The sequence below is a fragment of the Amborella trichopoda genome, chromosome 11 (assembly GCF_054954075.1).
Source record: "Amborella trichopoda isolate Santa Cruz 75 chromosome 11, AtrichopodaSantaCruz75HAP2 v2.0, whole genome shotgun sequence".
Classification (NCBI taxonomy): domain Eukaryota; kingdom Viridiplantae; phylum Streptophyta; class Magnoliopsida; order Amborellales; family Amborellaceae; genus Amborella; species Amborella trichopoda.
The window spans coordinates 29,961,909-30,106,087 of NC_142346.1; the positions used below are offsets into that span (position 1 = coordinate 29,961,909).

The window sequence follows — 144,179 nt, forward strand, 5'->3', positions numbered from 1 at the left end:
AGTACTCGACCGTGTACTACCCTCAAGCCAACGGTTTAATTGAGGCATTATACAAAACTCTGTGTGGGGTGCTCCGGAAGTCAGTCTCAAAGTGAAACAAGAACTGGCATGAGAAGCTGCCTGAGGCTTTGTGGGCCTATCGCACCACCACTCGTAATGCTACAAACTCTACACCTTTTTCTCTGGTCTATCGAGGTGAGGCAGTCCTACCCCACGAGGTTAAAATACCCTCACTCTGTGTCGTTATACATCAAGGACTAACCGAGGATGAGAGGGTTAATCTTTGCTACCAGGAGTTGGATGCCCTTGACGAAAAGAGACTAGAGGCTCAGCAGAACCTCCAGCTCAATCAAGGAAGAATAAACATTTGACAAGTCTGTCCAGGTTCGCTCATTCACTCATGAGGACTTAGCCTTAGCAGTCAAGAGACCGATTATCATGCATGGGCGCCGTAAAAAAAAGTTCGAACCCAAGTGGGAAGGCCCAATCATAGTCAAGAAGGTCACACTAAATGGGGCCTATATACTGGCGAACTCAGATGGAGAGGAGGCAATGCCCCCTATCAATGGGTGATATGCATACTCAAGAAAGAAGACTCAATGCAAAGCAAGCAAGGCAATTCGAACAAATTCTAACTCTTTTTATTGCAGTAAAAATGAGTTACAAGGTACAAGTTAAGAAGCCCATTATTAGGAGATTACAATTCTCTTATATCTGAGGAAAAGAAAACAATTGACACCAAAAGTTTTGCTCTTGCATCTGAGGATAAGAAGACAGTTACAAGCCAAAAAAATGCCTTCCTCATGAAGAGGAAGCAAACCCACCAAAGAAATTCTCTCATCATGAAGAAGAAGCAAAATCACTTGGAGAAGTTAGCTTTCGCCCACCAAAGAGGATGGTTACATGTCAAAAGAAGAGGCCAACCATTTCTGAGTCAGCTCCAATTCATCTGGCATGTATATCAAACATAGAAGGCAGACTTCTCGGGCAAGGAACTAGCCTATGATGGAGAGTATACCCTGTTCATAGTGGATGCCCTTCCACAGAATAGCATGTACTTTACGGTTGTGCTGGAGGACTTGGCTTCCAAGAGACCGCAGCGGTAGGGCCACTTTGTTTGCCATCACTCTTACCCCCGCAAGACATCACCGTCCATGGTCATTGTCATGCGCAACACAATGCTGCGTCCTGCCATCACCACGGGAAAACTAACGTCGCGCTAGACCATTACCGCGAGCGGCATGCTCTCCATCACGGCTATCACCGTGCGTGGCCTAGGGATGCGCAAAGGCAGCGCTGCATGCGACTTAATGACATGCATGTCCTTGAAATATCTTGGTTCACACCATTCCCAATTTTCAGAGGGAATTGACTCTGGCACCTCTTCGGTTCCCCCAACCGTCGTCCCTCACAGACGGTCCACCTCCTCACGCCCTTCACCTCCCTCACAACCCTTCGGGTTTCACTGAAAACACTCCTCTGACCGTCGAGAATCCTCACCTGGCCCATCGGGAAACCTCGCCTAACCCTATTTTTTCCCCTTTTTCAATAGTCAAGAATATGGCAAAAAACCATCAGAATCCCCAAAAAAAAAGATGAGGCTTCCGTGACCTTACGGGTTTACCCTCCTCCCTGGTTTTCCCACTTCAATAGTTCACCACAAAACTCACCGAAACCTGACTGAGTTTCCGGTTAGCCCCGCTACTTCTCCTTCTTCTCCTCCAATAACCAGAGGACCGACAGAGCCCCCTAAACCTTCTGCAACCTTGCCAGAAGCCATGGAACTACTGGAGAAACACTCAAGCTCCGGCAGAGCACCTTTGCAAAACCTGCTAAGGCTCTGAGAAGCCTTGTTTCCCCGTCAAAGAACCTCGACACTCCCCGAAAATTTTCGCAATCATGGTACAAAGCTTCGCAACTTCCTGAACCTCGTCAGAATTTCTCCTAAAGACCTCTACAAATTTTGGCCAGGAAATTCTCACTGGAAATCTCTTGCGAGAAGCTCTGGCTCTCTCTCTCTCTCTAAAACTCTTCAACTATTTTACCCTTCAGTAAAATATTAAAATGGGGTTTTTCCCCTTTTATACTCAACAGTGCCACAAACTGCTCTCGACAAAGACGAAATGATGCTCCAGTCCTCAGTTCCTGATGGAATAAAGACCAGGCCAGGGTGGGTCATGCTCGAGACCCGAAAGGGTCATCACCGCTTGCTTCACCCAATGGATATCGTCACGTGCTTCATCAAGGGGCTATCATCGCGTGCCTCATCAAGGCTATCGCCGCAAGATTCGTCACGGATACATCGCCGTACGATTCACCCAGAGGTTATCGCCACGCGCTTCATCTAAGGGGTTATCGTCGTGCGCCTCACCCAGAAGCCACCGCCGCACGCCTTATCAATGCACTTCACAATAGGCCTAAAGCTGCGTGTGCCATTCAATACTTCGTGCCACGTGCATTCCATGACACTCCCATCTGAACCATTGTCCTCCTCCTCAATAAGTTCATTCCCTGCACCACAGTCTCACTCCTCAGGGAGTCCAGTCTCCAGTGACAACTCTCTTCCCCATAGAGTCGCATTCCCTCACCGCACCATGGTCCATGCTGCATGACCTTAAACTACACAAGCCATCGTCCGTGCTGCATGACCTTAAACTGCACAAGCCATGGTCCGTGCTACATGACCTTAAACTGCACAAGCCACGGTCCGTGCTACATGGCCTTAAATTGCACAAGCCACGGTGTATGCTGCATGACCTTAAACTGCACAGCTATTGGTTTGTGTTGCATGACCTTAAACTGCATAGCTACTGGTCCGTGCTGCATGACCTTAAACTGCACAAACCATGGTCCATGCTACTAAACTGCACAGCTACTGGTTTGTGCTGCATGACCTTAAACTGCACAGCTACTGGTTCGTGCTGCATGACCTTAAACTGCACAAGCGATAGTCTGTGTTGCATGACCTTAAACTGCACAAGCCATGATCCGTGCTGCATGACCTTAAACTACATAGCCTCGGTCCATGCTGCATGACCTTAAACTGCACAGCTCCTGGTCCGTGCTGCATGACCTTAAACTGCACAGCTCCAATCCGCGCTGCATGACCTTAAACTGCACAACCATGGTCCAAACTACATGACCATAAACTGTAGCAGAGTTCTAGTTGCATGACCTTAAACTGCACAGTCCTTGTTGCATGACTCTAAACTGCACAATAATGGTTCAGCTGTATGACCTTAAACTATAGTGCACGTCTTGACAGCATGACATTAAAAGGCTTAGCACCATTGTCCAAACTACATGACCTTAAACTATAGCGGAGGTCTACTTGCATGACCTTAAACTGCATGGTCCAAGCTACAAGACCCTAAAACTGTAACGCACGGTGTGATAAATTACCCATACATATAACTTTAACCGAAAGATGGACCATCTCTTCGCTAAGGTTATTTCATCCACATCCCCAGTGGAGTTAGCTGTATGCAAAGGTCATGCCCACCCCTTTAATCCCTAATGGGTTTGTTTCGCACCAACATCCCAGTGATAGTCACATCCTACTGTGACCCACTATCCCCAGTGAGTTAGGGACATTCTTATCCCTTCAACCCTCAGTGAGATTCATATGTGCTTTAGCCTGTCATTCTCAACAGAATCACATGCATTCCATCACTCATTAGCCCCGTGGAGTCACATTGACTCTCCTAATACCCAGTGAAGTCTCTTCCCCCTGCCACTCCTGGTAGGGCTACCAATTGTATCTAAACTTCTTTGCTTGTGTATAGCCTTAACTATCTTTATCCCCAGGGAGTCAGACAGCTATCCACAAACCTATCCCCCATGCAGCTTTACCTTCATGGCGACCCACTTACCGAATCATGCTACATGACTTAAACTGCACAGCCCCAATCCGTGCTACATGACCTTAAACTGCATAGCCCTACTCCGTGCTGCATGATCTTAAACTGCACAGCCCTGGTCCATGTTGCATGACCTTTAAGCTACACAAGACATGGTCCAAACTATATGACCGTAAACTATAGCGGAGGTCTAGTCACACGACCTTAAACTATAGTGCACGTCCTCCCCGCACGGCGTTAAAAGGCTTCGCACAGGTCTCGAAGGCACAACCTTAAACATGCCTTCACATGAAAAAGGGGCATGGTGTACACCTGTACAAGGGAAATCCATGAGTAAAATTGACGGATGAGCATGGTCACGAAACCATGATTAAAAGAGTACCGTGAAAACAAAACTCAAGCACGATGAAAACCCTAAAAGGGCATCGCGAGCAAAAATAGATGAAAAGGATAGACATGATCGCAAGGTCATGGGTAAAAGAGCCCAGATATAACAGAAGTTGGTTAAAACCATCTTTACGACGCCACTTCCCATGTTCAAGTGAAAGCCCACGAAAGGGCGCTTAGATCGACAAAACAGGTTGATGCACTACCACTGCCTCAACCGACACTCAATTTCCAAACAGTCACTAGCTTAGCTAATGATTTATACCTAAAATCCTCAAATGTCGGGATCCAATCACAGCACAAATTGGCTCATCAGGGAGTGAGAGCTGCAGAAGATCTCCCAAACATCAACAACACAAATTGGCTCATCAGGGAATGAGAGCCACATAAGATCTCCCACATTTCAACATCAACAATAACAAGAGTCCTTGAGGGTGAGGATGATGGCTAAAAGATCCCTTCGGAATGCTAAAAGACCACCACAAAGGTAAGAAACTGATGAAGCCAGGGCCTAACCTACCAGAGATTTCAAGGTATTCCTCGTCATGACAGATATACCATGAACATCAAAAGTAAACATGTTGTAGCAGGGAACAATGCCAACCAAAGTTTCATAGCATTTGGCCTTCAGATATGCCTCTCTACGAAAGCCTCACGCTGTAGAACTGCAAATAGTCCCTTGAGGGTGAGGACATCGACAGGATCCTTAAACTTCTTGAATGATTGCACTTCTCGATTCTCTTGAAGCACAACATTCAGCGGGGCATGCTGTTGGAAGATATTTTTTGTCACCCCCCGCTCAATAAAAGCTTGGCAAACAGTGGAAATTTCAACAGTCTCATAACAGCCCCAGAACTAGTCAAGGTCTTCATGAGGACTCTCAAAAGTCTCGTACCAAGTTTTGTGGCATTTCAACATGTCTAAGGCAGTGTAGATTGAGAAATAGTTCCGACAAAATCGGCCTCGAGAACCCTGAAACGTACCCTATAACTAGAGCTACATTTTTGGTGTCTCAAATTGTTGTGGGACTATCACCATTGGATCCAAAATGGTTGAAAACCCTCAGGGGTCAAATTTCAGCTTGAACGGGCACTCTAGGAAGAAATTATAGGTGAAAGAGTGAAACAAGAGGAGCAGCGCACTATTCCCATGCGGCCACCCTGCAACTCCACGTCATTAAAGGGACAGTCATGAACAGTGAATTTTGACGCTTATATCTCAACCATCCCAATTCAAATTGTGCTCAAATTTGATGAGCATGTTCATCTTGTCAAGACGAGCATTTTGACATGTGGCACGCCTCGCAACGACGCCTGAGCGAGAAGAAAAGCTAGAGAGAAACTATTGATCCATGAAGAAAGTGCAAGAAATTCAGCAGCGTCGTGCCTCGCTCAAGTGGTCGAATCACGCCGCTCGAGAGCCTGATCAATGTGAGACCAATTTCATCGCATGTGTAAGGTCTCGAGCTATCTTTGACCTGAACCCCGTATAAGATGAACGGTCGAATTATGCACATGAAGCCAATGAAGCGACTGTAATTCTATCGTCGAAATTTCAGATTCTGACCAAAATTCCAAAGTTACAAAATCTTCGTTCGGACAGGAAATCGAGCTACGTTTGTTGCCACGCGATCATAATGGCATGCTCAGTGTGATCCAGTGCAGAAATCACCAAAAAACATCAAGGAACGAGCACACTATCAATTCGAAGTTTCAAGATCCATTCAAATTTCAAGTCGCATGATCGTGCACTAAAAACACGATCCATGGCTTGAAGTTGGTGTCAAAATGATCGTCATGCCGAGCCCTACACGAAAGCAATCATCTTTCAATCAACCGGGTATCAGAATGACCCCGGATCATCCATGGAAAATCATGCACGTTCTAGGGCAACACAGGGACTATTCTAGAATTCCACAAATTGTTAGGAAGGGGCAAATCTGTCAATTTGCACCCTATTTTCTAATTTCTTTTAATTCAAATGAATCTTAATTTCCAGAAATTAGGGTTAATTTTGATCATCCACCCATGTTTGGAGCAAATTCTATATGTACCACGTACCATCATTATATGCAGGAGGCAATAGACACACACAGAGAATACACAAAGAGAGAGTTTTTACTTAATAAAGTTTCTCTCTCTTCTCATTGTTGTGTCATGTTTGGAGAGAGAGTAAGGTGAGAGAAAATTTTGGATCGGTACCCTTAGGCTCGAGGTAAATCTTCTCTCTTCTTTTTTTTTTCTTTTCTTCTCTCTCTTTCTCTCTTTCTTCTTCTTCTTCTCCATCTGAGCTCCTCTCATAGGTCATGCATGGCAGTGGCGGTGTCGTGCATGCCTCCCTTATAGCTCCACAGGTTGCTCACGGTGATGGCAGCGCCATGCATGAGCTGCCTTCTCCCTCTGTTTCATTCTCTATCTCCCGGTGAGGCTTGCAGACGGCGCTGCTCATCGCCATCCACAGACGTATCCTCGACGTCTCAACGAAGAACGCAAGTAGCAAGCCTATTGTCGTCCTCAAGGGCTTCACCCTGTCACGTGACTGTTGCAGGCAGAGATGTCTATTACAGTCCGAAATGGGTCGTGGCAATACCCGTCGCCCCTTGCAGGCTCCTTCCGCGCCACTCTGTGCACATCATCATGTGCCTCGTCAGGAGTTATCGTCGTCCGCAAGGCACGTGTTTCCTCCTCATGTTGCCAAAGGCAAAGCTTATTGCAATTGGAGGGCTTCTCTCATATTCTCCATCTAACGCCATGTGTCTCGTGGGGGAGCTATCGCTCATGAGAAGCCATCGCTGCCCACAATGGAAACGGTGTCTTCTCATGATGCCAACGGCAATGCCCATTGTCGTTTGGGTTCTTCCCCCTCAGCCGTCTCTTCATTCTTTTCTCTTCTTACTTGACTGAGGGAAGACTTAGCCTAGCACTGCCATATCAGCCTCAATTTTGAGTAGTGTTGCTATTGTGCCGATCCTAAGAATCATGCCCGTCTTGCTACCACTTCGAGTCAGTCACTTTCCAGCTGTCATTCTAGTCTCGCCCGTAATCAAGCTCCCTTCTCTTTTCTATCATTATTGGAACTTTCCAGTTCATCATTCTCTCACATGAACATGTAATGCCTTAAGATAAGGGAAGGTCCCTTCGACCCACTTGTCTTGCAAATTAACCAAATAAGTGTTGTGCAGAAAACCAGAGGATTGCAAGTCAAGGAAGGTGATTCCAAACCAGCTACAGTAGCTGGGGGGCTTGCTTCATGATCTAAGACGGCGTCCACGCGAGCTAGCCCGAGTAAGTTCTGAACCCACCTTAAATTCCTGTCTCATCGGTTGGTATACTTGCCTTACTCTTGAGCACGGTTATTAGAGAGTGATCTCAAATCTTGGGTTCACCAGAAACCCAAGATACATGTCGCTAGATCATTTAAATTCGGAGGGCGAGATCGAGGCACCTAACCACATGACTATCCATTTTAAAGTCATACTACTAAGACCATGCAGTTTAAGGTCGTGCAACTAGACCACCGCTACAGTCTAAGGTCATATAGTTTGGACCATGGCTATGCAGTTTAAATTCATGTAACATGGACCTTGCAGTTTAAGGTCATACAACTTGACCACCGCTACAATTTAAGGTCATATAGTTTGGACCATGCAGTTTAGGGTCGTGCATCTAGACCGTGGCTGTGCAGTTTAGAGTCATGCAGCTAGGACCATGGCTATGCGCCTCCATGTAGGTGAAGCTCCATGAGGAATAGGTTTGGATGAATATTCGACTCCCTGAGGATAGAATATTTAAGGCCATACTCAAGCAGAGGGCTTAGATGGAGATGGTGACCCTACGAGGAGTGACAAACAGAAATGGACTTTAATGGGGATAAGGGGGACAAATGTGACTCCCTCGGGTGAAAGATGAGACTCCTATGGAGAATAGGCTTATGAAAAGTAACCCGACTCCCTGGGGATAAGATAGCAAAGGTTGCGGAACAGACCCATTAGGCATTGAAGAGGTATGACTCTTTTTGCATACACCTAACTTCATTGGGGATGATGGGCTGGAGTACAAGTGTAACTCTTACTGAGGTGGTGACAAAACACTCACAGTGATGACCAAGTTCAACCATGTGCGGCGCTATCACACACGGAGTGAGCATGGGCATCAGTTTCACAGCCGACTGTAGATATGGGTGGCAGTAACACACGTGGCACTAGCTGTGGGTGGTAATTTGCTCAAATGGGGCGGAATGGTCTTTCACGCACGGCGTTAGTCACAGGCGGCGTTGTCTTTTAAGTTACCCAGTTGACACTGGTCTCTTTGAAGCACAGATAGTGTTGGCCTTTAGTAGACACAAACGGCGCTTACCCTTTTGCAAACATAACCGACGCTGGTCACAGACAGCGGTGATCAGTGTTCAGGCTTTGGGCCTGAGCCCGTCCCAATCCTAATTCTTTCAACACCTGATGCTTGGGGTTTCATGGGTAGCGGTCAACCTCCGTTCGGGCCTCGGGTCGGAGCCTGACTCGAGGCGGCCCATCTCCGTTAGGCCTTTAGGGACCTGCCTGAGATTTTCAATTTGTACAGGGTACTCTATGGAAGCTTCTACTATATAAGGGGGGTAAATCCCATTTCACCATTTTATCAAAGGTAAAAAAAATGGCTAAGGCAATCTTTTAGTAGTGAGAAAGAGAGAGGCTTTCGGCTAAGACTCCAGCGAGAGCGCAGAGCTTTTCAAGTGAGGTTTACAGGAAGTGTGATAAGAACTTTAGTAAGAAAGTTTCGGCTGAGAAGAGAGAACACCAGCAAGGGAGCATAAGGGCTTTGTGCAGGGTTTCTGTTGTCGGAGAGGGTTGCTAGGGGTTTTCAAGAGTCTACTGGGATTTTGACAGTGGCCTTGGAGTACAGGAGGAGGAAAGAGGTCCAAGTTGCAGTAGGGAGTTGCCAGTGAGCTTGCGCTAGCTTTCGAGGATTCTCTGGTGGTTTTCTGTCGTCGGGAAAGAGGGTGGGAGGTTTTTCAATTTCCAGTGAGTGGAGAGGTTTTTTCGGTGAGAGATCAAGAGTCATAGGGAGGCGAACGGTCTCAGGAAAGGGTACAGTCACTAGGGAGATGAAAGGTCGCTGGAAATTTGATGAGGGGTCTCGAGAAGGTGCAAGGTCACCGAGGAGACGAACGATCATAGGAAATCGAAAGGTCATAGGAACCGAAAGGGGCGCAGGAATTGAATAGTCTCAAAGCATCTGAATAGTCGCGGGTGAACAGACGCAACGATAAGTCGTACACGGCGCTCAACGTGGGCAGAAGTAACCATGCCCTCACACCCACTCAACGATCCTTTCATGGACGGTAACAATTCATGCCCGACTGTGGTCATGCTTACCACACACGATGCTGAGTCATGCGCATTGATGGTCATGCACGGCGCTGAGTCATGCGTGGCGATGGCTACGCATGGCTTTGGGCCATGCGCGGTAATGTTCACCCATGCCACCGAGTTACATGGCACTGAGTGCCTGGCAATGGTCACGCACGGCACTGGGTCATGCAAGACAATGTTCACGCATGGCGCTGAGTTGCACAAAGCTGAGTCATGCGCGATGCTGCTCATGCATGGCGCTAAGTTGTGCGTGGCGATGATCACGTGCGACGCTAACTTGGTTAGGCAAAGGGTGGTGACCAATGGTAAGGCCAGGCTTATGAATCTTGTTGGAAGCCAAGTCCTCCAGCACAACAATGAACTCCATGTTGTTTTGTGGAAGGGTGCTCACTGCGGAGAGGGCGTCCTCTCGATCATAGGCCAATTCCTTGCCAAAAGGGTCTGCTTATATCTAATATACTCTATCTACAACCCTTCTACCTTCCTTCGTCACGGGAGCAGCTTTTTGGCCTATAATCGTCCTCTTTTTCTCAGATGCAAGAGGAACGCTTGTTCTCTTTTCCTCATATGCAAGAACAACACTGGGGGTCAACTGTTCTCTTTTCCTCAGATGCAAGAGCAACATTCCAGTGCAGCTATTTTTTTTCCTTTCTTATGTGAAAGCAATACTGCATAATAGATTTGTAACCTCCCTAATAATGGGCTTTTTGACTTGTAACTCCTTTTAATGCAATAAAAAGAGTTAAACTTTGTTTGGACTATCTTGCTTCTTTTTTCTTTCCCTCTTTTTTCTTTCTTTTTATTGAGCCTTTTGAGAGCATATCAAGGATATTACTTCGTTAAGTATCGTCCATTGATGGGGGGCATTGTCTCCTCTCCATCAGGATATGCCGGTATGTAAGACCCATTTGGCAAGACTTTCTTGACTATAAAGAGGCCTTCCCACTTAGGTTCAAACTTCCCTTTGCCCCGTCCATGCATAACGATCGGCCTTTTGATGGCTAGATCCAAGTCCCCACGAGTGAATGAACGAACCTTGATTGACTTGTCAAAGGCTCTCTTCATTCTCCTCTAGTTGAGTTCAAGATTATGTTGAGCTTCGAGCCTCTTTTCATCGAGTGCATCCAATTCTTGATAACGAAGCTTGACTCTCTCAGCTTCAGTCAGTCCCTAATGTATGGCGACACTCAGCAAGGGGAGTTGAATCTCGAGGGGTAAGACTGCTTCACCCCCAAAGACCAGGGAATAAGGAGTTGAATCAGTGGCATTTCGTGTGGTGGTGTGATACGCCCACAGTGCTTCAGGAAGCTTCTCATGCCAATTCTTCTTTGTTTTTTATACTGACTTCCTTAAAACACTGCAGAGTCTTATTGAAAGCCTTGGCTAAGCCATTCGCTCGAGGGTGGTACATACTTGAGTACTTCCACTATAAACAGAACTGGTTAACCAAGTTATCAATATGATGACTTCTGAATTGATCACCGTTGTCTGATATAATCCAGTCAGACACCCCAAACCGGTATATGATGTGATGTCGCACGAAATTGGCCACCGTAGCCCCAAGAACTTGTTTGAGGGGACTGCTTCAGCCCACTTAGAGAAATAATATGTTGCGGCTAGAATAAAGACATGATCCATTGTAGAAGGAGGGTCAATAGGTCCTACAATGTTCATACCCCATTGTGAGAAGGGCCATGATGCCACTGTAGGGTGTAAGGGCTCTAGAGGCTGATGAATGGGACTCAAGTGCATTTGCCACACCTGACACCTCTGGGCATAATTTAAGGAATCAGCAGCCATCGAAGGCTAATAGTACCCCAATCTGCGTATCCGTTCATAGAGCATAAGGTCGGACTGATGCAGTCAACAGACGCCTGAGTGTACTTCTTCCAACACCTTATTTGCCTCTTGTGTATCTACACATCTGAGAAGAATATCGTCAAAAGACCGTCTGAAGAAAGCGCCTCCCTCAAGGAGGGTGTACTTGGTAGACATCTTACGCACATTATTCCACTCAACACGAACTTCAGGTAGTCTACCGTGCCATATAAAGTTAATGATTGGCTCTCTCCAATCTTCTACCTGCTCGATTTCCGCACTTATTGGGTCGAAGAACTCTGATTCTTATTTTTGAACTTTTTCTCCTTGACTCTATGTCATTTCCTACTTGACCTTAATAACTTCTTTGGCTGATAAAAGTGCCTTGAATGTGTCTCTACTCCGCTACCCAAACCGGCGTGGGTCCTGGTGAGGACAATTGGATTGTAGCCCCGAGCTTGGCGAGTGCAGCAGCCTGCAAGTTTAACCTCTCGGGGATGTGACTCAAGGATACATCATCAAACTGAGCCATATACGATTTTTTGATATCGTAATAAGTCTTGAGAGTGTCTTTTCTCATGTCATAGATCCCCTTAAGCTGCCGAATGACTAACTCAAAGTCGCCATAGATTTTGAGCTTCTCCAAGTCTAAATCGAAGGCCATCTCCAACCCAATTATAAGGGCCTGATATTCTAACTCGTTATGGGAATCGGCTTCTGTAAGAGAGAAAGATAGTGGAAGTATCCCTCCTTTAGGAGTCATGAATACCACTCTAATGCCTCCTCGATCAGATTGGAAGGCTCCGTCAAAATACATCTCTCAAGAGTGAGAAAATTATGTATAGAATACTTCTTCATCCGGGAGGTCACTAAATAAAGGAGATTCAACTAGTACAGAATGTGCAGCGAGAAATCAATTAGGGCTTGACCCTTGATAACCTTTTGTGGTACATATGTGATGTTCAATTCCATTAGTAATAATGCCCACTTAGCAAGGCATCCTGACAAGCATTGGCGTGTCATGAGAAACTTTATAGGATCTGCTTTTGATATAAGCTTCACTTCATGACCAAGCAAGTAGTGGCAAAGCTGTTGTACCGTGAATATTAGTGCAAGGCACATCTTCTCGATAGGGGGATAATTCTTCTCAGCCCCTTGCATCATGCGGCTGAGATAGTATAGTGCGGTCTCTTTTCCTTCAACATTGTTTTTTGCCAATAATGCCCCAAGTGTCTCATCAAGGGCAGTCACATACACGATGAGAGGTCATCCCATCACTGGTGTAGAGAGCACTGGATGGTTGAGCAAATACTGCTTGATGTCATCAAGCATTGCCTGGCATGCTTCATCCCACATGAATGGGGTATCCTTCTTTAACAGTGTGCATAAAGAGTTTACAACGACATGTGAGGTTCGAATTGAACCTGCGGATATAAGCCAGCTATCCTTGAAGGGACCGCAGCTCTCACAGTATAGTTAGTGGCAGCATTTCTTGAATTTATTTATTCTTGATTGGCTCGACTTCAAGCCCTCGGTGTCTAACAATGAACCCCAAGAACTTCCCTAAACGCACACCAAAAGTGCATTTTAGCGTGTTCATCTTGAGCTGATGAAGGCGTAATTGTTCGAACACCTTTTCAAGGTCTCGCATATGAGCATCTTTCTTTTTAGATTTCACCACCAAATCATCCACATAGCATTCGACCTCCTTGTGCATCATGTCCTTAAAGATGGTTGTCATGGCTTGATGATACATAGCGCCTGCATTCTCAACCCAAAGGGCATCATGGTGTAACAAAAGATACCTTTTGGTGTTAAGAATGCGGTAGCTTCTTGATCTTCTAGATCATCCGTATCTGATTGTACCCTGAGTATCCATCCATGAAGGAGATGATCTGACAATGAATCGTGGAGTCTATAAGAATTTTCGTAAATGGCAACGGGAAGTCATCTTTCAGGAAAGCGGCATTCAGATTGCGGAAGTCAAGACAGACCCAAATTTGTCCATTTTTCTTCTTAACTGGTACAACATTCACCTGCCACTTTGGGTACTTGACTTCACGAATGAAACCAGCTTGCCTAAATTTAGTCACCTCAGCATCCATCTACATTTCGAGATCGGACCTGAACCTTCTTGATTTTTGCTTGACAAGCTTGACAGATGGATCAATGCCTAGTCGGTGGACTGCGACTTGAGAATCTAAGCCAGACATCTCATGGTAATGTCAATAAAGACATCCTGATTTGCTCACATAAAGGCAATAAAGTCCTCTTTCTCTTCTGGCGACATATTTGCAGAGATGAAAGTGAGCTTGGGGTCAGTTTCATCCCCTAGATTTAACTCCTCGAGCTCATCGGCTGTGGCTTGGCTGCCTTCTTCCCATTCCTCTGGGGCTTCCTGTAACACCTCATCATTATCTTCAAAGGTCTTCTCATTAACCTCGAGTGAAGACACCCATACTCCTGACATGTCCTCTTCTAAGCAGGCTTTCCTATGAAATGTGGCTCTAGTACCCTCATCTTTTTTACTTATGAAAGGATCAACTTCGAGCAGGGCTGATGTATCCCGTCGAAGGAATTCATTTTGAGGTTTCTGGGACAGCTATGACTCAGTGATTGTGCTGATAGTCAGTACCTAATGAGGATCTTCTTGATGTTCCCTTGTGTTCACCATGAGTGTAAGCGGTATGGCAGATTGAATGTCAGGTATAGGTGGAAGAGGTTTATTTTTGTCAAATGACTGGCTTGGTTGCACAGCCGACTTAATTGGTTGGTCTGGGTGGATTGGGTGATAGGGATTTATTTAAGAGAAGTGGAGGTCTGAGGTTGAGGCTTAGGAGGTGGCTGGGTTTATGGGATCAGAGGAATCTCAGGGAATTGGAGGACTGGTGGATTGTACGGGGTATTTGGGCGAGGAAGGAGCTTAGGGAGCATGAGGATTGGTAAATTATTTGGGGTATTCGGGTGAGGGAGAAGTGGAGGACTATGAGATTTCAAGATGCCTGGCTTCTGAGGTGGAGGTTGCAGCATTTTCCCTGATCTCAGGCTCATTTGCCCCGTGTCGGGTGATGCTTCTAGGATCTGCACCATGTGATAGGCTTCCTGAGAATAGAAGCTCTATCCTCTCAATTCCCTCAACCTCTGCTCAAAGTCAGGCTCAGGAGGCCACTAGGGTTTCTTTGGCCTTGACTTCTTGCACCTCCCAGCATAAGAGGATGGCTCTGACTTGACTCGAGCTGCCAAGACATCAGCAACTGTTAAGAATTTGACCGCTTGAGCGAGAGTCTTCTTTAGCCGCCTCCGATGCATCCTTCTTATATTGGTACCTTTGAGTTCTTTGTCAAGAGCTTCAAAGTCTTGACATTTTAAGATTGTACTTGCAGGAGACATAGAATAAGCGAGAGAAGAAGAAGAAGAGAAATAAGAAGAAGGGTTAGTAGGTGAGGGACCTTTAAGGTCATTCCCCTCATCGGACCGATTTGAGTAGCTTTTTACGTCATCACCAGAGTTGGATGTGTGTAGGGAATCTTTTAGGTCTTTCCCCTGCTCAGACCGTTGGGGTGTGCTTTTAATGTCGTCACCCTCATTTGACGTGCCTCGAGTAGAAGATGGCACAGGGATGTCCTCTTGATGAAGTGAGGGAGTAAGAATAATTGCATCAAGGATGATGTCCTGTAAAGTCGGCAATGGAGGAAGGGGCCTAAGGAATTTTTGCTCGACCGGCAGTTGAGGGATTTTGGTCCTTCGACGAGCAGCCCTTGGCGCTCGTCTCTTCCTGATTTCCTTGAGAGGGGCTTCATTCGTCTTGCTAGGTTTGTGGACAGCCCTAGCTTGACTAAGTGCCTCTCGCTTTAAGGACTTGAGCCTGCTTCATCGAGGGTTCAAAAGGATTAGTGGCATCGACATGAGGTTCTTGCCTTGAAGTATCCTTATGGATGGGGTCACTGACTTGTGGGTGTTCTTCCATTATGGTGCAGACAATGTGACCTCTTTGCACCGTCTTTGCGACTATGGCTTCGAACCCGTAGCATTCGCTCAGCTTGTGGCCGCATATTTGATGCTACGGGCACCAGTGATTCTCGGTTCCTTAAGAAAGGTGCTTGGGTTGCTTTGTCGACTTTGGTGCGATGAGTCCTTGTGGGATCAAGCCTTAAGGAGATCTTATGGCATTTCTTAAGCTATTCGAGCTTTATCTGACCCTTCTAGATCAGAGCCTCAATGATGTCTTTAAGCGTGTAGCATTCCTCTGTGGGGTGGTTTATCCTCCAATGATAAGCATAGTAATTCGCATGTGTGTTGAGTCCAGGTTGATCAAGGAACTTGGACTCAAGCAGCTCAATCATTTAATGTTTTAGTAAAACTCAGAGTAGCGCGAGAACCCATTCTTTTTCAAAAGGGTAGACTTTATTCTTTGATGTGCCTACACCTTTGGAGAGGTCCAAAGTCTGAGAGGCAGCCTTCTTTAGGTCATTAATGGTGATGGTTGCACTAATCACCCCTTTTTGTTGATTGCCTCGGGGGTTAGTCTGAGAGTTACCGTTGCCCCGATTATTTCCCGGGCTTGAAGACTGTTGTCGTGACCGGTTATGGTGACATGATAGGCCTTCTATACGACAGACTTAGAGATGATCTCTGACATGGAGGTTGGATTGGAGGCCTCAACATGTAGAGCGATTTTAGGTCGCATGTTTCGTACACAGGTCTGGATTGCTTCCTTCTCGAGCATGAGATTAGAATGGCGAGCAGCCAGATCTCTCCACCTTTCTATGAATTGGTCCATGGGTTCATCAGGCTCTTGGGTCAAGGTGAGAAGCTCGATGGTTTGGACTTCTCTCTCGACCGCATAGAAGCGTTGGTGGAATAGTTTCTCCATTTCCTCCCACGTATGTACTGAATTTGGGGAAGCCGAGTATACCATTGAAAGGTGGGCATCAAGAGTTTCAACAAACTGGTGGAGGAGTCTCCTATCAGCCACTGTCTCTCGACATGTCTGTTAGAAATGTACGATATGCTGGTGTGGGGATGTCGTATCATTGAACAGGGGAAACTTCCCTTCCTTTTAGTATGAGGGAAATGGGACCTAATCAATGTAAGAGGGGTATGGTTTCTGGTAAAGCATTGCACCCTGGATACCCGGGATCTGCCTGTTCTTCGGACTATGGTCACCATAGCATCGATGTCAGCCGGTGAGATGTGAGGGACAAAATTGTCACGTGAGGCAAAAGGAGGAGGTTGCCTTGGAGCTGCATCATCCGAGTGATGGGAGTTTGCCTCATGGTTAGGCGTGTGTCATGCGATTTCCATGCGATCAATCTTCTCCATCATTACTTGCACCATCTATTCGAACCTATCTATGTGTGCTTCTTGAGAGTCGCTAAGTTCATTTATAACCATAACACTGACCCTTTCTCCTGGGAGGTCAGTCTTAGGTGCAGCTGAAAGCTTCCAAGGTTGGCTGGTCGTACAAGGCAGATCGGTCAACAAGGGCTCAGCATGCCCCGACTAGACTCGAGTCTTGTATGTCTACATCGTGAGGACCGGTTCTCAACGGTCTTGGGACCATGGCTGCTGAGTGGTCGGGTCATCTTCTACGATGCTGACTACTGCACAGGATTCACGTACCTCTTCTTCGAGCTTCTTCATCTAAAGAGGGTAGAAGGGGTTATGATGCAGAGGGTCATTGGAACTGGGTGCCCTGACTTTCTTGGTTGCTTCCCTAGTCAGGATTTGCTTACCCCTACCGCACTTGCCTTTGAGGCTTCGATGGACCTCATGGTAGAACTGCGATCGGGACTGCGGCTGGTCAGCTGTTCTTGCACAGGAGATAGCAGTCTCCATTAGGTGAATCAATGGATGTGGACCAGGAACTAGGGTCAACCTGGGCCAGGTAGGAAGAAGAACTTGATCTCCCATCAGGTCTTTACACCAAGCTCTCTTATGGGCTCCAGAGGCACGACCGAGTTGATGAGACTGGCTCAAGATGGTACTCTTGGGGAAAGTCTTCGAGTGCCAAGGCTTGAGGTGCTTGCCTGAAAGAGACGAGGCTGGTGAGGGAAGGATCAACTCATGATGATTCCTGAGTCGGGAGCTAAGATCGACAGTTTGGGAAGGCAGCGTGTGTCTGCCCCTTGGAGAAGGATCACAGGTGACTTGGGAGTCAGCCCGAGCTCGAACAAGTTTTTAGGCCTTAGGAGGCCGAGAGCTGCGAGAAAGTGTTTGTAAGGGAACAGGTGGAAGCCTACCCCTTATAGGGTACGCTAGTGTGTGCTGAGAGGAAGGACGAGGAGGTCGTCTTCCGTGTACTCGGATCGACGTTGCCTCGAGTGGTGGGATGCAGATGCATGCGCACAGGTTTCGGCTCGAGGAGGCCTGATCCTGGATGCGTACTCAAGGTAACACAAGGATTGCCCTGAGATCTGGCTCGAGTGGATGACCCGCAAGCCTTAGGGTGTGTGCATGAGGTGAAGGCCCCAGGGTCTCCTCCTCGAAGTGTTGAGCCTCTAATCATAGAGACCCAAGGTGGAGGAGGAATGTAAGGGGTGGCCTTGCAGCAACCCACAAGAGCAATGGCAACTTGCTTGCCCTTTGCAGTAAGGGACTGGGCAGCCTTTCGACGTACCTCGACAATACGCCGGCAAGTGACTTGCCGGTGATGGGGTGCATGCTGTGAGTGGTAATAGATGTGCTACCGATACAGAGTGCCTTGGTGGAGGTTCCACAAGAGCTAGAAGATGGGAAGTTAGGAACCTTTAAGTCCCTTCTCACACCTATCCAAGTTAAGACCTAGGAGCTTGACCCTTGGTCTTTGCTCAAGAGGAATGTTGGGAACAAAGTTCGAGGAACTTGTTCCCAGGGGATGCTCGCGAATGCGTGATGAGAAAATCCTCAATTCGAACAAATGAGTAAAGAAACCCAAAAGCCATGTATGTGCAATATAGAAAAACAAAAACAAAAACAAATGAGAGACTAGCCAAACAAGGACGATCCGACAAAGGGGAAGTAAGTCCCCAGTGGAGTCACCAAGCTGGTTAGATACCTCGATCTCGTCTTTCCGGTCAGATTGACCTGGTGGCACGTGTCTCGAGTTTTCGGGGAACCAGGGACTTGAGATCGCTCTCTGGAGAACCTTGTTAGAAGACAAGGGTAGGTATACCAACCGATGAGAGAGGAATTTAATGTGAGAGGGGACACACCTCGCCTAGGTTCAGGACTTACTCGGGCTAGCTCACGTGGGCACCCTCTTAGATCACGAAGAAAGCCCCCAGTCCTTCTACTGGTTCAAAATCGCCTCCCTTGGTTTATACTCTCTTGTCTCTGCAATCACACACTCATGGTTAATTTTACAAGACAAGTGGGCTAAGGTACCCCACCTTGTCTTCAAGTGAATGTACACAGGCACGCACATCCAAGAGAAGAAGGGAAGAATAAGGAGATAGAGATTGGTATATCTACCCTTGTCTTATTGTCACGACGATGCATGTCTTATTGTCACGACGATGCATGGTAATGCCGTCGGTTCGTCGTGACAATAAGACATGCATGGTAACTCAGATCGGCACGACGGCATTACCATGCATGTCTTATTGTCACGACGAACCAGGGACTTGAGATCGCTCTTACCATCTAACAGTAATGCCGTCGTGCCGATCTGAGTTACCATGCATGTCTTATTGTCACGACAGGCTAGCCATCGTCGTGACAATAAGACATGCATGGTAAGAGCGATCTCAAGTCCCTGGTTCGTCATGACAATAAGACATGCATGGTAATGCCGTCGTGCCGATCTGAGTTATCATGCATGTCTTATTGTCACGACAGGCTAGCCATCGTCGTGACAATAAGACATGCATGGTAACTCAGATCGGCACGACGGCATTACTGTTAGATGGTATGACTACCGTGACAGTGTTAATCTTAACCTCCTTTGGTCAAATAAGAAAGGAAGAAAGAAGAAAGAGAAGAAAGTGAGGGAGAAAGAAGAAAGAGAAGAAAGTGAGGGAGAATAGAAGAAATAGAAAGTAAGGAAAGATAAGAGAGAAGAAAGAAGAAGATAAGAGAGATAAGAAAAAAGAACGAAAAGAAAGATGAGAAAGAAGAAAGAAAAGAGATAAGAAAGAGAGAGGAACAAGAGAGAAGCGAGAGAAAGAAGGGAGAGAAGAGAGGGAAGAAAAAGAAGAGAGAGGAAGAAGAAGAAGAGAGGGATCAGACAGAGAAGAAAGGAGAAAAGAGAGAGAGTCAAAGAAATAAAAAACGGAGAGCAGAGAGTGAAAGCATGGAGAGAGAAAGTAGAGAGAGAAAGATAGAGGAAAAAGGAGAGAGAAAAAGAAGAAAAGAAGAGAAGAAAGACAAAGACAGTGCGAAGAAAGGTTGAAAGGAGAAAGAGGGGAAAGAAGGGGATAATAAGGCATGGACGGCAATGGGCTGCCGCCGTCCATGACAGAACCTCCCCCATCCATGACAAAGGAAAGAGGAGAGAGAAAACATGGATGGCGATGGGCTTCCGCTGTCCATGATAAAGGAAAGAGGAGAGGGAAAACATGGATGGTGATGAGCTTCCACCGTCCATGACAGGAGTGGAAGAAGAGAAAGAAACATGGATGGCTATGGGCTTCCACCGTTCATGATAGGAGTGAAAGAAGAGAAAGAAACATGGACGATGATGGGCTTCTGTCGTTCATGACAAGAAAGAGAAAGAAGAGAAAGAAACATGGACGGCAATCGACTTCCACTGTCTATGACAGGAGAAGAGAGAGAGGAAAAAAGAAAACACAGATGGTGAAAAGCTTCCACTGTCCAGGACAAAAGAAGGAGAGAGGATGAGAACATGAACGACGATGAGCTTCCACCGTCCATGACAGAAGAGAGAGAGAAAGAGAGAAAACATGGACGGTGCTGGGCTTCCGCCATCCATGACAAAGGAAAGGGGAAATAGAAAACATAGATGGCGATGGGCTTTCGTCGTCCATGACAAAGGAAGAAACTCAGACAAAGACCCGGCCCGCCACTCCTGTTAGGGCCCGACTCACTGTGTGTGTTTCAGAGGAGGATAACATGCCCGACGATAGGCTCCGCTGTGCATGAATAGCGAAGAGAGAGAATGGAAAGAACTAGGGAGAGAAAGAAGACAGACTAAGAAAGAAAGGGAATAATATCAAGAAATAGAGAGGAAGGATTAGGAAAGAGAGGGGGATGAATAAGGAAAGAAAGTAGAGGAAAAGAAGAAAGAAGGAGATAGAAGACACACGTGACGATGGCCTATTACCACGCATGCTGAGAGGAATGTGAGAGATAAACAAAGAAAGAGAGAGAGAGATACGGAGGAAGAAGAGAAGAGAGAGATTGAGAGGAAGAGGAGAGAGAAACGGAGAGATGAGAGAAAGTAGAGGAGAAAGAGAGAGAGAGAAAGAAGAGGAGATAGAAAGAGGGAAAAGAGAGAAAGAAGAGGAGAGAGAAAGAGAGAAGAGAGGAGGAGAGAGAAAGAGAGAAAAAAGGATGGGAGAGAAAGAGAGAGGAGAGGAGGAGAGATAAAGAGACAGATTAGAGGAGGAGAGAGAAAATTACCTTCATCAAAAGGATACCAGACTTTTTCTTCTCTCTCCTCTCTCTCTCTCTCTCTTGGACGTGCCCACAATCTCAATGTAAAACTCTCAAATTTTATTGATCAGCGTGGAACCCTTTACAATTAGGTTTAGCATGTATTTATAGAATTGGGCCCAAACATCGGTGGATGCCAAAAATCTAGCCTAATTGATGATAATTACAAATTATTTGAATAAAAGAAAAATATAAAAATTGGTGCAAACTGACAGTTATGCCCCTGCCCAACAATACATGGAATTCCAAAACAGTCCCTATTGCTGCCCTAGAATGTGCGTGATCTTCCATGGATGATTCAGGGTTACTACGATGGTCGTTTAGCAAAAATATGATTACTTTTTTCTTGGGCTCAGCATGACGATCGATTTGGTACCAACTTCGAACCACAAATCGCATTTTTAAGCCACGATCATGCAACTCGAAATTTTTATGAATCTTACAAATTTTGGATCGATAATGCCCTCATTTCTTAATGATTTTCTTTGATTTCTTCACTGTATTTCACTGAGCATGCTATCACAATCGCGTTGCAACAAACGCAGCTCGATTTTGTGTCGGATGAAGATTTTGTAACTTTTAGGTTTTGATCAGAATCTAGAATTTCAGCAGCCAAAATCTACTAAAACTTTATCGGCATCATGTGTGAAGTCTGATGGTCCATCGTAAGCGAGGTTCAGCCCAGATGTAACCTCATACCTTACGCACATGATGGAACTGGTCTCGAGTCAATCCGATGTGCGAGCGTCATGATATGGCTGCTCGAGCGAGACATGTCGCTGTTTGATTTCTTGCAACCTTTACCATGAATCACCCACTTCTCTCTAGTTTTTATCCCTACAGAGACGTTGTCACGGGGCATGCACATATCGAAACAATCGTCATGGCGAGATGAACACGCTCACAAAATTTGAGAGCGGTTCGACTCAGAAAGAGGGAGATATGGCTCCCGGAAGTCACTGCCTAAAACTGTGAAAACAATCACCATTAATGGTGATGTGGTGCAGGGAGAGCGCACAGCAATAATGTGCGTCCTATCCCTTTTCAGTATTTTACTTATAACTTTGTCCTGGAGCCTTTGTTTAAGCCGAAACTTGACCTCTAAGGGTTGTCGACCGTTTTGAATCTAATGGCGGTGGTCCCACAACTGTTTGATGCACCAAAAATAGATTTCTATATATAGGGTCCGTTTCAGGTTGCTAGAGGCCAATTGTTTTCCAAAATTGCTTCTTCATCTACAGTACCTTAAACATGTAGGGTCGCGACAAAACTTTGCAGGTGGCCTTTTGGAGTCCTTAGGAAGATTCTCACACGTTCTGAGGTAATTATGAGACTGTCAAAAATTCCACCATAAATCAAGGCTTTATTGATCGACTTCTCTTTTATTCCGCATCGGAGACCAAGGTGCTAAAAACTGTGTTCAAACACCCCGTAAATAGTTAAGTATTTCAAGTTCATATGGGAAACAATATCCAAGCCCATAATGAGTGCTTGATTTTTTGCTTCATTATGTGACTCTATCTCTAGGAGAGAGAATACTAGTGGGACAAGGTCATCATGAGGGGTGGAAAAAACTACTCCAGCACCACCTCTTTCAGGCTAAAATGCCCCATCAAAGTGCATCTTCCAATCATATGAAGCTTCAACATGCTTCTTCATCTAGTTAATCGTCACATAAAGGAGAACCAATTGGGAGATGGTGTGCAGCCAAGAAATATGCAAGAGCTTGACCTTTAATAGCTTTTTGCGCCACTTATATGATGTCAAACTCCATGAGTAGTGATCATTTCATGAGTCATCCTGACAGACCAGGGACTGAGCCTATAATTATGCCACTAAACCAAAGGGCCCCCTAAATGTGATCAAGGTAGAGAAGAAAGTGAGAGAGAGAGAGAGAAAGAAAGAGATGAAAGCCTTCCACAACCCGAACATTATGTGACTTGGTGGTTAGAGTAGTGAAACGGTTAAAACTCTAAATAAATCTAACTTAGGATGACCCCAACCCGTGTGACCGATTGTAAGAGAATAAATACCTCTTATAACTCGACTTCAGTGTGCGAGCTGATGGTTAGAGTAGCATTTCGAAAGTTAGAACCCTGGTCCACTATCTCAAGACGACCCCAAATCGAGTGCTCAAGAGGTGAAAGAAACAATGAGTTAAAGAGAGAACTAAAATAATGATGAAGTAAAAATGAAGTAAAATAAATGAGAAATTGAAGCATGGATTTAAAGTGAAATGAAAATGTTTTAGATAAGAGGAAATGGGATGGATAAGGTCAAGGAATGATGGACCTGCCTAAGGTGCGAGTCCGGACTCTAAGGGGAGATGAGAGAATGCAATGGACCCACCCAAGGTGTGGGTCCGAGCTCACAAGGGAATGAGAGGGATATGAGGGTGGATAGGGATGAGAGAGAGATGAGGGGCACATAGAGGTGGAGAGAAAGAGGAGAGAAGAGAGTGAGAGAGTGAGAGAAGGGTGGACCCGCCTATTGTGTGGGTCTGTGAATAGACAGTTGAGAGTGGAGAGAGTAGAGAGAAATAGAGGGAGAGTAGGGCAGATAGAGGTGGAGAGCAAAAGGAGAGAAGAGAGAATAAGAGAGTGAGGGAAGAGCGGACTCGCCTATGGCACAGGTCCATGAATAGACGAGAGAGAAAGGGGGTAGGGGAGAGAAAATAGAGAGATGGAAGGATGGATTGCCTAAGGCGTGGGTCCATGTCTTGGGCTGAGGAGAAGAGAGAGTGAAAGAGAGACTGTGAGAGGGAGGGAAGTAGAGTGGACCCGTCTAAGGCACGGGTCCATCACTCTGACGAGAGGGAAAGAGAGGATAAGAGAGAGAAACGAACTGGGTCTACCCTAGGTGTGGGTCTAGACTTCCGCAAGAGAGAGAGAAAGGGAGAGGGTACTCGGATCCGCTCTAGGACCGAGTGAGAGAGAGAGAGAGAGGGTACTCGGACCTGCCCTGGGGTTCCTTTCGAGTGTTCAGCCCAATAGTCTTTTTTGCAACCTTGGGGTTTTTTTGGATTTTCAGCCCAACAGATTTCCTTTTTATTTATTTTTCATTGCCTCGGGGTCCCTTTTGGGTGTTCAGCCCGGTTGCCTTTTTTCCAACGTTTGGGTTTCCTTTTGGATTTTCAGCCCCAGGGATTTCTTTTTTTTTTGAAGAAGAAGAAGAAGAGAAGAAGATAACAAAGGATGAGGAGGAGGATGAAGAAGAAGTGTCATTGATGCCCTCTTTATTTTTTCTTTTCTTTTCTTTTTTCTTTTTTTTTGGCAATTTGCCCTAAGATCATGTAGGAATTCGATCATCTTTCCCTTCTCCAAGTAGCAGGGAGGTTCTAATATTGGTTTTCTGATTTTCCTTGCCCCAGGTTAGCATCCAATATCTCTTTGATAATGGTTATTGAATTCCCCTCGGACCTGTCCTTTGAATTGCCCTACTTAAACTTTGATTTTCTGACTAAGAAGCACTCTCAATTTCATAATCCATCAATCTTTTGATTTGAACGATAAGCTCATTAGGTTTTCCCTATTAATTGGATAATTTATGTTGCTCATTAGGCGCTAATGCCTTTTAAAGTATGAGGCGCGAATGCCCCATTTGGTTATCTATAAGGGGTGAGTGATCACCCTTGTTTACAGTGCAAAATCAGACAGATCTTCAGAGGAAGATCCCTCGAATCTGAACACCACAAACTGATTTTAAAAGAAGTGATAAAGAATGTGGGGAAAATCGAATTTTGATTTGAGGTCACATTTGCTCAGAAATGGGCAGATCTACTCTCATATCAGTGGCAGAGCTAGCATTGATCTGAAATATGAAACACTGAATAAAAAGAAATAAACTAACTATTTCTAATTAAAATGCAATAAAAAGAAGAAATAAGGAAGAGTGAAATATATATACCAGACAGGGCCAAATGGGAAGGGACTCCCAAGGCTTCGAGGCCTCGCCCATATCAAAACTGGTGTCCTCTTTTTTTTCTCTCTTCTGGTTTTAACCAGGCCTTGGCCTAGTTGAATGGATTTTCTTGATCTAAGGATGGCTGAAACTAGGGTTTTCCTAGGTCTAGGGTTTTACAAAAGGTCTAAAGCTAAGGGATGTTTTTAGCAAACTCTTTTTTTACCTAATTCTTAGAAGAAACCCCCACAAATAGCCACGAATTTTCATTTTTGTAGATTGGGAATCGACGGAAACTTACTATCGGGACCCCGTCTCTTCGTTGTCTCGCACTTCCTCCTCATTCTCTTCTCATCTCATTTGACTGAGGGTAGACTCGGCCTAGCATTGCCATAGCGGTCTGGCTATCGAGCAATATTGCTATCATGCTGGTCCTGAGTATCATGCCCATCTTGCTGCCACACCAGATTAGGACAGTCATAGCGGCCTTGGTTTCGAGTAGTATTGCCGTTGTGCTGGTCCTAGTACCATGTTTATCTTGTTATTATACCGAGTCGATCATGGCACTGGCCTAGCTATCATGCTAGTCTCGTCACCTTACCAAGTTTTATTCTCTTTTTTACCTTTATTCAAATTGTTCTCTTCATCACCTTCACTTATAAATGTGCATTCCTCAAAGACAAGGGTGGGTTCTTTGTCCCACTTGTCTTGTAAGTTTCGCATGATAATGTTGTGCATAAAACAAGAAAATTACAGGTGAACGGAGGCGAATCCGAACCAGCAGAAGCAGCTGGGGAACTTTCTGTCGTGATTTAAGAGGGCACTCGCATGAGTCAGCCTGAGTAAGTCATGGACCCAGGTGAGGCTGGTCCTCACCTCACGTTGAAATTCCTCTCTTACTAATTGGACACCCGCCCTTGTTCTGTGAACGAGGTTCCCGAGAGAGCGATCTCAAGTCTCAGGTTTTTCTAACCTGAGACACATGTCACCTGATCACCTAGATCTGGGGAGGTGAGATCGAGGCACCTAACAAGTTTGGCGACTCCACTAGGGACTTATTACCCCTTCTTCGGTTCACTCTTGTTTGATCAGTGTCACCTTTTACTTTCTGCACTACTTTCTATGGCAGTTATTCGACCAGTTCATCAGAGTTGGGGATTTTCTCATCCCGACACTCGTGACTATGCCAGGGAAGCTAACTGCTCAAGCTTCCTTCCCTGCACTCCTTCTGAGTCAGGACTCACAGTCTGGCTCCCATGTTCTCTCTTGGATTGGTGCGAGCAAGGACTTAAAGGTCCTTGACTCCCAGCTTCCTCGCCCTAGTGGACCCTCCACCAAGGACCCTTGCATTGGTAGCACAACTGCTACCACACATAGCCTCACCCTGTTGAAGTGAATGGGTTCACTAGGGAAGCAATGAAGGTGGTGCGTGCACACAAATGGGTCGGTTAGGGAAAGCGTACGTGAAAATGCATGTAAAGGGGGTGTGCACATATGTGGAGGCAAGTTTAAGGTCGTGCCTCGGGGACATGAGCAAAGCAGTTTAACGTCATGCAGCTAGGACATGCACTATGGTTTAAGGTCATATAGCTTTGACCGTGGTTATGCAGTGTAAAGTCATGAAACTAGGACCGTGCAGTTTAAGGTCGTGCAACTAGACCTCTGCTACAGTTTAAGGTCATATAGTTTTGACCGTGATGCTGAGCCTTTGACTATCATGTAGCTAGGACGTAGACTATGGTTTATGGTCATATAGTTTGGACCGTGGCTATGTAGTTTAAATTCATGCTACTAGGACTAGGTAGTTTAAGGTCGTGCAATTAGACCTTTGCTACAGTTTAAGGTCATATAGTTTAGACCATGGCTATGCAGTTTAAAGTCATGCAGCGCGGACCATGGCTATGTAGTTTAAGGTCATGCAGCACGGACCATGGCTATGTAGTTTAAGGTCATGCAGCACGGACCACGGCTGTGCAGTTTAGAGTCATGCACCATGGACCACAGCTATGCATTTTAAGGTTTTGCAGCATGGACCACGGCTGTGCAGTTTAAGGTATTACAGCATGGACCACGATTGTGTAGTTTTAAGGTCATGCAGCATTGACCCAGGTGGGGGTCGCCATGTAGGTGAAGCTGCATAGGGAACAGGTCTGTGGATAGCAATCTGATTCTTGGGGATAAAGATAATTGAGGTAGTACACAAGCAGAGAGATTTAGATGAAGATGGTGGCCCTACCAAGAGTGGCGAGCGGAAGCAGACTTCACGGGGGATTAAGAGGGTAAGTGTGACTCCCTGTGGATGATGAGTAATAGTATGCATGTAACTCTACTGAGAGTGACATGCCAGAATACAGATGTAACCCCATTAGGGGTAGTATTTTACAATAGGGTGTGACTCCTACTGGGGAGTTGGTGTGAGACAGACCCACTGGGGATTGAAGCGGTAAGATGGACTCCCTTTTTCTTTTGCATACGCCTAACTCCACTGGGGATGTTGATGGAATACACCTGGCGAAGGGGTGCGTCCGTTTCACAGTTTAAAGTCATGCGTGCGAACTATTTGTTGCATTGTTTATCGTTTTACTACAAGGACGTGCGTTACAGTTTTAAGGTCTTGTAGCTCGGACCATGGCTATGCAGTTTAAAGTCATGCGGCTAGGATCATACAGTTTTAAGGTCGTGCAACTAGACCTCCGCTATAGTTTAGGGTCATATAGTTTCAATCGTGCAGTTTAAGGTCGTGCAACTAGACCGTGGCTATATAGTTTAGGGTCATGTGGCTAGGACCAAGGCTGTGCAGTTTAAGGTCATTTGGCATGGACCATTTTGTGGGGAGAATGTAACTTAAGGGGGAATATAGTCGTAATTGGGGACTCGACTCCCCGGAGGAGTGAGGCTGGGGTACAGGGAATGAACTTCTTAGGGATGCAAGATGAAGGTCCAGATGGGAGTGCCATGGCATGCGCATAGTGCTAAGTTCTGGATGGCGTTTACAGTGTTAGGCTGCTGATGAAGGGCGTGCGGCGTTAGCCACTCACTTGGTGAGGCGCGTGGCGTTAACTCCTGATGTGCGAGCGACTATAGCCCTTGACGAAACATACTATGATGGCCTTTGGCGAGGGCACATGGTGATGGCCCTTGACGAAGGCGCGTGACGATAGCATCTTATGCAGCACACAATGATTGCCTCTGGGTGAAGCGCGCGGCGATAACCCTTGACGAAGGCGCGCGATGATAGCATCTTACGCAGTGCATGGTGATTGCCTCTGGGTGAAGCGCACATTGATAACCCTTGACGAAGGCACATGGCAATATCATCTTACGCAACACACGACGATAACCCTTTCAAGCCTAGGGCTTGATCCGCTCTAGCCTGGTCTTATTGCCGTCAGAAACTGGGGATTGGAGCGTCATTTCGAACTTGTGAGGGGCACTTTGTGGCACTGTTGAGTATAAAAGGGGGAAAACCTCATTTTATTGTTTTACCGAAGGGTAAAACATTCAAAGAGAGTTTTAAAGAGAGAGAGAAAGAGAGCTGGAGTTTTCTTCTAGAGTTTCCCGGCTAAAGTTTTCTCGACCCAAATTTGTAGCAGACATGCCTTCAGGAACTTTTATGGCAAGTTCTGTAGGTCGTGGGCCTTTACGGCGTACTTGTGGGCGTTTTAGAAAGGTGCCAAGGCTCTCCTGAGCATGGAAGAGGGGCTTCTCAGGGTCTCACCGAGACCCATCCAGTGAAGTTGCAGGAGTCGCAGTGGTGTTTTGCCAGAGCTGAGGTGCTTTTTCGATAGTCTCGAGGCTGAAGGGGAGGTTGCAGAGAAGTTAGGGGGGCTGACAGTCCTCTGGTTATCGCAAGAAGAAGGAGGAGTAGCAGTGGGTTCACCGAAAAACTCAGTGGAATTCCGATGAGTTTGTAGCGAACTGCTGAAATGCGAAAACACGGAGAAGGGAAATCCGCAGGGTTAAAGGGAAGCTTTCTGAGGATTCCGGTGGTTTTTTCGATTTTCGCGGCTATTGAAAAGGGAAAAGAATAAGGTCAGGGAGAGTTCCCGATGGACGGTGTACCGTCGGCGAGGAGTGACAGTTGGGGAAATCGAAGAGGTGTGGGAGTTAATGCGTCTCGAGAATTGGAAACAGTGGGAACCAGGGCCTCGTGAGGGCATGCATGACATTAAGTCGTGCAGTGCTACCTTCATGCGTCTCTAAGCCGTGCATGGTGATAGCGACACTCAGAAGCATGCCACTCCTTGCGATAGTCTCGCGTGGTGCTGACCTGCTTATGGTAATGGTAGCAAGCAGCATTGAGCTGCGCACGACAGTGGTCGCTTGCGGCGTTGAGTCATACGCGACGATGATCACGTGCAATATTGAGTTGTGCATGACGATGACCATGGACGGCGTTGCCTTGTGAGGGCCAAGAGTGACGATAAATGAGAAGGCCCGGTCACTGTGGTTTATTAAAAGCCAAGTTCTCCAGCACAATAGTGAAGTCCATGTTGTTTTGGACGAAGTGAAGCCATCATGGGCCACTTCGTTGGAAGCTAGCCACTCCTCGTCAGATGAATTGAAGCTGACTCGAAAATGGTTGGGCTTCTTCTTCTTTTTTTAGCCAGTAACCATCCTCTTCGATGGTTTATGTGCCAATTCTGCTTTGAAAAAGAGCAATGGGGATATGCAAGACCTTGTGCTGGTAGCGTATAGGTAACCCTCGATGCTGGAAGGTCTACTTCTAGGGCTTCCTCAATCTCAGGAGTTGCTTCTAGCTCGCCATTTTATTCTGGTGGATCAGAAGCAGAGGTAGAGGGGGAAGCTTTGTCTTTGGGAGAAGGCACCATGACCTCGGAGAGGTGACAAGGTATACTTGGGCAGATAGGAGTCAACGGGAGGGTTTTGCCTTGTCTTTCCTCCTCTTTGAACATATCTGTAATCATTCATCCCAGATCTTTAGCTCATCATGAGACGAGGGTCATGTCTCTCTCATAGGCTTCCAATCATCATCCTTTGATTTTTTGGATGTAGGAAGGTCTGTGAAATAATACTTAGCGTCAGCATAATGAGTTTCGGCTATAGGGAATGGTCTTTTGTCTGCATAGATAGTGTGTTGTCTCCCATCTCAGCTGTACTTGAAGCATTGGTGGAGCGTGGAAGGACCCACCCCTGATCATGAAGCCGAGGGCGGCCGAGGAGAACATTGTAAGATGTATTCGGTGTCGATTACATGAAACTGAGCGTAATCGTTGAGGTCACCGAACTTGAGGTGAAGACCAACTGTCCCAGCCGACTTTTCTCCTGATTGGTTGAATCCTTGCACGGTGATGTGGGTAGTAGTGAGATCGTCAGATGCTCATCCCAATCAGGTGAAGATCCATCTCAGGATCAGGTTGATTGTCGATCCTCCATCCAGCATGATCTAGTTGATAGAGCAGGCGTGTAGTTCACGATTCACAAAGAGGGGTGATTGTGGAATTTTCCTCTTAACTGAAGGTCGTCTTTCGAAGAGGAGATTGCCAACCACCCACTCTGGATGGCTGGGTTAACCTCAATAGACTCCACTTCGGTCTCATATACCTCTGGGGCACCAGGGCCATACGATAGCCTCTAGACAGCAAAAGGGCATCATAGATACTTAAAAGGGCTGGAAGCTTTCTCCAGTGCCTAATTACGTCATATTTCACTTTATCCTCATTAGTCTTCTGCGTTCCTGATCCCGTCACTTGTGTAGGTGGTAGGGTAAGCTTAGGAACAAGTTTTGGTTGAGTTTTGGTTTGTGACACTGGTTGACTTTGTTGTTCAGTCAGTGCGGTTTGGGTTGATGGGGAGGCAATAGGTATTTGTATTAGAGATGTAGAGGTTTGAGGTTGAGGCTTAGGGAAAAGTGATCGATCAGGAAACTTGAGGACCTTGAGCTTTTGAGGTGTGGGCTGTAGCTTCTTCCGTGACCTCAGGTTCATTTGCCCCGTGTGAGATGGTACTGCCAAGATCTGCACCATGTGGGAGGCCTCTTTGGAAGAGGAGCTTGAGGGTGGCTTGGTCTTGGCTTGAGTTGACAGGGCGTCGGCAACTGTCAAGAATCCAACTGCCTGGGCTTGCTGCCACCTGCTAAGGCTAGTGCCTCCGAGCTCTCTGTTTAGAGTGTCGAAGTTCGAACACTGTCGAGCTGCACCCATGAAAATAGAAGAGGAGGGAGTAGAAGAAGAGTTAGAATGTTCCGGGCAGCTTTTTATGTCGTCACCGGAATTGGACGTGTGCAGGGGGTACTTTAGGTCTTGCCCCGGCTTTGACCTTTGTGGGGTGCTTTTAGCATTGTCACCCATATTAGATGACTCTTGAGCAGTTGATGACTCAGGGACGTCTGTTTGATTGGATGATAGGATAAGGCGAGCTACGCCTTGCATGAAGCCCTGTAAGGTTGGTAGTGGAGAAGGGGCTTGAGAAACTCTTCCTTGACTGGTGGTTGAGGGAGACGATTCCTTCGGCGAGCGGGCGGGGTGCTCGTCTCCTTTTGGATCCCTAAGGAGGGATTTGGTTCACCCTATCAGGCGGATGAGTAGTCCTAGCTTGGTGAACTGCTTCATGCTTCAGGGATTTGAGCTTACTTCGCCCATGGTAGACTTCCCAGGGCTGAGAGCTCGCGAGCTCTGAAGGGTCTGGTGTATGCTCATAAGGGACCTGTAGCGGGATTTCCTCTTAGACAGGAGTGACGGCTCTGGGAGAATGGCAAAAATAATGTGGCCTTCATGTACCTTCTGAGTGATTATAGCTTTGAACCCGTAGCATTCCTTCAGCTCGTGGCCCCACACTTGGTTTTTGATACCCTGGGCGAGTCGCTTAGGTTGCATGGGCAAGGCACTTAGGTTTTCCATACCCTTGGAGTGACAAGACCCTGTTGAAGCATTATCTCAAAGAGGGCTAGCAAGGGATGGTCTAGCTCTGCGCTTCTCAGGGCTTGCTTCGGGAGTTCTTCTTGCGCTGGTGGAAGAGGGATTAGAGGGCATCCTTCTAGGTTACTATGAGTTTCTTGACATTGCTGCATCTTCTTTGCCAAGAGTTCATGGAAGCTTGTGCATTCGCTCACGCCATGGCCTTGTATTAATTGATACGAGCACTAGAAGTTCTTAGTTCCTGGAGGCAGGAACTTGGGCTGCCTTATCGGCTTTGGCGTGATGTGTCCCTCTTTGAGCATTATGGAAAATAGTGCACGGAGGATGGAGGATGCCTCATCATCTTCCTGTATTGTCATTATGTGAGAAGCCTCAGTTGCCCCAAACACATTCTTTAACTCTTCGAGCTTTATCTGACCCTTGTTAATAAGGGCTTCGATGGTGTCGTTGAGCTTGTAGCAGTCCTGAGTGGGGTGGCCTACTTTCCTATGATAGAGGCAGTACCTCTCATGCGTCTCCTGTCTAGCTTGTTTTGGAGTGCTGACCTCCGACAGCTGGATCATGTTTTGCTCCAATAGTAGTCAAAGTTGTGCAGGAGTCCACTTCTTATTGAAGGAGTCACCTTATTCTGGTGCTGGGTCCAGAAGTCACTTCGCTTTATGTTTTTGGGAGCCGAGACCTTGTTGTAGGACTGCTGCTTACCCTCGACTTGAGGCATTTGTGCCATGCAGAGGTCCAGGGTTTGGGGGGCAGATTTGTTAGTGTAAGTCACGGTGACGGTTGCATTGATCACTACTTTTTACTTGTTGCCTTGATTGTTAGAGCGGGAGTTTGAACCAGAGGTTTGCTGACGAGATCCGCCATGGTGCTTGGACAAACCTTCGATACGAACGGCTTTAAAGATGAGCTCTGACATGGAGAGTGGATTGGAGGCCTCGACATGTAGGGCGATCTCGGGAAGCATGTTCCATATATAGGTCTAGACAGCTTCTTTTTAAGTCATAGGAGTGGCATGAAAAGTTGTCAGCTCTCTCCATCGGGTTATGAATTTGTCAATTGGCTCACCAGGATCTTGAGTTAGAGTGAGGAGCTTGATGGTTTCCAGGTTCCTTTGGATTTCGTAGAAGCGTTGATAAAACAACTGCTTCATTTCCTGCCAGGTGTGTACTGAGTTTGGAGGCAGCCGAGTATATCACTGGAAGGCTGGCCCTTCGCGAGTCTCGACGAACTGACAGAGGAGGAGTCACCCGTCAGTTGTCGTCTCTCGAAAAACTGCTTGGAAGTGAGCAGTATGATGATGCAGGGACGTAGTACCATTGAACAGGGGGAGCTTCCCCTTTTGGTAGTTCGGGGGAAGCGACACTTGCTCAATGTACGAGGGGTATAGCTTTTGGTTGAGCGGCTCCTCTTGCATGCATGAGACCTTGTTCTTGAGGCTATGGGCTACCATGGCATCTATGTTGATCTGGGAAACCCCGTGAGAAGGAGAGATGTCTTGGGAGACCGGTGGGTGAGTTTACCTGGGAACTTTGTCTTCGTCAGATGGGGAATCAGTCTCATGGTGAGAAGAAGGGGACCTGGAGGTTTCTAGACGTTCCATCTTTTCGAGGATGGATTGCATCATTACCTCGAACCTGTTCATTCGATCTTCTTGAGGATCGCCTGGCTCATTAATCACCATGACACTGACCATTTCTTTTGGAAGGTCGGAGCTAGGTGGAGTAATGGACGGCCAGGGTTGGCGAGTCACGCGTGGCAAGTTGGTCTGCAGGGGCTCAGCATGCCCCAACTGGACTCGAGCCTTGTATGCCGACCATGTGAGGACCGGCTCTCGACGATCTTGGGACTGTGGCTTTTGGGTAGTGATCACCGAGCAATACTCTTAGACTGGCTCGGGCTCTAGGATCTGTAGAGGGGAGAAAGGATTACAAGGCAGGAGATCACCAAAGGTGGTAACCTTAACTGCCTTGGGGGCTTCTTTGGTCAGAATCTACAGACTTTTCTTCTGCTTACTCCTGAGGCGGCTAACTCCAGAACCGAGCTTGAGGCTTGGATTGCCCCACTTTTCTTGAGCAGACGAGGGCCGTGTCTATTAGCTGAAGCAAAGAATGGGATTGAGGGTAACCTGGGTCGCTACCTTGGAGGCTGAAGGCTTATGTTTGACATCAGGCCATTACCCTAAATTATTTTGTGGGGCCCAGTGCAAGACTGACCTGAGGCTGGCTCAAGATGGTACTCTTAGGGAAGACCTTTGATTACTAGGTCTTGAGGCGCTTTCCTGGTGAGAGAGGAGTGACAGAAGAAGGAGCTGGTTCTTGACTTCATCTGAGTCGGGGTCGGGACAAAACCTGCAAAGTCAGTGTGTGTGCACCTTTAGGGTTAGCCATCCGAGTGACCTGAGGGTTAGCTAGGGTTTGCTCAACTAGTTCGACCTTAGGAGGTTGAGACCCAGGAGCTTGTGTCTATGAGGGACGGAGTAGAAGCCCATCTCTCACAGGGTGAAGCTGTGTGTGGTGAGAGGGAGGACAAAGTGGTCGACCCTCATGTGCTTGAGCTGACGCCGAACTAGCATTGCCCCGAGCTGTGGGATACACGGCGTGCACAAGGTTTGACCTGAGAAGGCCTAACCCTAAACACAAGTTTGAGGCATCATGAAAGTTGCCTCGAGGTGTGGCTCGAGTGATCGGACCATGAGCTCTTAGGTGTGTGCGTGGGGTGGAGATCCCAGGATTTCTGCCTCCATGTGCCAAGCCTCCAAGTGTAGAGGTTCGGGGTAGTGAAGGAGTTCGAGAGGTAGCCTTGCGACGACCCTCAAAAGCGATGGCAACTTGATTGCCTTTCACGAGAGTGGACACGGTAGCCTTTCGGTGTTCCCCTGCAATATGATTAGCAAGGGACTTGCCAGTAGCAGAGTGCGTGCTGTGTGCGGTAGCAGATGTGCTACCAATGCAAGGAGCCTTGATGGAGGGTCCACCAGGGTGAGGAAGGAGGGAGTTAGGGACCTTTAAGTCCCTTCTCGCACTAACCCAAGAAAGAATCTGAGAGCCAGCCTGTGAGTTCCGACTCAAGAGGAGTGTTGGGAAGGAAGCTTGAGTGGTTCGCTTCCCTAAGATAGTCACGAGTGTCGGGATAAGAAAGTCCCCGACTCGAATGAACGGGTTGAATAACCTAGGTGCCATAGAACGTAGTGCAGAAAGTAAAAGATGATACTGATCAAACAAGAGCGAACCGACGAAGCGGTAATAAGTCCTTAGTGGAGTCGCCAAGTTGGTTAGGTGCCTCGATCTCGGCCTCCGGATCTCGATGATCTGGCGGCACGTATCTCAGGTTTCTAGTGAACCCGGGAGTTGAGATCACTCTCTTGGGAACCTTGCTCAAGAGCAAGGGCATGTATTACCAACCGATGAGAGAGGAATTTAAGGTGGGTTCGGGACTTACTCAGGTTGGCTCGCGTGGGCACCCTGTTAGATCACGAAGAAAGCCCCCCAGCTGGTTTAGCTAGTTCGGAATCACCTCCGTTGACCTGCGATCAGCGTTTTTTCTGCCCAATACTACTATGGCTAATTTGCAAGACAAGTGGGCCGAAAGGCCCACCCTTGTCTTAGGGCAACGCACATTTGCCTGGCTAAGAATGAGAGAAGTTGGAGTGACGACGTGGAAAGTTCAAATATAGATAGAAAAGAGAAGAGAACTTGATGAAGAGGTGAGACTAGCGTGACAGTTGAAAAATTACGGACTCGGAGTAGTAGCAAGATGGGCATAGTACTCGGGATTAGTGCGACATCAATACTACTCGAAACTGAGGCTGATATGGCAGTGCTCGGCAGGTGTACCCTTAGTCAAGTGAGAAGAGAAAATAAAGAAGAGAAGAAAAGGGAATGAGGAGAGAGAAAGAGAGACGGCGAAGGGGGGGAAGAATCCAGACGGCAGTGGGCCTCGCCGTTAGCAACATGAGAAGACACCGCGTCCCTTGCGGGCGACGATGGCTTCTGGTGAAGCTCACGGTGAAAGCTCCCCGTGAGGCACACGACGCTAGATGTGGGACATGAGAGAAATCCGCAGATAGCAAGAAGCATCATAGTTGACAACGCAAGAAGGCCGCACGTCTCTTGCGGACGATGATAGCTTCTGGCAAGGCACACGATGATAACTTCTCATGGGTCACACGGTGATTCCCTCTCGTGGAACACACGACGATATGCATGGGGCGCAAGGGAAGCTTGTGCACGGTGATAGATGCGGAGAGGCACGGAAGGAGCTTGCATGCGGCGATGGGCACTGAGCGAACGAAAGAAGCCTGTGTGCGGCAATAGGCGCCGGGCGTCAAAGAGAAGCTCACAAACGACGATGAGTATACGGCGATGGACATCGCCGCCTGCAATTGTCACGCGGCAGGGTGAAGCCCTTGCGGACAGCAATAGGCTTCGCTACCCTCTTTCCTCTCTGAGACATCAAGGACACACCTACGGACAACTATGAGTAATGCTGTTTCCAAATCTCACTGAGAGATAGAGATGTGCAAACAGAAGGGAGAAAGGAGCTCACGCATGGCGCTGTCATTGCCATGTGCGACCTGTGAAACCACAAGAAGGAGAAAAAGAAGAAAAGAAAGAGGCATGCACGACACTGCCATTGCCGTGCACGGCCTCTGAGGGAGGCTCATACGAAGAAGAAAAAGAAGAAAGAAAAGAAGAGAGAGAATGTTTACCTTGAGCTTAAGGGTACCGGTCCAAAATTTTCTCTCTCCTTACTCTCTCCCTCCAAACATGACCCAACAATGAGAAGGAAAGGGAATTCTAATGAGTAAAAATTCTCTTTTGTGAAGGGTTTCAAGCCTCTTGTGTATAATGATTGATACATGATATATGTAGAAGTGTGCCCAAACATGGGTGGATGATCAGAATTAAACCTAATTGTTGAAAATTAAGATTTAACTGAATTCAAAGAAATTAGAAAATAGGGTACAAAATGATAGATTTGCCTCTTTCTAACAAGTTGTGGAATTTCAAGATAGTCCCTGTGTTGCCCTAGAACGTGAATGATATTTCATGGATGCTCTAGGGTTGTTCTGATGTCGTCTGATCAAAAGACGGTTGTTTTCTTGTAAGGCTCGACAAGACAATCGTTTAATACCAACTTTGAGCCATGGATCGTGTTTTTAGGGCACGATCATGTGACTTGAAATTTCAATGAATCTTGAAACTTTGGATCTATTGTATGCTCGTTCCTTGATGTTATTCAGTGATTTATTCGCTGAAACAACTGAGCATTGCATCACGATGGGGGGGGGGGGGGGGAACAAACACAGCTCGATTCCATGCTCGGACGAAGATTTTGCAACTTTGAAGTTTTGGCCAGAATCTGGAATTCTGGCGACAGGATTTGCAGTCACTTCGTCGGCTTCGTGTGTTGAATCACTGTTCATCGTGTTCAGGGTCGGACTAGAGATGACCCTAGACCTTATGCACACGATGAAATTAGTTTCACGTTGATTGAGCTCGCGAGCGATGTGATTTAGCTGCTTGAGCGAGGCATGATGTTGTTAATTTTCCTGCACTTTCTTCACGGATCAGCAACTTGGGCGTCGTCGCAGGGCATGCCACATATCAAAACATTCATCTCGAAGAGACGAACACACTCCATTAAGTTTGAGCACGATCCGATCTTGGACGAGGGAGATATAAGCATTGAAATTCAATGGTCATGACTGCCCTTTTAATAGAGTTGAGTTGTAGGGTGGTCGAACGGGAATAGGGTGCGACTCCTCTTGTTTCGCTCTTTCACCTATAATGTCTTCCTAGGATGTTAGTTCAAGCTGAAATTTGACCCCTGGGGGTTTTCATTTGTGTCGGATCTAATGGTGGTGGTCACACAACAAATTAAGACACCAAAAATATAGCTCTAGTTATAGGGTGCAAGAGGCTGATGCTACCGAAACTGTTTCTCAGTCTGTGCTGCCTTAGACATGTCGGAACACAATGAAACTTGGCAAGAGACTTTTGAGAGTCCTTATGAAGATCTTGGCTACTTCTGGAGTTATTATGAGACTATCAAAATTTTCACTATTTTATGGGGCTTTATTGACTGGGGGACCAAGGTGTTGAAAAATGTCTTCAAACAACCCTCAATGAATCGGTAACCTTACGTGATCAGGTCATGAAGACCCCAGTTAATGCTCGCCAACACGGCAAAAACAATGGTGTAACCCGCTCGCTCCCAAAAGGCATGTGCTAAAGGAACAAAAGAACTTCGAACTGTCTTTCGACCTCTTGGAAAAAGGATGGATCCTAATAGCACAAATAGAAAAATATGGATCTGTTTGGTGGCTCGAGACCGCCCTCGATTCCAGACCAGCACCTCCATATTGACCCACTGGCCATGTGAAGAGTAGGCAGCCCTCAACAGCTGCGCTCCCTTGATGGAATGATTGTCAGTGGCAGTAGAAGGTTGATACACAATCTCGACTAAGCTCAAGCCAGAAACCCTAGCAATTTCCTCCAAAGTTGGCTTTGTCTCACCTGTATGAAGGAAGAAGGTGTTTGTTTGATAATTGAACCTCTTAGCATGAGCCTCGAGGAGCGGAAGGTTCACATGGCAAGAGGTCATGTTCAAGATGCATATCATCGAAATTGAAGCCAAAAAAGCCATGAGCTTGGGCCATTGCCGACCAGAGAGAAACCAATCCCTGAACTAGGGCCCGATGACAGGAAAGCCATTGACACGTCGAGGAACTTCACCCGATTGAAGGCCTTGTGAGATATGAGAGGGCAGACCTTCAGGAAAATGTCGACCTTAGGAAAAAAAGGGAAAGCCTCCTCCTCTCTTCCATTGTCAACCCGCTCAAAAACCTTCCCCTTGCTCTTTGAGATCGCATTGTCCTTCCCAGGAGCCATGAAAACCTAAGGATGAGTGTAAGAAAAACCAGTAAGATCAGAGGGAAGATGATGAAGAAGGGAGAAGATGGAGATGGGAGGAAGAAAAAAGAGTTTGAAAGATGAGAGAAGAATGGGACGGGGAATGATTTTTATAGGAAAAACAGAATACGACCCAAAACGCATCTTGTAGCTATTCACTTCGTCCAACAGAGGGTTTAGCTAACCCTAAAAGCCAGCAAAATGATAAAAACGAATTTTGGGGGTCAGTGGTCACGCCTGGTGTCATCTAACTCCATACTCAGGCTGGGTGACGCCACTTGTGTCGCCCACATTTTTTTTGAAAAAAACCCCTTTTTATTCCCATGTTCCCTTTTTTTTTTTTTTTGTATGGGCGACGCGCCTACTGTCACTCAGCCTGTGAGGGCGACACAACGAATGTCGAATTTTTTTGCAAAACTTTTTCTTTTTCAATTTCTCAAACTTTCTAATAAAATAATAATAATAATTTTTTTTTTTTTTTTGGCGGGGTTGGGGGGGCGGGCGACACCAGCCATGTCACCCAAACCTGGGCGACCCTAGTAATTTTCATTCATTTTTTCTTAGCAAAATACATAAAAAAAAATTTCTTTTAGGTGGGCAACACCAGCAGTGTTGCCCAAACCTAGGCGACACCACCAATGCCGCCTGAGTGACACGCACAAAATGTTTTTCCAAAAAATGCCCCCACTTAATTTTAGGGACTTCCGGGAACCAAATTTGGTTTTGCCATGTGTTTTTACGAGTGTTTTCCAACATTTTAATTAATTTTAATTTTCAAAAATTTCAACCGCTCCTCGGTGGCACGGGCCTAAACTGCCAACCAATGTTCTTGAAAAATAAAAATTTCAAAAAATCAAAAAGAAAATGCTCCTCGGTGGCACGAGCTTAAACCACAAACCAAATTCAAATTAAAAAAATGTCAAAACCGTGCGATGTAAAAAAGCCGAGACATGAAAAAATGTCAAACTCGTGCGACGTAAAAGAGCCAAGACAAGAAAATGTCAAACTCATGCAATGTAAAAGAGCCGAGGTAGGTAATGTCTAGCCCCGTATGATGTAAAAGGTCGGGTGTATTCAATCTATCCCTGTATGACAATAAAGGTCGGGTCTATCCAGTTCACCATCAAACTCGTGCGACGTAAAACAACCGAGGCAGGTAACTTCTAGCCCCGTATGATGTAAAAGGTTGGGTGTATTTCGTCTATCCTCGTATGATGTAGAAGGGCTGCGTGTATTCCGTCTATCCCCGTATGACGTAAAAGGTCGGGTGTATTCCGTCTAGCCTCGTATGATGTAAAAGGTTGGGTGTATTCCGTCTATCCCTGTATTGACGAAAAAGGGTCGGGTGTATGGTCCATCACTGCATGATGCTAAACTGCTTAGAGGGCTCTACGGTTGCAGGAGTTACAACTGCTAACCAAACTTTTTTTTCGAAATATCTTTCTCTTTTAAAATATTTTCACTATATGTCTTGTGATTTCAAAAACTTTAATTTCTTTGTTAAAAGCGTAACCTATCCTTGCTCCGGGTTCTATTTTAAATATCCCTCTATTTTCAAAATCTCTTAAACATCTTCTAAAATGAAGGAACTTGGACACCCATATATGATGATTACCGTGTTGCCACGATTATTGCGTTGTTGCCTCATCTCTCTCTTCAGAATCGACCAGACGGGTCTCTTCCTATAGAAAGCCTTTTTCTATAGACAGCCTTAGGAAACCCTAAGGAAATCAAAGAATATGCTAGGGTTAAAAAATTCAAACTGTGAAACCCCTGAAGTTAAGTGGCATGGCCAGAAAATCCAACCAGATTTTCAAGCTTGTGTAACTCACTGACATCTCACGCTGAAAACCCTAGGAGGAAAAAATGCCCTAGGTGGGTTAGCTTGGTGAGCGCAATGACTTGGAGAGATTAGTTGGTGCATCCTCTGACCACGTGACCCCAAGATGAAATTTAAAGTGTCTGCATTACCTTTGACGTTCACCTGCCCCTCGAAGGACTGGGAACGCCAAGGAGTCTACTTCTTTGCCACTCACCTGCCCCTCGAAGGACAGGGAGTGCCAAAGATGGGGCAACTGTAGACACCCCATTTTACATATGGAAACTTCTGGCATTTCTGAACCCTTAAGACCTCCTAATAAACCCAAAATCCATAGTTCACACAGCCTACCCTAAGATCCAGAATCCTGCAAACGCCCTATTTTACCAAAACATTCATTAAAAATAGTAAAAAAAATCGGTTTTGACCCAAATTTTCTCTGAGAGCTTCACAAGAGGCTAAGGAACACACTTGAAAAGAAAAATTTGAATTTGGACATTGTTTAGTTTGAGCGACACTAGCAGTGTTGCCTAGCCCAAACTGGGCAACACTAGGAGTGTCGCCCAGATCCTTTTGGCTCAAACTCAAATTTTTCTTCTTGGGTATTGCATTTTTTAATATTTTTTACCAAATTTTACCAAATGTTTTTGGGTGACACCACCAGTGTCCAGATTCGTACTTTCAAAAGTGGTTTTTTTGGATGAGGATCTGTTGGTTATGGGAACTTATCTTTTCCAACAAATCCTTGATCCCTATAAGATGTATTTTCGTGGCCATTTGAGGCACGGCTTCAAAGAGAGGAAAACTCTAGAGCTTCAGAGGATTGAAATCCTAGAGGATAGACTTGCTTTAGAAACCCTAGCCTCATGTAACCCAAACCTTAAGCTAAAAGCTTAGATCTCTAGGGCACAAGAACCCTAGTTTTAGAACCATCTCCAAGGCACAACCACCCTTTCAACCACAAATCTGCTGGTCAGCATCCGAATCAAATAAGCAAAGAGGATGCCGGTTCTGATACGGGCGAGCCCTCGACAGCTCAGAAGTCTCGGCCATTTGGCCCGGTTTGGTATAATTTCTTCTTTTTTCTTTCCTCTTCTCCTTTCATTGTTTTCATTTTTTTTTATCTTATTTTAATTAGTTTGCTTTAAAATCGTCGGAAGATCTGTTTGATTTTTCATCATAAACACCAGCAGGTTAATAAGGTCCGTAATACCCTGAACAGTCAAGGGGTTAGGTCAGAGGCAATCCTCCAAGACATGAGGGTTATCCTTACATCCAATTGACATACCAAAGGGAAGGCCCCGACCCAGATCCCTGAGTCAACCGATCCCAGCCGAGTTAACCCCGATGTTCAATTAGCAACTTAGCATTCCAATCTTAGTAATCAGCCAGTTAAGGGGAAAGTGGGTTCACACACAGGTAGGAAAAGTTTATCCAAGCAACCCAGCACCAGTATTTTGACTTAACCAAGTATCATGACAATTCTAAGGTGCATGCATACTTTCAAGCCTACTGAACCAAGGGTACACCATCCATCGTAGTCAATCCAAGCAGGTTAGGTCAGAAGCTCAAGCTACAAGCCATGCCTAACCTATTGGCTCAAACCAGGTAACCCTAGGGGTGCCCGCTTGCCAATCCATCTGGCTAGGGGGGCCACAGATCTAACTCTAGTCATCACTTAAGCCCAGAACTACCTCGGGGGTAAACTTCATCTGACAATAGCTATGGACTCCCTTCACTCTTTTGATCTAGTGCTGGGGCAAGAGAATATCCTAACCCTAAGGATAGATCATTCAATCAAGGTCAGAGGTAGGTAGATTTAACCGCCCAAGGTCAGAGGTTTAGTCATCAGAGCAACCCGGGTCGTACATCCTAGTCAAGTGGTGATCCTATCCTGCAGGCCTTTTTTCATGGCCATGTAGTGCAAACTCCAAGTAATGGGTCTACTTTGACCCAATTAAACTCGGGTGAGTCTATAGGTTGACAACCGACACACCAAGTTTCCTCAGGCTCAGTCCTTGGGGCAGCCTGCTACATGGGACCAACAACAAGTCTATACAAGCCACACATTGTAAATCCAGGTCCAACAGGCCATACAAATCGAGCCAGGTCACTGTTATAACAATGACTCAATTCACCTAATTGAAACATCTCCAAGACTCTTTAGAGAGAATGGGAATATGAGATTTCTCAGCTCCTAAAGCCTATGTACAAGAGACTGTAGGATACCTAGAAGATCTACCAGTAGGGTTTGTGATGTCACAATTCAGAAACAAGTTTTATGGGAAAGAGGACCCTGAGGCATACATCAACGCCTATCTGTTAATAGCCCATACACTGCGAGACCTACCAACCAACTTAAGGTCATGTTCTCTCATAGCATATCAGAAGAGTCCTTGATGTGGTACTGGAAATTCATGAAGGATACCCCTCAAGTAACTCTTGATGAAATGTTCAGGCAATTTTCTTCTCGTTATTGTGGGGAAAGACTAAAGCCCATCACCCTTGGTGAGTTAACATCCACTAAAGCAGAGTCGAGAAAATGTCCCTCTAATTTTATAACAAGATTCAGAGAAGCTGCTATATGAGTCGCCAATACTCCACTCCTTGAACCTGCAAAGGTAGGCATGACATTGAAGAATATGATCCCAGAATATGTCACCTTCTTCAACAAGGGGGTGATCCCTTACTCTTTTGACATTATGCTCGAAAGAGTAGCATGTTATGAGCGAGCCAAGAAGGATGATGCTAGAGTCTTTGATAACTTGACTGGTGAAGAATCCTCTCAAGAAGGAGATGTGAACATGATCAAGAAAAGCAACCCTACTATGGGGTTAACCTCTAAAAAGCAATAGAAATCCTGTAATGAAAAGGACAATCGAAAAGGAGTAGGGTTGTTTACAGTGCAAAATTAGACAAATCTTTAGAGGAAGGTCACCACAAACTGATTTTATAAGAAGTGATAGAGAATGTGGGGAAAATCAAATTTTGATTTGAGGCCAGATCTGCTCAGAAATGGGCAGATCTGCTCTCAAATAAGTGGCAGAGCCAGCCTTGATCCGAAATACAAAACACTGAATAAAAAGAAATAAACAAACTATTTCTAATTAAAATGCAATAAAAAGAAGAAACAAGGAAGAGTGAAATAACTTTACCAAGACTGATCTTTTATATTTCTTTCACTCTTCCTTGCTTTTTCTTTTTTTTGCATTTAATTAGAAATAGTTAGTTTATTTATTTTTATTAAGTGTTTCGTATTTCGGATCCATGCTAGCTCTGTCACTGATATGAGAGCAGATCTGCCCATTTTTTAGCAGATCTGGCCTCAGATCAAGATTCAATTTTCCCCACATTCTCTATCACTTCTTTTAAAATCAGTTTGTGGTGCTCAGATTCGAGGGATCTTCCTCTGAAGATTTGTCTGATTTTTGTACTGTAAACAATTTGGCGCCCACCATGGGGCATTTTGAGCTTGATCCGAGATCCGAAACATGAGTCTTTTGTTCACTGTTTTTACTGTCTTCAGTCACAAAAAAGGTCCCAAATCCTGCTGTGACCAGAACCCAGGGTTTCTGCACTATGAAACTCTGTCTGTCCTGGGAGACACTAGCATTGTCGTGCAGGCGACACCACCAGTGCTGCCCAAGTCTAGGGCGACACAACCCCATGTCGCCCAAAGACAGAAGTCTCAGAGAAATTATGGGACCACATAACCTTGTTTTAGAATCTTTCTTGTTACTTCTCACAAAGTTTCAGGTCCAAATAAATCTTTTTTAAAAATAAGAAAATATCTTTCTTAATTCAGGTCTATTATATTCGTGCTTTTTTTATTTTATTTTAGTTTAATTAATTGTTTTAAAAATCATGATTTTCCTGCTTTTTCATGTTTAGTTTAACCTTGATTCATCAAAAGAAATAAATTTTTTTTTTTTTTGGCGACACCACTTGTGTCGCCCAACTGTGTGGGAGACACCACTAGTACTGCCCGGGCGACACCACCTGCATCGCCCAGTTTCACAGGTCCCAAAATATTTTTGGGACCCCACAGCCCTATTCCAGGAACTCTGGTCTGGCTGCTCTCCAATTTTCAGGTCAAAATAATTTTTTAAAAAAAAATTAAAAAATATTTTTCTTGAAACTTTTATTTGTGATGTCTACCTTGGGAGACATGCCCAAGCGACACCACTGGTGCTGCCCAGATATAGTCGACACCACCAGTGCCGCCCGGACCACACTACCTATGTCACCTAGATTCAGAGGTTCCGAGAAAATCCGGGGACCCCACAGCCCTATTTTCAGGAAAATTGGACTTGTTGCTCACCAATTTTTGGGTCAAAATAAATTGTTTAAAAAATACAAAAAAGTATTTTGCTTAAGATATGTCTATATGTGCTTTCTGATGTTATTTTAGTATTATTAATTTTGATAGAAAACATGATTTCCTTGATTTGTCATGTTTAGTTTAGCCCTGCTTCATCAAAAATTTTAAAAAAATAATAAATAAAAAATTTATTTTGAGAGTTGCTTCCACCCTCTTTGAAATGTGTCCCGTTCGAACCACCCTCGACTCGGGCCATGCTCAAGTAAGCATGGACTGCGCCTGGTTTCACTATTTTGACAAAGTACCTTCTTAGGGGTTGCTTACCGCTCAATCTTTATTGTGTTATCGAGCGAGCTCTGCCTCGAAGCATGCATCGCTTAACACGATTGGTGCTGAGTGCTCACTTCGTTTCTTTCTTGCAATGTGTGCCTGCTTTCTTGCCACTTTATTGTTTCTTGCATGCTTCTTTACACACTCTTGCACACACCGAACCGGGAATGCCCGGGAAACGAACAAATATTTTTGAAAACCCCCAGAATCCGTAATAACTGTGTGAGGGGAACCTAGCATTGAGAGCCGAGGAAGTTGGGATTTGCATAACTTTAACTGTGAGCGCCCCTCCGTAATCCTTTGCCTCAAAGCAACTCCACACATAGTAGGACCTAATGAAAATCCTATAACAGGAAGTCAGGACCTACGTGGGGACCTACTCAGCTTAGTCGCATTTCAATAGTTAGGAACCCACTCAGAATGAGCCTACCCATAATTTAGGGCAAAAGTTTTTGAGTGTTATGTTTTCTTATCTCAATTGTTTAATATTAGCTTTCAGTCCAGGTCCGCTTATGGTCTGAGCTGAAACCCTTTGGGTCCAAGCCCAGTCTTGTACCTAGCCTAGCCCAGGTCTGCACCAGGTTCACACCCAAGGCTGAACTTAGGCCCTCTTTTTGTCCGAGCCAGGGGCTCGTGCCTAACTCAACCTTGATCCATTCCGGGTCCACACCCGGTCTGATCTTCAAAACCCTCTTGGTCCAAGCCCAAGCTTGCACCCAGCTCAGTTCAAGTCCGAACCAGGCTCACATCCAGGTCTGAACCCAGACCCACTCTTGGTCCGAGCTGAGACTCATTCCCATCTAGTCTTGATCTCAGTCTAGGTTCTAGCATAGGTCTTAGCTTAGAGTTGCCTTTAGAGCTAGACTAGGTTTACCCTAGTTCAGGGTCTAAACCAAAACCCATCAAGTCTATTCCTAGCCTAGGTCTTAGTTTAGGGTTTCGTCCCTAGAATCAGACTAGGTTCTCTCCTAAGCCATCGAGTCTAGATCTCACCCTAAGTTTAGATTCCATAACCGAGTTAGAAGCAGTCACCCAAGGCGACTATGATGATTGCTCCACAGCCGACTCCAAACCTAACCTTCCCAAACCTTGGGACCAATATGTAGCAATCCCTTGGGGATTACATACAGAACCCGGATCCGTCCATCTTTAGGCATCCGAGTCTTCAATTAGAAGTAGAGTCTTAAGGATCGACTCTCAATCCCGAGATTTGCATAGCCCGAAAAGCTAGTTCTACCTGAAAGACTTTAAATAGTCAAGGGGTCCGACATGGGGTCGCACTACAAGGGCTCTTGAGCAACCAAAGTAGAAGTCGAGTGAGGGAAAAAGTTTATGTTGTATCAAACGTTCATTCTCATAACTCGAACTAAAATAACCTCGAGACACGGTGCCCTCGAAAGCAAGACCCACTTAGGTCTAGGGGATCTGAACTAGCCTCAAGCTACCATAGTACAACTCATGATAACCTTACCGCTATACGAAACAGAGGTATCGACCTGAACTGACCCTTAGGTGATGAAAATATCCAAGTTGTCCTCCAAAGTCTAGTTGACCGAGGTTATACTGTTCATGCTCCAACACACTGGTCGACTTCGAACCAATTTAGTGGTATAGGGCAACTGAGTCAACCGATTCCCCAATCGGTCCCTGTAATTCATCCGGTCCAAGACCGTGCAATTTTCGCAGCCGACGGCGACACCTATGGGACAATACGTCCCTCAAGCACATGTATACCTAGCTCCCCCGATGACTGCGACTCATCAACCTCAGGTCCATATGAACTGATACATACCCCAAGCTTGGAATCGTCAGTCTACACTTGGGAACCCGCCAACCGGTGGGCCTACCGTCATGCCGAATGCCTAGTATGAAGGCACCATGAAAATAATGCAAGATATGCTAGTAAGAATAGGCATTCAAGAAGTTTTACCCCCGAAGGCCTATGTTCATGAGACCCTTAGAGGCATGGAGGACCTTCCTTTCGTATTCGTCATCCCTGAATTCCGAAACAAGTTTAATGGGAAAGCAATCCAAATACCCATGTTAACGCATACCTCCTCTCCGTTCGACCTTTGTGAGTTAAGCCAAATCAACTGAAGGCCATATTTTGGCAAGCATTGTCTGGCGAGGCTCTGAACTGACATCAAAGAGTGATGAGTACTCAACCACACATCACTCCAAATGAAATGTTCAACCTATTCGTTTCGCACTACCGTGGATCGACACCAAGGCCTCTATCCCTGAGAGAACTCAGCACAACAAAGCAAAACTTGGGAGAATCCTTTGAGGACTTTATCAATTGATTCCATGAAGCTGCGATGCGGGTCATTGAATGTCCACTCACGAACCCAGCCAAAATCTTCATGGCCCTAGCCCAAATACATGACCTTCTTCAGCCAAGGTCTTATCCCCTACTCTTTCAACTCCATGATTGAGCGCGTGGCACGTCATGAAAGGGCTAGAGGAACACCCCTCAGTAGTAGGCCTGAGAATAAATCGATAACCACTCCCCAAACTAAAAACAAAAACAATAACGACAACAAGGGGAATACTTCCTGTCAAGTTAATGAAATTATCATTAACAGGTCGGCTCGAGGTTCAGCTGCCCAACGTAACAATCAGAACCAAAACCAAAGGGGTCGACCTAGGGTCAACACTCAAAATAACAACCAAAGGAGAGGGGATAATTTCACTCCTCTCAAAGATCCCAGATGTGACTATTCCTAACCTTCACTAGAGTCGACAGAGCTCGAACCTTTAAAAATTGTAAGGGGGTCACCTGGGCCACCTTCACAAGATTTCCTAGATGATCCACCCATCTGGAATGAGGATTTAAAAGCTGAGGACCAAATTGGGTCACTTCCTCAAGATGAGAGAATTCTAGAGCTTAACTGGGGCAACAGCAGAACTCTAATAACTGGGGCACCCCCATATCAAGAAATTTCATCTCATGAAGAACAAGTTCCCAACGGAACGAAAAGCCCTACAAGGGCAACCTCATCAAACTATTCAATAGGGGCAGTCTCCGCTCATGAAGAGAACACGACAAGTGCAATTAATAAGATTCAACCCTCATTTGTTCAATCCCAACATGCCGTAAGGAGCCATCTGATACCAACTTAATCACTCCTCTGGTGCAAGATTCTCACCTAAGCTTGAGCACTGAGAAGGAACCTACTACGAAGTTAACCTCCGAAAAGCAACACAAAATTTGCAATGAAAAATATAATCGAAAAGGAGTTGGGTGATCACTCACCTCTTGCAAATATCTCACACTTCAAAATGTATTAACACCTAATATGTAACATAAAGTACTCCATTAATAGGAAAACCCTGATGAGCTTATCCATCCATGCAAACGATTGAGGGATTAGGAAACTAAGAGTGATTTTTCTTTTTTCCCAAAATCAAGGTTCAAGTAGAGCAGTTCAAAGGAAATGTTAGACGGAAATTCAGCAACTATTGTTATAGAGATATTGGATGCCAACCTTGGGCGAGGGAAATCTGAGGAGGATGACCAATATTAGAACCTCCCTGCCACTTGAACGAGGGAAAGATGATAGAATTCCTATATGATCTTAGGGTGACTTATTGCCACCTTGACTCGTCTTCTTCTTCCTCCTCCCCCTATTCCTTTGTCATTGTTTTCTTCAAAAAAAAAAAAAAAATCGGCTAGGCTGAAAATCCAAAAGGAACCCCAAGCGTTGGCAAAAAGGCTACCGGGCTGACACCCGAAAGGGACCCCGGAGCGATAAAAAATAAAAATAAATCCACTGGGCTGAAAATCCGAAAGGAACCCCAAGTGTTGAAAAAAAGCTACTGGGCTGAGCACCTGAAAGGGACCCTGGGGCAATGAAAGATAAGAAGTTCTCTCCTTCCTTCTATTCTCCGAAGTCCTTTCTCTCTAAACATCTTATCTTCCTTCTTCTCGAGTCAAAATGGTGTCAAGATAAAAATCAATGAGCATTAGCTTGATGGAACATTCTTAAGGTCCTCGATAATCTGGTGCTCGAAAGGTGGAAGATCGAGGAACGAAATCGAAAATCCAAAGTGATTCTGAATATCCAGGGTCACTATCTTTTTTTTTTTTAAGACAATATTTTGCTTCAAACTCCAAAAATCTCTTTTTTGAATTGAAATACCAGAGCTGAGGTTGGAAGATAAAGAAATACTTGATGATTCCTCGTCCTGAAGATTTAAGAAAGGACCCTATACACTCACATAGGGTTCACCAAAACAAAAAATGATTTTTTTCTCTAGGCAACACAGATGGTGTCGCCCACCCAAAAACAAAAAAAAAAAAGATTTTTCTACGGGCAACACAAGTGGTGTCGCTCAATAAAAATATAAAAATAAAAAAATGTTTTGTTTTAGTTGGGCGACATTGGTAGTGTCACCTATCACTAAAAAAAAAAAAAAGGATTATCCTTGGGTGACACAGGGGGTGTTGCTCACAAAAAAAAAAAAAATGATTTTTTCTCTGGGCTACACAGGTGATGTCGCCCATAAAAAAAAAAAGCTTTTCTCGAGCGACACCACAAGTGTTGCCCACGTAAGAGAGTAAAATAATAAACAAATACATTTGGGCGACACAGGTAGTGTCGCCCAGCCATAAACAAAAAAAAATCCTTGTTTTTCCAATGCGACACCACAAGTGCCGCCCACCCAAAAACTGAATAATAAAAAAAACCTTTTGGGTGACACTACTTGTGTCGCCCAGCCAATAAAAGAAGAAAAGGTTTGCTTTTTTTGTTTTTGGGTGACACCATTTGTGTCACCCATACAATAATAATAAAAAAAATCTTTTGGGCGACACTACTTGTGTTACCCAGCCAATAAAAAAGAAGCTTTAATTTTTTTTGGGTGACACCATTTGTGTCGCCTAGACACTAATAAAAAAGGAAACAAATTACTTACCAGGGCGACACCACCCATGTCACCCAAATCCCTGCACTGTTTGGATGATGCTGAGAGCGTTGCCTGGGTGACACCACTAGTGTTGCCCAAACGATTTTGGCCAAAAATGCCCCTGCTCCAACATTGGAACCTTCTGGGGGGCAAGTTTGGTTTTGTAATTTATTTTTCTTTCATAAAAAAAATTGAAAAGAAAATGCTCCTTGGTGGCACGGGCCTAACTGGCAACCAAAATCCAGTTCAGAAAAATGTCAAACTCGTGCAACGTAAAAGAGCTGAGACTGGAAAAACGTCAAACTCGTGCAACGTAAAAGAGCTGAGACTGGAAAAACGTCAAACTCGTGCAACGTAAAAGAGCCTAGATAGGAAAACGTCTAGCCCGGTATGACGTAAAATGTTAGGTGCATTTAGAAAAGGTCAAATTCGTGCGACGTAAAAGAGCTGAGACAGGAAAAACGTCAAACTCGTGCAACATAAAAGAGCAGAGACTGGAAAGACGTCAAACTCGTGCGACGTAAAAGAGCCGAGACAGGAAAACGTTTAGCCTGCATGACGTAAAATGTTGGGTGCATTCAGAAAATGTCAAATTCGTGCGACGTAAAAGAGCTGAGACAGGAAAAACGTCAAACTCATGCGATGTAAAAGAGCCGAGACAAGAAAACGTCTAGCCCCGTATGACGTAAAAGGTCGAGTGTATTTAGAAAATGTCTAGCCCCATATGACGTAAAAGGTCGGGTGTACTTAGAAAATGTCTAGCCCCGTATGATGTAAAAGGTCAGGTGTATTCGTCTAGCGTCGTATGACGTAAAAGGTCGAGTGTGTTGTCCATCGCTGCATGATGTTAAACTGCATAGATGGCTCTATCGTTGCAGGAGCTACAACTACTAACTAAAAGTTTGTTCTTAAAAAATATATTTCTCTTTTCAAAATTTTCATTATATGTATTATGTTTTTAAAACTTTAATTTCTTTGTTAAAATTGTGACTTATCCAAGTTCCAGGTTCTATTTCAAATCTCCATCCACTTTCAAAATTTCTAAAATGTCTTTAAAAACGAAAGAACTTGGACACCCGTATATGATAATTACTGCATTGACGCCTCATCTCTCTCTTCAGAATTGACTTGGCCAAACCTTTTCCTACATAGGAAAGTCATATAGAAAGCCTTAAGAAACTCTAAGGAAATTAAAGAAAATGTTAGGTTTAAGAATTTGAAATTGTGCAAACCCCTGAAGTTAAGTGGCATAGCCAGAAAATCCTACTCGAGTTTCAAGCTTGTGTAACTCACCGACATCTCACGCCGAAAACCCCAAGATGAAAATGCCCTAGGTGGGTGAGCTCGGTGAGTGCAGTGACTTGGAGGGATTAGTTGGTGCACCCTCCGACCACGTAACATCAAAAGATCCCCACGAAGGAAAGAAACTGATGAAGCCAGAGCCCAACTTGCCAGAGATCTCAGGGTAATGTCTCGCCATGAGATCGCCTCGCCTAAAACCTTCCTTAGCCGACAAGCCCATATTTTCTATTATACCCGATAGGATGGGGCCCATGAGGCCACTTCGCCAAAATTCTCTCTAGCCAACTGGCCCATACTTTCAGGATAGGTCAGAAGCCCCTGACTGGACCCCGCTAGATGAGACCTACAGAGATACCCATATCATCAAAAGCAAACATGGTGTAGCAGCAAACAATGCCAACCAAAGGTTCATAACATTTGGCCTTTAGATAGGTCTGATTCTAATTAATGAGGCCCTTACAAAATCCTCAAGCTATCAGAATCATAAATAGTCCCTCGAGGGTGAGAACTTCGATAGGATCCCTCAAAAGTCTCTTCTCCCCCTAAAGTCTCCACGGATAGACCTATACATTGCATTCAAACATCTGAGCATCCTTTCTGAATGTTGTCCCTCTTGTTTATCACAAAGAACAACATTCGGCGAGGCAAGCTATTTCAAGACATTTTTTAGCACCTTGGTCCCCCGGTCAATAAAGCCTGACAAAACAATGGAAATTCCAACAGTCTCATAGTAGCTTCAGAACTAACCAAGATCTTTATAAGGACTCTCAAAGGTCTCCTGTCAAGTGTCATCGCATTCTGACATGTCTAAGGCAGCACAGTCTGAGAAACAGTTTCAACATAATCAATCTCAAGCACCCTGAAACGGACCATATAACTAGAGCTATATTTTTTGTGCCTTAATTTGTTGTGGAAGCACCACCATTAGATCCGGAACGACGAAAAACTCCTAGGGGTCAAATTTCAGCTAGAACGAACATCCTAGGAAGAAATTATAGGTGAAAGAGCGAAACAGGAGGAACCGCACGTTATTCCCGTGCGGCCACCTTGCAACTCAACTCCATTAAAAGGGCAGTCACGACCAGTGATTTTTGACACTTATATCTCTCTCGTTCGAGATCGGATCGTGCTAAAACTTGATGGAACATGTTAGTCTCATCGAGACGAGCGTTTCGCTATGTGTCACACCCCACGACGATGCTCGAGTGTAAAGAAAAGCTAGAGAGAAGCTGCTGATCCGTGAAGAAAGTGCAGAAAAATCAGCAACACCATGCCTCGCTCAAGCAGCCAAATCATGTTGCTCGAGAGGCCAGTTAATATGAAACTAATTTCATCACGTGTGTAAGGTTTAGGACTATCTCTAGTCCGAACCCCGTACATGATGAAAGGTTGGATTCCGCACACGAAGCTAACGAAGTGACTGCACATTCCATCGCCGAAATTTCAGATTTCGGCCAAAACTTCAAGGTTGCAAAATCTTCGTCCGAACACGGAATCGAGCTACGTTTGTTGTCACGCGATCGTGACGGCATGCTCAGTGTATTTCAGGGAAGAAATCATAGAAAAAACATCAAGGAACAAGCATACAATCGATCCAAAGTTTCAAGATTCATTCAAATTTCAAGTCACATGATCATGCCCTAAAAACACGATCTATGGCTCGAAGTTGGTATTAAATCGATCGTCATGCCGAGCCCTACAAGAAAACAGCTATCTTTAAATCAGAAGGGCATCAGAATGACCCCGGATCATCCATGAAAAATCGTGCACGTTTGAGGGCAACACAGGGAATGTCTTGGAATTCCACAACTTGTTAAAAAGGGGCAAATCTGTCATTTTACACCCTATTTTATAATTTCTTTTAATTCAGTTAAAGCTTAATTTTTAGCAGTAAGTTTAATTTTGATCATCCACCCATGTTTGGGCACACTTCTATATATATCATGTACCATCATTGTCCGCAATAGGCTTGAAACCCTTCACAAAAGAGAATTTTTACTCAATAAAATTCTCTTTCCTTCTTATTGTTGGGTCACATTAAGAAGGAGAGAGCAAGGAGTGAGAAACTTTTGGATCAGTACCCTTAAGCTCAAGGAAAACATTCTCTCTCTTCTTTTCTTTCTTCTTCTTCTTCATCTGAACCTCCCTCAGAGGCCATGCACGGCAGTGGAAGTGTAGTGCATGCCTCTTTCTTTTCTTTTTCTCCTTCCTGTGGTTTCACAGGTCACGCATGACGATGGCAGCACCATCCGTGAACTCCTTTTCCCCTTCTATTTATGCATCTCTATCTGTCAGTGAGATTTATAGACAGCACCACTCATCATCATCCGCAGGTGTGTCCTCGACGTCTCAACGAGGAATGGGGGTAGAAAAGCTTATTATTGTCCGCGGGGAGTCACCCCGCCGCATGACTATTGCAGGCGGTGATGTCCATCGCCGCCCGCGAAGGGTCACAGCAATACTCATCGATGTCCACGAGCTTCTCTTTTTGCGCCCGGCTCCTATTACCGTGCGCAGGCTTCTTCCATTCGCTCAGTGCCCGTCGCCATGCACAAGCTCCTTCTGCGCCTCTCCACGTCTATCGTCATGCACAAGCTTCCCTTGTGCCCCACGCCTATCGTCATGCGCTCCACGAGAGGTAATCGTCACGGGACCCATGAGAAGTTATCGTCGTGCACCTCGCCAGAAGCTATCACCATCGGCAATAGACATGCGGCCTTCTTGCGTTGCCAACGACGCTTCTTATTGTCCACGGGTTTCTCTCATGTCCCACCTCTAGCGCTGTGTGCCTCACGGGGATCTATCGCTAAACCAGCCAAAGCAGCAGGGGGGCTTTCTTCATGATCTAAGAGGGCACCAACGCAAACCAGCCCAAGTAAGTCCCGAACCCACCTTAAATTCCTCTTTCATCAGTTGGTATACATGGCCTTGCTCTTAAGCAAGGTTCTTGAGAGAGCGATCTCAAGTCCCGGGTTCACTAGAAACCTGAGATACATGCCACCAGATCATTTAGATCCGGAGGATGAGATCTAGGCACCTAATCAAAGGTAGTATCATGATTTTGCAGGTATATTTGGAAACTCAATTTCTTGGTATTTTTCCCCTGCAACTCAATTTTTTATCTGGTTTTTGTCACTGAAACTCATATTTTTGCAACAACAATTTTTTGGAAAATGCTCGGACTGAACCGGGAGGGTCTAGTTTGAGCGACACTGCTGGTGTCGCCCACACAGGTCGGGCGACACTGCTAGTGCCGCTCACACAGGATAGGTGACACCACTAGTGTCGCCCAAACAATCTTGTTTCGGATGGCTCCGGGATTCTGGAGTATTGTTTTATGACCCTTTTGGGTGATTTTGGCTCCTGTTTTCTACAGATTTTGGCCTATGAGGACATCACCATTGCTCGTCCTCCTCGATCAACGACAGCTGTATCTGCTGCTCTGGTGTTGGTGTATGTCAATGGTACCACCTGGCCTCATGATATCAACCATTATTGCAAGATTCTTGACGAGCTGTTGTCATTTGATTGGGTGACTAGGGTCTTGAGAATGTGCCCCTGTTTCTGCCTGCTATGGGGAATTCATGTCTTATTCTGGTGGGACAGTTCTTCACAGAGGGGTACTTTCCTCAAAGGGTGCTTCGTCAGTTTCGTCATACTCAGAATTACATTTTTCCTGGAAAAGCGATCAATCGCCAACCTATTTTTCCTTTTCGACGGCACTCTTCCACACTTCTTGTTAAGACAAGTTTATCATGGAAGGGGAAGAAGTCTTCTTCTAGTGAGGGGTTGGTCAAGCAAGACAAGCCCGCAACCACTTCGAACTATGATTCTTGGTGAGAACGTGCCTGCCCTCTTCCACTATGCCCTAAATTTTCGTGACTCGTAGTCACCCTTCTGTCCTTGCTCGGGATCTCATGTCTTCTCGAGAAGACGATGCCTCTTCTTCAAACAAGAGGGTTAAATCGAATAAGGATGTTTCTGACATCAATTTGGAAGATGCTGAAGCTGAATTGGCTCGATGGGCGACCGTCATTGTGGAACTCAAGGAGAAGAATGTTGATCCAAAACCGAAGACTAAATAGCCAAAGCATTTTATTTTATTTATTTTTTTCTTGGCATAAATAATTTGATATTGTGATTATTCTCATTTTCAGTACGTTTATTTTTGTTTTATTGAAGTCTATTGGGACAGTAGGAATTTCAGTCATAGGATCAAGTTTAATTGTGTAAATTCATGTAATAAGCCCATTTTCAATGGATGATTAAAGTTAGAGTTTTGAGATATTCAAACTTTTATTTTCTGTTTTGATTGGTCTTCTGGGATTGTGGAATTCCCTCTCTCTCTCTCTCTTTTATTGCTTGTTGCTGCCCTTGTTGGGAAGTCCTTTTCAACTTGTATGTGTGCAATTGATTTGTTGAAGTAGAGCGTGACGCTTTCTTTGCACACAATTTTCAAACTAAATTTTTACAAACTCAGCCCCCTAGTTATATGGTTTTTGTCTCGAATATCTAGCTATTGGGTCATCGTACACACACACACAAGGATGAGCTTGCATTATTTTTCCTTAGGGGATCCAGTCGAGAGAAAAAAGCTCCCAGACTAGCCAATTTCGTCATTGGCTAGGTTCAACCATCTCTGATATGTGATAGTTGATAGTTATACTCATACAACCATGGAGTGTCTGACTAGTTTCCAGCCTTCATAACAAGTGTAAGAAGTTGTAACAGTTAAACCTCTTGTAGTGACGAAGGAAGTCCTTTTTAAAAGGGTTTTGAAAATGGACAGTTTTAACAATCGAATTGAAAAAGCATTTTTAAAAGGGACTGGCCTTACAATTTTGCCACCTGTGGCCCCTTTGGTGGTTATTTTCTTTATTATGTTTTACCCGAAGATGATGAAAGGATTTCCTTGTGGGATCGTGAGAACGCAAAAGTCTCAAAGTTGTCCTTTTACCTTTAGAGCTTTCATCTTATGCTTTGCGGGTTCATGAAGAATTCTCTGGATTCTTGCTGAGCTTCCATCTTGGAGAAGCCTCGATGTTCTTCCAGGATTCATCAAAGTCATTTCGGTTTCCCATTCATGTCACCCTCTCACATGAGTCGGTTTTGTTGAGAACCTGCTGGGTTTAGGAGGAGTCTTCGTCCTCAAGGCCTGCTTGTGCAGTGTTGTTGGAACTTGCAAGTACTTGTTTGTATTTGAGTGTTTTTCTTATGCAATATTGTTGAATCGGAAGCTCCCTGGAGATTTTTTTATTCTTTTTTTTTTTTACCCATGATGCCTTTTTAGGTTTTCACCTCGTCCATTTTTTCCTTTTTTTTTCTTTGTGGTGCCTTTTTCAGGTTTTCATCACTCTTTTGAGCCCGTTACGGGTAATATTTTTTGAGATACATTGCATTAGTGGGGTCATTGAGCTCGTAACCCTCCTGATTTTTTATCTTATAAGAATTGTCTGCGTGCAGTCAGATAACCACGAATGGCTCCTCCCAATTAGAGTTGAACTTGTCTAAAGGGTATGGATTTTCAGGAGTGTGGACGATTTTCTTGAGTACCATGTCCCCCTCTCTGAATTGTCAAGGAACAACTTTTTTTTGCCATGCCCTCTCGATTCTACACTGGTAAGCAACGATATTTTGTGTTGCTCGTAGTCATCTTTCATCCAACGTAACGAGGGTAGCAATATGTACTTCGATATTTTGTTCCTCATCTGAATTTATGTGAATAAGCACTTGAAGAGATGGTATCTCAACTTCAATGGGTAGCACTACTTCCATACCATACACCAATGAGTATGAGGTAATACCAGTAGGAGTTGTCCGGTAGGCCCATAGCACATCATTTAGCTTTTTGTGACAATCTCTGCCATCTTCTATTATTTTGTCGATAATTTTGAGAAGCCATTTCTTTGTGGCCTCTGCTTGTCCGTTTCCTTGAGGGTAGTAGGGTGTGGAGAATTTCTACGTTATCCCAAATGTTTTGCACACCTATGTGACCTTTTCATTTTTAAAGTTGGATCCATTGTCAGTAATGATTGACTCAGGAACACCAAATCTGAATACAATGTTGTTCTTTATGAACCAAGCAACATGTTGTCCCTCAATTTTGACAAACGATGCGGCCTCTACCCATTTTGCAAAGTACTCTGAAGCCATTAATATAAAATGGTGGTCGTTTGAGGCTTTCAGTGAGATCATTCTGATTATATCAAGACCCCACATGGCAAAGGGCCATACGGGCGGTTTGAGTTGAGTGGTACGGACAGTGCATGGATGAGGTCTCCATAAAGTTGACATTTGGGACACCTCTTGACAAACCTCCAACAGTCTTCGGCCATGGTGCCCTAGTAATAGCCTTGCTACGTGATTTTTTGAGCTAAGGTACCTACCCCAGAATGACCTCCTTCATTGTGTAACTCTATCAATACTTGGTCAATTTCTGGCTGATCAAGACCTCGTAGAATGATGCCATCAAAGGATTTCTTGAACACGAGATCACCTCTTACTAAGAATCTCATAGAAAACCATCGAAGGGCTTCTTTATCCTTTTTGGTGGCTCCTTCGGGGTATAACCCATCTTTCAGTAAGGACAGAAAATCGTGGAACCATGGTTTTGCCTTAACTAGCGCATCTAAAGCCATGAGAGACACTTCCCCATCATTTTCATTTTCTTGCTCTATTTCTTCTTCGATCCTTAGTGTGGAAGGGTCATGTTTGTTCCTGATGTAGAATGGCAGCATGGTGATTTCTAAAGGAATATCAACCATTGAAGGAAGGGTCACAAGGATATCGACGAATCGATAATTTTCCCCAGTTACGTGCTGAAAGATGATTTTTTTGAAATATGGAATCATCTTTTCTACCTTTTCCTGGTAGGGTTTGAGTTTTTCTTCTTTCACGTTCCAAATCCCTTGAACTTGGTTTATGACGAGTAAGGAGTCACCAATCACTCATATTTGCTGGATTTTCATTCCCATAGCATTCTCGAACCCGGCTATTAAGGCTTCCTATTTAGCAATGTTATTTGTACATGGGAAATTCAATCTAATGATTGTTGGCATTAAAATCTTCTCAAATGAGCAAAATATGATACCTACGCCTGACCCGTATTCATTCCTTGCACCGTCGAAGTACAGCTCCCAAATTGATTCCTCGATTGTGAAGAGATTTTCATCAAGGAGATCCATGTTGATGGGAGTGTTATTTGATAGTGCGTGTTCAGTCAAGTGGTCAGCAATGGCTTGTCCTTTGATCGATTTTTTAGTAATATATTCGATCTCGAACTCGCTCAATAGCATTATCCATTTTGACAAACGTCCATTAAGAACTGGTCTCGCCAATAGGTAATTGATTGGGTCTATATTTTAGATGAGATTAACTATATCAGATAAAACATAGTGTCTTAACTTCTGCATGGCCCACACAAGCGTCAAGCAGTGCTTCTCCACATCTGCGTATCTTGTCTCATAGTCAACCCTAGTTTTGCTGATGTAGTATATGGTTCGTTCTTTTCCATGATAATCATATTGTCCGAGCATTACCCCCATGGTATTGTCTTTCATAGATATGTATAGGAATATGGGTCTATCCGGACTAGGAGGATTAAGGATGCGAGGTTTTGTGAGGTACTCCTTGGTTTGATCGAACGCTTCTTGACATTCATTGACCCATATGAATGGGGTATCTTTCTTAAGGAACCTATTGAACGGCGCGCACTTGTCCACCAGTTGTGAAATAAAACTCCCTATGGCTTGTATGCGACCTTGAAGCCCACATATTTCTTTAATGTTCTGGGGAGGGGGCATTTCAGTAATGGCTCATATTTTGAACGGGTCTACCTCGATGCCCCTTTGGCTTACTATAAAGCCTAGTAATTTGCCGAATTCAACTCCAAAGGCACATTTCTGTAGATTGAGTGTGAGTTGATGTTTCCGGAGTCTTTCGAAAATAGCTCTTAGGTTGGTGAGATGATCAGACCTGACCTTCGACTCGACCAGAATGTCGTCATTGTCTTCCATGATGGTGTGCATCAAGTCCTGGAAGATGTTAGTCATTGCCCGCTGATAATTACCCTTGCATGTTTTAGGTCAAAGGGCATGACATAGTAGCAATAAGTTCGCCATTGCGTTATAAATGACGTTTTGGTCTGGTCTTCTTCTACCATGAGGATCTGATTGTAACCCGAGAAGCTGTCCATAAATGACAACATCTCGTGCCCCGCAGTGTTAATGACCAAGGCATTTATATTTGGTAATGAAAAATTGTCCTTTAAGCATGCCTTGTTGAGGTCTTTGTAGTCGACACACACTCAGATCTTCCTGTCTTTCTTGGGTACGACCACTATGTTGGCTAACCATTCTGAGTAATCAACGGGGGTAATGAACTTCACCTTGAGCAATTTGTTGATCTCTTCTTTAATTTTGAGTTCAAGGTGAGTCTTTTAACGTCAGAGTTTTTGTCGTACAGGCTTTGCTCCTTCGTTGAATATAGGTGATGTTGCACTAATGTGAGATCTAGCTCTGGCATATCATCGTACGACCAGGCGAAAACATCACGATATTCCTTGAGAAAGGAAATCATATTTTCTCGCTCCTCAAGAGATAGGGAGGTTCCTATCTTGGTTAACCTTAGGTCTTTCTCAGTTCTTAGGTTTACGTCGATTGTCTCTTCGATGATAGCCGTTGGGTCACCATCGAACCTCTTCTTGAATTGCTCAACATGGGAAGTGAGTTCCTCAGGTTGAGATATTTCTTCAGACTCTTAGCTCTCTTGATCTTCATCTTGGTCATGCTATTCATCATCTTGGGTATTGTGCACTGGTACTGGCCTATCTTGAGTGTTCGCCATTTTTTAAAATTCTTTTTCATTGTCAGTCTTATCATGTTTTGAATTTTCAACGGTTTTTTAAATAACACAAAAGGTGTCCCTTATGGGACTCGCGAGAGAAATGTTGGGGACCGGACGTGCAGGGCAGTATGATGGTCAGCCTTTGCCTATCCATTTTTTGACACTGGGACTTGAAGGTGTCGCTGGTATGCTTCCAGTGTTTCTAGAGATAAGGGAGTGATTGACCAGTTTTGTCCCTGGGTTTGAATAGAAGGATGAGCACGCTTGGCTGTGTTAGAGCCGATTGTGCATACCTTCAAATCCAGGTCAACGAAAAGATCTTCGATTCCTAGTTCTTGTGTGTGTTGAGATGTGGAAGAAGAATTCTTCCCCATTGGCGATTCAATGATCATCTTAGGTGGTTTTAAAGGATGGGCATCGAGAGGATCGAAGCTTTGAATGCCTCTAGATACAAAGCCCGAATAGCTTAAAGGCTTCATCCGGCTTTGAAATAAGGTGAGAGAACACCAGAGACCTCTTCGATCCCCATTTTCAGTTTTGGCTTCGAGTGATTCAGAAATTTCCTCTGTTATGCCTTGCCTTTTACTCCCCAAGCCTTGGCCTAGTTTGAAGCCTTGGGAGAAGAGCATGTGCCAAGCTTCGAGGGACAAGAAACTGTATCGATGTTGACATTAGATGATGTCCTCCATCGATGCAGAAGTTTGCAAATTTTGAGGAATTAGGTCGCCGGCCTCTAGGCCTAAGGTGGCACAATCGGCTTGCTCGAAGGAAGCGAGTGGGATATCTCCAAGCTCGACCCCTACAGCTAGCTTCCCGTTATGTATATTAGGATTGAGAAAAGCAAGAGGTTCAGCACATACCTTCGCAATGCCATTTTTCATTATAAATTTGAGGATTTGATGGAGAGTATAGGCGACCACAAGGTTTTCATGCAGCCACGGTCTTCCTAGTAGCATGTTGAATGAAGGTTTTATGTCCAAGACATAAAACTTTATCACTTGGACAGTAGGGCCGATCTTGAGTGTGAAAGGCAATATGCCTTTAGCTTGTCTCTTGGTCCCGTCATATACATCGATAGTTAATTGACATGGCTCGAAGTCATCCAGGCTTTTGCCTATCTACTTCACTGTTTTCATAGGCCATATATTTAAGGATGCCCCCATTATCAACAAGAACTCTCCATATCTCATATCCTTACATAAAAATGGTGATGTGCAGAGGTTGGACATGAAAGCAGTTGAAGTTGATTGGGATGTCATCGTCGGTGAACACGATTGGCGTTGGTGTTATCAATTGGTTGATCATTCCGCACAACTCATCTGGCTATGTGTTGCTCGGGATGTGTGTCTTGGCGAGGACCTTTTCAATATGGGCTCTGTGTGCTGGTGAATTGATAAGCAGCTCCAAGATGGAGATTTGAGCCTAGATCTTCTCGAGATGAGCCAGTAGATCGTAGGTGGTTGCGGATCCTTGAATTTCTTTATTCGGTTCGTGATCTATGACCCCTATTGGTTGTCTGACTTTTGAGGTGTTTCTCATTCTTCCATCGAGAGTATTGGTCATCAATTGAATGGGTTTGAACACTCAGCCTCTTCGAGTTAGGGAATCAACCTCATCAACCTGAAGCTCGATAGGGTCAGCCAAAGCAAGAGTAATGGGAGACTTTAGGGTGTTGGTCCCTTGTTTGGAAGATAATCCATTTTTGTTGATCCTGACCATATTGATCGCTAGTGTGTCATCTTCATCATATTGGTGCCACTTAGGAAGGTTATCGAGGTTTGGAGGTGAAGGGCTTCCTCTTAGAAGGCTCAAAAGATCTTCTTCGGACTCTTGAAAGTGATGATCACAAGAAAGTATGAATTGACTGGGATCATATTCTTCGTCTCCACTCTTAATCATGTGAATGACAACGTTCTCTTTTGAGTTGTCTTGAGCTCCCTATTTTTTGATCATTGTGACCATATTTTTAGGGAGAGGATTTGTGAAGATACACATCTTTTGATTAGGTTCTTCGACAGGTTGACTTCTAAGTGCGACAATGATGTCCCCTCTATTGATTAACCCTTGAATCACCTGTTTCAAATACAAGCAATTTTGAGTATCATGAGCATGGTTTTGATGTCATTTACACCACTTGCTCTTATCCGTGACCTGAAATGGTGGTTCAATTGGTGGCAGGAGATACATCATATTTCTAGCCATGAGTATTTCCAGCACTTTTTCTAATGAGTCTTTGAGAGGGGTAAAATTATCCTCTCTCCTTTGGTTATTATATTGAGCGTTGGCTCTAAGCTCACCCCTTCAGTTTTGGTTTTGATTGTTGCGTTGAGTAGCTGAACCTTGAGTCAGTCCATTAATGACAACCTCATTAACTTGATCGAAAGCATTCCTGTTATTATTGTTTTTGTTCTTATTTTGGGAGTTGTTATCGGTTTGTTGTCGAGCCTGGTGCTGAGGGGTGTTCCTCTGACCCTTTCATGTCACGCCACCTACTCAATCATAGAATCGAAAGAGTGGGGGATATGACCTTGGCTGAAGAAGGTCCTATATTCAGGAGTGGCATTCTCTAAGACTATGGAGATCTTGGCTTGGTCTATAAGTGGACATTCTATGACCCGCATTGCCGCCTCGTGGAATCGACCGATGAAATCCTCGAAGGATTCTTTTGGGTTTTGTTTCGTTACACATAGCTCGCCCAGGGAGAGAGGTCTTGATGTCGACCCGAGGTAGTGAGAGACGAATATGTTGAACATTTCATCTGGAGTGATGTGTGGTCAAGAGGACATTGTTCTTTGATGTCAGTTCAAGGCCTAGTCGGTCAATGTTTGTGAAAATATGGCCTTCAGTTGGTTAGGCATGTCTCGTAAAGCTTGAACGGAGTGGAAGTACACGTTGACATGAGTGTCTGGATCACTCTTCCCATTGAACTTATTTCTAAATTCTAGGATGACCAATCCCAGGGGAAGGTCTTCCATGCCTCAAAGGTCTCATGAACATAGGCCTTTGGGGGTAGAATTTCATGCATGCTTATTTGTACAAGCATATCTTGCATTGCTTTTAAGGTACCTTCTTGTTGGGTATTTGGCATGACAGTAAGCCCACTGGTCGATGGGTTCCCAAGAGTAGACTGATAAGTTGAAACTTGGGGTACATGTTGGCCTGCATGGGCCTGAGATTGATGAGTCGCAGTCACCGGGGTAGTTTGATACATTTGTGCCTGAGGGGCATATTGACCCATAGGTGTCGCCACCAATTGCGGAAATTGCACGGTTTGTTGGACAGGAGGAACTAGAGGGACTGATTGAAGAATCGGCTGACTCGGTTGTGCTAGGGGTTGACCTACACCACTAACCTCGTTTGGGATCTACCCGTAAGCTAAGGCATGAATGTTGTAACCTAAGTCAACTAGACTTTTAAGGGCAGCTTAGGCTCCTATTTCGCTTAAGGGTTGGTCTAAATTGACACCTCTACTTCGTACAGTGTTCAGGACATCATGAGTTGTACTATGGTGGCTTGAGGTTGGGTTAGATCCCCTAGACCTAGGTGGCTCTTAGTTTTGAGGTTGTTGGACCTCGGGGTTATCTTGGTTCGATTTATGGGAATTGACGTTTGATACTGCATGAATATCTTCCCTCGCTTAGCCCCTACTTTGGTTGCCTAAAAGGCCCTGTAGAACTGTGCTTGGTCCCTGACTATTCAAAGTTTTTTTGGCGGAGCCGGCTTTTCGGGCCACACAGATTTTAGTATTAAGTTTTGAGACTCGATCGCTTCCTTTAAGTTGGGGTTTAGGTTCAGGATCTTGATTTTCAAGCATGTCACTAACCTCCTCAAATAGATCGGCTTGTTTGTAATTAATTCTCACTTTAAGGAACTCATCCGCAAAGAAATGGGCATTGTGGCTTTCAATTTGTAGAATCTATAACCTTTACTATGGGTAGGGTATCCAATGAATGTAGTCTTGATGATTTAAGGATATAGTTTTTTCCTATTTTGGTATGGGATTAGAACATGGGTAGAGCAACCCCATACTCTTAAGTGATCGACGGACGAAGTACGACCCATGAACATCTCGTGAGGAGTAAGAGGAACAACTTTGGTGAGAGAACGGTTCAAGATATAACCCGCCGTTAATACTGCTTCTCCTCAGAAATCTAAGGAAAGCTTTGTATGCCCCATCATACTTCACACCATTTCTACTAAGGTCCTATTCCGTCTCTCGTCAACTCCATTTTTCTTCGGTGTATAGGGCATGGTGTACTGATGAATAATTCCATGCTCTACACACAAATCCCTAAAGAGATGAGAGGAGTATTCTCCGCCCGTATCAGTTCTTAAGACTTTTATTTTCTAGTTGGCCTAGTTTTCTATCTCGTCTTTGTATTCCTTGAATTTATCTAAGGCTTCAAATTTCACATGCAATAAGTATATATGTCCATATCGTGAGTGGTCATCAATGAAAGTAATGAAATATCTTTTGCGGCTTTTAGTAGCTACGTTCATGGGACCACGTATATCACTATGAATGATTTATGATAAGTTAAAAGCTCTTTTTTCCTCGGTGGAATTTTTTCTTGTTAACTTTCCTTACACACACGATTCACATACTTTGAAGGCCATCTTTATAATTTTGAAGAATCGTATATTTTCTTAACTTTTCCATTCTATTGTAACTTATGTGCCCTACTCGCATATGCCATCGAAAACATCCAAATCAAAAGGCAAGACATAAGCAACTTCTTCCTTTATTTAAATAGAGTAAAAGTCATTCATAAGTTCACCGTTCAGAATTACATTACAAAGGTCTTTGACAACTACCTTATCATCATAAAAAGTGGTGATAAAACCTGCCTTAACAATTCTAGGAACCGAAACCAAGCATTCCTGATTTCAGGAGTGTAAAGCCCTTACTTTAGAATTAGAATCTTTCCATTCTTCATTTTGGGTGCATAGTCGCCAACTCCTAGAACCTTAGTCTTTTGGTTTCCTCCCATGTGTTGCTCGCCCTGCCCACGGGAGTGAAAGTGTGGAAGTTGTCGTTGGTGTTTGTGACATGAGTTGTAGCTCCGAATTCAAGACACCAAGACGTTCCATTGAGGTTGGATAGCGACGACTCAAATACCACAAAAGCAACTTCTTTGTTGGTTCCAGTATTTTTGTTGAACTGACAAACCTTTTTGGGAAAGTAGGACCTAAAAAGGTCTGATTGAGCTGAAATTCGACAGGTAAGTTGATCTCGGCCTTTTGAATCCATCTATGATAGTCTAGTGACCATCACAGATCAATATCAAGGAGTTTAGCTATGGTGCACCTTGTGCACGTTAGAGAGTTGTACTCAAAACTAATTATTTTCCTGTTTCCTTATATTTTTACCAGATCAGGACGAAACTTGAGGGATGCTCTTGAGACGTCATAAGAGGCTCATATAGATATTTTGAGGCCAAGATGACATTAGTACCATTGCTCTTCAAATAAGGCTTATTCACACACGCTTCTGTAGTCCATAGGCATGTTTGGACCCAGTGGTTGCGACCGTCTCCTCTTTTATTCACATCGGAGAAACAAGTGTGTCAAAAATTCCCTACAACACCATAGATTGGATTGCACCATCTACATATATCATTTCCTTTATTTTTTCAAGCTAGTTGATTAAGGTTATTCTCCGTTCGCTTAATCAAACTTTTTGATGCAAAAGAAATAGATAACCTTATGTGTATGTGGAACTCTTCCCAAACCCCAATTCATATTTGTTTTCCCATTTTGTGATCTCGTGCTCTGGTTTTAATTGGAGTTATTTTGTTTTCTCATCTTTCTCTTGTTGTCTTTATCACTATCATTGAAACACATTTTGAGCAAAAGAAGGTGGAAACAAATTTTCAAGCCATTGTAGAACTTTTCGGCACAAGAAGTATATTTAGGAAGGATTTGGAGATACACATTACTTCGATTTTTTAAGATGGGTTTGGATATGCACGTGACTTTGATTCTTTAAGATGAATGACTTATATAAACCACCACCTATATATTCTATTGGAAAGTTAATCAAAATACACGTAACATTTCAACACTTTGACAATGTACATTTTTCTACTGCTCCAACTCATGGTCTTGTGTATTTTGATGGACATTTTGAAGTGTATTTTGATCCATTTTCCCATTGTTTGAAAACTCATATTGATGGGTGAATCATCCACTCCACTTACTTGTGTCAGATTGCTGGATCGACGATCTAGATTATTTTGAATCGACAATTCAGAAAATATTAAAAATAAAAATCAAGATAAAGATTTATGAGGTGACGATTTTAGTGGCAACCTAAGAAAATATTAAATATGCTTGAGAAAAAAGAAAAAAAAATGAAAGTACGGGTTTTAGGAGGAAAACTTGGCTGTCCTCATCAATCTAGGTCCATATAAGTAAATTCAAACCAAGAATCGTATCGAGACTTAGAATCACCGAGCTTTAAAAAGCGCTAAATGTTTTTTGTTATACTAAAGGATTGTCTACAAAGAGACCATTTATCTTTGGTACATGGAGGTCCCAATCATTTTTGTCCCGTAAATTTCAAAATATGTGGTTGTAAGAGTGTCATTGAATAGACACATGATTCCAAAAAAAAAATCTCAGATGTTGTAACTCAACCCAAGCCATTCAATTTGACATTTAATGAGTGGGAATGATTGTGACCTCCATATACAAAAGATAATTGGTCTCTTTATAGATAATCCCATATTATAAATATATCAAACTACTTCTTCATATTATCGTGTCTTGCTTTGACACGTATCTGATCAAGCCCTTGCCATCTCTTTCTTATTATCTATGGATTTTAAGTATAAGGATTCTTGTTATGGATTCCTCAAATCTCTTGTTTGGCTAAACTATACAAAATTCTTGGATTCCTTACAATCATTTTCATGTCTATTGTTTGGTAACAAATTTTGATATAGTTTCTCTATCCAAATTTTAATATACTTTCTCTCTCTAAAACTCAATTTGGGATAGTCTCTCACAAAAATTTCGAGATAGTTTTTTCTCTCTAAAAATTTATATGGTTTTCTCAAAACTTAAAATTTGTAATTGTTTCTCTCACTAATTTTTTAGGTTTTCTCTCTCTAAAATTTAATATAATTTCTCTCTCTAAAATTTTAAGATACCCTCTCTTAAACTTAAAATTTGAGATAGTTTCCATATCTAATAATTTTGAGATAGTTTCTCTCTCTAAATATTTGTAAGCAGTTTCTTTCTCTAAAATATGATATAGCTTGTATCTTTAAAATTTAATATATTTTATCTCTAAAACTTAAGATTTGATATAGTTTCTTTCTCTAAAAAATTTGAGATAGTTTCTATCTCGAAAATTTTCAGGAACCCTCTCTAAATTTGATATAGTTTCTCACTCTAAATTTTTAAGATGCTCTCTCTAAAACTTTAATTTTGAGAGTCTCTCTCTAAAAATTTGAGACAGTTTCTCGCTCTAAAAAATTTCATGTACTCTCTCTTAAATTTGATATAGTTTCTCTCTCCAAAATTTAAAATTTGAAATAGTTTCACTTTTTTAAAATTTTGAGGTAATTTCTCTTTCTAAAAATTTTTATGTACTTTATCTCTCTAAACTTTGATATAATTTCTCTCTAAAATTTTAACATACTTTATATCCAAAAGTTAAAATTTGAAATAGTTTCTCCTTCTAAAAGTTTTTGACATAGTTTATCTCTTTAAAAAATTTTAGGCACTTTTTTTCTTTAAAATTTTCGTACCTACTAAATGTACCCTAAGTTTCTGGTCGAGGGATCAATGAGTGGAATCCATGGGTTTTGAAAATTAAAAATAAAAAAACAGTTTTTTATGTGAAAGTGAAATCGTAGAAAAGTTTGGTGATTTTCAAAGATTTAATTTTTATAAAATGTTAATATCCTAAATCAAATGGGGGAAGCAAATATAATGGTGGATGCCCCATATCCATCTACATAAAGGAGCCCTAATGTCCAGCGTCTAGATCCCGTTCTCTCAACACCTTCCCTTTCTGACCTCAACCTATATATATATATATATATATATATATATACGTGAATTTTTGTAGGGGGCCGTATATTACCACCACTTGAGCCAGCCAATAGTATTCCTTATGACTTACAGTTATTTTTACAAAATACTCATACAAATATGAATACATCTCAAGGTAACAATCATGGGAAACAGAAAATGGACTTAGTACCCTATCCTATATCTGGGCCTCTTATGCCCAGTTCTTCTTTACCAATAACACCTATGTCACCCATGCGGTCGACAAATGTACCAGAATATTTCATCCAGACTTCTCCTCAAAGTCCAATACAAACTCCTAGTCATGCATTTACTCCAGCTGCTTGCCCAAATGAACAAACTTCCTCTGCCTCTAAGTCAGTTTATTTTGAAACCGCATTTCTGATTGATATACCACTATGCGACAAGCATATTAACATTGACCCAAATAAATTAGCCCCCTTGTATCTCATTAACCACTTGAACCCTACAAATGGAGCCAAGACTCGTGAATGGTACGAAACTGTACTAATGGAAACTGGTTCAGTATCCATTGTACATTTCTATCAAGGTAATACTAAAGTATATGCATATTCTAAACTACAGATTAAAAAATTATTATCATATGAGGATTGGGGTTGTAATCCTATGCAAGGTAAAAAGTTATCTAATCCTGAATTCCAATAGAAATATTATAAATATGCTGAGTATATTGAGGCCTGGCATAAGGTCTTTGCATAACAAAATCCAAATAATACTCATTCATGGTACGTCCAGTTTAAATTCCCTATCTTGGAACGGTTCCCTAGTTGGTTCCGACATTGGTTCCTGATATGGGGATCACATACTCAAATATTACCAGATGCATTTCAAGCCTTTCAAGATAAATTTGCCGCTCATAATACTTGTACGACACAAGATAATTATCACCTATATTTTATGGCCATTTATCAAATCCCATGGATTCTAAAATGGGATTATACCCTGTTTAAAAATAATACCAACAACTTTGAATATGTCCCGCGCCTTGGTAAAACCATCAAAATAAATGGTGGGATATTTGCAGTACTAATCCCTCCACTCTGACACTCTCGAAGAGCTAGAAGAACACCTTCTGCACATCTTTGCCGTCCCAAATTCAGGACCAACTACATCCGAAGAAACAGTACAGTCAAAAAATCCACGTCTAGAAGATTTCAGCTAAGATCCAAATGCATAACCCGACCCGACGGAGTTAGCAGTTGATATGACCTCACCACTAGCAAGATGCCTCCACAGTTCGTTGATATGACCTCACCATCATAAATGCAGATGCCTCGACAAGAAGATTCCCCATTATATAAATCGACAAGACAAGACAACGACTCCAAATAGTAAAAGATGCTCGATAAGACGCCTCCAATAGTAAAGATGCCCTCTTTTCCCGTTTTGGTTTGATGTGACTAATTTGGGGTCACATCATCGTCACCCCTCTGCTGACGTGCCCTCTCCTTATTCCTCGACGCTCGCACATGCCACCGCCACCGATACATGTAAGATTCGCCATCGCCATCTATTGTCGTCACCGACACACGGTTATCCTCTTCACCTGCCACGTATCCCTCTTCGTACAATGATATGACAACCACCTTATTCCTTCGTCGCTACCCCATCCCGCCTCAAACATAGAAGTTCCTTCGTTGCTACGCTATCCTGTCTCAGCCACTAAAGTTCCTTCGTCGTTAAGATAACCAACCTCTTCAATCGCCTATAAATAGTTACTCCCTCAGTTGAAGAAGGCAGACTTCGCAAGGAATACCTATCAGAAGTTCTGCATAGTTATTCATACTCTCTCATTCTCATACTCTCTCATATTCTCTTTTCTCCTTTGCCTTGCTCTCTTTTTTGTAATTATAGGATACTCTATACAGTTGTTATTTCAGCAGTCTGTACATCAAAATCGGTAACTTCTTAATGCTTTCCTAAATGTGTGATTGTAATATTTCCTCTTTACCTTCTTACTATCCCTCTGAGTGGAAACAATTTGTCAGTTTGTGTATATGCAATCAGTAAGTCATACTGATCTTTTCTATAATACAATTCAAGTTTGTATTTACTTTTAAATTTCGTAATTATACTCATACTTCGTGGATTGTTATTGATTTACTTCGTGGATTGTTATTGCTTTATCTTGGCTTTCTGCTTTTATTCTCATATGTGCTTTTCTTTATTATGTTACAATTCTGCATCAATTAATAGATTATAACTCTGCAATCTTTGCATATTTACGATAAAGTAAGTAAAGTAAGTAGGGTAGATCTTGCGCCGAAATTGGTATTCGAGCCACACCCTGTTTAGAGTAATAATAGTGTCACTAATACCTTATCTAAGGAAACTTATTAAATTAATCAATTAAAGAAAGTTGGTCCTAGAATTGAGGTTAGAGACGCTCAGACACTCTGTCTAAAGACCGTTAAGGCCAGGAGAGCCACTGAGGTCGAAGGAGACATAAGAGGTAGTCACAGAGGACTATCCAGATAACACTCAACTGCAACCTAATAATGGAAAAATTGATTAAGAATCTTGCTGATAAAGCAATCAGTTCCACTAGTAGTACTCTAAGAGTTAAAAATAAAGAAGAAATTATTATAAATGATATAGAAGCTCAAATTCAAAATTGGAATATACCAAAGGTTCCAATATCTGATGTGTATAAAAAAGGGAAATTTGATTTAAAAATAGGCTATGCTATTAAAACAGTAGAACAGACTCTATCTGTTACAAGTAACCAAGAGGACTTCTAATTATTATCTAATAAGATATTACAAGTTCATAAAACAAACAATTATAAATATCTTCATATAGGATTAATACAAATTGCAGTTAAACTTTTAACTCGTCTAGGACTTAATAATTCCATCTTAGTATGCCTACGTGATACTAGACATAATAGATTTTCCGACTCATTACTCGGAATGGTTGAATCTAATTTATGTAGCGGACCTATTTATTTTAATTGTTTTCTTAATTATTCTGTATCACTCACAGACCCCAATATTTTAAATGTTTTGTCACTAAACTTGAAAACTCAGGGATTTGATATGATGCTAGGCTCTCAAAATATAGCCATAATATATCGTATTTATTACAAAGTAATGAATACGCTATGTCCCAATGTACTTCAAGTAGATACACGAGGACAAACTATATTTTTCCAAACTAATATAAAAAAATCTAATACTACCATACCAAAAACAATATCTTGGTCAGATATTATCTTACCAAAATCATGGTCCATTCATAATGAGAACCAACCATCTCAAACATCGATACAAAACATTCTAGATAAAATCATAGAACATACAGATGGAAATATTGAAATCCAATTTACCAACAATAGAACTACTATCCCTACGGATACAGTAGATTCTATATCTCTTTCTCATTGTTCTCCCCAAATTGGACCTTTAAGACAATCTGTTACTACATATAATCATAATCCACATCCAACAATCCCTCTATCTGCGCATAGTACTCCAAGTAGTACTCCACGACGATTACAAATTGATGGAGTAAGAAGAACATCAGATAATATTATTATTCCACAATATAAACAGGCTCAACAAGAACCTGAAGAATCTGACTTCCTTCAAGTCTTACAAATCGAGGAAGAATTTGATAACCTATATGTAACATATGACTATCCATCTGTTGAAAATACATATATAAGAGAATGGTATTTTGATAACTTTGAACCAAAATTAATATCTTTATTCTATAAAAAATATAACAAATTCCGTAAACAAGGAAACAAGAGTAAGTGCTTTTTCACATGGTTAAAAGACATCTTACACCAATACTCTATTCCTATACCAGAATTTCATCTTCAAACACTTGAATCCCAATATACTGTATTCAATCCAACAGAAGGAAAATCGATTACTTCTATCCATCCTCCTGAGAAAAGTCTTAAAATCAAAGGAGCACCATCCAATACTGATAATAAGGAAGATGAATCAACCTCTCAAAATCAGATGGTGAAACTGTAGCTACTCCGTATAAATTAAACAATGCCAATATGTCCCTAATGGAATTACTTCCCCATATAATTGAACAAAACAATTATACAAACCTTTATCTTCAAACCCTTGGGAAACAAACAGTTCGAATCGAGAATCTATTAACTCCTAGTCTTACAAGACAAAATGAACCTAAGAAAATTCTCTTTAAACCTTCTCCTGAAATAAATAAAGACAAATTCTTTATAGGAGACGACAATAAAACTCTTATGGATCAGTTAATATCAAAATTAGCACATTTAGAAATCAAAGAGCTCAAAAGAACAATTATTGAAAAAAGCTCTGAAGCTAGTTCCGAAGACAGAGGAAAGACAAAAATTCCTGTCCATGATAATATGGCTCTGCAAGAAGAAAACCCTGAACCCCAAATTAAAAATACTCTTCAAATATGCAAAAGGCATTCACAGAACATAGTATTTCTTCAAATAGTATTTATCGAATCAATTATAGCAAAAATTGGACAGCAAAGAATGAACATAACCAAGATATTTTATACAATGAAAGTGATGCTGTTAACACTTTGATATATACCATTGCCCTACATTTTATAGGCAATACTGCTATATTAGCAGCAAGATCTGCTGATCTTTTATCCAACCTTATATGTCCTACATTATCTCATTATGAATGGTATAAAGATGTTTTCTTTTCTCGTTTACTTATACGAGAAGATAGCCATTTAGATCATTGGAAAGAAAAATTTGGAGCCGGCTTACCCTATCTATTCGCTAAAAAAGTAAAAAAACGTTTAAAAGGTAAGCATGGTGGAACAATCAATTATTCTTAATATACTTTAGGAGAATTATCAGCGGAAATCTGTGCTGAAGGATTGACCTTATGCATAGACATGAAATTAAAGAAACAAATTGATAAACAAAATATAAGTGGCAAAAGAGAATTAGGAGATTTCTGCGAATAGTTTGGTTATCATATCGATAAAATTAAACCTCATGATTTACATAAATTCCATAAACGGAGAAAACATAAATATAAGGATAAACCAAAACAGGATAAACCCCAGAACTTATCCAAACGAAAACATAAATTTACAAAAAGATTTGCCTTTAATAAATCATCTCAAAAAAAAGATAAAAAACTTCCTGTCTGTTATAAGTGTGGAAAAGTTGGTCATTACAAAAGCCAATATAAAGTCAAAAAGAAAATTGCAGCCGTAATATTAGATGAACAAATTAGAAATAAAATATATGATATCATCCAAATATACGATTCTCCATCTTATTCAGATTCAAATACAACTTCTTCCAGTAGTAATACATCTTTTCTTGGTAACATTCATGATGAAGACCTGTATTGGTCAAATACAACAAGTAGTTCAGAAAATGATGAAGACTTATGTAAATGTCGTTCCTCCACTACTAAGTGTCCTATTTCGAATATTCACACATTAACAAAAGAAGATAATCTTATATTAGATTTAATAGAGAAAATTTCTGATCCTGATGAAAAACGAGAAGTAATTACTCAGTTTATCAATCTTGCAAAGACAAAATCAAAACCCATTCTTTTAATCAAACCACTGGATGAATATAATTTTTCTGATATCATGAAACGCATAAGTCAGCATGAAGCGTATAAAAAAGAACCAACTATTGATGACCTCAAACAAGAAGTAAATACTGTAAAAGCAGAAGTTGCACACTTAAAAAATAGAATACAAATTTTAGAACTCCAAAATGAAACCCCAGAAATAGATACTGATACAGATTCTATTGAATTTGATCACCTCATCCGAACATCTCATCCAAAACATAGAGAAACATCAACGAGTAAATCTGTAAATGTTTTGAATAAAGTTATTACACAAAAATGGTTTATCTTAGTTACAATAGTTATAAGTAATGAATATGAATTTCAAACTTTAGCATTAGTCGATTCAGGGGCAGATCTCAACTGCCTAAATGAAGGGTTAGTCCCTACAAAATATTTTGATAAAACAACCCAAATCTTGAACACTGCTGATGGAAGCAAACTGTTTATCAAATATAGACTGTCAAATGCTAAAATATGCAATGAAGGCCATTGCTTCCCAACTACTTTCATAATGGTCAAAGGACTCAGCCAAGCGGTAATCCTTGGAGTACATTTTCTCACCCTTTTATATCCAATGAAAATTACTCAATCAGGAATTAAAACAAATATTCATGACACTTGCATTAAATTCGATTTTCTTGATAAACCCAAAATTAAAGAAATCAATACAGTTAAAAATCATATCAAACAGAAAGAGGATTTTTTATGATCATTACAACTTGAAATCAAACACAAGGTCGTTACTGAAAAACTCCAAACTGAAGATACTATTGAACAAGAAATATGGCATGAATTACCAACTGCTTTCTGGAACAGAAAATAACATATTGTTGGTTTACCGTATGAACCCGATTTTAATGAATCAAAAATCCCAACAAAAGCTCGCCTTATTCAAATGAATATGGAATTACTCCAAACATGTCATACGGAAATAAAAGATCTCCTTCAAAAGAACCTTATTCGTCCAAGCCTATCTCCATGGAGCTGCTCTGCTTTTTATGTCAATAAAAATGCTGAGCAAGAATGAGGAGTTCCATGATTAGTCATCAACTATAAACCTCTCAATAAGGTCTTACAATGGATTCGATATCCTATTCCTAATAAAAAAGATTTATTAGATCGATTAGTACATGCTGTCATCTTCTCCAAATTTGATTTAAAATCAGGATTTTGGCAGATTCAGATCAAAGAAGAAGACAAATATAAAACTGCGTTTAATATTCCCTTTGGACAATATGAATGGAATGTAATGCCGTTTGGTCTTAAAAATGCTCCATCTGAATTCTAGAAAATTATAAATGATGTCTTCAATCCTTTTTATAAATTTATGATTATTTATATAGATTATGTCTTAGTTTATTCTGATTCTTTAAATCAACATTTCAAACATCTTCATACTTTTATTAATACTATCAAACATGCTGGTTTAGTTGTTTCCGCAAAAAAATTAAATTTGTTCCAAACTAAAATCAGATTTCTTAGACATAATATTAATCAAAGAACAATTATCCTTATTGATAGATCAATTTTATTTGCTGATAAATTCCCTGATAAAATTTTAGATAAAACTGAATTACAACGATTTTTAGGATGTCTGAATTATATTAGTAATTTCTATCAAAATCTTGCTATAAAAGCCAAATCTTTATATGATAGGTTAAAAAAGAATCTTCCATTATGGACTAATGTCCATACTTTGGCTGTACAACGTCTTAAATTTAAAGCCAAAGAACTACCTTGTTTAACATTACTTAATCCTATTGCTTTTAAAGTCATTGAATTCGATGCTTCAGAATTAGGTTTAGATCGCAAACTCAAACAAAAAGATAATTCCATTGAACAATTGATTCGCTTTACTTTAAGAGCATAGAATCCTATACAAAAGAATTACTCTACTGTCAAAAAGGAATTACTTGCCATAATACATTGTGTTACGAAATTACAAAGTGATGTTTTAAATCAACACTTCTTCATACGCATTGATTGTAAGGCTGCTAAGGACATTTTGTAAAAAGATATTCAAAATCTTGTTTCCAAACAAATATTTGCCTGTTGACAAGCTATTTTATCTGCTTTCAATTTTTCTATAGAACATCTTCACGGCTCTTATTATATATATATATATATATAAACCTTTAATAAATCATAAACCCTTACTCCTCAACGTACCTACATGGCTTCCCTTCGTTTCAACTCTCTGAAGGCTGCCCTCAACGACAAGGTCAGTCCATTACACTACACGAATTCAAGTAAATCGAAGCGCACACTCCAATACTTCTCCCTTTTTTGGTGTTCTCAATTCGTTCCATTTCTGAAATGCGTTTTGATTTAAGCTGACCTTTTTTCGTTTTATTTTCCTTCTGGTTTTTCAGTTTTGTTCTTTGGTTTCCATTGATTTCTCTTTTGTGTAATGGGTTTTGGTTTATATTATGGGGTTTTCCTTGAATATTTGTTTTCCTCAAGTGCAGGTGTTGGCAACTGGCATGTCTCTCGAGAGATTGTCAGGAAATGCAGAGTTTTGCAGCATCAGAAGAGGCGTTGGAGTGAGGTGCACTTCTGAGAGGGACTTGGGAATGTCAGCTTTGATTGGTGATGTATCCGAATGCGTGGATGAATCTTCCCATAAGCTCAGTAAGACCCCAGTATTCTTTTCTTCATTTAGATACCATGTTCTTACTTTATGCATGCCGGTTTAAATCTTTAATTTTCGATGCGCTTTGGATTGATTTTCCCAGATGGGTTCCTTTTAATTAATTGCAAATTGGATTTGGACGCCTTTCATTACAGATTTGAGTACAAAAATGCCGAGTGTTTCGACAATTCTGACAAATTTTGGCAATTCCTTCGACCCATATGATGCTCTCAGTACACCTTTGTATCAGACAGCTACTTTTAATCAGGTAATGGACAACCCGATAAAGTTCAAATTTTGATGACTTGTGTTGGAATTTCTTCCTCCATTTTTCATTGTTTGGGCCTATTGAGCTACTTCTTTGTTGAATTTCTATCTCATCTTCTGCATTTCCATATCTGACCTTTTTTGAGCTCATTTTTTATCCCACAAGTGTTTTTGAACTTGTTTTTTATCCTGCAATTTATGTATTCCTCTTGAAACATTGTATCCAATGGAAACTTGGCCTTTCATGTTGACTGTTATTCGACATATCAGAAGGCAGAGGAAAGTAAAGGGTCCTGTTACCTTTTTTTCATTTACATATGAATTTGGTTTAGGTGGTGTCTTTTTAGAAACATATTCTTAGAGGTGTGTTCATTTGAAGTTTGTTTGCTATCTCTATAACCATGATAAGATATATTTCTCAAACTGGTCATGGTATCTAGTCTCTAAAGGTGATTGTCTGACGGGACATTGTGTGCGAGAATAGTGGTGTAGCTATCTTGCTTGTCCTTTTTCATTTCTCTTTTTCTTTTTTATAGATTATCCTAGATGGGTCTTCTTTATTGGCTCCAATTAATCTCCTCATCTTTTTCTTTCTTGTTTTTTAATACACTACTGTATTGTGGTACAGCCTTCCGCTGTGGAGAATGGCCCATATGACTATACCAGAAGTGGGAATCCTACAAGGGACACACTAGAGAGGTTAGTATAAACTCAATTGTAGTGAGTGACAGTATGTTAACATGTATAACTTGCTCAGTTTGCAAGTTTTGTCATAATCTTATTCTTTGTCCTGATGTCAGCAAACTTGTTGATATCATAGTATGACACACCATGCAAAAGCTTACAATTTGCCAAGCCATGTACATGTTTAGCATTTTTTCAGAAAGCATTAAGCATAGACATCTGTGTACTTGCAAATCATCAGGCTCATAGCCAAGTTGGAGAAGGCAGATCGTGCTTTTTGCTTCACTAGTGGAATGGCTGCTTTGGCTACTGTCACTCATCTTGTTGAATCTGGTAACTTGTTCTCAAATAAAGTTTTATATTCAAACATCTATCATCTGTCAAGAACTATGAATATTAATTGAAAATTCCAATTTCAGGTCAAGAAATCGTTGCAGGCGATGATATGTATGGAGGTTCTGATCGGTTACTCTCAAAAGTTGTTCCTAAAAGCGGAATCACAGTGAAGTTAGTTTTGCTCCCATTTGCTTTTTCCGTGAATGGAATTATTTGATCATTGGAGTTAATAAATGGGTGGATACAATATTTCAGGCGAGTAGATATGACTGACTTGAGTGTGGTTGCTTCTGCAATTGGCCGATCAACAAAACTTGTGTGGTTGGAAACTCCAACGAATCCTCTTCAAAGAATTTGTGATATGAGAGTAAGACATGCATATACTATACTTCCACCATGAACTTCTTTGATTCATCATTCACAACTGTTCTAGAATAGATAAAAGAGATATATCAACTGTCTATCAAATAAATTGTTGTAGAAGACATAAAAGAGCGGTATATCAAATAAATGAAACATTGATGTGCTAATGGATTTTGTTCGAACAATGAGTCACTTGGCAGCAACTATGTGACATATTCAATGGAACTCTGCATAACTGGAGTATGACGTAGCCTTGAATTGGGAAGAGATAAAAGAAAACAAAATGTTATCAAAGTGATAATGGTAGTGTGCACTAGATGACATTCATGGAAACATGTTTTGCTTGGAATTATGTTTGTTAACTCTACTTGATCGTGAAACACCCATTCATTGAAGTAAGTGAAGTACAGTGACACTTTTGGTTCCAATTAATTTTATATGCTATACAGATATGGCAAGGACACACCCGGTTACTTGGTGACAATTTTTTTCTCAATAGGATGGTCTAGATCATGTTCCTAACAATGTCGCCAAGTAACTTGAATGGGTAATATTTCTGGTTGAGAAGTCTACTTTGTTTTTTCTGTGTTCAGTAGGGTAGGGAAAGTACAATGTTACCCTCATTACCACAGGAAACCAGTGGTTGCGAGGGTCATCACCTTCCAATCAATGGATTGGATAGTGATGAATATGTGGTGGGACCATCCAGAACTACTTTACAGGTTGCTTCTATTTTCACATGAATACCATTCAACCCATTGATTAGATGGTGATTATACTCATGACAGCAGATTTCCTGTCATCATGAGGGTTATGGAATGCCTTCTCCCTTCACTTTCATACTTCATTCTCTTGTTGAATGCTTATGTATATACCTTTACATAGTTGCATGTTCTTTCTTTTCCTTCTTTGCTTTTACTTCTTTAAATCCTCGATGCGGACTTTTTTCAGGCCTTTTCACTCTACTACGTGAAAGAATTTTGCTTGGGACTTTTAGCACTCTTGAAACGAATAAATTTTGGGTTGTTGAATAGCAATATTGCTTCACTCCACCGCATGAAACGATATTGCTAGGGACATTTAGCACTATTGCATGAAACAAATAAATTTTTGCATTGAACATTTAAAACAAAAAAATTGATAAAAAAAAAAAACCACTGGAAAAAAAAAACAAAAAGAAAACCAATAGAAACAGCATGTGTGGTGAGAAAGCACAAATCGAAGATCATAGCTTTTTCCCTGATTGCCATTTTGGTTTGGTAAAAACATGGCAGTTCATTTGTGAGGGTCATAATTTTTTTTTTCTCTATCAACCCAAAGAGTCCAAAACTATTGTAAGATTATTATTATTTTTCACTATAAAAATTTGAGGTATAGAGATCCGTTTTATTTCAATGAATTAGATTTTAAATCTTATTTTGACCATAACATAGATGTTATGGACAACAAACACTTAGGCATGATACAGTTTCTCAGTATATAAGTAGTTTTAGTAAAATTATAAAAAATTATAATGCAATACCAGTATTTTTTTGAAAACCTAAAAGCTAATTTTTTTAAGAAATTCTAGTATTTTTTGATTTTTTTTTTATTGTCGGATCTTACTAATACGGCTGATTCTCCAATCCGGATCGTCGATCTGACACGATTTTTGGGGTAGCTAATCCAGGTCACCGATCCATTTTTTTAAAACCTTGATATTATACGTCTCTTTCTATTTTTCTAGATAGGCTTACTTTGACAACTGCATATATTAGAAATCAGACATGTTTCTGTTCTACCTTACACAAAATATGACAAACAATCTTTATTGAACTCTGCATGCAGATTAACACTATAAAACAGTTCCCAGGAGATTTACCAAATTCTAAGACATCATGGTTGGGTGGCAAATGTTAGCATTAATGAAATAATCCTTATAAGTGGAAAAATCTAATTGATTTATAGGGTACTGAAACATAAAGGCAGCATTAGAGACTTTAGCCAGTAGCCACATGAACCTTGAGCCTCAGAAGATAACAAATAAATCAAAGGAACCTTTAGAAATTATAATCTGCCAAAGAAAATTTTGAATTTAGGTAGTCTTCTTGCGACCAAAAAATTAACAATCCCTGTCTAAAGGAAAAACCATCTCTTCATCCACTTCTGCTTCCTTACCCCCAACATTTTGAAACTCAGGTTATGGTGTACTAATGCAGGTAAACCTTGGTGGCAAGATCTCTCTTTGTTTTCCTTTATGAAAAGGCAGTCTTTAAGGCTTTATTGGAAATGTAGTTGAAACTTGTTTGGCTCTTGATTGGGATGAACAGATGATATCTTCCTTTGGGACTGAATCACATTGACAAATGCTCGTGGTACCCAATATCGTATTTTGTCTACTAGTAGCTTGACATGTTGCTAAGGAAATTTGTATACGGCCGTTGGACATTGTAATGAGATGTCATCTTGAGAGCATTTAGTAGCTGAAAACTATCAGAGTCTAGGGCCAAAGGATATTTGGGCATCAAACAAGGATTTGATGTAATGGTTGTCATGGCCTATGAAGGAAGACTAGATTTGAAATCTTTGTTGCATATGGAGGGTAGGGGGCAATTAGGGCAAGTTTGGTGACATGGTATGGAAATTCAATGATGAGTCTAGAAATTTGGGAATTTGGAAACATGGGAATCTTGAAACCTGATTATTGGAATATATAGTTTGATAACATGCCTTGATTACCTGGTGAATTTAGTTTCTGTTGTTTGGTTTAGTCTGTAGGAAACCTAGGAATCTGGAAATTAGCCTGTTTTACATCAAATTTTCATTGAATGGTTGTTTGATTAGATATATATTTGTCCAATGGAGATTTTCTTGTTATAGTCCATCCATATTATGACAATCATAAATACAACACTCATGGACGGCTCAAATAAAAAGTTATTGATTTGTTATTGATAAATTTTTTCAATTGATTAGGACCTTGGATTTGAACAAGATATAGATAATAAATTTGTTACATGTAATTTTTGGGTTAACTACTTGACCATTTTCTTAGTCACTTTAACAAACTTGTGTATACACATTTTGTTTCCCTTGCCTCTTCTAGTGAGTTGTGCAATATGTGAGGCAAGAACTAGTGAACCACATAAACTAATGCATTCCTTAATGTAGAACACGACCAAAGCAAGAACTCATAATTTTTGAAGTTTTGTACACCATCGCAAGCAATTTTTAAACCATTACAAGCAAATATTTTTTAAGGAAATCCAAAGCAATCATCCAAAGATCCCTGTCAACAATTGCAATAAAGAGAAGATATGGAAAGTACGTTACATGATGCAACAACATCTGCATGTTGTTTTAATTTCTGATATGTGAAAGTAGGACTATGTGACTCGGGCAAGTATAAACCGACAAAAAAAATTCTTTCTTTTCCTATATTTTAACATCAGATCACTTATAATAGTCCAAATACAATATATGAACCAATAAAAACACAAAGTATGGCAAGGACTCTCACTTGCTTGTTGTCAAAACAAATTCTCATTCAAGATATAAATTTGAAAATTACATGACACTTTGATTGAATTCAAGAAAACATGAAATAAAACAATACCGCATCCTTGCCTCAGGCTAGCCCCAAGGACTTCGTACACCCTACTCAGGGTCTCCTCCACCAATGGCACATGGGATCTCGGTTTAACCTCGTCTCGTAAATTGGGAAGCGTAGGCAAAATTTCTTGAGAGCATGACATGGGATAGGGCTTTGACCAAGGCTCAACACAAGTTCGAAACTCAAAGCACATAGGCTTGGGGCGTGCCACCTTTGTGGGTTGGGCATGCCACCTTTGTGGGTTAGGCGTGCCCCTTAGAGTTTGTAGCTTCCACAAAAATAAAACCCTAACTAAATGAGAGAGAAATAGAGAGAGAGAATGGGGCGTACCTACCTCTAGGGCTTAGAGAGAGACCAATCCAATTAACGTGTATAGAGAATATATAAAATAGAGTATTTATAGAATAGAGGTTAGGGTTTTGTGGTTTAGGGTTTTGCCATCATTATGAAACTCAATAATGACCTTTAATCATGAAGACCTGTGGGTTGAAGAGATTTCAGTCATTCATTTGTTAGATCAGCCATCGTGATTAAAAGGAATGAGGCGGAACCATTATCCCTCAATCTACATAGCTCTATTCCCATCAAATAATTGTGTAGAGAAAATACTATGTTTTTGCAAATCTAATTTTTGCTTGCTTATTTGAGAACAATCAAATCCATCTCATAACACTTTCCTTTGATTTAAAACAAGTGGATGGATTTCATTACAAGCCACACCAAAATAGGAAAGAGGAGGGAGTGGAGCATCCCACACATGGAGGGCCTTGTGGGCTCCACGCCCCAAATTGTGGGCTTATATGTGGTGGGTCGAAAAATCCCAAGGGGCCCCCACACCCTAAATAATATTTTAGAGTAATAAAAGAAATTTCATAAAAACACTAAATATATTATTTTATCTCTGAATGGAATAAATCAAGAAAATTGATTTTTTCTTATTTAAGACTCTTTTTCAATAAAATAAAATATCTAGAGAGGTTTAAAAATTATTTTTAATTATTCTAAAGTATAACTAAAATATAATTAAACATATTAAAAATTTTTGGATGGGAATTGGATCCAAAGGGTTAGGAATATAACAAAATATATTGAGGACTTTATCCATTATAGAAACTGTATCTTCTCAGACTGACCTAATAGTTCCTATGACCCACGATCCTTCGCTGGTGTTCATGATTGAAATATCAAAGTTAATTAATAAATGAAGCAGATACGATCCTAGCTCATGAATTACAGGTTCCTCCTTGAGGACAAGCTAGGCCTCATTCTAGCATGATACCACATGGGTCTTTTCAACACAATCCAATGTTGTAGGAGTCATCTCTTCGGCACATATACACAACACACACCCTCATCTAGAGGGCTGCTTCCCAGATGGTTATCTAGTGTGCATGTCGTGCGATGGTAATGATGAGGCACATGTACACAACACATACCCTCATTTTGGACCTTGTTCTCTTTGGCCAACCATCACACACATGAGTCACACCCTGTCCCTGACCAACTACCCTGGGCATAATTCCAACCTCATTAAGGGATAACCGCACATCAAAACCCTTATCAGTTGTGGATAAATGCCTAGGGGTATGGGTTTTAGACATCAACTTGAGCCATAACTAGTCCAAGCTTAGGTGAGCCAAGGCATTAGCAATGTTTGATAGTCTAAACTGGGCCACACTCCCACTGGAGCCAGCATATCATTATAAATAATTTTTGTACATGCTCGCATAAGGCCTTTAGATAGCTACATAATCCTAACAATATGCACATCAATTATTTGTTTAAGATACCAAATAGTCACTCTAAATGAAAAAAAATACAAATAACATCTATATCAGATTTTAACTTATCAAATGTGTCAATTATATCCAACACTACTATCAAACATACAAAAAAAAATTATATCCAAGGCAGTAATGTCCTGTTAACAGAATGAAAATCCAAAGCCTTAGTCATTTTAATGAAAGAAAGAACAATCAAGATCTCTCCTCTTCAAACAAATTCTTCTACTAGAATAAACATAACAATTATAGATACAACCAAATGAAACTGATCTTTATTCTTTTAAGAAAAAGACCAGAAAAATAAAGTTTCTTTTAAATATTGATATCCAATCATAACCCTTGTGGTTTCCGAGGATAAGATTTGTTGAGCAAAGATATAGTTTCATGAGTACAATGAAAATAAACAAAGAAAGGAAAGAGATAAAAAAGTGGGTGTGTCTACAGGCAAAGACAAAATTTCATCTCACATCGAGATCTTCAAATCACATTACATAAATGTCCTCAAAAAATTCCAGTAAAAGCCAAGGAAGAAAGCCCGATCCCAAACGTCCTCCAGAACAAAGATCAAAACAATCAAAGATCCATGCATCTTTATTTTACTGGAGACTAGATGAAAATGGGGAAGACAGAGAGAGAGGGGTAATTTTAGACAGAGAAATGGGAATTCTAAAGGTTGCAGTTGATGAATCTCATGCAATAGGCCATCAAATCCACCACGAATCTCCATCCTCCTCTCTTCTTCCGCTTCACCTTTAGCCTGCCAACAAAAAGCTGGCCCACCTGTAGCAGCCTTAGCTACTATCTCATTCTCTCCCTTTAGGCATCTTTGCTCTCTACTTTTTTTGGGGGATCCCATCTCATGAGGAGGGCCCCATTGTCATTACCCCTAACTGGTGGGCACTTATTCAGGAGAGTGGCTAAATGACTTGGGGAGCAAGTCAACATTATCCATGACTAGGGGAGCTATTCATTGGGATGCCTTGGGGAGCAATCTGTTTTGAAGGCTATAAAAAGCCTGTTCTGAAGGTTCTGTTGGTCACTGTTCTGTTAGCTTAAAGCCTATCAAACCAAGAGAGAGAAAGAGATCCTTTAGAGAGAGAAAACACAAGAGAGAAGAAAACCTAAGAAGAGAAAAGTTCCTTTAAGAGAGAGAGAACGGGGAGATAGAGGGAATCCCATGAAGAGAGAAAACCTAGACAAAAGAAAAAGCCTCAACACAGAGAGAGAGAGACTTGTAATGCAAGATAGTACATATCATCTTGAATAATAATATCAAGAGAGATTGAGAACTTCTTGAAGAAGGGAGCTCAAGAGAGAGAAAGACTCTTGAAAGAAGGTCAGTTGCGTCATATAATCCATGTAATGTGCATCCTTTGTAGGGATTCCTTGCCTCTCTCCCTTAAACATAGCCCACAAGGGTGACCTGCATAAAATATTTGTCTGTTGCTTATTTCTTTGTTTTATTTTTCCTACTCATGCACACACAGACTCACATATACACACTTAATTTTGTTGTGTGAATCTGTATTGTTGCAAGAGGGCTTTAGCCCTAAGCCCCAACAAAGTGGTGCCAAATCCAGTGTCCTTGTCTCCAATACACCAGTGGTCATCAAACATCTTCTGTTAGTTGTAGACATCTGATGAAGTAAGACTAGTGGTTGTAAGACAAGCATGGTGTAAACTCCAAACCATGGGTATGGTGAGATTTGCTTGAGTGAGACAATTGGTGATTTGTGCAAGTGCAAACCATCGGTGTGATAATGTAATTGTATCGACAATTTTATGAGATTGGCGTAGCCGTACCAACCATCAGTATGCCCGTTGGTGGATTTGGGCTATCGATGCAGGCTATGGGCAGTATTTGTCCGGAACAAAAGGATTCCAATACCAGGAGTAGGATGATATCGCTTAATGGGATTAATTGGATCAACTGAAAATTGAAGAAGGGAGATCTCTTGTATTGCAAGGACTTGTATGCTCTTATTGAGGAGATAGAGCACAGGCCTGAAGGCATGTTTAAGGAAGAGTGGAAGAGGCGGGAGCGAAAGGCTAGTGGACTACTTGATAGTGGTTGGATGTTGTTGTATTCCACCATGTGTCCAGCGAGTCATCCACAAAGTCGCTGTGGAATAAGCTATAAGACTTTTATGAGAGAAAACCACCAGAAACAAGGTGCTTCTAATATAGAAGTTGGTGAACTTGAAGCGTAGTGATGGAGGTTCTGTTGCAAAGTATCTAAATCTGACACAGCATTGTCAACAAGCTCACAACAATGAAGATGTCTATCGATGATGGGCTGCAAGCTCTATCATTGCTCAGTTCACTACTGGACAGTTGGGTGACCTTGGTCATCTCCATAAGTAACTCAACACCAAAAGGGAAAGTGACCACGAGTCAAGTCATCAAACTGCTCATGACTGCTCATGACTTGACTCATGGGGATTACATGTTTTCAATGTGACAAGCATGGGCACATAAGAAAGAGCGTCGAAAGCTCAAAAGAGAACGAGAGGAGGATGATGTCAAGAAGGGTGGCTGGGAACCACTCTAGTAACAAACAAAGAAGATGTAGGGGTGGTAGGAAGCTATGGTGACAATTTCATCAACTTGATACAACTCTTACTTGGTTATAGATCTTGGAGCATCTTTTCATGTTAGGTATTTACTTCTTAAATAATAAAAGACTTTGGCTTTGTGAAGATGGGGAACAATTGTTCATCAAAGGTTGTGGGAAGAGGACCTGTACATATAAAGACTAGCATTGACATGAAGCTAGTGCTAAAGGATGTCAAACATGTAATACATCTTTGTCTACACCTCATCATGCGGATGCTTTAAAGATGAAGGATACCACTCAGTGTTGTGTGAGGGATATTAGAAGTTGACAAAGGGATCTCTTATCATGACCAAAGGCAAGATGTGCTTATAGAACACAACTTCAAGTCTCAAATGGTAAGGTTAATGCCACCATGGAAGTTCTGTGGCATAGGCCTCTCGCCCATATAAATGAAAAAGGACTACATATCTTAATAAGGAAGCATATCCTTTCCAGTATTAAGAATAAATAGTGAACACATGTGAGCTCTACTTATTGGGCAAGCAACATAGAGTTCCCTTTGCTAGAGAGGACTCTAAGGTTGATACAAAAATCTTGGATGTGGTGTATTCATGTGGTCCCATGAACATAAAGGCTCTTGGTAGTGCCTTATGCTTCATCACCTTTATAGATGATGCTTCACATAAGGTACTTTGATGAAATCGAAAGACTAAGTATTTGTGATCTTTCAAAATTTTCGTGCCAAGGTGGAAGGGAGACATGCAAGCTATTGATTTTAGATGCTTTTAAAAGCTAATGTTTCAAGCATTAACCCTAAGGTGGGGAGGCATACCAGGGAGAGTACCCAAGGGACTTGGGAGCAAGTCATTGGGATGCATTGAGGAAGAAGTCATTGGGATGCCTTGGGGAGCAATTTATTGTGAAGGTTATGTAAAAACCCGACGTGAGATCTTTGAGGGTCACTTTTGGGTTGAAGCCCCTTAAACCTAGAGAGGGAAAGAGATCCTTTGAAGACAAAGAGAAAACCAAAGAGAGAAGGAACCTAAGAGAGAGAAAAATGTCTCTTAGATAGAAAAGCCCAAGGGGGAGATGAGAGAGAGAGAGAATCCCTTAAAGAGAGAAAACCAGAGAGAAAAAAGAGGCTCTAGAAAGGAGAGACTTCTAATCTAATAGGATGGAGATCCGAAGAAAACCAAGAGAAAAGTGACCCATAAAGTCCTCATTTTGCGCTTTTTATGGTCTTCACAATGGCTTGCGCTCCAAGGTATCCCAATTACTTGCTCCCCAAGTCATCCCAATGATTTGCTCTCCTCAAGTCGTTGGTCCTAATGACTTGTTCCTCATGTTATTGGTCCCAATGACTTGACAATGGGGTCCCTCCTCATGGGATAGGAGCAACGCTTTTCCCTCTAGAAAGGTCTTTCTTGTGTTATTTGTTGTTATTGGGGTTGGACTGCCTGAGTGATGAGAATGATTTTCCTTCTACAAAGACCTGGAGAGAGAGAGAGAGAGAGAGAGAGAGAGAGAGAGAGAGAGAGAGAGAGAGAGGCCACCTATCCTTGTTGACGTGTTGGTAGTATCACCTTCATGCATTCTATCATGTCTAAGGATCGATTGGTATGGTGAAGAGAAAATAAAGAGAGAGAGAGAGAGAGAAGAGAAGGGGGATGGGAGGGAGAACTTAATTTTCTGCAATGAAATAAGACCTTAATTTTCCGTAATATAGTGCTCCCCAAGAACCTGATGAGCAGAAATCAAGGAATGTGGTTTCTACAGGATGGAGATTCCATAGTAACACTCACTTACTAAATGACGTACAGCGAGTTTTCCAAGGGAATCTTGTTTCTAGGAAATTGCTGACCTTGTTATAAAACCTACTCTTGGTGTCAGGGAGTGCTTAGGAAATGACTATTGACACGTGATTTCATGTTTGTACATGCAAATGAAGAGTGAATTCATTGCAGTAAATAGCAATTAATGAAGAATAAATCGTCAATTAATAAATCAAAATCCCAACTGTAATTACTACCCTTCGCTGTTGTTGGGGGTGGTATGGATATTAGAAGCATTTATCTTTTAGGGGTCTTTCATATACAAGGTTATGACCAGACAAACATATTTTATCTTTTGTTCAATTTATATTTATGTTATTTTTCATCCTTCTCTTCAATATGAGGGATGTAGAGGCCATTAGAGGAATCCCACCTCACCTTCATTTCCATACTAAATGTAATTGGGGAGCTTTTGACCATTTTCCTCTTCCCCATCAGTTTCTTTTTAAGGACTGCAAGTGCTGCTGGTCCCCACCTCCCTTGGTGTCGTGTTTCCCTTCGACACCACTCAATTTTGTTATCCTGGGTTCATTTGACTCCCTTCCTCATAAAAGGGAAGACGCCATGAATCCCTTTCTAGATAATTGTTATCTCATGCACATATTCTTTGATGTTGGAAGATTATTCTTGCACATGAAAATATAGGTGTTTTCCAAAAGGAGGTTCGTATTCCTTAAAAGACGCATAAAGGCAAATTTCGACTCATGGATTAGGAACACAACCTAGTATGAATTCCTTGCAAGCAAAGGTTGGGATAATTGCCTGTAGGCTTATACTTGTTGGTTATGTGAGAATATGACTTTGAAACAACAAATGCTTTTCATTATGTTGGTATTCTAAGAAGTATCAACTCTTGATAATGAAAGTAGGACTATGTGACCTAAGCAAGTATATACCGTTTAAAATTTTCTTTATTTTCACTACTCGGATCACTTACAAGTGTCCAAATACAATATATGAATTAATAAAAATTACAAAGAATGCTAATGACTCTCACTTGCTTGCCATCGAAAAGAAAACCCATTCATAACATAATTCTAAAAAGTGCTTGACATTATGAATAAACTTAAGAAAGAAATAAATTGAGTAATACCGAATACCTTGCCTCAGGTTATCCCCAAGGACTTCGTACACCACCCATTGGGTCTCCTCCTCCAATGGTGTACAGTATCTCGGTCTGACCTTGTCTCATAAATCGGAAAAGCCTAGGCAAAACCTCTTGAGAACGTGACATGGGATAAGACTTTGATCGAGGCCCAACACATAAATAAATCTCAATGCACATAAGCTAAGGCGTGGCCCCTTTTAGCTTGGGCGTGCCCTGCTTAGGGTTCTACCTTCTACAATCAGACCCTAAGCTAAGTTGAGAGAAATAGAGAGAGATAAAGGGCAGTGTGCCTACTCTAAGATTCAGAGAGGGAGAGAGAGGCTAGTAAAAAAGGTGTAGAGAAAAGAACCCCCATAGAGAATATTTATAATAAACTAGGGTTTTTGAGGTTAGGGTTTTTTGTCATCATTATGAGACTCAATCTTGACTTTTGATCATAGAGACCTGTGGGTTGAAGATATAATCATCTATTCATTCCTTAGATCAGCCATCATAATTAAATGGAATGAGGTGGAACCATTATCCCTCAATTTCCATAACTATATTCCCATCAAATATTGTGTGGAGAAAATATTATTTTTTTATAAATCAATTTCAATTAATATCTACACTTTCCTATTTGAAATCAATCAAATTATCTACATAGCACTTTCCTTTATTTTTCCAATAAAAAAGGTGGCTTAGCACACAAGCCACACAAAAAGGAAAGAAGAACGGAGTGGGGCACCTCATACGTGGATACCATGTAGACCCCATGCCCCAACTAGGGGGCTTATTTGTGGTCGGTCCAAAATCCCAATGGGCCCCTACACCCTATATTATATTTTAGAATAATAATTTTTTTATAAATCCATTAAATATTTCATTTTTCTCTCTAAATTAAATAAATCTAGAAAAATGATTTTTCCTTAGAATTAATCATATTAAAGAGGATTTGATAGGAATTGGATTTAAAGAGTTAGGACATCCTTTCTAGAAACCGTATCTCACTGCACCTTCTCAAACTGACCCAATAGTTCCTATGACCCACAGCCCTTCACAGGGGTTCATGATTGAACTATTAAAGTCAGCCAATAAATGTAGGAGACACGATCCTAGTCCATGGATTACAGATTCCTCCCCGAGGACAAGTCCAGTCCCCATTCTAGCACTATGCTCGATGGGTCCTTCTAACACAATCCACTGTTGCAGGGAGGCATCTCTTGCACATGTACACAACACACACTCATCCAGAGGGCCGCTTCCTAGATGGCTATCATGTTGTGTGATGGTAATGATGAGGATTTTTTGCCCTTACCAACTACACTAGGTACAACTCCGAATTCATCAAGGGATAGCCCCACATTGAAACTTTTATTGGTTGTGCACAAAATGTCCAGGGCTACAGGTTTTAGACATCACCCTTAGCCATAGTCAGCCAAAACTCAGGTGAGTCTCGGCACTAATAATGCCTTACAGTCCAATCTGGACCACACTCCCACTGGAGACAACATATCTTTATATATGACTGCAGTACATTATCTCATGAGGACTTTAAATGGCCACACAACCCCAACAGATAAACTAAGAAAATGGAAAGCAACTAAAGTTTAATTAAAAAGGGACCATGATGCATACTGCAAAAGGAAATAAGAATATGAAAACACCTGAAAATTGAAGTTTTGACTTGTCAATTTAGGTCCAATTCAAAAGCATTGTAATGATTCTCATTCCAAAATACATGGGGAAGCATATAGGGTTTGTGGTCTACCTTGCAAGTGTCCTCGTGCTCTCTAACAAGTAATGATTAAGGTATGGTAAAGCAATTTAACATAACTTACTTGGTTGTCTGTATTCTATGATAGAAAGTAGTGAGATTTGGATAATGTCAGGCATGATATGCTCCCTAACTCAAAAAGATATACTCCAAGTTTATGTTTTGGTGTTGGTTGTATTGAGTCGGTAAAATGTGGCTTGACTTTATTCATATGGGTGATAGAGTGGATATTGTCAAATGGTGTTGTTGGAGTAGTTTAAAGTGTATAGACGGTGTTAGATAGTATTGTTTTGATAGTTGAAATGGGAGAGGTGGTTGTTTAGTTGATTTAGCATGGAGTCTATTTGGTCTATGCTTTTGTAATGTTGGGAGTCCCATGAGATTGAATATGGTTGGATTACTTCCTATATTTGGTTATGTGTGGAATCAACTCTTCTTGTAAAGGGATAACTTATAATCATCCAAATCTTTGGGTTATCCCTAATAATGTGGTCAATCTCATTCAAATAGTTGTTGTAACAAATATAAAGTCAAACCCATTCAAAATATTGTTGTAACAATACATCGCATGTATATCCAAAAGTATGTATATCTTGTGTTATAAATACACAATCTCATCTCATGTGTAAGTTCAAGAAAGTGAGATAGAGACTTCTTCAAAATATTTGAGTTGTTCTATTATAGAACCAGGCTCTGATACCATAATAGAGCAGCGCAAATATTTTGAAGAAGTCTCTATCTCACTTTCTTGAACTTACACTTGAGATAAGATTGTGTATTTATAACACAAGATATACATACTTTTGGATATACATGGGATGTGTTGTTACAACAATATTTTGAATGGGTTTGACTTTATATTTGTTACAACAACTATTTGAATGAGATTGACCACAATATTAGGGATAACCCATAGATTTGGATGATTATGGGTTATCCCTTTACCATAATAGAACGATCCAAATATTTTGAAGAAGTCTCTATATCACTTTCTTGAACTTTCATGTGAGATGCGATTGTGTATTTATAACACAAGATATACATGAGATGTGTCGTTACAACAATATTTTGAATGAGTTTGACTTTATATTTGTTACAACTATTTGAATGACATTGACCACAATATTAGGGATAACCCAAAGATTTGGATGATTATGGGTTATCCCTTTGCACGCCCCCTCAAGCTTAACGTACTGTCACGAATGTTGAGTTTGGATTGTAGATATTGAAACCTACTGCCGGATAAAGGTTTTGTAAAAATATCAGCAAGTTGATCCTTTGTTGACATGAATTGTACATCAAGATCTTTTTTCGATACTTCATCGTGAAAATCGATTTCCACATGTTTAGTGCGCGTATGGAAAACCGGGTTGGCAGTAAGATAGGTGGCCCCCACATTGTCACACCAAAGAATAGGTGGTTTATGTAAGAAGATGCCAAGTTCCCCAAGGAGCGATTGCAACCAAGTTAATTTTGTTGCGAAACTAGCAAGCGCACAATATTCTACCTCTGTGCTTGAACGGGCCACTGCCTGTTGTTTACAGGAGCTCCAAGATATAAGATTCGGTCCCATAAAAATAGCATAACCGCTCATGGATTTGCTATCATCAGGGCAACCGGCCCAATCAGCATCAAAGATGGCAGAGAGGTCTAGGTTATGGGGCAAACCATATGTCATGGTTCCCTTTAGATAGCGCAAAATTTTTTTCACTACCACTTAGTGATCAGACGTAGGTCGATGCATGAATTGGTACACTTTGTTGACACTATAGGGAAGATTAGATTGCATGAAGGTTAGATACTGAAGTGCCCCGACCGTACTTTGGTATAATGTAACATTGTCTAGAGGGTCCCCAGAGTGAAGGGATAGTGTCGTAGATCTTGCAAGTGGACTAGAGAGGGGTTTTGCACCATCCATACCAGTTCACTAAAGTAGATCAGTAATGTATTTGCGCTGTGAGAGAAGTAACCCGCCATCATGAGGGACGACTTCCATCCCTAGGAAGAAATGTAGGGGGTCGAGATCTTTGAGCGCAAACTCATGGCCCAAGTTATGAAGGATTTTGTTAATGAAGATGCCACTATTCCCTGTAACAAGAATGTTATTTACATAGATGAGAATATAGGCCACATAACGGTTATCATTGTAAACAAAGAGGGAAGTATTTGTTTTGGATCCCACAAAGCCAACCGCCATAAGAAAGGTACTTAGACGGTGAAACCATGCCCGTGGGGCTTGTTTCAACCCATGAATTGCGTTTTGAAGGCGGCAAACATGGGTTGGATGGTGTTGATCAATGAAACTGGACGGCTAAGCCATAAACACTTCCTCTGTAAGGGGGTCATGCAAAAATGCATTGTGTACATCTAGCTGTCTAATTGGCGCAATGCTCACTACTGTTCTTATGGTAGTATGCTTGACAACCGACCTGAAAATGTCTTTGTAATCAATCCCTGGTTATTGATTATACCCTTTGGCCACAAGATGGGCCTTGTGTCGCTCAATCGATCCATCAGCCCGATGCTTTATTTTGAAAATCAATTTGCAACCTATAACATTGATGTTGGGCCGGGATGGAACAAGCACCCATGTTCCATTTTGGATTAAAGCGTTAAATTCATTACTCATAGCTTCTCTCCGCTCCTTGTTTTTGCTAGCTTGAGAGAAGGAAGTGGGTTTAACATCATGGGGTCCGGCATTGGTTATGGGATACTTGGATGAAAGATAGGCTTTTGGCTTAAAGATGCCATCCAGAGATCTAGTGCGCGTGGCATGGGTTCGGTGTGGATTGGAAGGGTGCTTTTCAATGGGTATTGTCGGAGGAGTGATGGGGCATTGGTGGGTCGCAATATTGGGTACTATAGGAGCAGTTGGATCAACAAGTAATGGGTTAAGAGACTGTGATGTTTGAGCTCTATCTGTACTGGGTGGTGTGGGTGTAGTGCTATTGGAGTTTGGCGGAGTAGAGTGAGGAATATGGGTATTTGTTAGTGGTGGAACTTCTTGGTTGGAGCATTCACGTCGTAGAGCGTGATGGTTTTGAGGTGGGTTGTGATATGGACTGCCTGATGGCAAATTAGATAAACCTGTCAGGCTATTTTGTTGTCCACCTCAAGGTTCAAAGCGAGGCTGCCCTGGATCAGGTATTGGTATAGAAGACCCCTCTAAAGGTGGTAGTGCTGGTGTGAGGGACTGCACAAATGTGCTAGTAATGGAAGAGGATGACTTTCCCTGTAGACCTGCAAAAGGAAATTTATTTTCATCCAAAATTACATGTTGTGAAATGATGAGCTTTTCATTGGTCATGTTAAGGCATTTTGTAGTCTTTATGACATGAACTGTAGCCGAGGACGGCACATTGGACTAAGCAGAACGCCATTTTGTGCTAGTTATGGGCGTATATAGGGGTAGCATGCACAATCAAACACCTGTAGAAATGACTAATCTGGTGTGATCTTAAATAAGGGTGTTTCATTTCCAATAACGGCAGAACATTGTCTTTTTATTAGAAAAACTGCACATTCAAAGGTATGATTCCAGTAGGTAAATGGTACTGATCCATGAGTAAGTAAGGACATACCTGTTTTGACATTATGTCTATGTTTTCGTTCAGCAGAACCATTCTGCTCATGGGTATGTGAGCAAGATAGACGATGCTTTATCCCACAAGAAGCTAACTATGGAGATAGACGACGATATTCTCCACCCCAATCTGTTTGTAAACACTTGATACGTCTTTCAAATAAGTTTTCAACCAAAGCCTTACTTTAGAAAAAAGTGTTATAAGCATCTGATTTTTGAAGAAGAGGAAATATCCATGTAAATCGACTAAAGCTATCCAAGAAATGAACAGAATGACAGTAGCCTTCTATAGATGCAACTGGTGCAGGTCCCCATACATCAGAAAATATTCAACCCAATGGCTTAGTACTAATCGTGGATGAGTGCGAAAAAGGGAGTTTACGACTTTTCCCTTTTTAACATGCTTCACAAACATGGGGGGCCTTATTATAGAGAACATGTAATTTATTTTCAAAAATTATTCTCCTAACTGTGCGTATTGCTGAATTGCCCAGTCGATTATGTCATTCCTTTTTTCTCCAAGGAATGCTGAACTTGTACTCTTATTGTTCCTCTTCTTTGCTACCTCCAGTTGGTATAAACCATCCTTAGTCGGTAGTAGAGCTCTCCCTGTTGATCGGTCCTTTACAACAAAATAGGCAGGGTGAAATTCAAACACAATATCATTGTCCTTCGTAAACTGATTAACTAACAATAAATTGCGGCAAATGGAAGGAACATGTAGAATATTGCGAAGAGCAGATGTAGCTGTTTGTAATGAGTTTTGAGGAGCCAATATTTTTTATGCTCAAACCTGTACCATTGCCAATATTTATCTGTGCTGGTCCCGTATATTTTGAGTGGAGAGAAAGATTGGAGAGATCAGCAGTAATGTGGTTAGAAGCTCCTGAATCTGGGTACCATGCATCGTTGATGTTGGAATGGGCCGCATAAAAGGCATTCAGGTTTACACCCAAATCAGGTTGAAATGCATGGTTTAACTGTTTCCGACATTGGAGGGCTGAGTGGCCCACACGATTTCATACTTGACAAGATATGTGGGGGCGATTACCTTGCTGATTTCCAAAGTAGGAGTTATTGTTTTGCTGCTGACCATGGCCCACGAACATGGCCACCACGTCCACGATTTAGGAACTGACTGCCACGGCCCCTTCTTGAGTTGTTTTGTGTGGTTGCAAGATTGGCTGATGGAGAGCCAATATCCAGCATGTAATGTTGGTCGGAGAGTCGAATCTCTTGGCTTAGCAACATACCATAGGGAGCATTAAGGGTAATTGGATCAGACTTTGTAGTCATAGGTCTGAAACGAATTATACTCGGGGGGAGTTCACCAAGAATGTGAAGTATCAAGTCATCATTAGACACTGGCTTTCCTACTGCAGTGTGATGATCGACTATGTTTTTTGCTTGCTTAAAATAATCAGCAAGGATCCCTTCTTGATGGTCTGCAATTGGAGTTGCAGTTGCATTATACGTGCTCGTGAGTGATTCGAAAAATGAGCGTTCTAGTGCAGTCCATACTTCTTGGGAAGTGGTAAGCCCTACGATCTGGGCATGGATGCCCTCTATGAGGGTCAAGATAATCCAGCTAAGTAACAGCTGATCTTGTCGCTTCCAATTGAGAAACGCAGGGCTGATCTTAGGCAGCTGGAAGAAAGTTAGCAGCTCAATGGAGGGAGCCATCGACATAGCCGAGAAGATCATACCCTTGAAGAATGGGCATAAACCATAGTTGTTGGAAACGCCTGGGAACCCGAATCATTTTAGGAACCGGAATCGCAAAATCGCGCTTGGCCAAAAGTTTCTCATTGTAGGAATCGTTGTTCGTACAATAGGAATCGTTGGAAACGAGATTCCTAATTTTCAGGATTTGAGTATCGATCGGAATAGGTCCAAGTTTCATCCACTTATGGAATCGAGATTCCGGCTTCCTTGGAATCGAGATTCCCACCCCCCTAGGTTGGACACTCCAAGTGTCAAGTTTCATGAATATGCGGAATCGAGTTTCTGTCATCCATGGAATCGAGTTTCCGACATCTGCGAAATCGAGTTTCCATCATTTATGGAATCGTGACTCTAACATATTTGGAATTGAGTTTCCATCGTTTATGGAATCGTGCTTCCAACATATTTGGAATCAAGATTCTGAACTATATGGATCAGAGATCCATGCTGGTTTGAGATCGAGAATTATAATAGCATAATCGAGTTCCGACATCACTTGATTCGAGTTTATGACATATGTGGTTCATAGATATGTTGTTGTGTAGAATCGTCAGTCCATGTGTGTTGTTTTACATGTTATTAAATGATTTCAATATGTTATAGGCATTTAAATTAGAGGTGAATAAATAAAACTAACATTATTAATAACCACTTTACATTCAGTATTTCAATATTAAGCAATGTTGCGAGGCTACACATACTGTAAGATCACTTAAGCAGTCTTTTCAGATAACATGTGAGCAAGATTTAGATACCAAGGCAGCTTACATCACCGCAAATATAAGAAACATTATTCTATGGGCATCCAAATAATTTCACTCAACATATGATCAAGATTAAGAAACCAAGGCAGTTTACATCACCGCAAATATATGGAACATTATTCTATAGGCATTTAAATCAGGAAAAAAAAGGTAAAAATAACATTACTAATAACCATTTTGCAATCGGTAGTACAGTAAGCAATGTTGCTAGGCGAGACGTGGTGTAAGTTCACTTAAGCAATTCACATAAGTATGAGCAAGGCATAGAAACTATAGTGCATTAACGCAGATATAAGAAACATAATAAAGATAACTAAAAAAGCAACACAATCTCATTAAATTCCTTCTAAATACATGCCTTATAAATAATAATACCCCCTTCTAGTACACATGCTGCCTGATGCTATCGTTTGGGACCTTAAGGCATGATGTCCACTAGAAAATAAAACGTTACTTTTGTGGTTATTATTTACAAGAAACCACTGTTTTATACAATGTTGATGATTCAAAACCCTAACGAAATAAGTTCCATTACTTGTAGAATCGTGTATCATTTAACATGAACTCAAGATTTAAACCTCGCTAGAAGTTATATTCAATCTATTTGGGAGTGTCTACCGACAATTAGGGGGTTCAAGTTTCTCTAGATTTGTTTGATCGAGATTCCGAAATTAAGGAATCGAGATCCCAAAACTAAGGAATCGAGTTTCTTTGGTTTTGAAAAATATTTTTAAAAGAAGTGTTGAATCGAGATTCCGAAATTAAGGAATCGAGTTTTCTTGGTTCCAAAAATAGGTTTCCACATATGTGAGGAATCGAGATTCCGAAATTAAGGAATCGAGTTTCCTATATTGCGAAAACGAGTTTCCACCTAGGTACGGAATTGAGATTCCGAAATAAAGGAAACGAGTTTCATTGGTCAAAAAAACGGTTTCAATGGAGTTTCTTTAATGACAACGTGGAAAAGAGTTTTGGAATCAGAATCGCAGGGTCTGAGGAAAGATTTTGGGAACTATGGCATGAATTGAGATTTCCAAAGCAAGTAATTGGTAGTTGTGAGTTTGTGGGGAAGAAAGTGATGGAGGTTATTAATGGTAGGGTTAGGTTTATCGGCAACAAGTGTAGGTGCGTTGGTAGTAGGTGTGGCCATTATTGAGTGTAGGGAAGAGGGTAAAAAAGAATATGGGGAGGATAGGTGGGCACAAAGATGCTGCTGGATGCTAGAGAGAGAGTGAAAGAGATTTTAGAGAGAGAGAGGGTTTAGATGGAATGTGGAAATAAATAAATAAATAAAGGTGGAATGAAAATTATGGGAGGACTTTGTTGATGAAAAGATGGTGTTGGGTAGAATAATGGAGGCTATACGAAAAGGCTAGAGAGAGAGACGTATTACCAAGGGAGATATTGAGTATTTAAGATGAACATGGTGAGGAGGAGTTAGATAGAATAAAGGAGGCTATATGATAAGGCTAGAGAGAGAGAGATGTATTTAAAAATTAAAAAAAATGGCTTAATTAGTAATGAAGAGAGGAATTTGTACGCAGAGAGAAGAACTTGGGTTAAGGAACGACTTTCAGATGGTAGGCTGAGTGGATCGACTCTGCTCTGATAACATAATAGAACAACCCAAATATTTTGAAGAAGTCTCTATCTCACTTTTTTAAACTTTCACGTGAGATGAGATTGTGAATTTATAACTCAAGGTATACATAGTTTTGGATATACATGGGATGTGTTGTTACAACAATATTTTGAATGGGTTTGACTTTATATTTGTTAGAACAACTATTTAAATGAGATTGACCACAATATTAGGGATAACCCAAAGATTTGGATGATTATGGGTTATCCTTTTACACTTCTGGATGATCACTGGCAGCACATAGGATTTTAAGTCCCTAAGCTTGTTTTTCAAGGAGGCAAAGGAATTAGGACTGCACCTTTTGCTGCATTATATTTTTTTGAGGTGTATGTACTCTTGTTTTTTATGGTTGGTTGATGTTTGAAGAATGCCCTCAAATTCTTCTGTGGAGGTTACGCTCATCATTGTATCTGAAACAAAACTTGTAATGAGGTTTATGTGGGTTTCTCTGATATGTTTGCATTTTATAGAGCCTTCAGAATCAATGAAGTGGCTGGATTTTTCGTATTATGCTGCATACGATACAGGTGGTGCAGGTATGCTATGGGATATTGAGAGTTTCTCTCCTTTCAAAAGGATTGGATGCAAGGAACTGGTACAGGTTGGCTTTAAAAGTTTCATTGGGATGTTGAAGCAATCAATTGACAATTGTGAGGCTGGAGATATACTCCTTTTTTTTATTATTATTAAATGTTGCTGCCAATTATTCACTGATTATGTTCTTATTTGTTATAATTCCAAGGGGAGTTTATTGATAGATTACTGAATCATGTAGAACGTATATTTAAAATAGAAAGAAATAAACATTTTAGGCTTTGTTTCAATATGCATATGCATATGTATATATTTAGAAGCTGATATTTTAGAGTTATATTTGTACGGTGGTGATTGCTAAATTCTTAACTTAGCACTAGAATGTTACATTGTTTTGCATGCTGATGTGCTCAAAATTTTACTTAGCATGCAGTGCATGTACTTGGTTACCTTCGCATAAATTTTCCTGTATTTTAGTTTATACGCTATAATGTTGGAGTTCTCTTGCCCTTTATTTCCTAAATAGGACATGGCTTTCTACTCTTTTGCTTTGTATATTCAGAACATAGCAGAAATTGCCCACACACATGGTGCTCTTGTTCTTGTGGATAACAGCATCATGTCTCCTGTACTTTCTCGACCTTTAGATCTGGGAGCAGGTATGTGTACACCCAATCATTGTGAGAGATTTCTTGTTGGTTTGGTATATTTCAGGTTGCAGAGTTTAGAAGTGATGAAGTATCAAGCTGAAGATTATCATGAAATGATTCCCTTTCTTATCTTTTACAGATATCGTGATGCATTCAGCTACTAAATTCATATCTGGGCATAGTGATCTCATGGCAGGCATTCTTGCTGTAAAAGGGGAAAGGTTAGTGAACTCTTTTTTTTACTGTATGGCTATAGATGTTTTCAATTTTTTATAGAACATATTAGAGAATACGTTGTCTTTTGGCTTATTATTGGATTATACAATACAAGTAGAGACTTTGTATCTTAGTTCTGCATCCTCAGTCATATTTATTGGTTATAGTGCTCATATTACTGGAGGGACTTTGGCAGTTGTTTGAGTGAGTAGAATTGACTTTCTTCTGTTTTGGTCTGAAAGTCTAGTGGATATGATGGGTTTTGCCTTGCTCCATGGACAATCTAACTCTGTCATTCCTAGTTTATCGTACGAAGTGGATGTGTGATTAATTAACCTTTTCACGTCGATCTGTTGGTTTGTCAATTATGAGTTAAACAAGAAATCTAACTGCCATGCATTTTTGGACCATATTTATGTTGAGCGTGAACATTATTAGACTTGGAAATAGGTGACATTACGGAGTCCATTCAAAGTCAATTATTCTTTATGGGGAACTACAATATCTTTTCATAAAGACATTCGTTCAGAATAATTGGTCTAAGAAGGGTGAGGATATTAAATTTTCCCTCAACTTGTTCCAAGCCCGGGTAAAGGAGGCGAGTTGTGTTCGGTAGGAAGTGAACATAAAATTTTGCCAAAACTTTCCATGAATCCTAAATCTACGCTATTTGCTTATGCTAGGGCGTTCCCAATACACAAGGCATTCCCCAGAAGTGACATGCCATAACACCGCCTGGTTGCACTAGTTGGAAGTAGTGAGAAAAGATATGGGGGCTTATGGCTTCACTAGGGGTATGGTCATTGGTAGTGTAGAATGACAGACCAGGATTCGTATAGTTGACCCCAAGTAATTGGAAAAAGGCTCTGATGATGATGATGATGATTTATTCAGAATAATACAAGGTTGTCCTCCTTTTTTGATGATGATAATGATTTATTCAATTGTGTCCTCTGCTTACCCAAAGATTGAGAAAATTTGAGAAACTGGATGCTCAATGCTGAAAGTGGTCATAAGTGAGCATCTTGTTGAGAGTGAAAATCACGTAATTAATTTGGTGCTAGGGGATGATGGAGAGTAGGAGTCTCTAGCTTCTGGGCAGAGGATACAACACAAGCATCATCCTACACAAGTTGGGAATAATACTTGATAGATACAAATGAAGATCCACCAGCATACTAACGTATTGGGCTACTCAAATGGATAAGATGGGCTTTTTGACTCTCTGAAAGGCACCACCTCTCCCCCCCTTGTCCTTAATGCCTCTCATAAAACTAGGACACCACAAAACCCTCCTCCCCAAGACCTTAAATCAAAGCCCGTCTGTGCCAAGGATCCAAGGATAATGTGGTAGTCTTAGGAACCTATTCTGGATTGGGGAATTACATGACCACACATTTTGCAAGAATCTCACTTGATTCCCAACCCCAACTTATCTCATCACTCTAAAGATGGACCCTAACTGTTGAAGCCACTTTCCAAACTCCCGAATCGTGTTAGGTCTATCTGGAACCCTAGATCCACCCATAGCTAGATTCACCCATAGCTAAACACATCTAGCTTAAATCCCTAAAAGTGCTTGCTGCCTAAGGGAAATACCACTTAAATGAGTGAAGACTTGCTTTATTCATGTTCACTAATTTTCTTATGCCGATATCTCACACTCAACTTGGCTTGCACCTTTCCCCCTTTACATCATGGAACATTCGTGATTCACTGTTCCAAAGCCAAAAGGAATCTTTCGGTGACATTTTAATCACGTTAACGATTTCTACCAGTATTCGAAAGAGTGACATGTGATATAGAGGAATCTTATAAAGAATCATGTAGTTGTTTTAGTGAAAATAAATCATTCTGGAAGGGACAAATGTAGAAATGGCTTTTACATAAGATGCATGGGCTACAAAAAAAAAGAGAGTATCCGAACCCAAAACACTTGTCTTTCATTTTTGGGTTTAAGGTGGTTCGGACATTGTATGTCTGAATTGTCCCAGAAATGGAAAGAAGGCTTCCTACATCCATTGTCCGAACAGCTCTGCTACTCAAAAAATAAGACTCTAGTCCGTACATTCAAGAGGCAAAATGGGAATAATAAAAATCATGTAAAAGTGGGGCTTTGAAATCGGGGTTAATTTTTAAATTAGAAAATTAAATGGAACAATAGCATTTCCTTATTTTGTAACTAAGACTGGTTTTCTTGAGTTTGGAGAAATTTCAACATCTGTGTTTCCTAATCATTGAAACTGACTACCCCTGGCAGTCCCATTCGTGTTCCCTTAGCTTCCATTGATAGGAACTATTGCATAGGATTCCATCTTTACTCCTGACACGCCAAAATCAATAGCATGTAATAGGACTGGTCAACTCCTTGGAACTGCTTGTGTTGCATCTTTTATTTACGTGTCAAAAGATGATATGTTTCCAAGTGTTGGTTATCTATTATATGGGGAACGAAATTTGAAGTTACTGGACACTGGCTACCTTCATGTTGTTGGAACCTCTCTTTTGTTATATTTTTTCCTTTGATTCATTTTTTAAAATGTTTTCCATTTAATTAGTTAAATTATCTTTTATGTGAATTTGCATGCCACATTGTTTGTCATGTTCTTAGACATGCCCTTTCTCCAGTGTAGTTTTTGGTGTGGAACCTCGTTGGGATCAATAGGTTTCTCATACTCATTTATTTTATTTATGTGTAGTTTGGCAAAAGATATATATTTTCTACAAAACGCAGAAGGTTCAGGATTAGCTCCATTTGACTGCTGGCTTTGCTTGCGGGGTATCAAGACTATGGCTTTACGCATAGAAAAACAACAGGTACCGCTTAAAATTATCTTTCCTTTTGGTTTTATTTTACTTATCTGTCTAATTTCTTAAAGAAGTGGCTATGTGAAGTTCTAGGGAATAAAAAAAAAAAACTCATCTTTTTCTTTTATTAATATATCTGAATTTCAATTTCAAGTGCCAAAAACCAATGTTGTAAACAAGAAATAAAACCTTAAATACAACCCAGGACCTTTCCATTTTACAGCCAAATATATATAATAGGGCTGAATACAAGCTTTAACTAGAAATTCTATTACAAATAATGTTCCTGAAAATTGCAATAAATTGAACAATTATGACTGAAAATAAACTTAATACAGCCGGGAATACTTACTTGCCTTTGTTTAGGGTCATCCCCTTAGAACTTAGTACACCCTACATCCGATTACCTAATTGATGGCGTACTCTAGTCCTATTGGCTCTATTGAATTCTCTAAGTCAGGTAGCTCCTTTAGGCCATACCTTTTTCAGATCTAAGGTTTGAGTGCATAAAACAAATTAGGTTCCTTAGACCCCTTTTTGGACCTTTCTAGGGCATGCCACAAGTGACACCTCCTTAGGTCTGTAAGTGTTGGGCATGCCCCTTTACGTAATCTGTGGGTGGCATGCCACCTGAAGTTCCCTTGGGTGGTGCGTGACACACCTTTGGATGAGAGAGAGAGTGTGACACACCTTTGGATGTGTGTGTGTGCATGTGTGTGCGTATGTGAGAGAAAGAGAGAGAGCTAGGAATTTCAGTTGAAGAGAATGAGGTGGTCTAGGAATTTTAGTTGATGAGAATGAGGAGGTCTATCCTCTATTTGTAGCCTCTAAGTGGGTTTAGGTATGCCTGTCTAATTTAGATTTCACCTTGGTCATAGGACTCCAAGGCAATCTATGAGGTGAGAGAGAAACAAATCTGAGCTATCCATCCCATGAATTAGGCTTCATGATTCAGTGAGGAATCTAGGATCCTTATCCCCTGAATCTTTAACCCACGTCCACTTTTAGTCAACCTAGGATAAGAACAATCAAAACATCTTCTTTCTTGATTAGAACTTCGTCTTCTCTCGCTAAGAGTTTGTTGGAATTCAGAGTAAAAAAGATTTGGTCAAAAACAAAAATTGAGAGAATATTTCAAAATATAAAATATTCTCTACTCCCACAAAGTATGGAAACTAAATCTTTTTCTTATGACATGTCATAAGGTTTCCTTATTTGATAAAACATATTTATTATAAGAAATAATTTAATCCTTAACAAAAATAAAAAGACATGGGCATCCTTAATAGGCTAGGATGTGTGGGCCACATGTGCTCCATGTCCCACACCCATGTGGGGCCCCGAGTGATGGGGCTAAGCCCTTGGCCTACCACGTGGATCCCAAAATGCCATACGGATTTTTGGAAATTGCAAAAATATCCTTTTAGGTTTTTTTATAGCTGAAATGATTTAAAAATTTCCTGAAAATTTTCTAAAAATCATAGAATCATTTATTAAGATGAAAATAAAATTTCTAGAGGTGGATTGGTACCAATGGGTCAAGAAAAATGACTGTTAGGGCACTCCACCTGGCCCAGTAACCACAATCCTCAACTATATTCTCAAACCAACGCAATGAGACCCACCCAGGACCTACAGTCTCGTGTAAGGGCTCATGATTGGCTTGTCAAAGTTGGTCAATAAACAGTAGAACCATAGCCCCAGATTACATGTTCCTCCCGTTAAGAACAAGTCACGTGCTTATATCACTATAGTGCAAGGGGGACTCTCTATGCACATATACATGTATCCTTTTGCAGAGTCGCTTCCCGATATGTGGCTGTCATGTATACATGTCATACGGAAGTTTGTTTTGGATTTAGTCCTTGTTCTCACAAGCCTACATCTAGGAGACCACGAAACTCTCCTGGTCTACACATCATCTCTGGGCATCTTACCAACCTAAACAAAGGATGACCCTCCTGAAACCCTCTCAATAGTACCATATGCTCAGAGGAAAGGGTTTTAGAAATTACCAGGGTCATAAACTGTCTAACTCTAAGTTAGTCAACTAATACACACTCCCACTGAAGTTTATAATCTATTATAATTTATTATTTACATGCTCTCCTAGGCTTTAAAGGCCACAAAGCCCAACAATTTCCAAACCTTGGAGCTAGTTTTTCATAATGCTTTTATGCATTCTGTAATGGACTCTCAAGTAAAAACATGAGGGCATTGTCTGAATTTCTCCAATTTATGAACTTATTGCGTACCGGTGCTATTACCATTGGGAAACTGTGGCATAACTGGTTCAATTGTTTCTGTCAAACTTTCATTTTTATTTTTGGGCTATATATTGATTGATTTATTACTGGGCTGTTCTTAGAGGGGGCAGAATGGTCATTTAGTTTTTATTATCCACCTACATTTCATTAAGTTGCCAACCAAAATATGGGTGGCAATATGGACTTCCTGACTCCACCAATTTGGGGACCCACAATGTTAAGCGTATTATTAAAAAATTTCTCCACTTAAAATTGCTAATACTTGAGGCCAAGGAGGCCAAATGATATTCAGATCATAATATGTCTTACTTCCATCTTATTGGTTGCTCATGGTTGAACCTGTAACTGCATGTTGAGTTTCAACTTAACACACTCAAGGCAAGAGTCTCTCATAACAAATTTTCCCACATTATGCTATAGAAAGAAAGATTGATCTCCATGGGGATATGTAATTGACAACTAATGATATAATAAGTTAATAACATGTCTTTCATTCACTTGTCGTTTGTTTCCCTTGGTGTTTTACAAGATTTGCCAGGGAGCACTTTAGAAGTGTTCTTTCAATGTTTGATCCTTGCTTCCCAAGTGTACTGTGAGCAATTCTGTCTTTTCTTGGACAATTTCAGAATGTTCCCAATGGTTCTAATTAACTGGTGCTTTTGAACATTTCCAGGATTGCTTCCCTAACATTTCACCCATTTTTTCTTGTCTGCTTTCCTATCACTTCCCTTGAACCTTTGTGACAGTTGTACTTGCTACCATAGTTGCGGGGATCTTGGTCAAGGGGTGGCGATTCCCTCTTGGAATCTCAATTTGACGATTCCGGAGCCAAAGCCTGAACGGTGTTCGCTTCCTCTCATCAAAGGATCTTGATCCCTACCTATTGGGATCTCGGTTCCTAACTTAAATATCTGCAAAGGATCTTGAATGACTCCTTCCAATTCTTGAATAGTTGCTTTTTTTTATCTCCATTTTCATTTAAAATTTGTAATTTATAATAAAAAATCTTTTCTTGGTTTTTGTACTGTCCTTTGTGTCATTTCATGCATTTATTGTATCTCACTTCCAATCCCCCCTCTAAAGCCTTACCAGCTGCATCCATCTCAGTCTCCCTCTCGGCCTTTCCCCTATCTCTTGGCCCTTCCCTACCCTAGACCCCTCTCATCGCTACTCTCCCTCTCAGATCTTCTCTCCTTCCTCTCTCTTCCCTAACCTATCACCTTTCTGGAGTTTCAACCAGGCTTCAACCCCTCCTAGAAGGTCTTTTCACCCCTATCCCTCCCCTTGTGCTGCTGAGAAGGCTTTGAACCAAGCTCTTATTCTTGCCCCTCCTCATCAAGCCTCCTCCTTTCCCTCTGACCCTCTTCTGTACCCTCTGTTGCTCCCTCCTTAGACCATCAACTCGACCCCTTTTTGTACTCTTTACGTCTCTTGCCTTTTAATTTCCTCTCGACCCCTCTTTGTACTCTTTCCCCCTCTTCCCTTTTGGGTTCCTCTAGACCCCTCTCGCCTCTGGTACTCTCTTTGTCCTCTCATATAGATTCCTCGAACGCATCCCGGTTTTCCCTCTTTCATTCCCTTTCGGATTCGGCAGCTTCTGTCGATTCCATTTTTTTTGACAATATAGATCGGGCGCAAGGCAACACTAGGGAAGTTTTTGGGCTTCAAATTCAACGGTTCCAAGAAGATTTTTGAAGATTTCATAGCTGCTGAAATTAGTTCTCCATCCAAACCAAAGAAACAGGGTAAGATAGAACTGACTAATCTCGTGGCTTTTGGGGTGAATTATGACAAAGGCAACTCTTTGGTCCCCGCTTCATCTTCGATCATTCTCATAGCTTCATGTCCTCAGCTGATGCGTTTTACGAGGCATTCCCACCTTTCCTATCCCTCCCAATGAAGATTCTGATGTGGAACATCCGTGACTTGGGCCACCCTCAAAAAAGACGTGTTGTCTGGGATATTTGTGCCAAGTGTTCTCCCTCCCTCTTAACCTTGAGTGAAACCAAGCTTCCTCCCCTAACCTCCCCTACATCCGAAGCATATGGGGGTTTCAGACCTTGTAGGATAAGGAGCTTCGGGGGGGTATTTGGATTCTTTGGGATCCAATCCTTAATGATTTGATCGATTGCTTGGTTGGCCAATTTTCGGCCACAGTTAGCCTCTCAAGGCTCTCAGATACAGTGGTATATGGTCCCAACTCTGACTCTCTCAGGGCCTCGTTTGGGCCGAATTGCAATCCATTTCAGCCATGTCTCCGGCCACCTGGTGTTTGGGAGGGGATTTCAACGTCACTCGTTGGTCCCATGATCGAAACTCAAATCACTCCATATCACCGGCAATGGTTCAATTCTTGGAATTCATTTTCCATAATCAGCTCATTGACATACCCCTTGAAGGAGCCCAATTCACTTGGTCAAACCATTCCATAAACCCCTCCCTCTAAACTTGACCACTTTCTAATCTCTCTTGAATGGGACCTATCTTTTTCAAGTTCACACACCTTAATTTTACCCAAACCTACCTCTAATCATCGCCCTATTATGCTCGATACTCCAGCCATCCTTCGGGGCCCAAAACCCTTAAAGGGTTTGAAACTTGGTGGACCAATGAGCCTAACTTTAAATAGATGGTGACAAATTCTTGGAATTCTACTCAAGTTCATGGTTGGGCGGGTTTTCGGTTTCAAAGGAAACTTCAGCTGCTGACATCCACCTTGAAATCTTGGAAAACCCAACATCGAGGGAACTTTCAGTCCTTGAAAGAATCTCAGCTCCAAAATATTAAGTTGTAAGATCACCTGGAGGAGTTTAGACCACTTATTTCATCTGAATGCAAGCAGCGCTCAAAGGCCAAGCTTGATTATCACTCCACACTCCTCAAGGTAGAAGTTTATTGAGCTCAGAGAGTCAAAGTCAAATGGTTGAAGCTGGGAGACTTGAACACGGGTTTCTTTCACAAGATAGCAAATTGTAGGAGGTGTGAGAATTCAATCACCCAACTCAAGGTTGAGAACTCGATCTTAGACCACCCTCAGTTGATTGAACAACCTATATTTCCAACCTCTTTCCTCTTGCCCCAGCTCGAGACCTGTTATGGACGACATTGTTTTCATGTGTACCAGACAAGGCCGAATGGCTAGAACGGCCTTTTTTGGAGGCTGAAATTCTCTTGGCTCTCAATGACTTGAGTCCCGATCGAGCTCCCGGCTTGGATGATTACTCGATAGTCTTCTTCAAAACTTTCTGGGAAGTCATTTGCCCTGACATCATTGAGTTCTTCTCAGAATTCCACTTTGTAGAGGTTATAAACAAAGCCATGAATGCCACCTTCTTAGCTTTCATCCCTAAAATCGAAGGGGCCAAAGAATTAAACGACTTTAGGCCCATAAGTCTGGTCAACAGTGCTTACAAGCTTCTAGCTAAGGTCCTGGCCTCAAGACTTAAGGTTGTTCTTGAATCAATCATTTCTCCCTCCCAAGGAGCTTTTGTCAAAGGGCGGCAAATTCTAAATGGGGCATCGATAGCCCATGAGTGCATCCATTCCAGATCCTTTTCTAACTCCCTTGGACTATGTATCAAACTAGATCAAGAGAAAGCCTACGACCATGTGGATTGGGAGATACTCGATGAAACCCTCCGAAGAATGGCTTTTCAACCTAAGTGGAGAAGTTGGATTAGAGGGTGCATCTCTAGCTCAGTTTTCTCGGTTCTCCTCAAGGAACTCCTAAAGACCCTCTGTCACCATTTTTGTTCGCCATTGTGGTAGAGGTCTTTAGCACCTCTCTTTCACGTCTCTACCAAGCAAGACCCTTGAGGGGTTTTAGCTCTAGTAATCTTGGCCCTTGCATCTCCCACCTTCAATACATAGACGACACTCTGGTCTTTTGTGACTCCTTGAATCTACATGTCGACACTTTATTGCTCTTTTTAAAGTGCTTTGAGATGGCCGCCGGGTGTAAGATAAACCTTTCCAAATCCAAAATGATGGGAGTGTGTATTGAACCTTCCTTAATCCAGTTCTTCGTCAGCTGGTGGGGCTGCTCCATCAAGACTTTGCCCTCTTCATACCTAGGCTTTCCCCTTTGACTGGGTTACCTCGACTCTCTCAATGCAGCCATATTATAGACAAATTTGATCGGAGATTCGCAGGTTGGAAAGGCAGGTTCCTTTTCAAGGTGGGTAGACTCACGCTTATCAAAGCCACTTTAGCCTAGACGCCAGTGTTCTAGATGTTGTTATTTCATATCCCCGCCTCTATGGCAGGTAGATTGGAGCGAATGGTGAGGGAATTCTTTTGGTTTGTGGAGAAGGGGCACAAATTCCATCTCATAGACTGGCCTAAACTATGTTTGCCCAAGTCTCAGGGGCCCTGGGTATTCGAAATCTTCGACTTCACAATAATGCCCTTCTGAGCAAGGGGTGGTGGAGGTATGTGACACAACCAAGCAACGTTTTGAGAGAGGTCATCAAGTACAAGTATTGCCATGGTAGCAATCAACGGATTCCTGTTTGTAGGACTAGTGGTCAGACGTCGGGCTTTTGGAAGTCGATCCTGAGGTGCCACGAAAACTTCTTTCGCAATATACTTTTGCGCCCTAGGGAGGGGACCTTGGTGTTGTTTGGGCATGACATTTGGGTCGGCATTAGACATTTGAGGGATCAGTTCCCCAACCTCTTTCAGATTGCGTGTGAAGCTCAGTCTACAATAGCAGATAATTTTGTGCTCTCAGGTTATCTAAGATCCTGGTCGCCAAACTTTAGAAGACCCCTCAATGACTATAAGCTTGATGAATTTGGGGCTTTGGGAGATCTCCTCCATTCAGTTCATACCTCTTTCTGACGATGATAAGATTATTTGGGAACCATCACCATCGGGGAGTTTTTCAGTCTCTTCTTTCTTTTGTACCCTCACTCCCACCATTGCATGTCCCAATCTATCTTGGTTTCCAAAAGCTTGGAATTTCTTTTTGTCCACTGGCATTCAGGTTTTCTGCTGGATAGCACTCCATCAGAGGGTGTTGACGGTAGATCTTCTTCAAAGAAGAGGACTGCAATGCCCTAATAGATGCATTTTGTGCATGGAAACTGAAGAATCCAATGCACATTTATTTCTCCACTGCAAATTCACCGGACACTTATGGTCTTACCTGTTAGGTCTATTTCAGTGGACATGGGTCACTCCAAGCTCCATCCCACATTTGTATCAGGCTTTCCTCCATACTCCTTGGCCCAAGGCAGGTATAGAACTTTGGAAAGCATCTATCTCAACTACTATGTGGGTTCTGTGGATTGAAAGGAGCCGCATAAGTTTAGAGTAGAGATATCCTTGGTTGGGCCATTGGCCGACAAAATTGGGAACTTAGTGACTTTTTGAGCCATGAACCATAGTTTGTTCAAAGGCATTCCCTTCTCTGATATTTATAAGAATTGGCACATCTTAATCCTTGGGGCAAAGCCAACAATCTCAGGATCCGCTCAAGGGAGGCCACCCGATTTAGGCTCCATCAAACTCAATTTGAACAGATTCTCTCTTGGGAACCCTTGTACCTTCAGAGTAGGCGGGCTTTTTCATTCATCCGATAGATAGACATTGCAAGATTTTTCCCGCCCCATTGGCCATGTGGATTCAACTCTAGCTGAAGCCAGCATTTTTCTCACCTCCTGGGGTAACAAACTGGTGCTGGAAGGGGACTCTAAGAATGTCATTGCCTGGGCATCCGGTCTCTCCCCTTGCCCATGGTAGATGATATCTTTGATGAGATACCCCACTCGTCACAAGGCTTCTCAATCTCCTAGCGCCATATTTTTTGGGAGGCCAACTCTGAGGCGGACCATCTTACTAGAGAGGGAGCTCACTCTAACTCCCCGGGAAGGGGGTGGGGGCATAGATCTTAGTAGATCTCCTTCTTTTCTCCTTAGATTTTTTATTTTGCTTTTGTATCATTGTTTTAACCCTTCGGGGATGTATAAGGTGCCCTGTAAGAGGGTCCCATTTTGTGTACATTTTATTACCCAGTAATACAATTCTAGTCACCTTTCCTCAAAAAAAAAATCTTCTCCTTGATTGTTAATTATTAATGTTTTTGTATATATTTTTTTATACAGAATGTCTTTTCTACCTTTTAAAAGTGTCTATTAAATTACACTATTTGAAAGTGTAAGGAAATAATGACATTTTTCATTGATTTTTTTGTTCTCTTAATTTCCATATAACGATTTTTGCTTTAAGTAGAAAATCTTTTCTAGGATTTCGTAATTCCTTTGTCTTTCATTTATTAAATAATCAATTTAATGTCACTTCATGAATTTATTGAATCTCACTTCAAATCTGCCTAAAATCTTTTCTTTGATTTTTAATTATTAAGATTTGCATACATTATATATTTTTTTACACAAAAATGTTTTATCTGCCTTTCAAAAGTGTACTTAATTGACGATTTTTTTTATATTATTTGAAAGTGCAAGGAAATAATGACAGTTTTAATTAATTTACTTATTCTCTTAATTTTCATCTAGAAAATTTTGTTTAAAGTAGAAAATCATTTCTTGAATTTCGTAATGCCCTTTATGTCTTTCATTTCTTAAATAATCAATTTAATATAATTTCATACATTTATTGTATCTCACTTCAAATCTTCAAACAATCTTTTCCTTGATTTTTAATTACTAAGATTTTTGTACATTACATTTTTTGTAATTGTACTCTTATATCTATGGACTCTAAGCGTACTCTTTTATTGGATTTTATAATTTTTATGGGATTTTCTAGCAATAACGTTCTTATTAGGATTTTTTTGTCGAGCATATTGATAATGCTAAAAGATTGATTGTTCGTTCTTTTAGTTTTCAAATGGTCCCTTCTGCAAAAATTGAGAGAACATATTTGCAAGTATATGCATCCACATATACTAATATATAATATGGGGTGTAAGTATATGCACACGCATAATTGCAATTGTATATAGTATATGCACACACATAATTGCGATAGTATAGTAATAATTGAAGATAACACATATCTCACTTACACACACACATTCAAATTTATAATATGGGGTGTTCCCCCTCCCCTGCCTCCATATACATGTTGTGCACATATGCACATATAAGAGATACACTCCCAGGTTGCTCCCTGAGCAGTGGTCCCAAGCGCTCCATGGGTAGGGAGCTTCTGCCAAGGGTCGATCCCAGGCTCCCGCACCCTCACCTGCATCCACACCCACTCCCAACAGCTATGGTTGCTACACATACAATCTCATGTCATTTCCTTTTGTGTTTGTCATGTGCGTTTTTATTTTTTCGTATTTCTTTTGTTTCCTGTGACTTCCTTATCCCTCATAACCTACTTTTGAGTTTTTCCATTGTTTCCATTACTTGCCACCATATTCATGAGTTTATTGCCATCTTGCATGGCTTTGATTTTCACTTCTCAGGGAACAGTTGGCATACTCATATCTATATTCATTATTTACAGCTTATTCATGATTGTTGATGACCATATCTTGGACCAAAACTGCACTCTTGGGAATGAAAACCTTCGGTGCATGCCTCACAGTCTCAGAGTCGAACAAATGTTATTTTTAATTAAAGTCATGTGTTCCATCTTTGCACTTCCAATGCAATTCTATCAACAAGGGCCTGATTTTCACTTCTCAGGGAACAGTTGGCATACTTAAATCCATTATTTACTTGCTAATTTGTGATTGTATGATGGCCATTTCTTGGGCCAAAAACACCCTCTTGGAAACTAAACCTTTCGAGCATGTCTCAGTCTCAGAGTCAAACAAATGTTATTTTTAATTAAAGTAGTTTGTTCCTTCTTTGCATTTCCGATGCAAATTCTACCAACGAGGGCCATTAATTGGGGTGTGGGAACTGCTCAGATTCACACTGTCGTAGTTTCTGGTCATTTAACTTCTTTTTCTAGTATTAGAATCTTTGGGGTCCAAGTATAATTTGCTTCATTTTATTTCATTGGTCTTTGGCAGGAGAATGCGCAAAAGGTTGCAGAATTTCTTTCATCTCATCCTCGTGTAAAGAAAGTCTTCTATGCCGGTCTTCCTGATCATCCTGGCCATTCTTTACACTACTCTCAGGTACTTGTAATCGAACAACTACTAGTTTGCATTTTTATGTTGACTGGATTAATGAAGTATCTGATTTTTCAAGAAAATGAAATGCATCTCACTGTGTACCTTGTGCAGGCCAATGGGGCTGGTTCAGTGCTCAGCTTTGTGACAGGGTCATTGGCACTCTCAAAGCACATTGTTGAAGCCACACAGTATTTCAGCATCACTGTTAGTTTTGGTAATCATTTGGTCCACTCGCAAATTCAATTGCCAGGCATCACTTCTATTGGAAACTTGCTACCAAAGTGAAATATTTTCCATATGCTCGATCGAACTTTCCATGTGCTCAATCGAATATGCACACTGGAACCTTACAATTAAATGTAAACAATCAAACTCTGTAAATCATATGAAACCTCTCTCTCTCTCTCTCTCTCTCTCCCCTTAAATTGGTGCTCCTACTCTCTCGCTCATTATTGTGATTAAATATGTTCTTACAGCGGAATGACCTTGTTGACATGTAGGCAGTGTGAAGTCACTCATCAGCTTGCCGTGCTTTATGTCACATTCAAGCATACCTGCTGAGATGCGGAATTCGCGTGGTTTGATTGAAGATTTGGTTCGAATATCTGTTGGCATTGAAGATGTTAACGACCTGATTGCAGACTTGGACAATGCCATTAAAACTGGGCCTCCATAATTTATTCAAAATGCTATGCTGCAAAAACTGGGAAAATGGTTTTGTTTTACTTCCGATGGTATGTTAGCATGGTGTATTTTTTTTTTTTTTTTTTTTTTTTCCTGTTAGTGAAAAATGATACCTTCACCTAGTTTGTTTTAGGTTTTTTTTTTTCTGGTAGCAAAAAATGATGCCTTTACCTAGTTTGTTTTAGGGCAAATTTCAAGGGTAGAATTCTTGTTCCTCACTCGTGCAAAACTGGGTGCCTTATCACTAAATCATATAGTCCATGGGCGTGTTAATGTTATGTTGTTGCATTAATTTGGAAGCTGTATTATTCATCGGTGCAGTAATTTTCGTTTCAATTATTGAATTTTATTTTTTTCTGAGATTGATTATGAAGAAGGGAGTGCACTCAAAATTTAAGGTCACACAAATGCCAAAAACATAGTTTTCTCGAAGTGGTTTCATTCTATTACAATGAAATGGTGGCATGAAATCATTGTGTATATATCTATATATATATATGGAAAAGTCTTCTCAACGTTTATAGGCAAAAATGAACAATGATTTTGCCTACCATCATCACCGTCTAAAGTTCATCGCATAGTCACAATTGTTTGATATTGTTTTTTTTTTTTTTACAAATCGGAATGACTTGAAATTTTGAGCGTGTGTATATCTTAGTAAGACACATCTAATAAAAATATAAAAAAAATAATTCGTGAAAAATAATTGAACCAAAATGCCTTGAAAACTTTTTGGGGGGTATTTTGGTCAATGTTTTTCATGTAAAATATTTTTTTGATGTTTTTTGTAGATTCGTTTATTTTTTATGAATACATGTTCTAAATTTCAGCTCATTCCTATATATATGGGTTTGTCTAGAGTTAATAACTTTTCAAAATACAAAGGTTCGATGGGTGTATTTATCAAAACAATCATTACTTTTTTATTAAAAATTTATTTAAATAGATAATTTTACTATTAAGTGAAAATAAATTTGAAATTTTCACAAAAATACATGGGTGTGAGACTTGACTTTTTTAGATATATGTGTTAAATTTAATGGTGATATTTTGAAGTCTTACACATATGGGTGTAGAAAGGTCTTACAAGGTCATTTTCTTTTTGGACGTTAGTGTTTTGGAACTTTGTTTGTAGAGTAGTGTGCCTTTATCTTTTATTTAAACTTTTTTCCAATCTCTGAGTTGTACATTTAAAGATTCACCTAAATTCATAACATTACTAATATTGCTGTCAAATTGCTTGCGGTATGAGGAACTCAATTTGACATAAAAGAGTCGTTAGACCTCAATCGAAGTATATGATGACTCTTGAAACTGAATGTTCAAAATTATCATCCCCTCCCTGTATCATTCGGCTTCTCCTTGTGATACACGGCCTTCTTTTTGTTCTCTAGTTTCTTGTTAATACATCTCTCTGTTTATCATAGGCGTGAACTCCCTGTTCTCTCTCTACAATGTTATTCAAAAGCACAAACTCACCCTTTTCTTATCACTCATCTTCTCTAAGACTATTAAAAAATAAAATAATCCAACTTTGAAAACGTGTTGGATGGAGGTAAGGAAGTGAGTTACAAGATGTGAGATATGAAGAGGGAGGAGCCACATTAACAAAACCGTGGCAAGAAAACAAGGTGGGGTATAAAGTAATGCTAAGAAAGTGAGAAAAAAGGTTGTAGTACTTAAAAGTACCACAAAATGCAAATAGACCGCCAAAACAAAGGTAAAGTAAAATTATTTTGAAAATATAAAATAAATTGATCTAGCAATCCCCGATCAGTTTCAAAACAATTTAACTAGAAACAAACTATGTGAGCAAGATAAAGAGAGAAAATGCATATGTGAAGGTGATCTACAGACTTGAACTTCCAGATACTGTTATACATAACATGTACCGAGACAATGAGTGGACAAACCTTGAACTATGTCCATTATAGATAAGTCTCCCATTTACCATATTTTTTCTTTCAAAAACTGTGATTCTCTAAAAATGCTTGTGATTTTAAGGCCTTGCGTTGTTCTGGTCTTCATGAGTGCTTTGGAGAATGCTCAGTTCTCATAGGAAGCGGCATCCACTTCCACACTAATATATGTGAGTCAATAGAGGATGTTTTGCAATGCAACATCCCAGTCTAGGTTGTATATCATCTAGGCAAATGGAACCATACAGAGCAATGCTAAACCTCTCCATTCATTGGAGGCGGTTGTACATGGCGTACAAATTTATAAATTTTCATTGGATAAAATTTTTGGTACAAACATACATCATACATCACACAAGTGATTTATTTTTCCTTTTGAGCCTTGGACTTAGGATCTTTGTGTCCATAGGTACGATTCCCATCACTATGGGGCAAGATGCATATGGACTCCATTCCCATCCCTCTAGCTGTGTCCCAGACTTTATCCCTTACAAGGCCTTTAGTTAGTGGATCCACCAAGTTTCGATTAGAGTGAACAAGGAGTACTAAAATAACTTCATCTTCCAACAAAAGTCTCAACTGATTGTGCCTCAAACGAATATATCTAGATTTTCTAGAATCAATCTTACTTTTTGCTTGGTAAATGTCAGCTTCACTTCACTCTATATGGAGATTGCAAGCACAAGCTTAGAGACAAGTGGTACGTTGACAAACAAATTCCTTAGACATTCAGCATGTTTACTAGCGATTTATCATTCCATCTTGAATTTGGAGACACAAGTTTGCTTCTTGGAACCCCAAACAACGACACCCCCACCATAAGTGAAGATCCATATGCTAATAGACATGGATTCATCAGAACCTGTAATTCAATTTGTGTCGTATTACCCACCATAAATGAAGATCCATACACGAATAAACATGGATTCATCAGAATCCATAATTCAATTTGTGTCACTGCATCCTTCTAGTACAGTGTGCTCACATGCACAATGTAGGCCACAATTTATGGTTCCTTTAAGATATTTTAGGACCTCATAGACCACATTCCATTGCTCTTAACTTGGGTTTTAGGCATATTTGCTCAATTTACCTATGACAAAAGCTATATCAGATCTAGTACAAGATATTGCATAATTTATATATCCATTGACACTCATGTAGTCCAATTGGGAAACCGGAGTATCACGATTCTTTTAAAGTTTAATAGGGCCATCATATGGGGTCGAAACTAGTTGGCATTCAAAGTGATCAAATCTTTCAGCACTTTCTCTATATAGTGATTCTAAGTTTAAAACATACCCAGTTGGTTTTCTCACTATTTTAATTTCAAGCATCACATTAGCTTGCCCCCATGTCCTTCCCATTAAATTCAAAAGACAATAGTTTCTTAGTCTCCTCTATTCGTGCAGTATTGCTGCCTAGTATGACTTATCATCTACATATAGACAAATAATTACTACTGCACCATCGTAAACACTGGTGTATACACACGTATCAGCATCGTTGATCTGAAATCTGTGTGATAAAACAACTCCGTTGAATTTTTCATGCTATTGTTTGGGTGCTTGGTTCAAACCAAGCAGGGATTTTCTAAGTCTATAGACCTTGTGCTCTTATCCCTTAATGATAAACCTCTGTAGTTGCTCAATATAAATTTCTTAAAGGAATCAAAACCCTCCTTATATTTAAATCCTTTTGCAACCAAAGCATAAATATCAAAGAAATCAACACCCTCCTTATAGACATGGTTGCTATTCGAGCGACTAGAGCATAAGTATCAAAGAAATCAACACCCTCCTTATATTTAAATCCTTTTGCAACCAGTCTTGATTTGTATTTCATAATAGTACCATCCCCATTTATTTATTTTTGAAAACCTATTTACATCCTTAGGGCTTAGCACCAGGAGATAAATCCCCTAAATCCAAGTGTCATTTTTCTAGTATCGAGTTCATCTCATTGTTGATTGCCTCTCTACAAAAAAGGAGCGTCACATGAGGACACGGCTGGTTAGGTGCCTTGATCTCGCCCTCCGGGTCGGGTTGACCTGGTGGCATGGTTCTGGGTTCAAGATGGACCCGGGAGCTAATATTGCTCTCTCGGGAACCACGTAAAGAAGATGTGGGCAGGAGTACCAATCGGTGAGAGAGGAATTAGGGTCGTGAGGCGGGACTTACCTCACGTGGGTCCGTTACATGCTCAAGCTGGCTCGTGTGGGCACCTTCTTAGATCACGTTGGAAAGCCCCTCTGGCCTATGGCCGATTTGGAATCGTCTCCTTGACTTGTTCTCCTTTCCTGCAAACACACACACACATTAGAAGTACAAACGAGTGGGGCATAGGTCCCCACCTTGTTACAGTGTGAAGTGAAAGTGAGAGAAGAAGTTTAACCAGGCAACTAGACTGACACAGTGGCTAGACCAGTAGGTGATTGACTCAGTGTGGCAGCAAGACGGGTATGGTAACTCATACCGGCACAACGGCATTACTACTAGACGACGGAACCAACACCGACTAGCCTGACACGATGGCTAGCCTGTCATGGCAGTAAGACAGGCACGGTAACTCAGACCGGCTCAACGGCATTACGGCTAGACGAGAGAACCAACCCTGACCAGCCTGGCATGATGGCTAGCCTGTCGTGGCAGTAAGACGAGCATGTAACTCAGATTGGCACAACGCCATTACGGCTAGACGACAGAACCAACCCCGACCAGCCTTATAGGATGGTTAGCCTGTCGTGGCAGTAAGACGGGCACTGTAACTCAAACCGGCACAACGACATTACTGCTAGACAGCAAAGCTGGCATGACAACGCAAGGCTCAACCTGCCCTCTAGTCAAACAAGCAAAGAAGAGAAAGAGAAGAGATGAAGACTAGCTTGACTCTCACTAGGTCTTCAAAAAAAAAAAAAAAGATGAAAGTAAAAATAAAAGTGATGGTGAAATGAGAGTGATAGAGAAGGAGATGAAATGAAAATGAAAGAGATGGATTAAAATAGAATGAAGTGAAATAGAATAAATAAAATTAAGTGGAGTAAAATAAAATAAAAGAGATGGAAGAAAATAAAATAAGATGAGATGATTAAAATAAAATAAATAAATGAAGTAGAGTAAAGTATGGTGGGATAAAATGAGTGAAGCAAAATAAATGGAATGAAATGGAATGGAATAAAGTGAAGTAAATGAAATAAAATAAAATAAAAGGAAGGAGTAAGATGAAATAATATAAAAAGAAAGGGTAGAAGAAGTAAAATGTGATAATTTTAAAATAAAAACAAAAAGAGTTTAAAAGAGGGAGAGTTTGACATATGGAAAGGGATTAAATAAAATAGTATAAAAAAGGGAGAAAGTAGTTTGGTCAAGAGAGGTCTTATGTGAATGGGATGGGGCAATGATTTAAAAATTGTCGAGTCGAACCGGATGCGCCCGGTTCGACTTGAGAATCAGCACAGGTCGCGCCAGTTCTAGCACAAAATCGAGAACCGCCCGGTCCCAAAGCAGAACCGCCGGTTCCCTCCTAGTTCTAGCGGTTCCCTCTCGGTAGCCGATTCTAGCCTTCACACTTGTGTACGTGTCACGTGCTACACACACCACTCACACACGTGTGTACATGTGACATGAGCCGTACACACTCCCACAAGTGCCATACGCATGGACACGTGTGCACGTGCACACTCCCACACGTCCCATACGCATGGACACGTGTGCACGTGCATACTCCCACACGTGCCATACACACGGACACGTGTGCACGTGCACGTGCGTACACCCACGTACGAGGTTGCCCCAATGTTTTCACGCGTATGCTTTAATTCAGATTACATAGGTATTTATATACCAAAGTTGAATACCCATATTTCGATGTGGGATAATTCTCAAACATCATTAAATGAAAAGGAAATGTAAATATATTCTATTAATCAGCAAATTATAATCACATGTAGTGAGGTGGCTTGGTGATTATGTCTCTTGCTTCTTCACTTCACGTCCTAGGGTTGAATCCCCCCTTAGGCGTTGCATTTTTGTGTTGTATAGTAGTTTTTGTTGTGTATATTGTATAAAAAAATATATTTTTGAAAAATTGAAATGTTATTTCCAAAATTTGTACGCATTTTATTAATTTTTACATTGATAACCAAATCTTTTATTTTATTTATTAATTTTTACATTATAAATCATGTAATGTACTATTTTTCTTACAGTTATCAATAATATATTTTAAATTAGATAATATTATTAAATATTTTTAATTTGTTATTATTTATCTAATAAAATAATTATAAAATGTAAACTAATAATTATAATTTCAGTATATAATATTGTAATTAATTAGGTTGTAATAATTTTGGATTATAGTTAGTTAGGTTGTAATAATTTGAGTTTTTTTAGCGGATTAGGGTTTTTCGCCAAAACGAGATTTTAATGGCCATTCTTTCATTGATTTAGTCTATTCTTTATAGTCCATGTATAATTATATATTTTATCCATGATAATGCTATGATTTTATTTTTTTTGTGATGTAAATTTAATACTTAAGTTTATACAGGGAAAGAGCATCTCAATATTCACAAATTGATGAAAAACCTGAAAGTTAATAATGTAGTACCCGTATTTTTTATTGGATTCCTAAAACACAACATTTATAATGAATTTTAATAATTTTTTCGGATTTTTTTAAAGCTTTAATCCAATCGATTCAACCGATTTTTGATCCAAATTGTCGATCCGGATCGATTTTTGAGGTCCCCGATCAGATTCACCGATCCGCTTTTTAAATCATTGGCATAGGGACTTTAGATAATATAAAAAAGATTGGTTGAGCGAGAGAGAGAGTCTTGGCGTTGGGGTATTGGTGTTCAACGAAATATCGTGAGAGGAGTGAAACGAAGTTTACCGAAACGCAAACGAAACAGCGAAAAGAAGGGGAAAGTGGGTGTTTTTCCTTTTGTGGGTTTAGAGAGAGAGAGAGAGGACAGTGAATGGAGGGGAGTTGCAGAGAGCGAGAGAGCGAAATGGCTCCTCGAACTACCTCCTGGCGGAGGGAGAGGAGGTGTGAGAAGAGGACGATGGCAGTTGCGCTGCTGTCTGGTTCAGGTAGGTGGCTGAGATGAGGGTGGGGATGGCGAGCTGCAAGTGACGGAGAGAAAACAGTGAGTGAAAGGGGTGGCTGCTGCAGCTGCAATTCCATGTGATGGGCAGGATCGGAGCCTTATTGTAGGTAGCAGTGAGATGAAGAAGAGAGGAGCGGAGGGAGAAAGAAAGTGGGGTACAGAATGGTGGAACCGAAGTGGAAAGAGGTGGTGGCAGCTGGGTACGGCAGAGGTGAAATGAGATGGTAGCAGCGATAGGCGCAGCAAGGTGCCGGAAATAGGGGTGAAAGGTGGAGGCGGAGGATGGAGCAGAAAGAAGGTGCGGGTGGTGGCTGCAATGGGGCCACGATGTTGGTGCAGCAGGGTGGCGTATGGCTGGGAGCAGAGAAGGGACTGCGTGAACGGCAAAGGATTAGAGAGAGAGCAGTGGCTTGTGTTGTTGGCTGCTGGTTGGAGTAGAGAAGAAGATGGAAGATGGGTTTGGGTATAGGAAGAAGGTGAAGATTGCAGCATGGGTGTTTGCAGCAGAGGTAAAGGAAGAGTGAGTGAGGGGCAACAGATTGCAGACAGAGGAGGCGGAGAGAGGGAGCAGCTGGGGAGAAGTAGGAAAGTGGTGGCAATGGCTGTGAGAATTCGGCAGCTAAGGTGGGGCACGTTAGTGGGAAGTGGAGGACATGGGAAGTGGAGGAAAGGGGAAGTTGGATGAATCGTGAGTGGAAATGGGACAAGACCGCAGCTGGTGTTAGAGAGAGAAGGTAACAGAGGTGGGACGACTATGAAGAAGGAGAAGGAGATGGCAGCTGTGTTGCTGCCTGGTTCAAGTTAGTGGAGAAATGGACAAGGGAGGCAGGGTGAAGAGAGCACGGGAGAGTGATGGCAGAGGTTGAGAGAGGGGTAAGGCGATGGGCTCTTTTTTGACGAAATTGCTGAAGGTATTGAGTTTTATTGTATCGAATTCTAGAGACTCTTTTCTTTTCTGAGATGAAGCTGCAGAGAGTTGCAGGTTGCGACGGCAGTGGTGGAAGAGGAGGGTAGAGAACGTTGGGCTGCTGGTGACAGCGATCAGGAGTAGGGATGGGTAGGATAGAGGCAGTAGTGAATTGGGGCGAGATGGGTTGATTGCACAGGCGGCACTAAAGTGGGATGCATAGGCGGCGGTAAGGTGAGATTCCGACGGCAATGAGGGATACACAGGCAGCGATAGGTGGGAAGGTTTCACTAGCGGCGATGGGGAGGAAGGTCTCACAAGGGTAGATAGTGGTAGCGCAGGACCACGGAGCATGATTGGGAAAGAATGAACACAAGGGTGCATATAGGGGGATGGAACACGAGGGTGCACGGAGGGGCTTATGCCACAGTACACAAAAATAAGAAGAAAAAGGGGGGTGGACATGAGGACCTACCAGAAAACGATGGAGGAAGTAATCCCGAGGGTTGCACGAGGAGCATGTGAAGGTGTTAATAGCCCATAAGAAGTGGCAAGTGGACCTGAGGGACGACCTGGAGATAAAAAAGAAGAGCGGTCACGAGGGACCACAGAGATGGAAGGAGAGAAGAAGAGAAAGAGGAGGAGTGAAATACAAGACAGTGAGGCTTCCGCTATGTAAGACAGGAGAGAGAAAGAGGGGAGAAAAATAGGAGAGAGAAAGAGGGAGCAAGAAGAGAGGGAAGGGAGAGAAATAGAAAAGAGAGAGCCAGATTCAAAAATTTCTCTTCGAAAAACATACCCAACAATGAACAAAGAGTAAATTTTATTAAGCAAAGTGGTCCCGTGACATAACGTGATATGCATAATCTTTTGTTCAAACATGGGTGGATTGATTAAAATTACAATTTAATTGAATTAAAAAAAATATCAAAAATAAAGTCAAAATAACGATTTTGTTTCTGCCCAACAATTCATGAAATTTCACTTTAATCTTTGTTGCACCTTAAAACGTGTGTAATCTTTCATGATCGATTCAAGGTTGTTTCGGCACTCGTTTCACCAAAAGATTATCACTTTCTCATTGGGCTTCGCATGACGATCGACTTGGTACCAATTTCGAAACGCGGATCGCGTTTTTAAGCTACGATCATGCGACTCGAAATTTGTATAGATTTTGAAAACTTTTGATCGATAGTGTGCTCGTTTCTTGATGTTTTTTCTTGATTTCTTCATTGTATCACACTGAGCATGTTGTCATGAGCGCATTGCAACAAACGTAGCTCCATTCCGAGCCCGAACGAAGATTTCACAGCTTTTGGTTTTTGGCTGGAATCTAGAATCTGGCAGCCGAAATTTACATCAACTTTTATCCTGTTCGTGCGGGAAATCCAACCGTTCATCATGGACGGGGTTCACATCAATAGTAGCCCTGAACCTTACACACACGATGAAATTAGTCTCGCTTCTATTCGATGCGCGAGCGCCATGATTTGGCCACTCGAGCGAGGCGTATCGCTCTGAATTTTATGCAACTTTCTTCACAAATTGGCAATTTCTCTCTAGCTTTTCTCTTTCCTCGGGCGTCGTCACGGGGCGTACCACATATCGAAACACTCGTCTTGACAAAATAAACACGCTCACAAAATTTGAACATGATCCAACTCGAGACAAGTGAGATATAGGCCCTGAAAGTCACTGCTCGAGACTGCAAAAACAGTCATTATTAATGGTGATTTTGTGCAGGAAGGCCGTACGGGGAATAGTGGGCCGCACACCCTTTTTCAGTATTTTGCCTTCTTAGAGTGCCCGATTAAGCCAAAACTTGACCCATATAGGTTTTCGACTGTGCCGGATCCAATGGCGGTAGTCCCACAGCCTTTTGACGTACCAAAAATAGAGTTATAGTTACAGGGTCCGTTTCAAGGTGCTAGATGCCAATTTTACAAATTGTTTCTTTATCTGCACTGCCTTAGACATATCGGATTGCGACGAACGTGGCAGATGGCGTTTTGAAGTGCTTAGGAAGATTTCCACTCATTTTGGGGCAATTCTGAGACTGTAAAAAATTCCACTGTAAATCAAGGCTTTAGTGACCGGCTTCCTCTTTATTCCGCATCGGGGACCCAAGGTACTGAAAATTGTGTTCAAACAACGGCATCTTGGAAATTTTTAAGATCTACTTTAAAAAGATACATTAGAAAATAAGGACTAAAATTTGTTGGCTTTCTGATTCTCTTACTTCTTCTACGTTCTAAGTGCTCAGGGTTTTCATGCTCATCAAATTTATGTTTACTTTTATTATTCATTATCCTAAACACCAATAAATATGTGTTCGAAAAAAATTCCATCCCTGGACTTTATAATCACATTAGAATCCATGTCTATAAATATATATGATTTGATATATTCATCATAGCCAAGAAAAACACAGTTTACAGATCTAGGTTCAAGTTTCAGCCTCTTAAGGCCAAGGAGCCTAACCAAGATTACACAACCTCAAACTTTGAGAAATCCTAAACGAGGATTCCTTTTTTTTCAAAGTTCATATGGCGTTGTAGCATTAGATTTTGAATATGGTATCCAGTTTAAAATGAAACAAGTAGATATTAAAGCCTCTCCCCAATGATCAACAGGGTTGTTTAAACTGATGAGCATGATATTCACTATATCCACAAGAGTGCGGTTTTTCCTTTCAGCTAAGTGTATGGGGCAGTAACCTGGTGAATTATTATATTTTCTTCACAATAGTAAATGAAGTTATTGGAATAATATTCACCACCTTTGTCACTTCTGAATACTTTGATTTTTAAATTCAATTGGTTCTCAACTGTTGTTTTATTAGTCATAAATTTCTCAAATATTTCATTTTTGTTCCTAAATAAACATAGGTGCATTTTGAGAAATCATCTATGAAAGTGACAAAGTATTTCTTCCCACCACGAGTCTGTATTTCTCAAGTCACAGGCATTGCTACGTACTAATTCTAATAACCTGGAACTTCTTTCCTTTATAGAAAAGGGTTTTCTTGTGATCTTTATCATTGACGTACATTACACGGAGTATTTTTAAATTCGCACACTTAAGAATTACGTCCAAAGTAATCCTTTTTTTAAAATTATGATAATTAACATGGCTTAATTTACCATGTCATAGAGAAAAGGAATCAAGCATATATACAGAAAAAGTGGTATTTATTTCATTATGTACACTGAGCTTGAACATTGCCCTCAGTAGTGTAATCCACTCCACAAAGACATCATACTTCGACAAAACAAACTTGTCGGACTAGAGACAAGTTTGAAGCTCCTCTTATTCAACGCATAGACTAACACCTGTTTTCTCCGAACTTTGGGGGCATAATACATATCAAGAAGGGTGAGGACCTTGCCGAATGTGAATTTTAATTCAACCATCTTAATTGAACTGTCCCTTTTCTAAGTACTTTAGAGGAGGAAGAATTGCCTATATAAAGGAAAGTATGCTCCTTCATTATTTCATAGGTCCTAAATATGTTTTTGTTATTACAAACATGTGTGATGCTTCCAAAGTCCACCCACCATTTTGTAGTGCCCCTACTGCATTATCTTTGGAGAGGAGATCATAGTGGCAAATCTTTTCTTCAACCACCTTGGCTTGTGTCAGTTGTCGCTTCCGAATTCTACAAAATTTCTGCATGTGGCCCGCTTTGCTACATAAATAGTATACCAAGGGTTCTCTTACCCTTACCTTGAGTTGTCTTTGCATTTACATCTTTGGTGTCTTTGTTTTTTTCAATCTTAATTCTTTTTTCAGCCATCGGCTTTTCGGCCTGTCAACTACATGGGCCCTAATGATCATATGAGACAGGGGTGTTCTTACTTATCTCGGAGTCCAGACTCCTCTTCGATTCTCAAATGGATCATTAGTTGTTCAAGGCTGGAGTCTTTTGACTTATGCATCGATGTGTTTCTGCAGTCTTTCTAGGAGGGCGGCAACGTATCGATTATTGCCCTGACATGGAGTGACTCATCAAATTTAATACCATTTGATGTTAGTTCATTGGCTATAATCTAAAAATCATAGATTTGAGCCAATACCAATTTTTATTTTTTTTTATTTTAATAGATACTTCTCTCTGCTAACATCTTCTTCTTGGTATTTGGCTTTTAGAGTTTCCCACAGTTCCTTTGCAGTTGACATTCCTAAGTAAAGATCAAACAAATGATCACTTAAAGCATTCAGGATATGCTCTTTATATACGTAGTCATTTTCATCCTATTCTTGAATTTTTTCTACAGTATGATGTAGTGGTCTGATCACTGATGGGTTTCGAGGGTGTAATTGCAACAAGGGGACATGGTTTTCTTAATACATAGTGCACTTTTAAAGTCTTCAATAAGAATAGGACCTTAGACTGTCATCTTATAAAATTAATTCTATCAAAATAATCCAGCTTTACAAAATTATAGGTCAATGTTTTCAGTGAGCTTCCACCAGCCATCTAGTCGATTAAACACTTTGGAATTGTTAGCTTTTCTAGTTTTACTAACACCCTAGTTCCAAAAAATTGGACAGTACCCCCCTTTAAGAAGAGTCAGTTGCAGTACACATATGTCCAGAAAACTTCTAGTCCTAGTTAAATTTCCATAGGAATAAGGTAAGGTTTCAAACGTTATGTCTAATAACAAAAACACTCCTAATCCCAGTTAAATTTTCATAGGAATTAAATCATGTTTTTGAGGTTAACAAAGTAATAAAAGTAGTCTTGGATCTGGAGGTACGAGAGGAGCTCGTTTTTCTAAAAAGTGATTCACGTCCTCGAATCGGCTAGAAACTGTGTTGCAAACAATACCGACGAGAATATTCTCAAGAAACAGCCAGATCATAAAACGTTTTCTAAATCTCTGAGTTGCATACTCAAAGGTTTGCCTAAAATCACAATGTTATTGATCTTGTTGTCCCATTTGCCGTGGACATAGGAACTTAAATTGACACATATGAAAAAGTTGTTGACCTCAACTGAACTATACAATTCTTGAAACTGAATATTCGAAATTATCATATTCTCGTACCATTCAGCTTCTCTCTATGACACACAATCTGCCTTTTATTATCTGGTTTCTTGTTAATACGCTGCTTTGTTTCTTATAAGCATTAACACATTATATATATATATATATATATATATATATATATATATATATATATATATATATATATATATATATATATAAGTGTGTGTGTGTGTGTGGAAATGGATGTTGTCAACCCACGAGCTGACTGCTACAATGTCAGCCAATGGCTCATATTTAATTTGGGCCGATCTGACGGTCACGGACTTATTTCGTATTTAAATTTTTATTTTTTTGTACAAATCCAAATCACTTAAAAATTTAGGCATACATTCTACTCATAAAGGCGTACCTAATAAAAATAAAAATAAAAAAATCGTAAAATATAAATTGATTAAACTACCCTGAAAAATTTTCAAGGGTATTTTAGTCAATTTATATTTTTTGAATTAATTTTTAAATATTTTTATTAGATTCTAATATTTTTTAAGAATAGCCGCTCAAAATTTCAAGTGATTTGGATTTGCATAAAAAAAATGAAAATTCAAACACGAAATGAGGTGGTGACCAGTAGATTGGGCCTACATTCAATCTGGGCCGTTGGCTGACGCTGTAGATGTCAACTCGTGGGCTGACAAGATCCTCGTCCTATATATATATATATATATATATATATATATATATATATATATATATATATATATATATATATATATATATATATATATATATATAAAGCAGTTATCTAATGCAACGCTTGTATCATAGTATAATGCAACCACACTTCTAGAAAACGATATTTGTAGTATTTGTATGACTCCAAATTTTACACGCACACTCTCTTCATCTGAATAATCAATCCCAAAATAGCAAAGTTCAATTTGAATCCTAGATATGGTCAAAATGAGTCCCCTCCAACAACGAATCTAGACCATTCATTTGGTAAATTTTAATATCTTAACCATTACAAACTCAAAATTATTTTCTTTCTTTTTAACATGGTTCATCTAATGATAATAAAGCCATCTAAAAACATTAGAAAAGAAAAAAAATCCTCTTAACACCTAGATTTAAGCATCTTATCAAAATAGGCAGCCTATATTAATTGGGATAAAAAATTACTTTCTAGGTTGTGTTTTCAAATTTTTCTTTCTTGTGATTACTCATCAGAATGAAACAAATGTATATTTTAAAATTTGGATCAAACAAATGACCCTAACATGATTTTTTAAAGTTGTTACATTATATTATCATATAACTGTTGCATGAAATCATTCTCTCTCTCTCTCTCTCTCTCTCTCTCTCTCTCTCTCTCTCTCTCTCTCTCTCTCTCTCTCTCTCTCTCTCTTGATATATATATATATATATATATATATATATATATATATGGAAAGTTTTGGCGTAGGCTCACTAGCCTACACATATGAGCCCAACGGCTCGGATTGAATCTGAGCCGATCTGACGGACACGATCATCTCATTTCGTATTTTAATTTTAATTTTTTTCTACAAATCCAAATCAAGTAAAATTTTAGGTGTTTATTCTTCTCATCAAGGCGCACCTAATAAAAACATTAAAAAATAATTCGTAATATATAAATTGATCAAAATATCTCTGAAATGTTTAATGAAAAAAGTCATTACTTTTGTTTATAAATTATTTTAATAGCTAATTCAATCATTAACTAAAGGCAAATTAGAAATTTTTACAAAAGTACAATGATATTTTAGAATTTAGCGTTCTGGAACTTTATTCGTAGAGTACCATTGTCCTTTAATAAGAATTTCAATTTTATTCCTTATGAAAGTGACCAAATTGTGTCTTATCTTTTAATGATATTTACACAAACACATGTACTTGATGAACAAAATATTACAAAAAGTAACTTTTTAAAAAAAGATACCTCATATTTAGTCAATCTCGTAACTCACTGTAACATTAACCTTTATAATTTGAATGGTTGTGACTTGTAGATATATATATATATATATATGGGTTTGTCTAGAATTAATAACCCCTCAAAATACAAAGGTTCAAATTAGAAGGGATGGGTGCATTTATCAAAATAATCATAAACTTTTTTATTAAAAATTATTTAAATAGGTAACTTTAACATTAAGCAAGGGCAAATTTGAAAACTTTACAAAAGTATAATGGTATTTTGAAAGTTAGTGTCCTGGAATTTTATTGGTAGAGTGCTTTTATCCTTTAGTTAAAATTTCAATTTTATCCCTTATGGAGATGACAAAAATACCCTTTGTTATGTAGTAATATTTACAAATTTGTCCAACAAAAGTACGTTTTATAAAAAAATAGAAAATAAAATTAATAAATCCACCCTTCACAAATCTCTCTATCTTGAACCTTTGTAATTCAAAAGGTTGTCAAGTTTAGAATATCCCTATATATATATATATATATATATATATATATGAAATACTACGCAACGCCTATAGGCGAAAATGAACAGTGATTTCGCCTACCCCCATCACTGTTCAAAGTTCATCACGCGTTCACGATTGTCTGGTAGTGTTTTATTTTTTATTTTAAAAAAAAAAATCGAAATGACCTTAAATTTGGAGCGTGTAGTCATAAAAAATAAGGGAATCTTTGAAAATTATAAAAAAAATATTATACATGAAAAAATTTGATAAAAAAAACCCTTGAATTATTTTGAAAGTATTTTGATCAATTTATTTTTTGCAGATAATTTTTTTATATATTTTATTAAATGTCCTTCAGTAAGATGTACATACCCTCCAAATTTCAAGTCATTCCGATTTGTAGAAAAAAAATAAAACATAAAATACTATCAAACAATCGTGATGGCGTGATGAAATTTAGACGGTGATAAGGGTAGGTGAAATCACTATTCATTTTTGTCTATTGCCGTTGGAAAGACTTTTCCATATATATATATATATATATATATATATATATATATATATATATATATATATATATATATATATATATATATATATATATATATATATATATATATATATATATATATGATACAATATAAGTGGTAAAAAAGAATTAGGAGATTTCTGTTAACAGTTTGGTTATCACATTGATAAAAATAAACCCCATGATATACATAAATTCCATAAACACAAACATAAATTTAAATCTAAACAAAAGCAAGATAAACCTCCAAATGTTTCTAAAAAGAAAAAGAAATTTACAAAAAGATTTGCTTCTAATAAATCATCCCAAGGAAAGGATAAAAAATTACCTGTCCGTTATAAATGTGGAAAAGTTGGCCATTACAAAAGCCAATGTAAAGTCAAAAAGAAAATTGCTGCTATAATCTTAGATGAACAAATAAGTAATAAAATATATGATATTATCCAAATCTACGATTCTCTATCTAGTTCTTAATCAGATACTACTTCATCCAGTAGTAATACATCTTTTCTTGGTTAATATCCATGATGAAGACCTTTATTGGTCAAATACATCCAATAGTTTCGAAAATGATGATGACATATGTAAATGTCCTATTCCTACTTCTGATATTCATACATTGACAAAAAAAGATAATCTCATATTAGATTTAATAGAGAAAATTTCTGACCCTGATGAAAAACGAGAAGTAATTACTCAGTTTATCAATCTTGCTAAACAAAATCAAAACCTACTCCATTAATCAAACCTCCAGATGAATATAATTTTTCTGACATAATGAAACGTATAAGTCAGCATGAAGCCTATCAAAAAAACCCAACCATTGCTGATCTCAATGACTTGAACAGCAGGATTCGAACCTGCGCGGGCAGAGCCCACATGATTTCGGAGCAAGATCTACCCTATTTTATCCTACGAATTTTATCGTAAATAGGCAAAGATAACAGACTTATAAGCTATTAGTTGTTCGAGAAGTGTAACATAATACAGAAAAGCACATATGAGAATTAAAGCAGAAATCCAAGATATATCAAGAACAATCCACGAAGTATGAGTAAGATTGCGAATTTTAAAAGTAAATACAAATTTCAACTGCATCATAGATTAAGAAAGAAACAGCATAACTTACTGTTTACATATGCATAAACTGGCAAAGTGTTTCCACTCAGAGGGATAGTAAGAAGGTAGAGAGGAAATATTACAATCACACATTTAAAGTAGTAAGAGGTTACCGACTTGATGTACAAATGGCTGAAGAGAATAAACCTACTGTCTACAGAAAATAGAAGAAAGCAAAGTAGAAGAGAGAGGAAAGTATGAAACTATGAGTCCATATGCTGAGCTTGCTTCAGATGTTTTCTTTGTAGTCCTTGCGAAGTCTGTTTTGCAATGAGGCGAGAAGAGGTATTTATAGGCATAAAGAGAAGCGGCGTGCCTTTGAGATGAAGGAAATGATGTGGCTAAAGGAAGTGTCGTGAGGGAGGAGATAGCTGACGTGGGATGCGTGGCTGAGAGCGATGTCGTAGTGAGGGAGGAGATAACTGACAGGGGACGAGTGGCGGAGAGAAGTGTCGTAATGAAGAGGGTAACCGATAGGGGACACGTGGTAGGAGAAGAGGGCGGCCGTGCGTCGGTGGCGAATCTTTTGGCTTCATACGTACGGGAGTGAAGGAGTTGGCTTCGTTTGTACGAGAGTAAAAGGAATAAGAAGAGGACACGTGGCTTTGATTATGACATTCTTCACTGTGGTATGTCTATTCATATCATCTTTTTACTGTAGGATGGCATCTGTGGCGCCGGATGAAGGAAAAAAGAGAACATGGAAATCTTTTTTATTATGGGTCATGTCAAAAGATAAGGGGAATCTTTATTTGCTTTATGGTGGGGTTTTATCATGTCACATCTGCCGAGTTATGTCAGGTCCAGGTCATGCATTTGGATCTTGACTGAAATCTCCTAGTAGTGGATTTCCTGACTAGACTGTCTCTTCGGATGTTAGTTGGTCCTGTATTTGAAGTGGCAAAGATCTGCAAGAGATGTTCTTCTAGGTCTTCAAGAGTGGCATTTGGATGGGATAGTTTCATCTTTTTACGATATGCAGAAAATGTGGGAAGGCTGATAGTATTATGTTCTTAGGGTTGATATATGTCAAATTGAGGAGGTATTCGTTTCAGTGTCAAAGAGGAGGGTTTAGTACTGTAAATATCCCACCATTTGATTTTGATGGTTTTACCAAGGCGAGGGACATATTCAAAATTATTGGTATTATTTTCAGAAAGGGAGTAATCCCATTTTAGAATCCATGGGATTTGATAGATAGCCATAAAGTATAGGTGATAATCATCTTGGAGAGTGCATGTATTATGAATGGCAAATTTTTCTTGAAAGGCGTGAAATTCATCTGGTAATATTTGAGTATGTGTTCCCCATATTAAGAACCAAGTCGGAATCAGCTAGGGAACTATTCTAAGATAGGGAATTTAAACCGGACATACCAAGAATGAATATTATTTGGATTTTGATATGCAAAGACCTTATGCCAGGCCTCAATATACTCAACATACTTATAATATTTGTATTGGAATTCAAGATTGGCTAACTTTTTGCCTTGCATAGGGTTATTACCCCAATCTTCATAAGATAATAATTTTTTAATTTGTAATTTAGAATATGCATATAGTTTAGTATTACCTTGATAGAAATGTACGATGGATACGGAACCAGTTTCCATGAGTACAGCCTCATACCATTCACGAGTCTTGGCTCCATTAGTAGGGTTCAAGTGATTAGTGAAATATAAGGGAGGTAATTTATTTGGGTCAATGTTTATATGCTTGTCGCATATGGGTATATCGGCTAGAAATGCGATTTCAACATAAACTGACTTTGAAGGGGAGGAAGTTTGTCTATTTGGATAGGCAGCTGGAGTAAATGCCGGACTAGAGGTTTATATTGGACTTTGAGGAGGAGTCTGGATGAAATATTCTGATACATTTGTCGATCGCATGGGTGACATGGGTGTTATTGGTAAAGAAGAACTGGACATAAGAGGCCCAGATATGGGACAGGGTACCAAGTCCATTTTTTGTTTGCCATGAATGTTACCTTGAGATGTATTCATAGTTGTATGAGTATTGTGCAAAAATAATTGTAAATCGTAAGGAATACTATCTGGCTTAGGTAGTGGTGGCTTAGGTAGTGGTGCTAATATACGGCCTCCCCTGCAAAAATTCACGGGTAAGAAAGTCAGGTAACGAATTAGTAGAGCCGGGAAGATGTTCAATAGAAAAATCAAAAGCAGATAATATCGCTTGCCAACGGGCAAATATTTGTTGTGAAATAAGATTTTGAACATCCTTTTGCAAAATGTCCTTAGCAGCTTTACAATCAGTACGTATGAAGAAATGTTGATTCAAAATATCACTTTGAAACTTAGTAACACAGTGTACAATGGCAAGTAATTCTTTTTTGATAGTAGAATAATTCTTTTGTGTCGAATTCCATGCTTTAGAAGTAAAGCGAATTAATTGCTCAGTAGAATCACACCTTTGTTTTAGTATGCCGCCGAGACCTAAGTCAGAAGCATCGCATTCAATGATTTTTAATGCAGTAGGATTGGAAAGTGTTAAACAAGGTAATTCTTTGGCTTTTTGCTTAAGTCGTTGAACAGTCAAAGTATGGATCTCAGTCCATGGTGGAAGATTATTTTTTAACCTATCATATAAAGGTTTGGCTTCTATGGCAAGATTTTGATAGAAATTACTAATATAATTAAGACATCCTAAAAATCGTTGCAATTCGGTTTTGTCTACAATTTTATTATGAAATTTATCAGCAAATAAAATTGATCTATCAATGGGGATAATTGTACCTTGGTTAATATTATGTTCTAAAAATCGGATTTTTTGTTTGGAATAAATTAAGTTTTTTAGCAGAAACAACTAAACTAACATGTTTGATAGTATTGATAAAAGTATGAAGATGTTTGAAATGTTAATCTAAAGAATCAAAATAGACCAGAACATCATTTATATAAACAATCATAAATTTATAATAAGGACTGAAAACATCATTCATAATTTTCTGAAATTCAGATGGAGCATTTTTAAGACCAAAAGGCATTACATTCCATTCATATTGTCTGAATGGTACATTAAAAGCAGTTTTATATTTGTCTTCTTCTATTATCCGAATCTGCTAGAATCCTGATTTTAAATCAAATTTTGAAAAGATAACAGCATAAACTAATCGATCCAATAAATCTTTTTTATTGGGAATAGGATATCTGATCCATTGTAAGACCTTATTGAGAGGTTTATAATTGATGACTAATCGTGGGACTCCTCGTTCCTGTTCAGCGTTTTTATTGACATAAAAAGCAGAGCAGCTCCACGGAGATAGGCTTGGACGGATAAGTTTCTTTTGAAGGAGATCTTTGATTTCCATATGATATGTTTGAAGTAATTCAGTATTCATTTGAATAGGTCGAGCTTTTGTTGGGATTTTTGTTTCATTAAAATCGGGTTCTTATGGTAATCCAACAATATGTTGTTTTTTGTTCCAAAAAGCAGTTGGTAATTCATGACATATTTCTTGTTCAATAATACTTTTTAGTTGTTGTATTTTTTGTATCATATCTTTCGTTTGGAGTTTTTTAGTAACAACTTTATGTTTGATTTCAAGTTGTAATGATCCTAGAAAATCCTCTTTTTGTTTGATATGATTTTTAACTGTATTGATCTCTTTGATTTTTGGTTTATCAAGAAAATCGAATTTAATATGAGTATCATGAACACTTATTTCAATTCTTGATTGAGTAATTTTCATTGGATATAAAAGGGTGAGAAAAGGTACTCCAAGGATTACAGCTTGGCTGAATCCTTTGACCATTATGAAAGTAGTTGGGAAGCAGTGGCCTTCATTGCATATTTTTGCATTTGACAGTTTGTATTTGATAAACAATCTGCTTCCATTAGCAGTATTCAGGATTTAGGTTGTTTTATCAAAATATTTTGTAGGAACTAGTCATTCATTTAGGCAGTTAAGATCTGCCCCTGAATCTACTAATGTTAAAGATTGAAATTCATATTCATCACTTATGACTATTGTTACTAAGATAAACCATTTTTGTGTAATGACTTTATTCAAAACATTTACAGATTTACTTGTTGATGTTTCTCTATGTTGTGGATGAGATGTTCTGATTAGGTGATCAAATTCAATAGAATCTGTATCAGTATCTATTCCTGAGGTTTCATTTGGAGTTCTATAATTTGTTTTCAATTTTTTAATTGAGCAACTTCTGTTTTTACAATATTTACTTATGGCTTGAGATCAGCAATGGTTGGTTTTTTTTTATAGGCTTCATGCTGACTTATACGTTTCATTATATCAGAAAAATTATATTCATCTGGAGGTTTGATTAATGGAATACGTTTTGATTTTGTTTTAGCAAGATTGATAAACTGAGTAATTACTTCTCGTTTTTCATCAGGGTCAAAAATTTTCTCCATTAAATCTACTATGAGATTATCTTCTTTTGTCAATGTATGAATATTAGAAGTAGGAATAGGCCATTTACATATGTCATCATCATTTTTGAAACTACTGGATGTATATGACCAATAAAGGTCTTCATCAAGGATATTACCAAGAAAAGATGTATTACTACTGGATGAAGTAGCATCTGAATCTGAACTAGATAGAGAATCATAGATTTGGATAATATCATATATTTTATTTCTTATTTGTTCATCTAAGATTATAGAAGCAATTTTCTTTTTGACTTTACATTGGCTTTTGTAATGGCCAACTTTTCCACATTTATAACAGACAGGTAATTTTTTATCCTTTCTTTGGGATGATTTATTAGAAGCAAATCTTTTTGTAAATTTCTTTTTCTTTTTAGAAACATTTGGAGGTTTATCTTGCTTTTGTTTAGATTTAAATTTATGTTTGCGTTTATGGAATTTATGTATATTATGGGTTTATTTTTATCAATGTGATAACCAAACTGTTCACAAAAATCTCCTAATTCTTTTTTACCACTTATATTTTGTTTATCGATTTGTTTTTTTAATTTCATGTTTGTGCATAAGGCTAATCCTTCAGCATAGATTTCCACCGATAATTCTCCTAAAGTATATTGAGAATAATTGATTGTACCACCATGCTTACCTTTTAAGCGTTCCTATACCTTTTCTGCGAATAGGTAGGGTAAACCGGCTACAAATTTTTCTTTCCAATGATCTAAATGGCTATCTTCTCGTATAAGTAGACGAGAAAAGAAAACGTCTTTATATCATTTATAGTGGGATAATGTAGGACATCTAAGGTTTGATAAAAGGTCAGCAGATCTTGCTGCTAATATTGCAGTATTGCCTATAAAATATAAAGCGATGGTATATATTAATGTATTAACAGCATCACTTTCAGTGTATAAAACATCGTGGTTATGTTCATTTTTTGCTGTCCAATTGCAGGTATTTGTTAAGATTTGTTGTTTTGTTTGATCATTGAGATGGAAATCCCACCATCCTCGCAGCCAACCAGTAAATCCGGATACTATGGCTTTTGTTATTTCTTGGTCATGGCTTCCAGCCATTTTACATGCTGATGCGTACATTGTCATATGTCGCATAATGTCTATAGTCTGAAATTCCATCAATACTCCAATTATTGATGGTTCGACCAGTATAGGTGGATGTATGGCTAACTAAATCTTCTTCTAATTGTATGTCAACCGGGGTTGGTCTCTTATAATATGGTCTAGCATTTATAGGTTGCCAATTTTTACTATAATTGATTCGATTAATATTGTCTGAAGAAATACTATGTTCTGTGAATTCCTTTTGCATATTTGACAGAGTATTTTTAATTTGAGGTTCAGGGTCTTCTTCTTGAAGAGCCATATTATCATGGACAGGAATTTTAGCTTTTCCCCTGTCTTCTGAAGTGACTCCAGGACTTGTCTCCATAATTGTTCTCTTGGGTTCTTTGAGTTCTAATTTGGATAATTTGGATATTAACTGATCCATGAGAGTTTTATTATCATCTCCTATAAAGATTTTGTCTTTATTTATTTCAGGAGGAGGTTTAAAGCGAATTTTCTTTGGTTCATTTTGTCGTGTGGGAGTTAACAAATTCTCGATTCTAACTGTTTGTTTTCCAAGAGTTTGAAGATAAAGGTTTGTATAATTGTTTTGTTCAATTATATGGAGAAGTAATTCAATACGTGACATATTTGCATTATTTAATTTATAAGGAGTAGCTACAGTTTCATAAAGGACCATTTGGTTTTGAGAGGTTGATTCTTCATCCTCATTGTCAGTTTCTGTGGAAGTTTTTGATGGTGCTCCCTTGATTTGAAGGCTTTTCTCAGGAGGATGGATTGAAGTAATCGGTTTTCCCTCTGTTGTATTAAATACAGTATATTGAGATTCAAGTGTTTGAAGATGAAATTCTGGTATAGAAATAGAGTATTAGTGTAAAATGCCTTTTAACCATGTGAAGAAACAAGTACTTTTGTTTCCTTGTTTGCAGAATTTGTTATATTTTTTATGAAATAAAGATATTAATTTTGGTTCAAACGTATCAAGATACCATTTTCTTATATCTACATTTTCAACAGATAAATAGTCATTTTCGATATATTGATTATCGAATTGTTCTTCAAGTTGTAAGACTTAAAGGAAGTCAAATTCTTCAGGTTCTTGTTGAGCTTGTTTATATTGTGGAATAATAATATTATTTGGTGTTCTTCTTAATCCATCAATTTGTAGTCTCCGAGCAGTACTACTTGTGGATGAAGGAGTCCTTAGGACTATAGGTGTATGTGGTAACAGATTGTCTGGACTGGTTTATTTTTGGGAGAAAAGTGAGGAAAAGATATAGAATCTACTGTGGCAGTAGGAATAGTAGTTCTATTATTAGTAAATTGGATTTCAATATTTCCATCTGTATGTTTTATAATCTGGAATATTTTGTATAAATGTTTGGGATGGTTGGTTTTCATTATGAATAGACTATGATTCTTGTAAGATAATGTCTGACTAGGATATTGTTTTTTGTATGATAGTATTAGATTTTTCTATATTGGTTTGGAAAAATATAGTATGTCCTCGTGTGTCTACTTGAAGTACATTAAGACATAACGTATTCATTAATTTGTAATAAATACGATAGACAATGACTATATTTTGGGAACCTATCATCATATCAAATCCTTGAGTTTTCAAGTTTAGACTTAAAACATTTAAGATGTTTGGATCTGTAAGTGATACAGAATAATTAAGAAAACAATTAAAATAAATTGTTCCACTACATAGGCTAGATTCAACCATTCCGAGTAATGAGTCGGAAAATCTATTATGTCTAGTGTCACGTAGACATACCAGGATAGAATTATTAAGTCCTAAACGAGTTAAAGGTTTAACTGCAATTTGTATTAAACCTATATGGAGATATTTATAATTTTTTGTTTTATGGACTTGTAGTATTTTATTAGATAATAATTGGAAATTCTCTTGGCTACTTGTAACAGATAGAGTTTGTTCTACTGTTTTGATAGCATATCCCATTTTAAGATCAAAAGTACCTTTTTTGTAAACATCAAATATTGGAACTTTTAGTATGTTCCAATTTTGAATTTGGGCTTCTATATCATTTATAACAATTTCTTCTTTATTTTTAATCCTTAGAGTACTACTAGAGGAACTAATTGCTTTATCAGATAGATTCTTAATAAATTTTTCCATTATTAGGTTGCGGTTGAGTGTTACCTGGACAGTCCTCTGTGACTACCTCTTATGTCTCTTTCGACCTCAGTGGCTCTCCTGGCCTTAACGGTCTTTAGACAGGGTGTCTGAGCGTCGCTAACCTCAATGCGCGGACCAACTTTCTCTAATGGATTAATTTAGTAAGTTTCCTTAGGTATAGCAGTAGTAACACTATTATTACTCTAAAAGGGTGTGGCTCTGATACCAATTTTGGCGCAAGATCTACCCTATCTTATCCAACGGATTTTATCGTAAATAGGCAAAGATAACAGACTTATAAGCTATTAGTTGTTGGAGAAGTGTAACATAATACAGAAAAGCACATATGAGAATTAAAGCAAAAATCCAAGATATATCAAGAACAATCCACGAAGTATGAGTAAGATTGCGAATTTTAAAAGTAAATACAAATTTCAACTGCATCATATATTAAGAAAGAAACAGCATAACTTACTGTTTACATATACATAAACTGGCAAAGTGTTTCCACTCGGAGGGATAGTAAGAAGGTAGAGAGGAAATATTACAATCACGCATTTAAAGTAGTAAGAGGTTACTGACTTGCTGTACAGACGGCTAAAGAGAATAAACCTACTGTCTACAAGAAATAGAAGAAAGCAAAGTAGAAGAGAGAGGAAAGTATGAAACTATGAATCCATATGCTGAGCTTGCTTCAGATGCTTTCTTTGTAGTCCTTGCGAAGTCTGTTTTGCAATGAGGCGAGAAGAGGTATTTATAGGCATAAAGAGAAGCAGCGTGTCTTTGAGATGAAGGAAAGGATGTGGCTAAAGGAAGTGCCGTGAGGGAGGAGATAGCTGACGTGGGATGCGTGGCTGAGAGTGGTGCCGTAGTGAGGGAGGAGATAACTGACATGGGATGAGTGGCGGAGAGAAGTGCCGTAATGAAGAGGGTAACCGATAGGGGACACGTGGTAGGAGAAGAGGGCGGTCGTGCATCGGTGGCGAATCTTTTAGCTTCATACGTGCGGGAGTGAAGGAGTTGGTTTCGTTTGTACGAGAGTAAAAGGAATAAGAAGAGGACACGTGGCTTTGATTATGACCTATTTCACTGTGGTATGTCTATTCATAACATCTTTTTACTGTAGGATGGCATCTGTGGGGCCGGATGAAGGAAAAAAGAGAACAGAGAATCTTTTTTATTATGGGTCATGTCAAAGGATAAGGGGAATCTTTATTTGCTTTATGGTGGGGCATGTCACATCTGCCGAGTTATGTCAGGTCCAGGTCATGCATTTGGATCTTGGTTGAAATCTCTTAGTAGTGGATTTTCTGACTAGACTGTCTCTTCGGATGTTAGTTGGTCCTGTATTTGAAGTGGCAAAGATCTGCAAGAGATGTTCTTCTAGGTCTTCGAGAGTGGCATTTGGATGGGATAGTCTCATCTTTTTACGATATGCAGAAAATGTGGGAAGGCTGACAATATTATGTTCTTGGGGTTGAATTATGTTAAATTGAGGAGGTATTCGTTTGAGTGTCAAAGAGGAGGGTTTAATACTGTAAATATCCCACCATTTGATTTTGATGGTTTTACCAAGGCGAGAGACATATTCAAAATTATTGGTATTATTTTCAGAAATGGAGTAATCCCATTTTAGAATCCATGGGATTTGATAGATAGCCATAAAGTATAGGTGATAATCATCTTGGAGAGTGCATGTATTATGAATGGCAAATTTTTCTTGAAAGGCTTGAAATTCATATGGTAATATTTGAGTATGTGATCCCCATATTAGGAACCAATATCGAAACCAGCTAGGGAACCGTTCTAAGATAGGGAATTTAAACCGGACATACCAAGAATGAGTATTATTTGGATTTTGATAAGCAAAGACCTTATGCCAGGCCTCAATATACTCAACATACTTATAATTTTTGTATTGGAATTCAGGATTGCCTAACTTTTTGCCTTGCATAGGGTTATTACCCCAATCTTCATAAGATAATAATTTTTTAATTTGTAATTTAGAATATGCATATAGTTTAATATTACCTTGATAGAAATGTACGATGGATACGGAACCAGTTTCCATGAGTACAGCCTCATACCATTCACGAGTCTTGGCTCCATTAGTAGGGTTCAAGTGATTAGTGAGATATAAGGGAGCTAATTTATTTGGGTCAATGTTTATATGCTTGTCGCATATGGGTATATCGGCCAGAAATGCGGTTTCAACATAAACTGACTTTGAAGCGGAGGAAGTTTGTCTATTTGGGTAGGCAGCTAGAGTAAATGCCGGACTAGGAGTTTGTATTGGACTTTGAGGAGGAGTCTGGATGAAATATTCTGGTACATTTGTCGATCGCATGGGTGACATGGGTGTTATTGGTAAAGAAGAACTGTGCATAAGAGGCCCAGATATGGGACAGGGTACAAAGTCCATTTTTTGTTTGCCATGAATGTTACCTTGAGATGTATTCATATTTGTATGAGTATTGTGCAAAAATAACTGTAAACCGTTAGGAATAATCTACTGTGGCAGTAGGAATAGTAGTTCTATTATTAATAAATTGGATTTCAATATTTCCATCTGTATGTTCTATAATTTTATATGGAATATTTTGTATAGATGTTTGGGATGGTTGGTTTTCATTATGAATAGACCATGATTCTGGTAAGATAATGTCTGACCAGGATATTGTTTTTGGTATGATGGTATTGGATTTTTCTATATTGGTTTGGAAAAATATAGTCTGTCCTCGTGTGTCTACTTGAAGTACATTAGGACATAACGTATTCATTACTTTGTAATAAATACGATAGACAATGGCTATATTATATATATATATATATATATATATATATATATATATATATATATATATATATATATATATATATATTTATTTATATATATGGGTGCGGTTTCTATATGGTTGCAACCTTAAACAATATAATTAAAGCGCACCTTAAAATTTTATCATAACATATAATTTTGTTGTAAAAAATTATTAGTATTATCTTAAAATCTATGTCATACCTAATTAGAAAATTTTAAAATCCAAAAATGGTTAAAATCAAGTAGATCTATACATATATAAAAATATTGAAAATCGACGATCTAGATAATGTGTTTCAAGATGCACTATTTTCAGGGCTCAAAAACGTTTTTTTTTCATATTCATACATCTCGATATCGAGATGATCGATTAGAGGGTTTTTTCAACATCAAAACAACATTTCCAATAGATTTTTGAGGGGCATCTGATTCTACATTTTAAGGTTGCAACTTTATTAAAACTTATATATATATATATATATATATATATATATAATCTAAACTTTACAACCCTTCAAATTACAAAGGTTCAAGACATAGAGAGTTGTGAAGGTTGGATTTATTAATTTGTAATCTATTTCTTTAAAACAAGTTATTTTTGTAGGGCAATTTTGTAAAGATTACTACATGATAAATGACACTTTTGTCATCTCCATAAGGGGTAAAATTGAAATTTTAACTAAAAGACAAAAGCACTCTACAAATAAAATTTTAGGACACTAACTTCCAAAATATCATTGTGTTTTTGTGAAAATTTCAAATTTTCCCTTGCTTAATAGTAAAGTTACCTATTTTAAATAATTTTTAATAAAAAAATTAATCATTGTTTTGATAAATTCACCCATCACAACCCATTCTAACTTTAACCTTTTTATTTTGAGGGGTTGTTAACTCTAGACAAACCATATATATATATATATATATATATATATATATATATATATATATATATATATATATATATATATATATATATATATATATATATATATATATATATATATATATATATATATATATATATATATATATATATATATATATATTGTGATCCTATGAGATCCTCCCACACCCATGTATGTAGGACCTCAAAGGATCACTATTAAATTTGGCACAGATCTCTAAAAACGTCCAGTCCCTCACTCATATAATAATTTCTATAGATATCTGTGTCAAATTTAATAGTGATTCTTTGTGTCCTACACACATGAGTATGGGAGGATCTCATAGGATCATTAATATATATATATATATATATATATATATATATATATATATATATATATATATGGTAGATGCTAGGGTGACCCCACTAGCTCATAGATTAGTATAAGCCCAATGGCCCAAATTGAATCTGAGTCGATCTGATGGCCGAGAGTGTTTGAATTTTAATTTTTTTTCTACAAATCCAAATTACTTGAAATTTTAGGTGAATATTCTTCTCATCAAGCCACACCAAATAAAATATAAAACAATAATCCAAAAATTTAAAAATGATCACAATACCCTCAAAACTTTATGGGGGTATTTTGGTCATTTTTTCCATATAAAATATTTTTTTAATATTGAACATTCACCTATTTTTTATAAACACGTGCCTAAAATTTTAAATGATTTGGATTTGTATAAAAAAAATTAAAATTCAAATACCATCGGGCATCTGTGAGCGTTAGATCGGTTGGACTCATTTTTTCTTATGAATCCATTGACAAATAGAAGCCTTTTCCTATATATATATATATATATATATATAGAAAAATGCTACAAAACCCCTATAGGTAAAGTTCTACAGTACTTCACCTACGGTTTTATCATTGTTCAAAGTTTATCACATGGTCACATATGTCTGATAGTTTTTTAATTTTAATAATTTTTTTACAAATCATAATGATTTGAAATTTTGTAGTGAGGTGCACATGAATAAAATATAAAATAAATAATTTGAATAATACAAATTTTGTAAAATACCCCTATAAAGTTTCAGGGGTAATTTCATCATTTTATTTTATGTCAATTATTTTTTTAATATTTTATTTTGGTGCGACTTGGTCATATGTACACATGCCTCGAATTTAGATAAACCTGATTAATATAATAATTATAAAAATTTAAATACTACCGGACAAATGTGACCGTGTGATGAACTTTGAACGATGATGAGGTGTAAGTGAGGTAATGTAGAACTTCACTTATAGGCATTTTGTAGATGCTTTCATATATATATATAAGCAAATGATCCAATGCAACCGTTGTATCATAGTGTAATCCAACGATACTTCTAGAAAGCCATGTTTGTGGTATTTGTATGACCTCAAATTTTGTACACACTCTCTCTTCATCTCGATAATCAATTCCAAAAAAAAAAGGTTCAATTTGAACCTTAGATATGGTCAAAATGAGTCCCTTCCAAAACGAACCTAGACCATTCATTTTGTGAATTTCAAGATCTTAGCCTTTACAAACTTAAAATCATTTTTTTATTTTTTAACACTGTTCATCTATGATAATAAAGCCATCCAAAAAAATTGGAAATGAAAAAATCCTTCTAAGACCTAGATCTAAGCATCTCACGAAAATGAACAACCAATGTTAATTAGGATAAAAAAATACTTTCTAGGTTATGTTTTCAATTTTTTCTTTTTTTTGTAATTGTTCATTAAAATAAAAAGAGTGTATATTTCAAAATTTGGATCAAACAAATGGCTATAAGATGGTTTTTTAACGTTGTTGCATCATATTATTTTACAACGGTTGCATGATATATATATATATATATCATACAATGATTGTATAGTAGTATAATGCAACCATCTTCAAAGACTATGTTAGAGATATTTGTTTGACACAAATTTTTAAATGTACACTCTTTTCATTCTGAAGAATAATCACAAAAAAGGAAATTTTGAAAAAATGCTCTAGAAAGTTTTCATTCTAACTCAATTAATATAA

The 144,179-nt window shown here is 40.1% G+C and overlaps 1 protein-coding gene across 8 annotated transcripts; it reads left to right on the forward strand.

Annotated features, from left to right (window-relative positions):
• The first annotated feature begins 76,010 nt into the window (after positions 1 to 76,010).
• CBL (cystathionine beta-lyase) lies at positions 76,011 to 114,042 on the forward strand. 8 transcript variants are annotated; one of them, XR_016044140.1, is made up of 13 exons: positions 76,011 to 76,092; positions 76,340 to 76,502; positions 76,659 to 76,771; positions 77,399 to 77,469; positions 77,696 to 77,787; positions 77,874 to 77,961; positions 78,046 to 78,157; positions 99,593 to 99,689; positions 99,820 to 99,901; positions 102,596 to 102,713; positions 112,962 to 113,069; positions 113,178 to 113,425; positions 113,567 to 114,042. XR_016044140.1 is itself a non-coding variant. In XM_006859072.4 (13 exons), the coding sequence occupies exons 1-13, from the start codon at positions 76,045 to 76,047 to the stop codon at positions 113,740 to 113,742; spliced, it is 1,371 nt and encodes a 456-aa protein (XP_006859134.1). In that variant the 5' UTR covers positions 76,011 to 76,044; the 3' UTR covers positions 113,743 to 114,042. The 8 variants fall into 8 exon arrangements, 3 of the variants coding, with proteins under 3 accessions (XP_006859134.1, XP_020532187.1, XP_020532186.1); XR_016044141.1 differs by having other exon boundaries at positions 113,571 to 114,042; XM_006859072.4 differs by having other exon boundaries at positions 113,178 to 113,280.
• The last annotated feature ends 30,137 nt before the right edge of the window (positions 114,043 to 144,179 follow it).

Bases quoted from the DNA above. Each gene is read 5' to 3' on its own strand.
- CBL (XM_006859072.4), top strand. From the start codon at position 76,045: ATGGCTTCCCTTCGTTTCAACTCTCTGAAGGCTGCCCTCAACGACAAG. The intron at 99,902-102,595 runs GTTAGTGAACTC...ATTTATGTGTAG, and splicing joins CTTGCTGTAAAAGGGGAAAG to TTTGGCAAAAGATATATATT. The intron at 102,714-112,961 runs GTACCGCTTAAA...GGTCTTTGGCAG, and splicing joins TACGCATAGAAAAACAACAG to GAGAATGCGCAAAAGGTTGC.